General features: G+C 35.1%; 5 protein-coding genes across 13 annotated transcripts; 3 read left to right on the top strand and 2 right to left on the bottom strand.

Annotated features, from left to right (window-relative positions):
• The first annotated feature begins 4,548 nt into the window (after nt 1-4,548).
• Nucleotides 4,549-22,228, top strand: LOC132287064 (uncharacterized). 7 transcript variants are annotated; one of them, XR_009472929.1, is made up of 20 exons: nt 4,549-4,969; nt 5,173-5,274; nt 8,928-9,010; nt 9,204-9,288; nt 9,389-9,475; nt 12,958-13,019; nt 13,172-13,365; nt 13,457-13,517; nt 13,995-14,172; nt 16,680-16,718; nt 16,829-16,890; nt 17,007-17,043; nt 18,717-18,766; nt 18,881-18,950; nt 20,045-20,120; nt 20,759-20,838; nt 20,919-20,987; nt 21,200-21,325; nt 21,432-21,507; nt 21,825-22,228. XR_009472929.1 is itself a non-coding variant. In XM_059789542.1 (19 exons), the coding sequence occupies exons 1-18, from the start codon at nt 4,901-4,903 to the stop codon at nt 21,489-21,491; spliced, it is 1,464 nt and encodes a 487-aa protein (XP_059645525.1). In that variant the 5' UTR covers nt 4,551-4,900; the 3' UTR covers nt 21,492-21,507; nt 21,825-22,228. The 7 variants fall into 7 exon arrangements, 4 of the variants coding, with proteins under 4 accessions (XP_059645525.1, XP_059645526.1, XP_059645527.1 ...); XR_009472928.1 differs by lacking the exon at nt 21,825-22,228 and having other exon boundaries at nt 21,200-21,318; nt 21,432-21,662; XR_009472927.1 differs by lacking the exon at nt 21,825-22,228 and having other exon boundaries at nt 21,432-21,662.
• Nucleotides 22,229-65,834: 43,606 nt separating this feature from the next.
• On the top strand, nt 65,835-67,644 carry LOC132281013 (receptor like protein 22-like). The gene is made up of 5 exons (XM_059782756.1): nt 65,835-66,167; nt 66,315-66,366; nt 66,493-66,641; nt 66,999-67,177; nt 67,248-67,644. The coding sequence occupies exons 1-5, from the start codon at nt 65,835-65,837 to the stop codon at nt 67,642-67,644; spliced, it is 1,110 nt and encodes a 369-aa protein (XP_059638739.1).
• Nucleotides 67,645-72,369: 4,725 nt separating this feature from the next.
• LOC132281012 (uncharacterized) lies at nt 72,370-73,365 on the top strand. The gene has a single exon (XM_059782755.1). It carries the CDS (start codon nt 72,370-72,372, stop codon nt 73,363-73,365), a length of 996 nt encoding a protein of 331 aa, XP_059638738.1.
• A 1,258-nt stretch (nt 73,366-74,623) lies between these two features.
• On the bottom strand, nt 74,624-98,575 carry LOC132283555 (formin-like protein 20). 2 transcript variants are annotated; one of them, XM_059785519.1, is made up of 17 exons: nt 97,987-98,567; nt 96,586-97,295; nt 96,276-96,497; nt 93,818-96,195; nt 93,378-93,507; nt 89,856-89,927; nt 89,327-89,425; nt 89,118-89,159; nt 88,007-88,087; nt 87,867-87,917; nt 87,708-87,789; nt 80,412-80,506; nt 79,147-79,218; nt 78,910-79,026; nt 78,470-78,538; nt 78,296-78,362; nt 74,624-75,641 (listed from the first exon to the last, which is right to left on the bottom strand). In XM_059785519.1, the coding sequence occupies exons 1-17, from the start codon at nt 98,057-98,059 to the stop codon at nt 75,490-75,492; spliced, it is 4,512 nt and encodes a 1,503-aa protein (XP_059641502.1). In that variant the 5' UTR covers nt 98,060-98,567; the 3' UTR covers nt 74,624-75,489. The 2 variants fall into 2 exon arrangements, with proteins under 2 accessions (XP_059641502.1, XP_059641503.1); XM_059785520.1 differs by lacking the exons at nt 74,624-75,641; nt 78,296-78,362; nt 78,470-78,538; ... (7 more) ...; nt 89,327-89,425; nt 89,856-89,927 and adding an exon at nt 91,915-93,181 and having other exon boundaries at nt 97,987-98,575.
• A 10,631-nt stretch (nt 98,576-109,206) lies between these two features.
• LOC132284619 (protein IMPAIRED IN BABA-INDUCED STERILITY 1) lies at nt 109,207-117,445 on the bottom strand. 2 transcript variants are annotated; one of them, XM_059786738.1, is made up of 9 exons: nt 116,580-117,442; nt 114,293-114,577; nt 113,648-113,974; nt 112,727-112,954; nt 112,364-112,461; nt 111,611-111,701; nt 110,933-111,463; nt 110,324-110,456; nt 109,207-109,641 (listed from the first exon to the last, which is right to left on the bottom strand). In XM_059786738.1, the coding sequence occupies exons 1-9, from the start codon at nt 116,961-116,963 to the stop codon at nt 109,622-109,624; spliced, it is 2,097 nt and encodes a 698-aa protein (XP_059642721.1). In that variant the 5' UTR covers nt 116,964-117,442; the 3' UTR covers nt 109,207-109,621. The 2 variants fall into 2 exon arrangements, with proteins under 2 accessions (XP_059642721.1, XP_059642722.1); XM_059786739.1 differs by lacking the exon at nt 110,324-110,456 and having other exon boundaries at nt 116,580-117,445.
• Between the last annotated feature and the right edge of the window lie 26,734 nt (nt 117,446-144,179).

Raw genomic sequence — 144,179 nt, 5'->3', positions numbered from 1 at the left:
GGATTGGCTCCATATCGGTAAACCTTCACTGGACATGAGGTTGGCGGTTTGTTATAATATGTTCAGGTGACATACCGTGATGGTATGAAACAGGACGGATAGTGAGGTGTGCTTTAGACCACATACAATTTACACATCTCATGAAATGCAGTTTGCTTGAATCCTAGATGGAATCGATTTTGTAACCTTTAGACTAATATATTACTTGTCTACACATTCATGATCCACTTTGAGGAAGTCATGGATGAGAGTGTTTAAAGTATCAATCCATCAATTTTAATAATTGTGTTTTCTAAAATAAAATGAGTGGCCACTCAACTTTTCTAAAGTGTTGCAATCCATAGTGTCTTTTTTTTTTTTTTAAAAAAGAAAACTTAGAGTGCATGAACCAAGTGGGAGATTGTTGAAAATTTTACATAAATAAAATTAATTTTGTGGTTATATGCACTATATTTTCTAAAAGTGGATTATAGTGTGATTATCGATACATAATAGGTTGGGGTTATACTTGTCAATTTGTGGTCTAATTGACAGTATAATTTTATACTGTTGGATCATGGTTTTTCAACTTATTTGGTGGGATTTAATCCTAGCCATTGGTATTTATGTTTCCATTATGGGAAGGGAGACTCAAGTATATTTGTTTGTAGAGAATTCGTCCCCAAGGATTTCATAACCCTATTTAGCCCAATCTAATAGACAACTCTAAGAAGGGGTAGATCATTCTAAGGATTTTCTACTTACAACTGTTAAGGTATTCAGAAGTTTATTCATCAATCAACCAGGTACGATTGTTTAATGATCTCTTTAATTTATTACTGTATTTTTTATTTCTACATATAAATTATTGAATATAGATCCAACAAGCCCCGCAATTAAATGAAGTGCGTAGGGTGGAGTCGATAGTTTGTCTGCCGGAGTAGGGGTGATGATGATATGCTAATTACAAACCTGTCCTGGAGTAGGGGTGGAGTTGGTATGATGAATCTTCTAACAAGGCGGAGTATGGTTTAGCCAAACTCACCCCAACTTCGCCCTATTGCCATCCCTCAACTACCCTGAGTTTTAACCTAACCAATCCGAAACCAGACTCGAGTTTAAAGAATAAGCTTGGGTTAGACTAGTCGTAATTTAGGGCTAATTTAAGGAGAAAAACTTCCTTGTGCCTGTTGCACTGTGCAACGGGCATCCAGATCATCCATATAATACTTGCGCTCGTGTGTGCATTAACGGTTAGATGCGCCCGTTGCAGCGCAAGGAAATTTTTCTCCAATTTAAGATTCAAGTGAGACTGAGTTTTGTATTTCTTGTTGATTTATTAACCCTTTGGTTAAATTACACGGACTTCCCATATGGATTGCCATAATTTCAGGGACCTCCCGTATGGTTTAGGAATTAACTCGTACCTCCCCTAAAAATGAAACTAACCTACACGGACCTCCCTTCTGTTAGAGTCAACGTCAGTCAATGACGGACTGTGCTGATGTCATCAACTAAATTAGGTAAAATTTCTATAATACCCTTATACCTACTATGCCCATAATAATATTAGAAAAATAATACAATAGTGGACCAAACTACGCTAATATATATATATATATATATATATATATATATATGAACTGATTATTCCGTTTTGAATCACAATTAGTTAATGAATAATGAAGCACTAATTAATGATCATCGAATCCCTTTTATTTTGCTTATTAATACTTTTGTTTTGTTTTATTTTATTTTATTGTTTTATTTTATCTTTTTTTTGGAAATGTGTTCATTAGTTTGTGATGTCATTATGATATCATTGTGTCGATCCCATTAAAGTGCAAATTTTCTAAGAAAAAGGGACATGGTGTAATTTGCAATCCCTATGGCTTCGTTTGGATGGGAAGATTTGGAGGGATTTTGAAAGAAAAGAAAGGAAAGGATAAGGAGTGTTGTGTTTGGATGGGAAGATTTGAAGGGGAAAGAAATGATTTGACAAGATTTGGAAGGATAGCTATCCCTCCAAATCCCTCATTTGGAGTTCCTCCAAATGTGACAAGATTTGGAGGGATTTAGAGAGAAATGGAGCTAATGACAAAGGTTGCCCTCCCATGGATGCTGATGACGATACGAAAAAGTCACCGGAAGTTGCAGAGATCATCGGTGCTTGCAGTGGCGAGTTCTCCTTGGCCGTAAACGACTTGAGAAGAGAAAGACCGAGATGGAGAAGGAGACGTGCGATGGAGAATGAGGCTCGGCCGATGAGGCCAAGAGCTCGCTGGAGTTGCTGAAGGCACGGCGGCCTAAGATAGCGCCAGAAAATACAGAGAAACTGAGAAGGTGTGGCTCGCAGTGGTGATGGGGTTGAACAAAGGAGAGAGATGAGATGGGGGCTAGGGTTTCTGAGGGGGCTTCGGGTGAAGAGAGAGATGAGAGAGAGGATCTGTGATTTGGAAGGAGGCGATTACCGTCAGCAGATTGACGCACCCAATTTACTATATACCAAATTGTATTGAAAAATATTGTTCCAATACTTGTTTATCAGAGAAATAGGAAAATACTCAGAAATAATTAAATAAAAGAAATAAATAATCAAGGTAAGTTGCACTTAAAGAAATTAAGAATCTAACAAATGTGGGTTGCATAAAGTTGAAGTGCAAAAGATCAATTTTTATTTATTTATTTATTTCTTGCAAAAGATCAATTGACGGAAGCCGAAATAACACACAGAGGACCAAAAAGTGTTTGACAAATAAAAATAAAATCGAGAAAGCAAAGGCAATAATATAGACAATTAGAGTCCTCTACGATGAGCCACAGACAGGTGGAGCAAAAGATACAGAAGAACATCAACCCTAGAACATGAAGAACTGAACCCAAGTAAAACAAGAGAGAGAAAATGGAAACTGTTCAACCCCATCACCAAATAGGGTAAGATGGTAATTTCATTATTGCCAATTGTTTTTTTTTTTTCTCTCATTTGTGTTATCCAAATAACAATATTGTCAATTCTTTTCTTTTCTTTCCTATCTATCCAAACATGAATATAATTTAGAGCTATTATTTCATTTCATTTCATTTCTTTTCTCTTATAATCATTTCCTTTCTTTTCTCTACTATGTATCCAAACGAAGCCTATCTTTGATGATTTATACAATCGGATCTGGTTTGGCTTGGTTGAATCACCAACCGGATATGGTTTGGCCAGTGGGGATGGTGGTGGTGGTTGTGGGTGGGGATCGCGATGGTGATACCAACACAGGTTATAGTGGTGTCGGTGGTCATTTTTTTTTTTTTTTTTTTTTTTTTTTTTTTTTTTTATGGTGGTAGTTGTGTGGCGGGGATGGTGGTGGCAATACCAATTTGGTTGGTGGTGGGTTTTGTCGTGGAGATGTGATGGATTTTGTTGTGGATATGTGGTGGTTCATTAGCTGGATCTGCAGCGACGACGATATGTGACGACGGCGGCGACGGCGAGGGTCTGCAATGGCGAGTAACGACCCCTAATCACATGACATTCACACCCGACCATCTCTCTGCTAATCCCCTAAATCACGACCCCTAATCGCCGAAATGTGTTGTAAATTATACTGATTCAGAAAAAGATTAGAGCTTTCCTTTTTTTCCTACACTAGAGTTCTTTCTTTCCTATGCTCCATATTTTAGCGCAAATAGTGTTCCCTTTGGTAATATTCTAGTGGACAATCCAATCAAGAAGAACAAACTTGTATCCCAAATCCTCAGACTCTTAAAAAGTAAAGTACAATAACCAGTCCATTGCAGGTGGTTGTGGGGTGAGTGGTGGTTGTGAGGCGAGAACAGTGGTGGTTATAGGGATGGTGGTTACGTTGCTAAGTGGTTATGGGGTGAGAATAGTGGTTGCGGTGAGGATTGCAAGTGTTTATGGGGTGGGTGGTGGTTATATGGTGGGAACAGTGGTGGTTATGGGGATGGTGGTTGCGTTGCCAATTTTGCTGGTGGTTGCCAACATCGATTTGCAGCAAACTCCGGCGATCTACAGTGTCTGAAGATGAAGATGGAGACATATATAGATGTATGTATAGATATAACAATATGAGGGTAGATAAGTAAATTTATCATTTTTATGTACACTACTTTACAGATATATTATATATATTATTTATATGGGTACTTTAGTCATTTATCATAGAAAATGAAGGATATTTTAGTAAATTTGACTCGTTTGTTAGTGTATTTGATGATTTGTCATTCATAAGGGAGGTCCGTGTAAGATATTTTCATTTTGAGGAGAGGTTCAAGTAAATTTTCAAATCACGGGTGTAGTTATGGCAACCAACAGGGAACTCCGTGTAATTTGCACAATCTCTTTCTATCCTTCCCGAGTTGCAAGAAACACGCGCGGTTTATCGTTGTTTGCACGCTCTAAGAAAGAGAATTTGGTACATCAGACGGTTGAACAACCAATGTGTCGCGTGCGTATACACACACTAATACATTATTTACGTGTATGAGTGTATATATATATTTTGAGAGAGAGAGAGAGAGAGAGTGTGTGTGTGTGAGAGACGGATATTACACTGAAGAAGTTTCTTTGCAAAAACGCTGTAAAACAGTGCTGAGAACGAAATCTCTCACTTTCGGAATCCATCCGCCAATTGGAAAAGAACTTTTGAGTTTAGATATAGAGAGAATATAGACTTGTCGATATAGAGAGAGAAAGTGAAGAGAGAGAAACACGTGAATGAATATAGTCCGTATATGCAATGAAGGATACAGGGAAGAACACGATTCTCTTCACCTTCCCACCACTTAACGTCGTCGTTCTCCATTCTCACTACTATCTCTTCCAATTCTACTGATTCGTCTTCTTCTTGCTCTCTCGCGTTCTCAATCGATTCTCTCCAATTCTCTGCAATTTTCTCTCTATCTGTTTCTGATGTCAAGCGAAGCGGCGTCCTCTGGACTGAGCTTGGAAGGTCTGGACGATGTGGAAGAGTTCGTTTGGGTGAGTTTTGCTTTGTTTCTTTTTATTTCCCTTGTTTGGTTGCTGAGAAAATGTAGATAAACAAAGGAATCAAGGTTTCGAGAATAATTTTTTTCCTTACAGGACTAACTATTCAGTTCAGTTTAGCAAACAATTAGTTGTGTTGAGGAATTTTTTAATGCGTTTGTGAATTTGAATGTGATTGTTGACAAATTGAAATGCAGGCCAATGAAGGAGAGTTATCGATTTCATGGGAACGATTTACTCAGGTTTTTGATCTCATGCAGGCAGGGAATAAGGCATTCAGGGACAATCGTTTCGAAGAGGTGAAATTCTTGAATTTTTTGATTTCTATTCAATTTTGATTGTTTTTCTTATGCTTTCTTCTTGGTTTAATTTTAATTGCATTGCATCTTTCCCTCATTAAGGTATGTTCTTGGTCTACTGACCATAAAGAAAGATTTTTTTTGTAATTCAAAACTAGTATTTTCCATTTATGTGCAAAGTGAATACTAAAAGAGGTTCGGGCTTAATCTAAACGCTGCTGATCATAGTTTTTTCCCATCTTGGTAAGGTTCCATAGTCTGTAATAACTTCATTATAAACAAAAAGTCAAAAATTATTGTCAAAGTGTCAATGTTACAATTCGTACTGGTCTCGTTGAGCTTAATTTAATGCATTCAATCAATTTTGCGGTATGAATCTAGCTAATGCATCTAAGGATCTGTGATTGATGGAATGGGTCGAATAATTTTCGTTGGACCACTTGGATCATTTTGTTCACCCATGTCTTGCAATCAACTTTCACAGTGGTCTATTCGTGTCTCAAGCATACAAGCCCTTCTGTTTCTAAATCTTTGGATTCAGGGTTGACTTTACTATCAGTACAACAAAAATCCAAGGACTGCTGGATGTACCACTGTTAAGCAGTTTTAAACAATTTAGCATCATAACACATTAAAGTTTGTCTTATATTTTCCAAATATAAACGACTATTAAACAACATATGTAAGTGTTTGCATAATTACCTGGTTTATTTGGGTGAGAAATGAGGCTTCGCAGGGAACTACTATTGCTTTTCTGGAGAAGTCTATATTAAATATTCTTCTAAGCTATTCCAGATCCTCGTGTGAAGATCAATGACAGAAACATCAGCACACAAATTTCTTAACTATACGTTTCTGGCAAGGGAGAAATTTTTTCAATTGGGATTCTTTCTTACTTGGACTTTTAATTTTGGCACCTAAAGCCATTTCATGTAAGAGTCCTAGGGTACTCAGTTCTTGGTACAGCAAGGATATGTTAATTTATTTTCAGAGAAAGGGTATACTTTCAACTTTAGTTCTTGTAACAGCAAGGTTGTATAGTTCTCTTTTCAGATTATCTAGTTTGCTTTCAGAGTTATTGTTTATGCTGTGAGTTGTTTCCTTTTCATTGTTCTCTCTGTGAATCATATGCGGAAATTGTTAGAAACAAAAAAAAAACTGTCATGTTTACCTTTCAAGGAGGTAATTTTCATGACATGCATGTTTTTAATCTTAATAAAGTTCTTGATGCTTTTCTTTTTATGGAATAGTTTGCCTATGGATATGGTCATCAAGCTTTTGACAAACCATGCATATCTGGTGTCAGGGTGTAATTATTTCCCCTCAGCTTTTTAGCACCAAATTTATTTATAGCTCATTTTTCTATGGTGGGGAATTAGCACTTGTGCTTTATTTGGGGCCAAGAACAATTTAGGATTTTTACTTATCAAAAAAAAAAAAAAAAAAAAAAAAAAGGTACAATTTAAGATTCGGGACTTATCCATGATAATTTGGAAATATTTTTAGAAAAGTATAACTGACAGCAGCTGTCAATGCAGTTCTGGGTCATTTTCAGATAAACCAAGCTATAGTATAGTATTTTCTTAGTTATTTCAAGTCTTTATGTTAAACAAATTAGGATTTACTTATTTGTTCTTTACATTTTCAGCAAAAGCCAATGGACTTCTGCTCCCATCTTTACTAACATTTACCACATTCTAAGAAATTTTCTCATTGGAGTAGAGGCATTTGTTTTTAGATATCTATTTCCAAGGGTAGGATCATATTGTTTGGGTCACAATTCCAAGTCCCACGTGGCAAGCCAAGATTATTTGGCTCATAACATGGGTCTGGGTAGAGTACATGGGCATCTATCAAACACAAATGTGGGTAAGCCAAACTATTCCTATTTTAGACTGTGAGTGGGTCTTCTTAAAGTTAAGGTGACTGAAGGGGAGTAAGAATGACCCTTCCCATCGGTATTACATTGCCTTGAAACAAGTACTTTAATCTTTGGGAATGAAAATCTGATAAGGAGACTTTAAGATGAAGTGAAGAATGAATAACTCAACAAATTCATGAAGCAAGGGATTTAATTAATGTTGGAAGCAAGTTACAAGAGCTAATATTACAGGTTAGAGAGTTAAGGTGCTAAGCAACTAGATTACAGCTAGCTAAAATTACTGGACTAAAGCTAAGGAGCTAAAGCAGCTAAGGAACTAAAGATATAGATAGAGATGATAGATTAAAGTTGTAAAGTGACAAACATTAAGCTCAGATTAGCTAAGGAAGATAGATAAGATAGATAACAAAGGCATGTTGGATGATGATGCTGGACCCCTGCTTGTGGGACTTGGGTGAGTATTTATAGAGGCCTTGGTCTGGTGTTGTCTCTCTCAGCCCATTTCTCTTAGGTGGTGGTTGTGTTCAGAGGTTAGAAGTGACCATTTATGACCAATCTCGTGATCTTTAGCTTTTGACAAGCTTACATGCCTACCAATGTGTTAGTCAAAGTTCTTTTTTGTCATGATCATTTTTAGTTATAAACTTCAGATTCTTTCAAGGTTATCTGATTTATTATGGTTTAGCCATTTTGAGCTTTTCCCACCTACTATGTCTGGTTACAGCTTGGCTCTGCCCCTTTTGATTTATTTTATTGATCCCTATCAGACCTATTGGTTCATCTAACCACTGCCTCCTCTGAGCTTTTTATGCTGGTGATTGGTGAGATCTCTCTCTTTTTAAGCTTTAGACCTTTTGTCCTTCTGAGTTTGATATGAAATGACTCTTTGACTATTCTTAATTTGATATTTAGATTCAAAATTTCTTGACTAGTATATTTCAGATCTTTTCCTCTGATTATCGGTTGGTCTAATGATCTTGATCCTTTGTCCTTGACCGTCCTGTTTTGGATTGCTCTCTTGATCTTTACTGGTCTGCGATCATTCTAGTAGAAAGCCTTATGTCTCGATCATGGATAGGCTTTCATTTATGATTCTCTTCACAGGCCACTCTCATGATCGAGGCCTTCATTTTTTAGAATCCATCAAACACAACTCTTTTAGAGGCCCTTGATATTCAGATCTCAACCATTTAGGTTGGTAATCCTTGAACATTGGTTGGTCTTTGCTCTTTGGGGTTTTATCAGCCTGTCTCAAGATTCCATCTCTTCTTGACTCTGGGTCGATTAGGCAGCTTCTGGTTTAGAAACATATGGTCAAGTATCTTGACCATAAGTTGGTCTGATAACCCCATGAATTCTTGGGGTCTTGCCTTCACATTAATGTGGGTGCAGCTATTGCTTTATTGCATTGTGTTTTGCCCATGAGGTAAGGTGGTAGGGTAGAAGTTTGGAACAATGTGATATTTGGAAGGTTATATGCCCCAAATAGATCAAAAGTTCCTGTAATCATGTTTTCCAGGGTCTTTTATCAGCGTTTCCTTCTGCAACTGTTTTCCACTCGAGCATTTTTCTTCCTTCTGAAATCAAGAAATGAGAAGGTTCATTTTAGTATCTTTACCATTTGACCATAAAGCATAAAATATTCATGGCAAATAACTAGTGCAAAGTTTTAACTGAGGAATTTTCAGACTTTGACAATCATGGTTCGTACTTTCTAGTTTCATGTCGTTTCTTGTGACTTCATTGCTGATCAGTTTGTTTTCTTTTTCAGGCAATCAATTGTTACTCGAGAGCTCATAACATTAAACCGGGCGATCCTGTTATTTTAAGCAACCGATGCGCTGCTTATATTAGGTAAAAGTATTGTATGATACTTATCCATTTATTTTCTTGATCAATTCAACTCTTCAACTCCATTTGTTGTTACTAGATGCATTCTTGCCACCATCCACCATCATTCAGATGAAACTGAATTCAGCAATTCACCACTATTGTAAATTGTTTTGCATTGACAACAAATATTTCTAACTTCTATTTTTTAAACCAGGATTTGTCAGTATCTAAAACACAGACCAGCATCAGCTTCTGAATATAGAGCACTGAATGGGCTGGATCCTACAACACATGCTGCGGTATGTCTTATTGCCTCACTGTTTCTATGGCCAAAAGAATCCCATTCCTCATTTCATAAATGTTGCTTGCATTTTATATTACTTTTAACCATTATTTCAGCTTGCACTGAAGGATGCGGAAAAAGTGGTGAACTTCCGAAGTAATTCTGTAAAGTCTTACATTCTGAAGGCCAATTCACTCACTATGGTAAGTGTGTGATGTTGCATATTTTAATTTTCAAATTTGTACTAGCTAATACACACACACACATGATCATTGTAGGTATAAATTTGAACATGATGTGGAGGCTAAAGTCCCCTTCTGATGTTTGTTACAAAGCCTACATGCCGGGGCGTTATATGCACACTAAACCAATGAGACGGGGTTCTTTTATAAAATCGAAATTGTGATGCTTTAGGAATAATTGTTGAGATGTAAAGGTGGTGGTAGAATTATTAGTAATTATATTTAGAAATTTTAGCATGTTTTATCCTTGATTTCATGCCTATCCCTAAATTAACCATAACCAAACTCTAGTTAATTCCACCTTTGTATATCAGAAGCTTGGATTGCCATTAGAAATGCTAATTTGAAACAACAATTTTGGCCTGTATTGCTTATGAGTACATATCTACTGGTGAAGGTCCTTGAGTTTCTCTTTCTTTGAATATTTTACTTTATTGATTTTTATTGTTTACCTGGTCATATTTAGGTGTGGTGTAAAGCATCCTGAGATGTCTTCATGTTTTTGGGAAGCAGACCACACTCTTTTCTAAAAGTTTGTCTGTTGTGGTTTGCCAATTTTGACGGTCTTGCACACTGATTGTTTGGCATACTTAGATCCATTTACTTCTTATGCGGCTAAACTCATTTTTCTAATTTAACTTGAGGGAAACTGGAAGTTCATAGGAACTTCTTGCATTGTATTTTTCATTGGAGTGGTGAAAGTGCTGTAATATTGCATTGAATCTTGAGATGACAGTGTTGCAATATCTTTGGAGTTCTTCTGTGGATTATTCTTATGTTATGTGTTATTACTATCACCGTCATTTTTACTTTTTGTTTGCCAAGGGAATGACCTTAACTACATTTAATAAATCATAATTTGTAAACTCTATGTGTTAGATATTAAAATAGACAACATATGCAAACATGATTCCTTAGAGTAGTGTTAATTTCTTCATTCATCTTAAATGCTAAGAAGTGTGAGTCATAACTTTCTTACTAGAATATAAAGTAACTTGAGAATTTTGCATGCATCTATCATGTCAACCCTATCTAGTTGAATTTTCTTGTTTAAATGTTGTTTAATGTCATATAAATGTTACTTTTCAGCTTTGTATTTGTTATTCATAAACTGTGTCACCCTAGAGTCTGGGTTTAAGGTGTTCATCTGTTTGTTTGTGATCCTATAAATGGTAGTGAGAAATCTGAGGACCATAACCCTAGGCTCTGATGTAGAGTTAGTGCAAGGCTGTGATCTAGACCCAGAGGGGGTTGAGTAGGTGTTAATTGATTAATTAACAAACTTGGCTACATTTGAATTTAAACTACCATAACTGAGTTTCAATAACTAACTAACTAACTAACTAGAAATCATATATATAAATCCATTTATCATGCTTAAAAAATATGTAAAAGCATAAAAATAAATCATCAGTGATGCATGGACACTATGATTTTTAAATGGAAACCCAAAGGGGAAAATCATGGTGTTTAGTTCAGGCAGATCAAATCCATTATGAGAAATAAGTTTAATTAGGTTGCACAGATTCCCAGAACCCTAAATTCCCCTTGTTACCTCTATACTCAGGCTTACATGAGACTCTCCACCAAAGCCCTTGAAGTTGTTAGCCAACATATCCGGTCATCATGCGATCAACTTCTTCTTTAGGACTTCAATCTCCATGACTAGTGATTTTGATGACAGTGTCCTTTGTGTTGTTGAACTCTGGTGTTGATTACTCCATGTAGCAAAAAACTTATGATGATCAACATTCACATCAACACTCACCATCTAGATGCAATGATGAAGTATGTGAAAGTAAGTTTAGCAACGCAAGATTGCTAGGATGCACTCAATATGCTCGAACTGTCAAGCCTTGGGCATGAATATGCTTTCATGTGTTTTATGATTTTTTTATTTTTTTTTACCCTGGTAAATGTTATAAATATAGGATTTTCAATCAAGGAAAGTACCAAAAACAGTTTTTCTTTTTGTCATTTTAAAAGGGATTTTACTGCATCAAACATGTAATTTTGAAGAACTTAATTGTATCAATGCTCATGGATATGAACCCAAATTGGCGAGTGCATAATTGAAAGTTGGAATTACCTTTTTACCCTTGGTTGTAGCATTAATTTCAGAGATTTCCCACTAAATTAACTAAATTTTGGAAATACTAATCAAAAGCTAAACTAAAGCATACAAACTTTAAGTTTTGAATGAAATTTACCAATATTAGTCCTATTGACCTTGTTAACAACCATCTACTCCAAAATCTTAAGCTGTTAGAGAGGGTGTAACTTAAATATATATCATTCAACACGCCCCCTCACGTGTGGCCTTCTTTTGGTCCAACATGTGTTTTTCAATTTTTTAATTAGGGTGACGGTGAGGTTTGAACTCGAGACCTTTGGCTCTGATACCATGTTAACAACCATCTACTCCAAAAGCTTAAGCTGTTAGAGAGGGTGTAACTTAAATATAAATCATTCAACAGACCTAACAGGTGCTTTGTTGCATAATCAAGTAACTAGTGAGGGAGAATTTATTTTGTGGAACAAGGTTTCAGTAACAAGATTTATTGTCAAGCATTCATTTTCGGGAGTCTTATCTCCCATGGAAGAAATGCATTTTACTTTTCTCTCTTTTTAGTTTATATATATTGATTACATGTAAAAAAACTTTTCCTGTTTCTTTAGCAGTGCTTTCATTGATGACTTGAAATTTGCAGAGAATATTTCTCAATCTTTGTGTTATTCATTGCCTCATTCTCGAGGAAATTGACCACTTGTTAAGAAGAGTATAACTAAAACTGGATACATTTTTAGAAAGTTAGTGGCAGCACCTATATAAGGACAACATGAGGGAACTCATCCTAGATGGTATGATCAGTTTCAGAAATAACTGTACTATAAGTGTTGATTTTGTTCAAGTTAAGGTTTTTGAGGAAAGAAAGACCAGATTGAATGTGGGTAGGTTTAGTCCATAGGAGAAGATGTTATAAACTAATAGTACTTGGAGAGAGCAGAGTAGGAAAAATGAACTCCTATAACCAATTCCATGTAGTTGGTATAAATCTCTATGGAATTAGGGGTGTATTATTATTTGTTATAATATAATACTCATAATTATTGATTTATGAGACTTCCATTCTCCTTCTATGTGGCATAAGTTTTAGCGTAATAAGTTCATGTTCTTACTGCTCTTATAGCATGTAGAATTTTACACCTATGAAGAAGCGTTAACTAACCCATCTTACTAAAGATTTATTGGTATTAGGAAGTGAAATTTCACATTTACAAAAATTTATTGCTGCTATCACTTTTTCTATGTTAATATTGAGAGTATTCCTGCTGGAACAGACTGTTCAAATATTTTTTGTTGATTTAATACCTTTTTTAGATATTTTATTGGTGGATATTACCTTTTCTTATATCAAATTCAACTTGCTTTTAACTGGCAGCTAGAAAGATATGAGCTGGCCCGGGATACTATTCTTTCTGGCCTTCAGGTTGATCCTCTTAGGTAATATAATATTGTGTACTCTGATTTTTGAATATTTCTCTAGTTCTAAAATGTAGTTATGGATGATATTACTTGTGTAAGACCCATTTGTCATTCACTTTCTGACATATGAATTGCTTTTGTGTTTTTTTTTTCTTTCTTTTGTTATGTAGCAATCTTCTTCAGGCTTCTCTACAGAATTTGGAGAGAATAATGGCCGGTATAAACAGGGGAAGCCGCCATGGGAAAGCAGAACGTACTGATGACTTCGATTGTACTCTTTGCTTGAAGTTACTCTATGACCCAATTACAACTCCTTGTGGACATTCATTTTGCCGATCATGCTTGTTTCAGGCAATGGACCGAGGTGATCCTTTTGCAGTTTTTCTTTTTACCTATTCTTTTATAGAACCATAATGTTGATTTGCTTGTACTGACCCTTGGATGAAAAATGCTAGGTAATAGATGTCCACTGTGCCGGACAGTTCTGTTCATAAGTCCTAGAACATGTTCAATCAGGTGAGCTGCTTACATGATAGTAATTAATTGAAATGTTTGTGTTGGCTAGATAGCAAAGGATATGCTTCCTCTCCTGCATATACTTTTTGCATTGGGCACATGTATTTGATCCAAAAGCGGCCATCCATCCTCACAATCATAACCAATTAGCTTGTGGGCTTTGCTATTAAAAATTTAGTTTGTAGGGAACCATTTTCCAATTTAAAATTTTTTTTGAATGAAATGGAGGAGCAGAAAGTTGATTATAAAAAAGGATTACAATATTTCTTTTTCCCTCTTTGAGTCCATTAAGTTGATTGTTTTTTCCCATGAATATATGCCAAGCATCCAGCATAGGTTAATGGACCAATGAAAGTAAATATTCTTGAAGTTACTGAATTCCTAATATTTTTATTAATCATTTTTATAATTTATTGTGTGCATCAAATCCTGTTTTATGTTCTTTAACTTGTATAATGTTTACTATACTTTTATCAGTGTAACGCTGAACAACATAATACAGAAGAATTTTCCAGAGGAGTATGCTGAAAGGAAGTTGGAGCATGCCAGTTTGATGAACCTTGGTGTTGATTTGATGCCCCTCTTTGTCATGGATGTTGTCCTCCCATGTCAGAGGCTTCAACTCAACATATTTGAACCTCGGTACAGACTTATGGTAAGCTGATCAGAAAATTACTAGTTTTCACTCTTTGAATTTTGCTGTTGTATATAAAAATTGAATAATGTTGCTATTTTGGCTTGACATAATTTCACCATATCATACCTGAGGTCCTGAACCATTTACATCTGTATAGATTATCAATTAGCATAATTTACACCGGAGGACCCTTACGTAAACCATGGTATGAACAATGCTCTCAACCAACGAGTAGAACCATTTGTTTATTGGCTAAAGCTTTTAGTGAATAAATTAATGCAGTTGAAAGTTGGGAAGAGCAAACGATTTTATACATTGAGGAAATAAATATCAAAAGAGTCGCTTGTCTATGACTTCGTCCATCCCACTAATTACGCCCCCTACAATAGGTTTTTCTATCTGAAAAGTCAGTGTATGACGTTTTCAACTTACAAAATTAAAACACCAAAGATATATGAAAGGCATCCCTACTATGCTTGATGGAATACGTAGGAATATTCTTGTAATGAGCATAATTAGGGGGCGTAATTAGTGGGATTTTACCACTTGAATATTATTGTAAATTATTTTTCGTACTAATATAAATACATGGGTGTAGAGATGTCAGTGGTATACTAATGCGTTTCTCTACCTTTCTAATTTAATTGCAAAGTTTTCTTTAGAAGTGTCCAATAGTACTATACCATCAACAAACAACATGCATTAAGGAATATGTTCTTTTAACTCTTTTGTAATCTGAGCTAGAATTATTGTGAATATATATGGACTCAGTGCAGAACCTTGGTGTTACCCCACGTTTATAGGAAAATTTCTAGTCTCGCCACATGTAGCTCGAACTCTAGTTTTGGTGTTTAGATACATGTCTTGAATAATCTCTATCATATCTGGAGGGATTTGTTTCGTTGTAAAGCCCACCAAATTATATTTCTGAGCACCCTAACATAAGCTATTTCTAGGTCTATAAAGACCATATGTAGATCCTTTTGCTTACTCCTACATTCTTCGATTAATTGTCTTTGTGAGTAGCTTCCATTGTGGATCTCACTGGCATCAATCCCAATTGGTTATCGGACACTGTGGTTATGGCCGAGATGTAACGAACTCGGCTGAGTCCAATATTCACCGATATATCAATGAGAATCGGAATCACATGAGACCTAGTCAAGTCCTTGGTGAATTGGCTGAGTCCATAGGGAATTGGCCAAGTCAGCACATCTAAAGCTGTTTAAGGTCGAAAATATTTCACAATTGCTACAGATGATTCCGTTACTTTATGCTTGATACAGTCCTGACTTCGTTACATCACATCTGTGTTCACGTCTTCGAACCATGAGGCTAATCTAGTTGGGTCTAATAGTTTTGTCAATAAATCTGCTGATTGATTATCAGTGTGAACTAATTTTAAGTTAATGATATGCTCTTCAACAAGCTCTTGAATAAAATGGTATCTAGTGGCTATATGTTTAGTTATAGAATGTAACACTAGATTTTTAGAAATATTTATAGTACTTGGGTTATCACAAAATATATATATTATTCCTTGTTTAATTCCATAGTCAGTTAATATTTTTTATGATTTAGAGAAATTGTGTACCAACTCACAGATGCTATATCATCTTCAGCCGTAGACATGGAAATTGAAGTTTGTTTCTTACTAGATCAAGCTACGAAGTTTGTGCCAAAGTAAAGCATTGTGCCTAAGTAAAGGATCCACCTGACGTACTTTTCCTATCGTCTAGGCTACCTGCCCAATCAACATCAATGTACCCCGCTAGTTGACTACTAGAATGAATAGAATATCTTAGTTCAAAATCTAGAGTACCATTAACATTTTTTATTATTTGTCTAACAGATTTTAGTTGTGACACTTTTGGCTGCCTTTGCCCCTTTTGTACTACTTGCAGTTCATCTTTTATTTTTTACACAAGGATAAGTGGTAAATAATGTCACTTTTTGTGTACTCAGCGTATGTGCAAATAATCCAAGGAATAGTACCTATTTGAGAATAGAATGCTCGACTCTGTTTTAGCATTGAATTGATCTCCGTGAGATCATTTTATAGTTGCTTCAGTCGTAGTTATGAATGTTGCAAGCATTGTTAGTCACTTATCCTATTGCCTTATCTGATATGTGAACACTATAGTGATATGGAATTTTTTCCACTAGTTTTAGAGCAATGACAGAAGGATATTCAATGGTTTCCATTAAGCAGAAATGATAAAGCTTCTACTTTTGGGTTGAAGCATGCTATTATACTCTATACATTCTGGTCCCATGCCTATAATCAATCAAAGTTGATAACATATTTAAATTCAAACTTAGACGAGGAGAGTTAGAGTTGACAAAAAGTAGTTGATTATGGAGATTTTTCCAAGTAAACTTTCATCAGACTCCTGCTGATTATGAAGTTGGTGACATGATTTTCTGTCTGAATCAAAATTCTCACACATCACACATTATTTTTATTCAACTATTTTCATGGTACGACTTATAATAATCTCTTTCTCATTTTAATTGAATGACAGGTGAGGAGGATAATGGAAGGAAATCACCGAATGGGAATGGTAGAATATTGTGACTGGTCCTTTTCTTTCCCTTTTCCTCATTATAAGGTATATTAAAAGGTCTCACATTCCTCAGTTTTTGGGTTGTGATTTGTCTATTAATCATGTAGGTTGTGATTGATTCTACGACAGGTTCCATAGCTGATGTTGCTTGTGAAGTGGAGATTACTGAGTATGTGTTTGATATCATATACTTCACCATTTTTTTAATCTGCAGATTGTTCTTCTAGACGCCGCAGCTTATGCAAACTTGACTTATAATAAATCTTTGTGTTTCTTTTTATGTAGGTGTGAGCCATTTCCGGATGGACGTTTTTTTCTAGAGGTGAAATATACTATATGTTCCTGCTAGCATTCATTTTGTCTTTGTGTGCACTGATTCATGAAAGATTCAGATAGGAAGTCCCTAGAGGCTAAAAGTATAAACAAAGTAAACCAAGATGAAACATTCAACAAGTAATTTAACAGTTTGTAACACAGTGGGATGAATCTTTTTTCTTTTCCCTAGAGGTAAGAGATTAATATATAGTAAAGAAATTACTCATCGCTGGAATCCCGATCAGGTGAGTGTCCCCTAAAAAGAGAAACATGTTGTCAGGGGCTTATTTGTTATTACTTATATAATTTTGGGGCTTATGTGTAATTTCTGAAACTTGTTATTATAAGTTGAATGTGGTGGAAGAATGAAAGTATTCTTTCATTCTTTCTCTCTTTCCCCATCTCTCTCTCTCTTTTTCTTTCATTCGCTTTCTTCTCTTTTTCTTCTTCTTTATCACTTACTCTTGATTTGATTATATCTTATCTTATCTCACGATGTATACTTTTTCTATAAATTAATGTGTTACCTTTTGACTTATTTTTCTGTTTCTTGGAACCATAAATATACTTTGAAAGTGTTTCTGAAAAAAAGGTTATTCAAAACTCAACTTTTTTATATTTTTCAAAACTAGTTTTTGAACTTGAAAGCAGTGTGCATCGATCGAAAAGTGGATTAATTGAGAGGAGCTTTTAGAAGGCATGACCGAATAGTCGACCAATCAGGACATTCTAGGAAAAAAGTTTTTTCAAAACCAGAATATATTGATAATTATTTTAAAATCTACTATGCCTTGATCGAAGGGCCGGTCGATTGAGGAGTGTTTAGTAGGCTTCAGTTGAGGCTCGATTGATCGAAACTGTCAGACATAAATTTTCAATAGACAAGCGGACGGGTGGATGGCTAGGAGACTTTTGGTAGAAATTTGGCATCATCTGTGCCTAGAGGTAACTAGGGGTTCGAGGGTGAGTGAACTATTAACCTAGTTTTAATATGTTTCTTGTATAGTGGATTGTGCGTGAGTAGACTAGGTCACATGGCTTTTTGCCTTTTTGAGTTTTCCACGCAAAAATCTTGTGCCTTTGCTCTACTCTACTCTCCTTTTGGTTTATTGCTTGATTGCAAGTGTAATTGATTGAATTGAAAATTAATCAGGATTTAAATATGCAGCTAACTGATTATCAAAGAGAATTCAAATGCAAATATCCATAAGATCGATATCAAATTCTATACTTCTTCATTGTGAAGGAATGAAGCATCCACGTTTAATATTGGGAGGTCACTTCCAATGGACTCTAAATACTGTGTTAACCATCTGATCAACACAAGAATCAGATTTCCTATAAGCTAAGAAAAATAAAGAATAAAAAAAGAAAAGAAAAAGAAAGGCAATCATATCATGATCTTGTATGAATGCATTGAGAAGTCGGTCAAGCTTTCCAATTAGCACTTGAAAAGGAGTTTGTCATCCTTTTGTCTTGGCAGCTGGTTTCATAATTAATTCATAATTTGCTAGTGAATTAATATGGTGTTAAGCAGCCAAGGATGAAACCAAAAATGTTTCGGAGGGAACTTGTTCAATTCTAGCATAAATTTTTGGAGTGAAGTTCATTTCTTTTGAATACTGTTTACAATTTGTTGGTCGTTTTGATTGTTCAATAATAAGATACAATTCCATGCAGGTTGAAGGTCGTAGGAGATTCCGTATCCTCAGAACTTGGGATCAAGATGGGTTAGTATATTCATCCTTGGGTGTCATGTATCTGAACTGATGCCTATTCATGTAAAATAAAATTTTCATAATCTAAAGTTTTTGAGTTGGTTCTGTGTTATTCAATGAATCAAGGTATCGTGTTGCTGAAGTTGATTGGGTACGTGATATATATCCTTCAGAAGGGTCAAAAGAGCGAGAAGATGTAAGTATATTGGATCTTCGTTCTTTTTTTTTTAAGGCAAGTTCTTAAGCAAGCATTTCACAAATTGTCTACTGCTGGGCTTGAACCCCTTACCTCCCCTTTGAGTGAGGAGAGGTTATACCATTGGGCTAATGGAGCATTGGTGATGTTTTCAACTTTTTAGTTTTTTATGGGTAGAAGATAATAAAAATGTGAAGGAATATTAGACTGAATGACTATAGAAGGCTTTTCATGTGCTTAATGCAAGTGGGTTTTTAGTTTTTCTTTAAAAAATTTCTTTATTCCCCTCCCTCTCCTTTTCAGTTTTGAAGTAACCAACAACGTTTATAAATTAATCAAATGCTAGACTTTTTTTAATTTTTTTTTCCTCTAGTATGCTCTTAAAACATTCTGTAGTTTTAATTATATATTTTCTATTATTTTCTTTCTTTTGTGTTATATATAACTATATGTATATGTATAGAAGTATATACATAACTAACGAAGAATAGAAAGGCTTAAACCTTTTTCCTTGAGAGGCTTATGACTTGCTTTGTCGGGAGTAAAACGCCTCCTCTTATGATCTTGCCTTTAAATATGTTTGGTCAAAGGCTATATTATGGATGGGGGAACTTAGACACATGGATCAAGCAGTTGTGGGGATGGTTGAGTTAAAATTTTCTTTCAAGAATCATAAGCCTTGCCCTGTAGGGAGTGAAATCCCTCACCTTACACTTTTGCTTCTAAACACATTCAAGCCTAGGTTTTATATGGATGAACTTAAACAAGACACTTGGACCAGTCCTGAAGATGTATGTATTAAATCTGAGAATTGTGCCAACTGCTCGTTGCTTTCAAACATCTTCATTCAAAAAGATATTGCAATCAAAATTCCACATGGATTCAATCAAACATGAAATGCAAGCAAGCTCAGCTCTTTTGTTTTTCTAGTATTGTCAATGTCAAAATAAAGTATTAAAGCCACAAAGTTCATTGCCACCCTCCTACATTTGGGACAACCACATATGTTGCACACATACTGCCGCAGAAATAGAAAAAATCTTCAGCTTATATTTACCCTGATTATCATTTTATTAATTTCTGGAAGCTTACAGTTGCAGGAAATGACAAACAATGTTGCACAACATGCTCGGTCATGGATGAGGAATGCACAAGAAGCAGTACAGCAAGGTAAAACATTAAAGGGAAGGGATGATAAAATGAGAATTTACCTTGGATTTATGGGGCAAATTTCAATCCAATTAGATTTTCCATTTGTTCCATGCTGGGTAATAAGGTCATTTTCTAAGGAAAAAGTAAAAATAACATCAGTATTTGGCAAATTTCTTCATTAATTCCCTTTGTTGGAGTCTTTTCTTGACCCAAAAAAAAAGTACTGAAAATATAAATTATAACCTTCAGTTTGTTACTACAATCAACTAGCAAATGTACTACTATTTAGTGGTAGCTAATTCTTGTTTTTTAAAAACAGATCATGTTTAGTGTTAATTTAGAGGGAATTTTTCTTGATAATTTAGGGGAAAATACCACTTCCTTTTAATGTGAGGAGCACATGTATAGTTATATTTGTTATCAGCTGAAGGTTTTTCTTCTTTTTTTCCTTCCCTTTTTGGCTTCCAAAGGCAACTATGGGCCTGAAAAAGGAAGGATTCAGTCCAAAGCTTTGGTACTACATTGAGACAATAAAGCAATCTCTTTTATAAATATTCTACCGATTGCATAAACAAAATAATTGTTTCACACACCTTCAATTAATGTGGCATTTTCACTATTAATCTTGTGGTTCACAAAATAGAGATCATATGCAGATAGAAGACGACTTCTGGAACTCTATAATGCAGAAGTAATGATGCCCAATACACAGGATCCTGAGCGCTTCAGTTTTTGGGTATCCGTACTTTGTATACATTCAAGTTAGTACTTAAATATGATTTTTATAAACTATTACTAATATCCACCTGGTTGCAGCTGGCTACTCTAACTAATCGAGAGCCAACAGAGAGATTGAATCTTCTTCGCATAAGAGACACAAAAGAGGTATTGGATCTTAATCCATTAAAAAGTTATGTGGTACTTGTCAACAATCTAAACCAAATCCTATTTAGAAAAATTCTTATGCCAATAACCCAGCTAAGATGATCATAATCATTGGTCACTGCATCGTGTAGTTAGTGTATATAAAATATCATGACTTAGTCTTTATAAGCTTCTGCTGGCACTACTCTTAATGTACCCTGCATTTTGGACAGAGGCCAAAATTTGGTTATGTTACCTACAACCATTAGGTTGATTGTGGAGTATGGACCTCCAATGTCGCAGTAATGAAATGTTGGGGGGAGGGGAGCTGGGAGATAATTGTGCTGCACTGGTAGCCCGTAATTATGTGCCAACTTGGATATTTCCTGATTCACTTTGTTTTGTTTTTGACCTTAATAATTTAAAACTCCTTTTGATTACTTTTCTGGGATTTTTCATGTGCAGAGGATAAGACGGGGGCTCCTTTGTATGAGAGCAGAAGAACAAGGCTGCAGACTGCAATGAGAACAAGATGTAACAGGTTCTAATACTTCATAATTTGACTACATATTGTTGTTATATTCTTTGATCCACTTTATAGAGGTAGCGGGTCCCCTATTTTTCATTTGTTATTTTTATTGTAACATACGATTGTACACAAACTGAATTAATATTAACAAACACATTTTTCTACAACCTCGTTTCGCTCACTAATTGTAAGTATTTGATATTTTGTTGCCATGGCATTATATGGACTTGTTAAGTACTACAGAAGTTAAAGAGTAATATATAATGAGTGGATTGAGAGACATGAAATCAGGAGACTGAATTGCCTGTTACTGCACGGATGTATTGCAGTTCCACCAACATTCTATTCTTCTAATTACTTCAATTGGATGAAAAGAAGAATGAAGATGCCCGGAAACATGGTGGAACCAACACTATCGCGTGCTCCTCAGATCTCAACCTTTGAAGTTTTAACTGAATTCCTGAGGGAGACGATGGTTCTGTACCTTTTCAACTTTGTTATAGATTGTTTCTTCTTGTTGAGTTCAACTGATGTATTTTAGAGGTGTATATATTATATTCATTTCACATGCTTATCGTCCATGATTTTTTACTTGCTACTGTAGAAGCTCTCCTTAGCCTTTGCCCTAGGAATTGAGTTTGTTGTGTGGCAAATTGTTGTGATGTTACTGTAGTTTTCTCACAAGAGAATTGGATGTGTCACCTCATAGTGGGAACGGATTTTAATCGTTTAAGGCTCTCCCGTATGAAGTAGACCTTATGAGGCTTTCCGAAAGTGTTTTAATTTATTGCTTCAATGGCGACTTATTTTCTGGGTTCAGTAAATCTATGCAGAGTGAATCGGCCCCTGAGGAACCCCTGAAAGGGCTGCCTGCCGATGGGGACGTGACAGTGACAAAGTTTGTTTAACAATGCTCACGCACCTCGAGTCTGGAACAGTCAATACATGAATGGAGGGATGATTTGGATTTGAATAAAAGAGAGATGTTTGAAACCTGTTACTGCTCCATATTTTTGCCTAAAATAACTAGCCCTTTATTGATTTGTTAGACCTATTTGGCTTTCCAAAGTACTGGTTTGCCATTTATGTTCTTCATGCCATTCGCAAATGAAAAAATGGTGTACTTTAGAGAGCCTTTTTCAATTTGACTTTTCCCATTTTGTGGATGCTAATGTTTTTATGATAGGGAAGAACAAACCTTGAATTGAGTAATTAAATCCAAAAAGAAAAGACCCAAAGAACCATCCTTTGCTGTTTCTGTATGAATACTTACATAACGTTTGATTTGAATTGAATGGGCACCAAGCAGTTCTCAAGTCAACAGATAGAGGGGCCTTCTCATTTGGCATCCCCAGCTGGATGTTTCTGTTCCTCTTCGTTGGTGGTGGCTCCAAAGCAGGGATATGCTGTTGGGTTTCGAGGGATATAGTTCTCAAGTCAACTGATAGACGGCCTTCTCAATTTCCAACTCTTCTTCCATGCGAGGGTAAGGGTGCACATCATTCTATTACATTGCACCCATTAATCTCTCTCTCTCTCTCTCTCTCGCTATATATATATGTGAAAGTAACGGAGATAAGATTCACATTTTCCTTTTCTCCGTTTGCCTTTTTAAAATTGAATGACATTATTACCCTTCATAAACACATTGTACTTCAGTTTCTTTATATTTCACATGCCGTGTAACTAGTCAAGATTTTCTTACCATTGTGACCAACTAAGCAAATTGATTTCACCTGCAATTGAAACCCGTTGCAGCACTCGAGACTGTTCATGTTTTTTTGGATCTTTTTCATCTTTGGCTCTAATATCAATTTGTTGGAACAGCGGAAATGCTTGAACATCAAGATCCAATATTAAAGCAATAAAGAAAATACAAACATAAGATTTAACATGAATAAACCAAAATCAGTCTACATCCACGGATGAGAAGAGATTCAACTATAATTTCCATAAAGATATTACAACAAAACTAACTAGGATAAAAAATTACACAGAAGAGTACCAACACCCTGCACATGTCTTTTCACCATGTACCTCTCCACGAGTCTGTCTCCTCGCTACTAGTGCTAATAATATTTCCTACTCTACTAACCCATAAATTATCTCTACCCATCAAGTCACTCATGAGATTACATCTCTCTCAATTTCATATATTCCAACCCATAACTTAGGTACCTATTTATAGAGTTCCAAACTTAATTCTTTGTTGGTTGGACAATAATTACAATTCCTTGGAGCCTAAGACTTGCCTTGTAAGAAGTTACCTAATAAAACAATTCTAAAATAGAAACCTAAACTAGGAATTTGAGAAAAAATTCATAATAATCTCCACCTTGGCTCAAATTCCATTCACCTTCCCACGATATTGATTAAGACTGCTTGATCAGTCAAACTAATTTCAAGACTCCACCTTGTCTACTCAAGCTCCATTCCATGTAACCCATCAGATTTCCTGACCATCACGACCAACTAAGTTGCTTGACTTCACCTGCAACTGAAACCTATTGCAGCACTCGTTAAGATTTCTTGTGTTTTCCGAATCTTTTTAACTTTCGACTTTGATACCAATTTATTAGGGCAATGGAAACGCGCGAATAACAAGATCCAATGAAAGCCAACAAAACAATCACGCATAAACACAAGATATAATGTGGTTAAGCCAAAACTAGCTTACATTCACGGATTAAAAGATATTCCACTATGATTTGTAGAGATATTACAACACTAGAGCACTAACATCGATTACATGCCTTTTCACCATGTACTCCATGAGCCTATCTCCTCGCTACCATTGTCACCATTGTTTTTCCTACTTTACCAATCTATAAACTACCTTTACCCTCAACTCCCTCATGAGGCAATGGAAATATTTTAGGCTAATCGATGGATTATTTATTTATGTCAGAAACAACTTCGATCTCAAAATGCCTAATTAGTCAAGCCTTACTTCATTAAAGAGGTATAAGTAAGATTAAAAATACAATTAGGTAAGGCTAGCTATTTATAATCCTACCTCAAATTTTTCCAATTAATTATAAATATTCTAAATCAGTAACTTGAATGATAGATATTCCTCTGAAGGCTAAAATCATAAACTAAAACCAATGCAGACTAAACCCTTAAAAGCCAAATTTTAAGCCACAAATTGACAACCAAATCAACTAAAAAGACATTAACACTCTCCATCCTAACTGAGGAGGATATAAGCGCTTGCTTGTTCTCTATTGGAAACAACAAAGCCCCAAGGCCAGATAGCTACAATGCTTTTTTCTGTAAAAAAGCATGGTGAATGGTGGGTTTTTCCTAGCCCAAGAGCTTATGAAAAGGTATCATAATCCTTTTCCCATTTCTAAATGTGCACTTAAGGTGGATCTTCAAAAGGCATATGACTTTGTCAATTGGTTATTCCTATTTGACACTCTCATTATCCTTTAGTTTCCCACTACCTTCATCAATTGGGTAAAGCTTATGTATGTAGCCCATCCTACTCTATATCAGTCGATGGAGAATTGGTTGGCTACTTTAAAGGATCAAAGAGCTTGAGATAAGGTGATCCCATCTTTTCCTTTCTGTTCAATATTGTTATGGATGTCTTGTCTACATCCTAAGAAAATTCACTAAAGAAGACTTGGCATTTATCTACCACTAGAGATGCAAGCAGGAGAAAATTTCCCACTTTTGCTTTACTGATGACATTATGTTGTTTTGCAATGGTGATATTCAATCCCTTAATGTGCTCCTCAAAGCAATGAATACTTTTTCATCATTAGCTAGATTGAAGCCTAATAATACTAAGAGCATGATTTTCCTATCCAATGTTCAAACTAATGCTTACACTGTCATGACCAATGCTTGTGGTTTTTAGACTGGACATTTTCTATTTATTTACCTCGGTTTACCTCTATCCTCCTCTAGACTATTGGCTTCTAATTGCAGGAACATAGTGGAAAGGATCATTGTTAGGGTGAATAGTTGGACCACTCATTTCCTATCCTATGCAAGGTGACTCTAACTCATTAAAACAATTTTCATCAGCATCATTCTCTACTAGAGCTCTCACTTCATCTTTCACTGCAAGTCATCAACCAGATAATTATATTCTAAGGAGGTTTTTATGGACTAGTAAAGAGATGAAGCCAACTGGGGCAATGGTTAATTAGGTTGCCATTTGCAGACTTAAAGAGTATAGAGGTCTTGGAATCCCTAACCTAGCTACCCTTAATAGAATCTCCCTCCTGAAGCATATATGGAATATCTTCAAGGATGAGGGACAATCCCTTTAGTACAAATGGGTTCACTCTACTCATATCAAGGATATAAGCTTTCCCAACTGAGTTTGTGGAATTAGAGACGAATCCTAAAACTTATAGGATTGGCTAAATCCTTCATCAGACATTATGTGGGCAATGGGAAGGATACATCCCTTTGGTATGACTACTGGCTACCATTTAGTCCTCTTAGCGAGAGAATTGATGCAAACTCTATGTTCAACTTTATCTGGAATGCGAACTTTAGAGTTAGTTCCCTAATTCAGCACAACCAATGGAGAATTCCACTCTCCATCACAATCGTTGTCCCTACTATCAGCAACCTATAATAGCTCCCTCCAATCCACCCTACTAATCCAGATCGAGCTTCTTGGATTCTCTCCCTCAATTGCAGATTCAATATGAAACATACATACCGGGATTTACTTCCTCCTGCTGCCCTCACCACATAGACTCACACCATTTGGTTTCTAAACCATATCCCTAGAAACTCCTTTATCTCCTGGCTTGCCACAAATGGGAGACTCAGTATTAAGGATTGGCCTATCGTAGCCAATTCTAATGACTCTACTTTATGCTCACTCAGTTTGGCTGAAGTATCGAGTCATGAAAAACTTTTTTTCAAGTGCGCATTCTCTTCCTGGGTTTGGCAAAGGTTGCAATACAAGTGTGGGGTTCACTCAAGACAACAAAACCTTAGGTGCCTCTTAAATTGGGTATCCTCATTTTGGATCCCTAACTAAACATCAAACATCGCTCTCACCTATAAACTATGCCTCGCCAGGTGTATTTACTTCCTATGGAAAGAGCGTGACAACCGTACCTTCTCAAGCAAGCGATCCATTATGAAAACGGTGCTTAAAACAATAGAGGAGTGTGTGTATTGTAGACTTATATTCATCAAGTTCACTGATTATAAGGACTCCAGAATGATTGCTATTGAATGGAGTCTCCCCAGTTCTATTTTTGGAAGCAATCTTAACCCTGGTTGATCATTAGCGTGTAATCATCTCTCCACCGGCATGATTGCCCCTTTTTCCCATCTCTGTTCTCGCTCCTGCGCTGAACTTAGATGATTCTTGTCTAGTGGTTTTGTGTTTTCCTTGGGCCCTTGGTTGTGGGCTTGTGGCTTTGTGCCTATAGGCTAGGCCCTTTATTGTACATTCTTCTCATTTGTTATAAAATTTATTTATGTAATGTCTTGGAATTTTTTCAGATTTTTTAAAATTTTTATTTATTTTTACATTATTTCTTTTTCATGCCTCGTTTTGCATGCCACGTGGGTCCCAGGGATCGTTTGGGATATTTCTACGCGTTTGGGACTCTTACAAATATATATTTACCATTTTCGTCACTTTTGAGTTTTCGGGGCCAGGATCGGATTTCCGTGCTCGAGAATTTTTCCAATTTCCATTTATTATTATTATTTTGGCATGTTAATTATATATGTAGGTGACTATATATATATATATGTGGGATATTTTGTTGGCATATTGGCAATTAGTGGAAGTTTAACAGGGTATTTTGGAACTTTTGACATAACACATAGGGCCCACTTTGACCTAAAATGAGTGGAGGAGACAAAAAATTAGTTTTTTCATTTTACAAACATCATTTTTTGCTTCTCATAGCCGGCCAAAGCACTCTCTCTCTCTCTCTCTCTCTCTCTTTCTTTCTCTCTATTGCACATATTTACATGTTTCAAGCTTTATTTTGAGGGCCCTAGAGTGTGAATTAGGCTTAAACCTAGAAAGCAAAGTTGATCTACTTGACAAGGGCTTCCTTTTGACTCCAATCTTGCATGCATTTTGGGAGTTTTAAAAATTAAGGCTTAGGGCTTGTTTGGATCATCTTTGAGGTAAGAGTGTTTAAACCGTTTTTCTTTGCCTCTTCTTGAGTTATATTGTGTTTACTTTATGATGAGCATGTTAAATTTATATACAATTGATGTTTTGCCATAGTTAGGGATTTGGAATTGAGATTGGTGTCTTATATGTAATTATCAAGTTGTTTGTTTAAAACTTAAGTGTTTAAATTATTCAAGTATGTGCATATGTGATGAGAATGAGTCAAGTGTGTGCTTATTTCATTTATAAATATTTCATATGTTCTTGATTGTTTTCTTGGATGTTTAGACCATGTTCTTGGTATAGAAATGCAAGTGCAAATTATCATACTAGATGTTGTTAGTAAATTATCTCAATAAATGCATGAACTAGTATAATGAAGTGGTATGATTTATTGATGAATGGTTCTATTAAATGATCACATTATCATACTAGTTGTATGCATAACATTGGCATGGTCATGGGGTTTAAGTTGATTGTCAAGGATGATTTGAGTTTCAAAACGTTTATGAAAAGATTTTTAGAAAGGAATCGCATGTCGCGGATCCGGGGCTAATTCAACCTAGAGAGAGCACGTACCGGATTTTGATGTTGTAGGTGCAAATAATTTGTTTAACTAAAAAGCTAAAAGAATACATACAACTCACTCAAATAAAAAACAAGTAATAACAAGAACAATTTAGAGAAAAACTTATGATGCTCGATGTCTTTTATTGGAGGTCTAAGCCTCTATTTATATACAAAAAGGTGGTGGAATCATGGTAGGATTCGCTATGCTTGTCCTCCAATTCATTCCATATATAACTTTTTACCTATAAGGTTATTTCCTTTTATAATTCTTTCCATGCAAGACTTTTCCCACGCAGAACTTCCTTATATGAAGGATCCTTTGATAAATAGGACTTGATTAATCTGAACTGGACTTGGATTATAATGTAAATGGGCCAGATGGGTTTTTTAGCAGGCCGAGAGGGTAATGTTAATAACCTTGGATCGATATTGACTTTACTTATGCTTAATCAAGATTGGGTTTTGATAGGCTATTAGAGAACCAATGAGGTAATACCTTATTTTAATGATGTGAATGAATCTTATTGGAGGAGGATTTTTCCCTTCACATTTTGCCCCCAATTCCCTACTAAATTGAACTACGGCTCCTAATTAGAAGGGAATTGAATTTGCACGGTTACCTATTTTGTAAGAGGCGGTTTGAGACGTGATCATTGACATTTTGACCAAAGAACTTCTTTAAAGTTTGCTTCTATCTTCACTGAGTTCATTGCCTCGTTGTGATACCAAGTTAGTTCTTCATTTTCTTTACTGATTGTATATCATGAGCACTTCATCTACCTACGACTATATAGAGATTATGGATTCTGAATCCACACAGTCATCATCTCCCGTTCTTCTTAGAGTCCCTCCTCCTAGGGTTTCTAATTCCCTTGAGACTATGAACGATTCTGTTATGCGAATAGATGATTCTCTGCCTCAAGCGGAGGTATCTACTTCTGGATCGGATAGTATTTTTTCAAAAAAGGAAAGAGAGATGATTTTATTAGTTCGGCGTATCAAGTTCACCATTGATTTTGTAATGGAAGAGTTTGAGATTCCCGAGGGGGTAGAGATTGCTGAATACCCTAATAATGCTGATTTCAATTCTGGTGAAGGGGTGGGTGAGAATGAATTGCTTTTATCTGTTGGCCATCTAAATGCCCTTCGTTTTCCCCTTCATCCCTTTTATCATTTAGTCTTCAATAAGTTAGGTATTGCCCCCCTTCAAGTAAACCCTAACTTTCTTCGAATAGTGTCGACTCTTCTTGTACATCGAAGGTTAGAGGGTCTTGATTTGACTCTCGCTGACTTATTGATCACCTATACTATTTCCAGACATCAGACCGACCTTGGCCATTATTATTTTACTTCTTCTCTTCAATAGAGGTTATGTATAGACCTCCCTATTTTTGAAAAGAGATAGAAAGAGGGGATGATTATTGTTAGGGGGAATTGGTCTGTGTCTTAATCAAACAAACTTCCTATTCCCTGTAAATTTGGGATATTAAGTATAAAAGATTTATCTCCCTTTCATAAAAAATGCTCTGGTTGCTTCCCATGTCAAGTTTTACTCTTTCGTCATATTTACGAATTTCTTGGTGTTTTTTCAGCAACGTTCCCATCTTTTGTAGCGAGGAAAAGGCTTGTTTTCCTTGAGGAACAAGTTTGGAATAATCCTGCTTCGACAGTTGACCGACTTTCTTCATCCAATCTAAAGGAACTTGTATCCAGTGCTGTAGCAACCGATCTCATGGACTTGTAACTTCTTTCTTTTGATAGTTTTCCTCTAACTGATGAACAAAAGAAGAGGGCTGAAGCTCTTAATAAGAAAGCTGTAGAGAACGAGCCTCTTGTAGTCGTGCGCTCTATTGAGCAGGAGAAGGAAGCCGATGAACTTCCTTCAAAGAAAAAAGCTAAGAAGAATCATCCTCCTTCTGCTAACGGCAAAGGTATCGACCTTGGCAAGAACAAAGGACAGAAAGACGAGGAGGTGGAACTTGAAGAGGAAGTTAGGGCTTTTGTCCTGGCAGATAAAGGGGAAACTTGGAAACCAACTTTCTCCAAGGCTGACAAATTAGTTCTCTATTATGGAGATTCTATAGTCACTAATCCTTCTGCTGCACTGGCAGTTGCTCGTAGGATGTGGCTACCCAAGGATGAAGAATTGATGAGCAATATGGGCTTGGATCAGCTCCTTTCGTCTTCCTCTATTCGTGCTATAGAGGTTTGGCTTCCCACTTTATCCTATTCTTCCTTATTTTTATAATTACGCTTCTACTTATATCTTAATTATCTTGTAGAGTCTGTACCACACCATGGCTTTATGTGCAATTGTTGAGGCCTGATCGATCTCGTTGACTATCAATAATAATCAACCCTTTACAATAGCACAAATCATAGTAAAATAGGGCTATTGGACGGGTAAGTTGAACCACTGGGATTGTTAATTTATGGCAACCAAGGTCTTATAAAATCACTTTTAATTTGATGAAAGAGGTATGAGGTTTTGTTTGATTTGTCACTTGGTAACTAGAATTAACAATTGTATAAAACAATAATTTACAAGAAATTAAGAGGAAAGAAACTTAGGTAGAGAGGATTAGGGAAGTGAATCCACTACCTACCCTATAAACATGCTAGAAAATGATTTACATGGGAGAACAACATACATAAGTGGCCATGATATGTAGTTACACATGGTTGCTACATTATCTTCAAGAAATTCATTAAATCAAAAGGTAAGAGTAACCTATCAAAGTTTCACATGCTTGAACTACCTAAACTAGGGTGTAGCCTTAGACATGCTCACTAAGCTAGAGATAATCAAACCCTTAATCAAATGATAAAAGCACATGAAATCAAAAATCAAGATTAATCCATCAAAGGGAGGCCCTAAGCTATGGACTAACAAGATTTTCATAAAACATGCCATTAAAACCATTTTGCAATCTCATTCTTATTGTCACTATAAAAAAAGAAGCTATACAATCATAAAAAATTATGATCTAAGACAAGACAATAGCTTCAACATAATCATTTATAGAGATTTATATCCATTACAACATGCAATGTGCTCTAGATTGCAAAACTACCATAAATATACATTCTTCCCGAAATTAAACCCAAAACTAAGGCATGCTTACAAAGTAGGGCTTTATCACCTCCCTAGAAGGGGAGTTAGTTACCCATGGATGCAAGGGAGGAAGGAGAAGAGAGGAGGAAGCCTTCTATTTTCACACCTAAAGGTCAAGAACAACCCACACACTCAAGAACTCAATATTTCTCTCTCTAGAACCTTACAAAATGTGTGATTCTCAATAATACATGCTTCAAGCCTCTTCTTCAGCCAAAAATATCCTCCCAACCACTCCATTTTCGTGACTTATCATTCCTAGAAGAGTGTAGAGCCACACAATGGGTCAAAGGGACCGCATTGGATGAAACAATGCAGCCCATGCACATTTGTCTGCAGATCGGCCGGCGCCCGCAGGCATAGAGCAAGCGCCCGCGGCTTCACGAGGCTACTAGCCATTTTGGCGGGCGCCCGCGGCTTGTTATGGAGGAGCGCCGCGCAACTGGCGAGCGCCCGCGCTTTTTTAAAGATTCTGCCCATTTCGGCGAGCACTCGAGGGTTCATGGCGAGCACCCGCCATGCTTCCGGGCTCTACACCATTATGCTTCAAAAACCTATCTTTGCTTGGTCCTCTAGCGCAGTCATCTTTCTTAGCGCTTTACAGGGACAACCATGAGTTTGTTGAGTTACTAGCTTGGTCAAAACGAAGGTTCCCGGCAACGGCGTACTTTAATCTTCAAAGACTTATCAAAACGTCACTTTTAACTCTCCTTGGGGAACCAACCTGAAAATAGACAAAAGCATGCAAATAAACCTAATATATACAGCATAATCAACTAATGGACTTAACTAATGCAAATAAAGGCGCTTGAATATGTAATATTTGGCGCTTATCAAGGCCCAATCTTTATCTATTCGAAAAATGGAAAAGGACCTACTGAGAATAAACTTTCTAACAAGCTTATGAATGTTAAGATGGCCTATGATACAAGAGATGTATACAAGGGTCATCTTGCAGCTTCTGAAGCCAAGGTGAAGGAACTGGAAGCTGAGAAACTGCGTTGGAGGGATGTGATTATTACCTGCACAACTGCTGGGAAATAGATGCAGGAGCGTTACTCCTCTTTGGTGCGCTTGTCTAGTGCAAGGGCCTTTCGGTTCGGCTTTGCTCAAGGCTCAGGTGATAAGCTAAAGGATCCAGATGCCTTTGACAAGGACATGGAAGTAACTTTCCCTTATACTGAGGGTCCAAAGGCCCAAGAGGCTGAGGTTTTGTTTGCTAATATGGTGAAGTCTCATCAAGGGTATCTTCCAGCTTCAAGTTCCCCAGTTGCTCCTGTTGCAGCCTCAGGTCCGAATGTGGTTGATGCCTTCGCTTCAGCTCCTTTTGATCCCAAAAGGAAATGAATTTGCCTTATGTAATATTTATCTGAACCAATGGTCTTCCGAACAAATTTTTTTTTTTGGACTATGTCTATTTTAACTTGCTTATTCCATGCATATATATATATATATATATATATATATATCTTGAAGAATTTCTATATCTCTGAGTATTTCAAAGTTGTATGCTTCTTTTCGGCAATCTATCATGCCTTAGAGAAAAATTTGTTTTAGCCTTCAGATTTGTTATGGTCTGAAGACATAAAAAATGACGGGTAATAAGAAGAGAGTTCAGGTGATAACTCGGTCACTAACTGGAGATCGTTATATCACTCGGTGACTTTTCTATCAGGGAACCCTTCTTCCTGTGTATTAGATTATGACATTAGTATATCAATGCTTTCTTACTTTTGTATTTTTTCAATGTGGGACTTTTTTATCTAATGGGACTTACCATGTTAAACCAATATTATGGTTTATGAGAGGAAGATATCTATTAAGAATGCTCTCCTCCATTAAGGTTTAAGCTTATATGGAAGGCTGATTCATTAGAGTTCTTGATGTCCGAGGCTTAAAATTCCTCATCAATAGAATATTCTTTTAGAAGAAGTTATTGACAACTTCAGATTCTTAAGGTCCTCGAACTCTTGAGGTTCCTTGGTGATAAGATATGCCTTAGAGGAGTTTATTGATGTCTTCAGGCTCTTATGGTCTGAAGCATAGAGTTCCTCAGCAATGATATATGCCTTTAAGGGATTTATTGATGTCTTCGGACTATTGGGGTCCAAAGCATATATTTTATTGATACCTTCGGACTCTTGTGGACCGAAATGTGAACTTCCTCGGCAATGATATAAGCCTTAGAAGAGTTGATGTATTCGGACTCTTGGGGTTCGAAGTTTTATATTTTGTTGATATCTTCGAACTCTTATGGCCCGAAGTGTGGACTTCCTCGGCAATGATAGATGCCTTAAAGTAATTTATTGATTTATTCGGATTCTTGGGATCCGAAGCGTGGCATTCCTCGGCAATAATGTATGCCTTAGAGGAATTTATTGATGTTTTCGGACTCTTAGGGTCCGAAGCATGTATTGTATTGATATCTTCGGACTCTTATGGTCCGAAGTGTAGATTTCCTCGGCAATAATGTATGTCTTAAAGAAATTTATTGATGTCTTCAGACTCTTGGGGTTCGAAGCCTTTAAAAGAGTAAAAGGCCAAGAAAAAGAGTCACAGAGACTATGTAACATTCCACACATGTGATTGGAAGTCTTTTCGTCTCTGAGACTCATTTTATGGCATTTACTTACACTAGGATATATTTATATTAACCATATATTCGTTTTATTTTTAGTCAATGAGGAACAAAAATAAAGTTAAATTGTGGGCCAAGTATTTTAGGCTTTTGTATGTAAAAAATTGGGGGATTATTGCAAAGAGAGTCCCCTGGACTTAAGGCTTTAGAATGGCTCGTGGGCTGCCCCAGTTTCCAATGGATCCTCTTTGCAATATGCTTATATGTTTAAGTGTTTCCTTATTTAAAAGGATTTTTCAAATTATTTTTTACCGATGTGGGACAAAAATAAAAAGATTTAAAGGAAAATATATTAAAATTTTCTTTTTGGAAAATATATTGAAAATTTCTTTTTCGTGATATCTATATTAGGGTACTAGTCTTGCCCCCTATTACAAAAATAAAAGAGCAATGAATTTAAGAAAAAAACATCCCACATCGAATAAAGAGTAGCAACAAAATCGATATGTTTGTAGGGGTTCAATGTTCATATATTGTAATGAAGATCGTTGGACGCACGGGACCATTAATCGTTTGTGTATCCGACGTTCTCCATCTTTTGGAATATCACAACATCTCAAATGTACAAAAGAGGATGTAAAAAGCTGTAATAAATAAGAAATTTTATTATGTTAGCCATAAACAGCCTTATTCATATAAAGAAAGATAGAAAAATTGATGAAATTTTCTCATGTTAGTACCTTTTGAGGTGTATTGCATTCCATGGGCGTGCAATCACTCGTCCATTAGCTTCAACTAGCCTGTAAGCGTATTTTCCCACTACTTCTATAACTCGTTAAGGTCCAGTCCAATTGGGCTGCAATTTTTTTACGTGTGCTGTATCCTGCTTCAGCACCCAATCTCCTACTACAAAGCTTCTGAACCTAACCTACTTGTTGTAACTGTTTCGCAATTGCTGTTGATATGAAGCGAGTCGAACTGCCGCAGCATCCCTCTTTTCCTCCAAGAGGTCATGGCTGTGTTCGAGCTGTTGATCATTATTCCCTTCGAGTAACAGGTATGTCTGAAAAGTTGGGATTGCTGATTCTGTTGGGATGACAGCCTCGGACCTATAAGCCATTGCAAAGGTACTCTCCCCTGTTGGCCTTCCGGGAATGGTTCGATAAGCCCAAAGCACATTAAGAAGATTTTTGTACCATTTAGACTTTAGTTTTTCCAATTTCCTCTTCAGACAATCGAAGCTGGTCCGATTTGTTATCTCAGCCTGTCCATTCCCTTGTGGATGGCTGACTACAACTAACTGCTATCTGATTCCATGCTCGGCAAATAACTTTCTTGTGCTCCTGTTATCCAAGTTCTTTCTGTTATTCATCATGATGACCTTCGGTACTCTAAATCGGCAAATTATATTGTTACACTTGAATATGCCTCTGCTTCTACCCATTTTGTGAAATAACCCATGGCTAATAACACGTATTCCTTTTACTCCTGAGTTTTGGGTAGAGGACCCACCATATCTATTCCCCATTAAGCGAAAGGCTATGGATTTGCCATTGTATGTAGATCTTCAGCTGGCTGGTACTTCATTAGGCCATATCGTTGGCATTTGTCACATCTTCTGGTATATTCCTCGGCATTTCAAGCCAAGTATGGCCAGAAGTAGCCTTGAGTTAAGACCTTACGAGCGAGGGATCTCCCGCCGGAATGGTTGTCGTAGTCTCCATCATGAACTTGTTTTAACACCTCTAGGGCTTCAGTGGGGCTTAAGCACTTCAAGTAAGGACCTAAAAAATGACTTTCTGTATAAATGGTTATTAATGATGGAATACTTGGTTGCTGCGAACCTTATTTTCTAGCCTCATCTTTCTGATTTGGAAGGGTTTCGTTCTTAAGATAACTTTCCAAAGGGTCCATCCAACATGGTTCTCGTGGAATTTCTGGGACCACCATTATCTAGGGGTGAGCAAATAATCCATCAATCAGTTAATCTGGTTCGAACCAATCCGATCTGTGAGGTTTGGTTCGGTTTTCAGATCTCATTGTTCGGTGATGGTTTGGAAAATCTGCAATCCGGTGTTCGCGGTTCGGTTAACCGATTGGACCCTGAAAAAACCGAACCGAACCGTTAACCAATCCGAATCGTTGCCAATCCGAACCGTTAGTCAATCCGAACTGAACCGTTAAATAAATAATATATTAATAATATATATATATATATATATATATATATATATATATATATATACAATATACCGTATTTCTTTTCTTTTCTTTTTTCTTTATTCATTGTTCTTTTAATGTTAACCTAACCCTAACTTAGCCTCGCCTCTTCATTATTCCAATCTCATTTTAGCCGCGCCTCTTCTCTTCATCCTCTTCAGTCTTCTCCTCTCGCCTCTGTGAATCTGTGACTCTTCGCCTCTGTCTTCCTCTTGCCTCTCAATCCCTCGCCTTCCAATCTCTCGCCTCTCAATCCAACACCTCTCAACCATCATTCACCAGATTCGAAGCAACGATGACCTCTACGTATCGAAGCAACGGCGACCTCTTCGACTAGATCTACCTTTTTTCTGGTGAATTCACTAGATTTTTCTGTCGGATTTCTTATTCTCCTCTTCTCTGAACATTTTTTGTAAATTATTTTTTTCTTATTCTCCTTTTTTCTTTGACTTGATCTACTTCTTACAAATTATTTTTTTTAATGGTTTTCCACTGATTGCATGTATTAACTGTTGTTTGATTACCAGCATGTGTTGAATTCATCGGGAAAGGACATGAAAACAGATTGCCGTCGGTGATGAAGAGTCCCATTTGGGGATGTTGTGATCCTCAAGCTCTTCACACAATGAAATCCCAGAAAGCCCTTTTATTTTTATTTTTATTTTTATTTTATTTTGTTTATATTCCTCTCTTTAAAATTTTTTTAATCTGGGCTTGATTACTATGAGTGAGAGTGAGTATGCTTTTCTTAAATTTTCGTAATCATCAGTGAGACTGATGGCGTTGTTTTGGCCTTCAATCAATTGCTGAATCCTTCTCCTCCTTACATGATTTTAATTTTGTTTTCTAAATTGACAACCCATGTTATATTATATTATATATATATATATATATCTATTATAACTACTGCAATTAACGGCCAGAAATTGACCTCCACCAGCCACCACATGTGCATCCCTCAATTAACACACCATAAAAACTCCAATCAATAACCCATTGAACATCAAGTTGATTTGGGTATGAAAGAGGATCCGTTTGAAAAGCCTAATCAGCTCTCAATCCGTGGAAACCGATCCGAACCAATCCGTCACTTCACGGATCGATTTGGTTCGGATTGAAGGCCCCCATAGATCGGTTTGGTTTCAATTTTCACCAATCCGTGGGGACCGGTTCGGCTTGATCTTTACCCCCAAACCGAACCGATCCGAACCATGATCAGCCCTACCATTATCTGCAACTGAGTATTTAAGCTAGATTCTTCTAGAGTGTCGATATGCACTATCCGGATCAAATCTTCATCCGAAGAGGATGCCGCCGTGGCTAGTTTATCTGTTTCAGAATTCTCTTCTCTTGGTACTTGGTGAAATTCAATTTGATCAAATTCATGGGTAGCACTTTCAACAGCCTCCTTATATGCCTTCATTCTTTCTTCTTTTAGCTGATATTTTCCTGTCACTTGATGCACAATGAGTTATCAGTTACTAATTTTTTTAAAAATTTTTACCTGAAGCTGGCTTGCCAATCGAAGTCCAGTAAGCAAGGCCTCATATTCGGCTTCATTGTTAGTGGCAAGAAAATTCAAACAGATTGATTGCTGCAACTTGGTTCCTTCTAGGGTTGTGATAATGATACTGGCTCCTGCACTGGTTAGGTTCGAGGAACCATCTCCCGTAGCTTCCATTGTGGGTAGAGAAGCTCTGGCTCTTCAGGCTGATCTTTGTATTCTAGGAAGAAATTAGCCATGGCATGTCCCTTATACGACACCTTTGGTTCATAAGCTATATTGAAATAACTGAGTTCGATTGCCTATTTGGTAATTCTCCCAAACAGGTCTGGCTTGGAAAGGATGGCTGGCATAAGGTATTAGTGAGGACCACAATACGGTAAGACTCGAAGTAGTGTCTGAGCTTTCTTTTCGCATATACTAGGGCTAGTATGATCTTTTCTACTTTGCTATATCTTGTTTCAGCTTCTATTATTGTCTTACTTGTGTAGAACACTGGATGCTGATTCCTTCCTTCCTCTCGGATCAACACAGCACTTGTGGCGATGCCGGAGATTGCTAAATACATTATGAAGGTTTTGTTAGGCTTCGGGGCAGATAAAATTGGGGGTTTAGTCATATAGTACTTTAATTGACTAATAGCTTCTTGCTGCCGAGGTCCCCATATATCTTTATTCTTTGACCTTATAGTATCGAAAAAAGGTTTGCATTTATCATACAATCGGGATATGAAGCGGTTGAAGGCTGCTATTCTGCCGGTTAGAACCTGTACCTCCCAAAGAGTTTTTGGCTCTTAATTCTGTATGAAGGCCTGAGCTTAAGCTGGGCTTACTTCTATTCCTCTCTTATAAGGGTTCAACCTCATATTGTATTTTCTCAAAGTGTCAAACACTTCTTGGAGGTGCTTGGGGTGATCTTCCTTCCTCTAACTTTTAACAACCATATCGTCGATGTAAGCTTTGACTGTCTTACCCAGCATCTCATTGAAGATCTTGTCAACGAGATGTTGGTAAGTAGCTCCAGCATTTTTAAGTCCGAAGGGCATAACTTTGTAATAATAAGTTCCCTTTTCGGTGATGAAGGATATTTTTTCTTCATCCTCGGGATTCATGGGAATTTGGTTGTATCCGGAATATGCATCGAGGAATGTGAGTCTCTCATAGCCTGTGGTCGCATCCACCATTTGATCTATCTTTGGTAAAGGAAAACTGTCTTTAGGACAGGCCTTATTAAGGTTGATGAAATCTATGCAAACTCTCAACTTTCCATTCTTCTTTTGGACCACCACTACGTTTGAGAACCCCTGAGGGTAATGTACTTCCCGGATGAAGCCCGCCTGAAGCAACTTGTCTACTTCTTCAGCAATGATTTGATTTCTTTTAGGAGCGAATCTTCTATGTTTTTGTTTGACTAGTCTGAATGAAAGGTCCACCCTTAGACTATGGCATGAGACCGAATGGTTGATTCCTGGCATGTTCGAATGGATCCAAGCAAACGTATATGAATTTCTTCAAATAACATCAACTAACACCTCCCTCTCTTCGGCTGTAGGGGAGGAATCCATATAAGTGACTTTCTGTAGGTTACCAAGGATAACTTCGACATCTTCAAGAGATTCCTCAATGGGTTTTGTTACTTCAGCTTCTGCATCTGCTTCCAAATACTTGGCAAAGGACTTTATAATTTCTATTTAGTAATACCTTTAAGGGCTATATCTGACTTGGATATCTTAACCCGTTTCTTTGCTTCATTCAATGTCAACATGTAACACTCTTTTGCAGCAACTAAATCTCCCCAAAGGTTAATGAGTTCTTTTCCATCTGGAGATAAGCATTGTATCACCTGATGAAGAGTAGATGGTACTCCATTAATTTGGTGAATCCAACCTCTTCCCATAATGAGATTGTAGGAAGGATGAATTTCTGTCAGAACAAAGTTTTCTTTCAGTGTCCTCTTCGCCGCAGTGAATGACAAGTCGATTATCCCAATAGGGTCTACCTTTGTTCCATCAAACCCCATCAAAGGACTGGAGGTGGCTCGAATTAATGATGATGGGATCTCTAACTGCTCAAAGACTACCTTTGTTATAATATTGGCGTTGCTGCCAAGGTCTACTAATAATCTTTTAATCATGCAATTTGTTACCAGAAGACTAATGACGAATGGATCTTCATGGGGAAGTTGCACTCTTGATATATCTCCGTCTCCAAATCCAATACTGATGCTCCTTGAAATGATGGTATGTACCGAGGATAACTTCCTTAGCTTATGGATAGCCCTCAACTTGGAGCGGTACACCTCTTCTGACTCTTGGTCTTCCTCCGACTTTCCATGTATTGCATAAATGACCTTCACTTGATTTCCTTCTACTTTCCGAGGATTAACTTCATTCGGCCTTGCTTGCTCCCTCGGCCCGAGATAGTCTGCTAGGTCTCCTCTAGCTATCATATTTTCCACCTGTTGCCTAAAGGATCTGCAATCATTAGTTGTATGCCCATAATCCCTATGGTAGACGCAGTGTTTGCTTTTGTCCCTCTGCTCCAGGGGTTGCCTTATTGGTTGAGGTGTTGTGAACCTTACTTTGTTCTCTTAGAATAACTGAGCCAATGTGGTACGAAGAGGTGTTAACCTTTCCTCGGTCTTCTGCCTTTTCTCAGGTATTTGGGCGATTGGTGCTGAGGTATATTGGCTTTTTTGACTTTTTGAACTCAAAGCTTTTTCCCGAGGCTTACTTTTTACCGTGACGAGGGTGGCATGTTGTGCTCGGTGGGCTACATTCTCTTAAAGTCGAATGTAAATTTGTGCCCTAGCATTGAGAGTCTGCATGTCCGAAGGGAAATATTTGACTAAAGAGGTATGGAACTTAGTCCCTTGGATCATACCGATCTTGAATGTTTCTATAGTAATCTCAGGGTGACAATCTGCTATCTCCGAAGCCTCCATGTTGTACCTGGACAGGAAATCCTGTAACGTTTCTCCTCTCTTCTGTCTTATAGTAAAGAGACTAGCGATAGTCTTTTTCTACTTCTTATTACCGCAGTATTAAGCTAGGAATATGGCGCACAGAGTTTCGTAGTTTGGGATGGACTTGTGCGGCCTATTCTTGAACCATTCCGGTGCAGCTCCTGTCAGACTAGTTGGGAAAACTTTGCACATGAATGCGTCATTGTGGTTATCCAGAGCCATCTTCTGAGAGTAGTGATAGAGGTGATGGGAAGGATCTCTCGTACTATTGAACTGAGTAAAGGCCGGCACTGTAATTTTTTAGGTCTGTTGATATAGTATATCTGATCAGTAAATGGGGTCTTTACCAGAGAAACCTTATGCTCCCTGGCCATCTCAGCGGGTGTCTGAATCCTCAAGAGCTTCTTTTCATCAAAGGCTTCTTGGATATCACTATCTTGAACGCTATTTGTCCATACTGTGAGTTTGCGGCTGGATTCAGCCTGTTCGTCTTGTGCGTGATAAGGGTGGTTGTCCGAAGCTACTGCCTCAGTTCTCATCCTCTGCTCCTACCAAATCTCGTTGGCTTGAGCTTCGTCAACAGTAGGAATATTGTGGTTGGGAGGAGCTCTTGCGACATTGCCTGGTGGAGGTTGTGGTGCTATCTGTGCCATGGCTGTCTGGAGAGCATTATTTCTCCGCTAAAGCAATACAATTTGAGCTGTACCGATCTCGTTTGCTTGACGAAGGGTCTCGAACTGTTACAAGAACTCTTCTCGTATCTTTTGCATTAGTTCCATCTGTTGATCAGTTGTGGCTGGGGCTCCTCCGATTGACATCTCGGATCGTACGTAGTAGCATAAAAGATTTCAAATCACTCGAGGGGGTATATTTCTATACGTTTCCCACAGACAGCACGAAAGTGTAGGTGCAAATAATTCGTTTAACTAAAAAGCTAAAAGAATAAATACAACTCACTCAAATGAAGAACAAGTAATAACAAGAACAATTTAGAGAAAAGCTTATAATGCTCGATACCCTTTATTAAAGGTCTAAGCCTCTATTTATATACAAAAAGATGGTAAAATTATAGTAGGATTCACTATGCTTGTCCTCCAATTCATTCCATATATAACTTTTTACCTACAAAGTTTTTTCCTTCTATAATTATTTCCACGCAAGACTTTTCCCACGCAGAACTTCCTTATATGAAGGATCCTTTGATAAGTAGGACTTGATTAATCTGAACTAGACTTGGATTATAATGTAAATGGGTCGGATGGGTTTTCTAGCAGGCCAAGAGGGTAATGTTAATAACCTTGGATCGATATTGACTTTACTTAGGCTTGATCTAGATTGGGTTTTGATGGGCTATTGGAAAACTAATGAGGTAATACCTTATTTTAATGATGTGGATGATTCTTATTAAAGGAGGATTTTTCCTTCCACAGATGTGTAAAATTGTATTAACTAGGCCCCAAATGGTCGTCGGATTTAAGGTTATGGATAGTTAATCAATCTCGCCTCGGTAAAGTTGATTAGCAGTTTTCGGTGTGAGTTGCGTAGGTTTGCGATCGAAGTCGAGATCTCATTGTAGTATGCAAGTTTTATTTGAGATATTGTACTTTGACCAAAATTTATAATTCCCCAGTATATGATCCCAAATTCATTATTTCCCATTCATTGGTTGTTTGACTTAAGGGAGTCCAAAGTAGGTGTTTTAGGCATTTCTTATTAAGCCGTTATGCTCACCCCTTATTTTTAACATTTTCAGGAATGGAAAAGAAGTGATAGAGGACCCCCAAGTCCACCCTTATGCCTTTGAGAAGATCAGATTTATTTTGTGGATGTAATACATAGACTTTATGCATATATTACTTTTAAATGTGTATAAGATAACTAGTAACTATGATGTAATTTGATAATTTAGGTATAATTGATGGCCATTTATATGCATTGTGGAGAGAAATGGTTTTGAGGCTTATAACCCTTCTTTTGTAGTTTAAACATGATTTATACTCCTTCTTCAAGTTTTGAAGCTATGTAATGATGTAAAACGATGATAATGATCTATTCTATGATGTTTGTAAGGTGCACTCCTTGGTTATGCATGTTTTTCATCTATATGTTCATGTTTGGGGAAATTTTTTGGTGCAAGATTGAACCTTAGGATGGTTTCTCTAGCTCACCAGTAGATTCACGTAGCCAAATCGACTATTTCCGGTCATTCGGGGTCATTTGAGTTCATTTGGACACCCCACGATCAATCTGAACCATGCGAATTAATTTGTGGGTGCTAATTTTCACTATTCACCAAAATGCTTGTCAAAACAGGCCTCGGGCATTCAAACGCACCCCCAATTCTAAACAATTTCAATTTTTGTCTCTGAAATTAAAACAGCCATAACTTCTTCGTTTTAAATCCAAATTTTGTTTGTTCTTGAGTCCAAACTGACCGACTTAAAGTAAACTTTCCAATGATATCAACCCCATCCCCAGATTCCAATCACACTGAGAGCTATAGTTATTTTAGTGATGTAGTATAGGGAAAATCCTTTAAACCGAGAGTGGGTATTTATGGAAAACCTTAGCTATGACCATTAGAAACTTATGGGATGGGTTTAATTGGTCAATGTGATACTAGAGAGCCCCATTTGACTACTTAGATTCAACTCATCCTCCATATTTGCCTTAAAATGACCATTTTACCCTTGTGTCCTCGGGTTAAGATAAGGACCCAGTTAGTGTTTCAGAGCCACGGATTTGGGTCGTTACAATTTATTTACCAAAAATAAAGTCCATGTTTGCTCTGATACCACATGTAAGTAATTTTAACAAGTTAAAATTCATAGCTCCAATGTATAAACCTTGTTAAGAGACATACCATCATGTTTAGAAGCTTGTTTGAGATTAATTATTGTAAAAAACGTTCTCCAACAATCTTTATCTTTTATGCAAAACGATGGATTCTAGACTTTCTTTCACATATTATAGAGGGTTAGGATTGTTTCTTATCAGAGAGAGAGATGTTAATTCCATCAACTGACACATCTCTAACACATAACCGTTGAATTTAAAGTAGTTATATAATACAAGGCATCTCTATACTATATAATGCATTATATCTCTTAAATTTGGACAATCATAAAATCATTTAAATCAAAGTGGTTAAAATTAATGATTATTATTAGGCCACATTTTTACATTTACTTATACTGCTCTCAGGAATTTTCATATTAAGCATTTGAGAGAGAGAGAACTAATTAGTCAAGCAATTTTTTGGCTATTTTTGGAAATCCCTCGAAGAAGGTGGGTGGAGAAGACTTGGCGATTCAGGGTGTCACTTTGGATGGGAAGTTTTCTTTATGCAGTGCTTATAACATTGCAATTGAGTTGAAAATGAAATATATATTCAGAAAATATTAATATAAAAAATCAAATTGTAGTTTCATCCAAAGAATTCAAGTCGCGAAGGAAGGAAATCTGAAAAATCAAAATCAAGGGGAATGAATTTCTTACTAACGAATGAGCAAGATATCATTGCCCTATATATATATAATATTAATAAAGATTAAATGCAAAAAATCCCTCCGTGTTGTTTCAATTTGTGCAATACAAATAACGACAAAAAAAAAAAAAAAAAAAACACCTCCCTAAACAACAATTTTAACGTTTTGTAAAAAAGAAGAAGAAAGAAAAAAAGAAAAGAAAAGAATTCTTAGGCCCAAAACTCAAGCCGATGGTGATGTGTCACTATAGTTATACTAAACTTAAAAAGTTAAAATTTTAAAGACAAAACTATCCTTACATAATCTCAATTAGCAAAGAATCTGATTTACCAGTAATATCTCTCTTTATCCATATCTATCCCATGGTCAAACCATTCTTTATTTTCTTCTCTCACCCTTTTCTCCGTTACCATCATTGATTCTCGGATACATAAATATATCACTTTACAGTACTGAGAGATCACTCGTTCTTTTTCCATGGTGGCATTATTTCTTTCTCTTCTCTTCAAGTTGATGAACTCGGTTCTTTAGATCCGTCACTCGATTGACGAACCCATTTAGTTTGTTGTTGGTTTTGCGCAAAAGAGTATTGATCATACTCAATAGCTCTGCATACAGACATGCACCACTTTTCTTTTTTTTTTTGGAGTTACGATGAAAATTTTATAAACTTGTTATTTATTTATTTTTATGTTTTGCAATATATAAAGGAGAGGAAGAGTGTTTTGATAAAATTTTAAAAACAAAATTATGGGGATTAAATTGCAGTATGTATATATATATATATATATATATATATATATATATTCTGATGATTTTTTTTTACAATTTTAAATTATTTTATATTTATTTATTTTTATAGTGTTCTGATAAAATTTATAAAAGAAATTTAAGGGAATTTTAATTATACTTATTTTTTAAACGATGATTTCAATTAAGTGACCTTAAAGAAGGGAGGATGAATACAAGAAGGCAGATAAATTTGTCTCTGAAAATTTATATTATTTTAATAAACATATTAGTAGGACCATTTGATTATTATATTAATTTATCTTTTTGTGTCACGTATATTCTGCTTAATAAATCAGTCTAATATTTGTGTCATGACTCAAAAAAAAAAAAAAATTAAATTGTTGATAGAATTTTAGTTGTCTCAATCAAAATAAGAAAGGAAACCCAGCAGCTGCTTTATTGTCAACACGTTCTTAATTCTTTATTAATGTGGAAGCTTTCTCCTGCGCTGGCAGACAGCAACCTACTGTGTCCCATAGTCAAGTATCAATCACACACACGCACAACCTTAACCATTAAATATTTTAAAGACTGAAGAAAATTTACCGCCGTATTGACACGGTCGATGACTCAAGTCAATGTTGATACTGAAAAGGAATTTTTTTTTTTTTTTCATATCCACCTCGTGTTTAATTTAATATATAATGGTTGATACTGACAAAGAGTTTTATTATTATTATTATTATTTCATTTTTGTTATATAGTTTGCATTCATCCCGTCTCATGTAGGGATAGGTTTAGAAATTCATATGAGGGGGTGTAAATTTATATAAATGGTTTTTTTTATAATTTTAGTGGGGGCAATTTCAAAATTTTGTGAGTATAAAAGTAAAAAAGTATAAATTTAAGAGTGTAAAATGCAGCCCCCATCGAGCCCACAGTACATCCGTCCCTTCTCTCATCAATGGAACAAAATCCTCTCCTGCACCACAGAAGAGCCGGTGCCAACCGGTGAAGAATATGTGGTCCTCCTCGTTGCGCCACGTCACTTAAGTGAAAAAGACAAATTTTTAATAACAAAATCTCACCGAGTATGACAAAACCTTTTATACATATATATAATACATATCAATATACATATATTAGTTTGTACCAAGATCCATTATTCCTCTATTTCTTTCTTTGGTTCATTCGGATCAAAATCCTCCATTATGTAGAAAACAACTCCCCTTTTAATCGATATACATATATCAGTTGGAAACTCCTTAAATATGGTTATCTTGAGGATTTTGTTCCCGATCTTAAAGCCGATTCTTTCTCTGCTCTCATTCCTTTCCTCTTCTCTTGTTCCGTTTTGACATTCCAACTTTCTCAAAATATGCATCACATAAAGCTTTAAAGGTAACAACTTAAACGTCATATGTTTCAAACACGAATTATATGTAACATCCTAACTTTTTCGTAACATGTATTAATAACTTAAATGTAACATGTTTCAAATACAAATTATATGTAACATCCCAATTATTTCATAACATGTATCACATGTTAATTTCATAGTGTCAATGAATTTTAATCCATTCTCTAATGACAATAAATTGGGTTAGAAATCTGTCGTGACCACATTTGAAATTGGTTTTGAACTTTTGATACATAAATAATACGGAAATATTTTATATAATTTAATATATTTTTTTCAATCTCAATTAAAAAGTAGTTACGATATAATTTAACACGCCTTGCGTTAAACTTGTGACATATCTTATAGTAAACTGGACACGCCTTATGTTAAATTTGTGATGCAAATATACGGTATACTTGCTTATACAAAAATTCTATTGCCTTTTCAGTTTTTACCTTTTTCGTTTTTACCTTTTAAATTAATTCACCGGCTGGTACTGGTTATCCTGTAGCGTATGAAAGGATGTTGTTCCCTCATCATTCATCAGTAACACTTAGCATAAAAATATAGAACCTTAATTCGTTATTACCAAGGGTAGTGTACTTTGATGGAAAAACTCCATTACATGCATGGGGTATATCAAAATTCTAGATTCCTTAGGGGTTTGTTTGGTTAGTATGAATTACATCGAAGAAAAAGAATCAAAAATATTTAAATTTGTTTGGAATGTAGTTAGCGTAAAAGAGAAATTTTTTACGAAAGTAAATTTATGATAATTATTTAATTTTTCTCAAAATATTTCACGCATAAAATATGAGAATTTATTGAATTTTAAGTGAATTTATCCTCAAATTGTTGTACAGAGGCCCTCATGCAAATAGATCAGTCCCTAAAAAGATTCTCGGGTAACAATGTAACATCTATAGTTTATTCCTTTCTCCAAAAATACTTTTAGTTTTCTATCTTGAAATATTTACCTGTTGCATTCAAAAAAATGCCTTTTTACATTGAAGTGCATTAATCACAATGTACTTTTTTTATCATTTTAATAAAGATAAATTTAAAAAGACAATACTTAGGTCTGTGAGGATCTACATATACTGACCATTGATGTGGACCAATAATAAATGGACATAACCTATTTTAATTATCAAATTATAGATGGTAATCAAATCACTATCTCTGATTTGGTAAGTGAATATCTACCCACCATATTTGATTTAGTAATTAAAGATGACATGTCCATTTATTATTTGTCCACATAAGTGGTCAGTATGTTATAGATATTCGCTAATGAGGACCTAAGTATTGTTCAATTTAAAAAGAGTAGTGATAATGAGGACCTTAGACATTTCAAGAATTTTGAAACAAGGAATAGACAATAAGGAATCATTCCACAATCAGTTCACACATTGACAAGCTTGCAATCCTTGGATCTACAATCTCACCAGCTTAATTCCAAACCCAATGCTTTTGCAGTATTTTGAATGCATCTCTGTTATTTCATGTCAAATAAAGCACTATGTGTTATCCGGCAGCTAAAATTACATGCCATTAAGTTTTTGTGGGTATCAAATCGGTGGCTTAAATTTGTAATTAGAAGAAATTTTTCTTAAAATTGTAAACTAAATTTCCTCTAATTCTAAATTCAAAGCACTAATTCGGTGCCCAAATACAACATTAATTAATTTGCATGAGTTACTATTGAAAACTTGAAGTAAATGTGATCAAGACCAATGAATTTCCCAATATTCTGATGGACCATATTACTTTTACGTATTTACTCACGTCATCAAGAAAACTAAAAAAAAATTAAAATACAAAGTCTTTTACTAGACCCCATAGCTTGAGAACAGAAAGAGACAACTACACTAAATTCACCATATTAATACCACATTTTGCCTTCCTCTTTTAGTTAAGGAGAGAGGCTTGAACGGGTTCAAATGAAGGTTGAAGAGCCATGAGAAACATGATGACACGTTGCTGATCTCGACATGTAGTAAACTTTGTAGCATCAGAAGCACACATCCAAGTTGGTTCAGAGAGAGATAGTTGATCCCAAATAGCATGCATTTCAGAGACAAAAGTACTAATAGATTGACCAGGTTGTTGAGTTTTGCTGTGAAGATTGGTCAGAAGTTGATATTGATGGGCGAGATCAGTGGTGGTGTAACGGTGCTTCAAAAAATCCCAGATAGATTCTGCAGAATTGAAACGACCAAATTCGATACTAATGGATGAGATAGAGGTACTGCGAAACCAAGTGATAATCTGATGATTTTTGCTGTCCCATTCTTCAAGACAGTCACCATAATTTTCTTTTATTTCAGTTTCCTCTTGCATGGGCTCGAGGATATCACCAGTGACAATACGCTATAATTTCTTACCTTTGAGAAAACTGGTCATAGCTTAGGTCCAAAGAATATAATTTGAACATCCCTCCAATGTAGTGCCAATAGGATGAGAAATTTTGGACCGGTCCATATTATATATATATATATATATATATATATATATATATATATTCTGTAAATATATATATATATATATATATATATATATATAATATATTTAAGAAGAATGATGTTGTCAGTGGGATAGGAATAAGATGCAGAGCTTTTTACAGCCCCAGCCCCAATATTAAGCTGACCGGTCCGGTATAGGAGAGATCCTGCAGAGAGGACGGACAGATCACCTGCGATGGTGTATGACCGTGTTAAACAATAATTGACTCTAGAGAAGGGGTGAATAGAGTCAATGGCCAATTAATATAATTTACAATTTCACTAGAGATAAACAATTATGCAATAATCAATTAAAGTAGATAATAATTCAAAGCATAAATGTAAGAGAGATAGGGATAAGAAATTGCAAACAATGACACGGAGATTTTTAGCGAGGTTCAGAAACTCCTACTCTTCGGCTCAAGATCCCTCTTGAGACTTACCAATCCACTAGAGCTTCTCCTTAATGGTGGAGAACAAACCTTCACATTAAGCAAGCCTTTGCTTCCCTTTCTTGCTAGGAGAACACCTTTCTCTTAGGCTTCTTTCGGGTCACACCAACCCTTACAAGTTTGTAGAAAAGATTGTAGTTAAAGTACAAGATTGAATCTCTCTCAAGATGGATTTACAATTTTTAAGCTCATAACTAGAGTAAGTAAATGAATGAAATAAAGCTCAAATCTCTAGAATGGAATGAGTAATCAAATAATTGTCTTGAATGCTCTAGAATGAAACTCTTGATTAATCTTCAAATTGCTCTCAATGGATGTGTATTGTAACACAAGCTGCAGCTCCTATTTATAGGGAGAAGAAGTCAATATAGCTGTTGGAGATGAGGTGTCAATAATCCAAGTTCGCAGGTATCCGTTTGATTTGAAATTGACTATGTATCGGTCGACTGATGGAGCATCATCGGTCAGTTGAAAGCCTTTCGTTAGCCAGCTGATCCCCAATCGTCGGTCGACCGAAACGGTTGTTTAAAGTTACAGCTCTCGGGACTTCATGAAACCTTTATGTCAATCGGCTGATGGATAACCTTCGGTCGGCTAATACATATATAATCTTGTGGAAACCCTTATCGGTCGGCTGTACCTTCATGTTCAGTCGACCGAAACTCCTTGAATGTGATCTTTCATTTTCCTTCTCTGTTTCTAGGCTTTCAAACAGATTTTGCCATTTAACTCATTATCCTAGAATGTGTGAGCTTCATGACTTTCATATATTATTTGAATCTATGGTACTACCCCATTTGAATTTGTCATTCTTGATTGCTTTTCTTCTCCGTGTTTCACCTTTGAAGTTTGGAAAAGAATGACTTGTTTTCTTTTGTCTTTAGAGTGCATAGAATATTTAGCTTGGTTTTGCCTTTCCTTATTTTCCACTTCACTTTTAGACTTCCAATGACTAACCTGTTAAATGTTCTCAATGCAAAGGTTAGTTCTTAAAACACAATTAATGTTTTGTGATCGTCAAAATTAGTCTTGGGGTTAACAATCTCTCCATTTTTTATGATGACAAAACATTGATGTGTTTTAAACAATAGCGGAGATGCATTAAAAAATACTCCCCCTATCGTTATGCTCATTTGTACTTCATAGCAGACAATTAAAGACACTTTAAGATCATAACTGAGAATAAGCATTTTTCATATAAGTCTCCCCCTATTTTTATGCATTATATATAAAATTGACAAGTAGGCATATTCCAGAGAAATATATAGAGACTAACATTGGCATTTAGAAATTGAGTACAATAGACATGAACTATGTAAGCAAAATAAACAGTCTGACAAACTAAGCAGTCTATCCAAAATCAACATAAACAGTTTATCAATTAGAACAATAGCATAAGCCAAACACCACCAGAATAAACCAATGTCAACAAATTAACACATCGTCTCCCCCTTTTGTCATCCTCAAAAAGAACATATAATCTAGGAAGGTAAACCAATGTACTAAAATAAACTAAGAAATAGTAACCACAAGCAGAGAATAGATCCTCAATAAGGAGGAAGATTTGCAGCCATACGTAATTCCTTGAGATTCTTCTTAATGAAGTCGACATCACCCTCAAGAGTGTCTAGACGGCCAGCCATATTATTGACTGTAGCTTCAGTCCAGCGAGAGATGCTAATATGCTCATATAGAAGAGCATTTTGCTGCGTAATGAGCTCGAGAATAGCTAGATCGGTCTGTGGAGGTGGCAGAGGAACATAAGGATCAACTGGAAGGGGCTCGTCATGGTCATCATCCTTATACATAACAAGAGCTGGAATATTGGGAGGGATGAGAAATTCCCCATCATCTCGAAGTTCTCCCCTCTCTAAGGCCTCATTCCAAGCGCATTCAATTGGATTGAACCAATGCCCACTATTATCCATTTTAAATCCCATTAATCCAAGAGTGATAGATGTGAGTTTGTTCCGGGGCCCTTGATCCTTTTTCACTTCCCGTCCAACGGATACCCCATTTGCTAGAAAGATGAGACTCAATGGCATGGCATAAAAGAGGTGTTTGTCTTCACTCTTTTGGCACTCAAGAATATGATAAAACATTAGAAAAGCAAGATCAAAATCCTTACCATTAAGGATGCACCAAATGAGGAATGCCTCCATGTATGAGACACCAGAGCGACCTCTGGATTTGGGAAGGATTGCATACTTGATAATGTTGTAAATGACCCTAGCTTCCAAAGTGAGCTGTTTGGCATGAACTTTGTGAGTATTTGTGATAAGCTTATTGTAGCTCATTTGTCGAACGGCCTCAAGCTCATTGAATCCCTCCCGTGGTATCATGTGAAGGTGGTGAAATATTTGATGGATCCCTCGGGTAAGTCAAGAATTGTTCGAATGGTAGGAATATCTAAGGTAAAGCTAGTACCTGCAACAAAGGATTCCACTTGCAAGGTATGTGGAATTTTTTTGATATAGGTGTAGAAGAGACGAACCAAACGAGGATAGAATGGGACATTCATAGCTACATATTTTCCTAATCATATGGCATCAAAGAGTTCGTAAGTGTTGAGATGAAGGGCCTCACATTCGGATGTTGACAAAACTTTCCCGAAAGCAACTTTTCTATAAAGAAACTTAGTGTCATAGAGATTTTTCATGGTTGGATTCTTAAAAAGAGTAAGGTTGAAAACTGGCAGGGGCTCGACATTGCTAGCCTCGGCTTGCTCAATGTGACTTGTTTTCTTTCATTTAGAAGATGGGCGATGGGGGTTTCTCCTAGGCTCAGAGGATGACATGATTTGAAGTTTTGGAAAATTCTTTTTGACAGAAAATCAATAGAGAATCCCAAACACAAATCAATTTTGACAAAAATTCTACATCAAATTGATCTGAAAATGATTGAAATGTCCCAAAAAAAAAATTTTGATATAGAATTAACAAGAAAATACAGTCAATCACAAAGATTTTTAGAAAAATTTAAAAGAAAGCCTGAATGAAGACCTTAATTGCATAGAATAAAAACCCCAATAACACTGATCATGCCTTAATAGAATTCTAGGGTTTTAAAAAAATTGGGAAAGACAAATCCAATGCAAACCCACAAAGTTTTGCACAAATCAGACTTAAGGATAACACAATGAATACTGAGATTTGGAAATCCCCAAATTGATTTCAGGTTTTCGCAAATAGAAATTTTAATAGAATGTGATTAGGGTTTTGCAAATATGAGATAATGATAAATGGAAACCCTAAGATGAGCACATAGGATGAGATTAGGAATTCAATCCACAAAATCAACTTTGAATTCGTGTATGAATTTGGAAGATTGATAGAGAGGGCATGTATCAAAGATCCAAATAAAACATGATTAATTGATGAAAAGGTGAGATGCACTTACCAGAGTAGATGAATTAGATGAGTGAGAAGATTGAGATTCAGTGTGTGATCCAACTCGAAGGAATGAACCAGTTATGAGGGTGGAGAGACTTGAGAAAGCGACCAGTGGCGAAAATGGAGAGAGAAACCCTAAAATGAAAAGACTAAAGAGAGGCTTGAAACCCTAATTCAAGTTCGCAGATCTAACTTTCGGTCAGCTAACAAGACAACGTCGATCGGTCGATCATGTGTCTTTTAGTCGACTGATAAGTGATTCTCGGCCGGCCGAAACACCCTTTATCACAATTTAGCTATTGGAAAGGATATCCTCCTCATATGCCATTCCAAGCTCTCTTTTGATGAAGCAAAATGTAGCCTCTTGAAGGGGTTTAGTAAAAATATCCGCTAGTTGCTTATCAGTACTTATAAAGACTAATTCAATGTCACCCTTTGAAACATGATCTTTAATGAAGTGATATCGTATCTCAATATGTTTTGTTCTTGAGTGCAAAATCTTTGAAATACAAATAGCGCTTGTATTATCACATTTTATGGGAATGTGGTCAAATTTAAGTCCGAAGTCTTCGAGTTGTTGCTTAATGTAAAGCGTTTGGGCACAACTACTACCGGCTGCCACATATTCTGCTTCCGCCGTTGACAAAGCCACAGAATTTTGCTTTTTGCAACACCAAGATACTAGTGATTGACCAAGTAGGTGACAAGTGCCACTAGTATTTTTTCTATCAACTCTACATCCGGCAAAGTCGGCATCCGAATAGCTAATAAGATTGAAAGAAGTATTTCTAGGAAACCAAAGCCCCAAACTTATTGTACCACATAAGTAGCGAAAAATACGTTTAACAGCACACAAATGAGATTTTTTAGGACAAGATTGGAATCTAGCACATAAGCATACACTAAACATTATGTCCGATCTACTTGCGGTTAAATATAAAAGACTACCAATCATGCCTCTATACTTCTTGATATCTATATCTTTGCCTTTTTCATCTTTATCTAGTTTCAAAGATGAACTCATGGGAGTTTTGGCATGTTTGATTTCCTCCAAGCCAAATTTCTTTAGCAAATCTTTAACATACTTGGATTGACAAATGAAAATGCCGTCAAGTGTTTGTTTGATTTGCAATCCTAGAAAGAAGGTAAGTTCACCCATCATGCTCATTTCAAACTCATTTTGCATGCTAGAAGCGAACTTTTCACAAAGCACACTATTGGATGATCCAAAGATGATATCATCAACGTATATTTGAATAATCAATAGGTTGCCATCAATGGTTTTAGTAAAAAGAGTGTTATCAATTTTTCCTCTAATAAAACCATTTTCAAGTAGAAATCCACTTAGTCTTTCATACCAAGCTCTTGGAGCTTGTTTCAAACCATACAATGCTTTTGACAATTTGTAAACATGGTTAGGACAATTATAACTTTCAAATCCCGGTGGTTGCTCTACATGCACTTCTTCTTCAATGAAGCCATTTAAGAAAGCACTTTTTACATCCATTTGATATAACTTAAAATTTTTATGGGATGCAAATGCAAGGAGCATTCTAATAGCTTCAAGCCTAGTTACGGGAGCAAAGGTTTCATCACAGTCAATTCCCATTTCTTGGTTATACCCTTGAGCAACAAGTCTAGCCTTGTTTCTCACAATTGTTCCCGATTCATCATTTTTGTTCCTAAATACTCATTTTGTTCTAATGATAGTCTTATCTTTAGGTCTTGGAACCAATTCCCAAACTTTATGTCTTTCAAAGTGGTTAAGTTCTTCTTGCATAGCCAAGATCCAAGTGGTGCGACCGAGCGTGTGCACAAAATAATGCACAGCACTTTAGGTTTAGAAATAATGTCAAGTGGGCACCATATTTTAAAATTTATAAAGCTACTAAACACTTCTACTATGGAGTATGAAGTGAGCTGGGATCGTCCCAAGAGATCTAAACAATTATAGGTTTTTCAGAATTGAATTCTACTTTAGTGCTTATGTGATTGCTAAAAAGGGTTTTGTTTGTGATTAAAACTAATTTTAAACTAAATGATTGCTATAAAGAAATAGAGTTTAAGAGATTGGAAAGAGACTTAGGGTGTAGGATTCACTACTAAGCACAGTCCCTAACTCACTAACTTTCAACTAAGTGGGGAAATAATACTATGTAATCTATATGTGGCTAACAATTGCAATTAAAAGTGTAAACCATCAATTTCAAGCATGAATCAACTACCTAATGACAATTAAACTAAGTGTAGTGCAATTCACCAATTCAAAGCATGATTCATCAATTCAAGTTACAATTTTAACACACATTAATCTAGAAGATATGTAATTGTAACAATAAGTATGGATTTCAAACAGTTGTATAGATTGTCTACTTACCCAATAATTAAATTACAATTAACTAATTGACCTTAAATTAACCAAACCTGAAATTAAACTATTTAAACTAAACATTAACCTAATTATGTAGTACAACCCATCTAATATAAGCAATTTCCATCAAATTAGAACACAATTACATTAAATTAATACAATGCATAGCCATCACATGATTCAATTCACAAAGAAATCAAGTGTAAAGATCAATTATCATTCAAAAACATATAAGACAATATGAAATTGACAAAGATAATCAATTGAAAGAATTATTATATATATACCAAGGCTATAACAAAAATTACATAAATTAAATCCCCAAAATAGTATAAAGAGATAAAGTTTAGGTTACATGCTTAGGGTTTATCTAACCCTAAGTTGAAGAATTAGCCACTCATGGTTGATGGATGCAAGATGTCAACAAGCCCCATCCTTTGATTTATCTAGCTCCTCTTCTTCTTCTCTGAACTTTTCTCAAGAACCCTAGCTTTTTTCTCCTCTTCGTGTTTTCCAGAGAGAGCAATAATAATACGATACAGAATAAAATAAATAAAACTTAATAATCTAATAAATTAAAAACTCCCTTAAATAAAATAATACTAACCTTAAACTAATGGCTCACTGGGCCTTAAGTAACAAACCCTATTAAAGCCCATAAATTACAAAAATAAGCCCAAAATAAGAAAATCCTGTAATGTTGTCAAGTCCTGAGGGATCAATTCCCCATCCTGGGGATCAATCCCTCGAGAGTTGGAAATTTTCTTTAAGCCTTATTTAGCTCCATTTTGGCCCCAGGCTCGTTGGTTTGCTTCTTCATCTTTGAGAACATCATTAAAGGCCCGAGATTGACCGCTTTTGAAGAATAAACACACTATACGAGCAATGGGTTGCGACCTCTTTTTGCCATTTTTTTTGAAATTTTTCTGAATGTCTTTGCTTGACTCAAAAGAGGCTTTAATGGACCATTCTTAGCACATTTTAACTTTATTGCCCTGAAATACACATAAACATAAATTAGGACTAAAACATGAAATTAAAATAGATGCAAAGACTGAAATACCCTAGCTCAGGTGCTGAAATGTGCAACATTTAAGCACTTATCACGAAGACTCATCATTTTCGGCTTCATGAATATTTTTTGGTTCAAGTTGGGAGACAAAAGCCACATAATTGCATATATCATTAATTTGAGACCTAGTACTTACTCCTTTGGATGGATCGCCAATGATTTGATTTATTGGATGATTTGGCACTTGCTTCCAATCCTTAAGAAGTGTGTCTTTATGAGGATGACTTTATTTTGGATCATCTTTGGGGAGGTCCTCAAGAGATGAATTGTATGGATCAAGATTCTCAAAATTCTTTTCAATCTCAATTACATCCTCATTATCATCAAATGAACATGTAGAAGGGGGGAAATGTGACTCATCAAATACAACATATATGGATTCCATGACAACAAGTGTTCTTTTGTTGAATACTCTAAATGCTTTCCTATGAGAAGAATACCCTAGGAAAATACCTTCATCCGATTTAGGTTCAAATTTTCCTAGATTGTCTTTATCATTCAATACAAAGCATTTACATCCGAAAACTTTAAAATAACCAATGTTTGGCTTTTTTTTTTGTTCCAAAGTTCATAAGGAGTTTTATTGAGAAGTTTTCTAATAATGAATCTATTTATGACATAACACGAGGTACTAACGGCTTTAGCCCATAGAGATCTAGGAGACTTATGTTCATTCAACATGGTCCTAGCCATTTCTTGGAGAGAACTATTTTTCCTTTCAACAACTCCATTTTGTTGAGGAGTTCTAGGAGCGGAAAGACTATGATTATATCCATTTTCATCACAAAACCTTTCAACGTCTTGGTTGTCAAATTCTCTACCTCTATCACTTCTAATGGTTTTAATCCTATACTTCTTTTCATTTTTGACTCTTTTACAAAATTTAGAGAAAGTTGTGTAAGTCTCATTTTTGTGCGTAAGGAAAAATACCCAAGAGAATCTAGAGTAGTCATCAACAATGACAAAAGTATAAAGTTTTCCACCTAGACTAGCTACTCTTTCCGGACCAAATAAGTCCATATGAATTAATTCAAGTGGTCTTATAGTCGTTATATCCTTTTTTCTTTTGAATGATGACTTGATTTGTTTGCCTATTTGCATGCACTACAAATTTTATCTTTTGAAAAGTTAGTCTTTGGGAGGCCTTTAACTAACTCATGCTTAGATAATTTTGAAATCAATTCCATGCTAGCATGACCTAATCTTCTATGCCACAACCAATTATTTTCATTAGAAGATACAAGGCACTTAACATCTTAATCATGCAATTCACATAAAAGTAAAGTATACACATTTCCATTTCTAAGAGCATGAAACACTTCATTGTTATTCTTTTTAATAATGCATTTATCCAATTTAAAAATCACATCATAACCTTTATCACATAGTTGACTAATGCTAAGCAAGTTATGTTTTAAGCCTTTGACAAGTAACACATCATCAATAGGCAGAGAAGAAGAGATACCAATAGATCCAATGCCAATGACCTTGCCTTTTGAGTTGTCTCCAAAAATGACACTTCCTCCTTTATGAGGCTTGATTGAGAGAAATTTTGAATGATCTCCCGTCATATGTCTTGAGCATCCACTATCAAGAAACCACTTGTCCTTAGATGATGATGAAGTCTTTAAGCAAACCTACAAAAGGAATTGAAGTAATCTTCTTTTGGTACCCACATTTTCTTGGGTCCATTGGAGTTAGGAAGAGGCATATATGTTCCTTTAATAGCCCAAATTTCTTTTATTTTGCACGGCCTAATGGGACAATGATTAATCTTATGTCCTAGCCTTTTACAATAATTACATTTTGGATTTTGAGAGGAATTTTTAAAAAAATAGTCGTTCAAAGGTTTTCTCTTCTCTATTAAACAAGAATCTTTATTGTGAGGATCATATCCAAGTCCATCCTTAGCATAAGCATTTCTTTGCTTGCCAGGCATAAGACTTAAATTCTCTCTACCTTTTGTGAACTTAGCTAAAGTCTCAATTTGATCTTCAATTATGACTTTCAAGGACTTATTTTCGGAAACTAAATCAATAGATGCTAATTCTTTAGCTAATTCATATTCTTTTTCCTTTCTCAATGCTTCATTTTCAAGAAGAGATTTTCAAGTTTTTGAGAGATAATGTAGTTTTCTCTTTTAAGACTAGCACACTTTTGAACCATCTTGCCTAATTCATCATGCAATTCTTTAAAAGCATCAAGCAAGTAATTGTGGGCATCAACTAATTCGTCATAAGTAGTTTCTAAATCAAATAAGTCATGATTAGAGTTTACCTCATCTTCATCAGCCATGAGGCAAAGATTGACCAATTCATTGAGTTCATCATCACTTCCGGATCCATTTGAATCATCATCCTCCCATGTAGCACGCATGGCTTGGGCTTTCTTTTTTCGTTCCTTTTTATTTTTATATGCATAGCGATCCGATTTGAAGTGCCCCAGTTTTCCACAATGAAAACAAGTAGGTGCTTCTCACTTGTGGAACCACTTCTTTTGAGATTGTTGCTCTTTTGGTACTTCTTCATTTGAAGAACTCTTCTCACGGTTTTGGTGATGAGTGCAATTTCTTCCTCTTCTTCGTTTTCGAAAGCTTTCTCAACTTCAACCTCCTTGGTAGTGGCTTGAAGAGCTAGATCTTTCTTGTGAGTTTCTTTGTTGTCATCTCCATCATTCATTTTTAGCTCATATGCCATCAAAGAACCAATGAGCTCATCAATAGGGAGTGTGTTGAGATTTTTCGCTTCTTGAATAGTAGTCTTCTTAGCTTTCCAATTCTTAGGCAAAGATCTAAGAATTTTTCTCACATTTTTGGATGATGTATATGACTTTCCAAAAGCCTTCAAAGGATTAACAATGTTAGTAAACCGAGAATACATTTCACTAATTGTTTCTTTGTTGTTCATGGTAAATAATTCATATTTATGGACAAACATGTTCATTTTAGATTCCTTAACATAACTAGTGCCAACATATGTAATTTCAAGTTTATCCCAAATCTCTTTAGCCGTTTCACAATCCAAAACTCTATTGAATTCGTCTTTGCTTAGAGCACAATAGAGATTTGTGATAGCCATGACATTACATTGAACAAGCCTACACTCATTTTGAGTCCACTCATCATCAGTTTTTGGAACTCTTTGGCCATCAACAACTTTGGTTGGAATGTGATCACCTTGTTCGGTGGCTTTCCAAGCATCGATGTCTAGACCTCTTAGAAATGCTCTCATTTTGATTTTCCAATAATTATAATCATTTCTATCAAACCAAGGAGGTCTATTATTAGATTAACCTTCTTAATGAAAATTAGCCATAATCGTTCTCTAAGATGATTAGATCTTTAACTAGAGATTAGGCTCTGATACCAATTGTTAAACAATAATTGACTCTAGAGGAGGGTGAATAGAGTCAATGACCAATTAATATAATTTACAATTTCACTATAGATAAACAATTATGCAATAATCAATTAAAATAGATAATAATTTAAAGCATAAATGTAAGAGAGATAGGGATAAGAAATTGCAAACAATGACACGGATATTTTTAGTGAGGTTTGGAAACTCTTACTCCTCAGCTCAAGATCCCTCTTGAGACTTCCCAATCCACTAAAGCTTCTCCTTAATGGTGGAGAGCAAACCTTCACGTGAAGCAAGCCTTTGCTTCCATTTCTTGCTAGGAGAACAACTTTCTCCTAGGCTTCTTTCGGGTCACACCAACCCTTATAAGTTTGTAGAAAAGATTGTAGTTGAAGTACAAGATTGAATCTCTCTCAAGATGGATTTATAATTTTTAAGCTCACAACTAGAGTAAGTAAATGAATGAAATAAAGCTCAAATCTCTATAATGGAATGAGTGATCAAATGATTATCTTGAATGCTCTAGAATGAAGCTCTTGATTAATCTTCAAATTACTCTCAATGGATGTGTATTGTAACACAAGCTACAACTCCTATTTATAGGGAGAAGAAGTCAATATAGCTGTTAGAGGTCAATATAGCTGTTGGAGATGAGGTGTCAATAATCCAAGTTCGCAGGTAGCCGTTTGATTTGAAATTGATTATGTATCGGTCGGCTGATGAAGCATCATCGGTCGGCTGAAAGCCTTTCGTCAGCCGGCTAATCCCCAATCGTCGGTTGGTCGAAACGGTTGTTTAAAGTTACAGCTCTCGGGACTTCATGAAACCTTTATGTCGGTCGGCTGATGGATAACCTTTGGTCGGCTGATACATATATAATCTTGTGAAAACCCTTATCGGCCGGCTGAACCTTCATGTTCAGTCGGCCGAAGCTCCTTGAATGTGATCCTTCATTTTCCTTCTCTATTTCTAGGCTTTTAAATAGATTTTGCCATTTAACTCATGATCCTAGAATGTGTGAGCTTCATGACTTTCATATATTATTTGAATCTATGGTACTACCCCATTTGAATTTGCCATTCTTGATTGTTTTTCTTCTCCGTGTTTCACCTTTGAAGTTTGGAAGAGAATGAATTGTTTTCTTTTGTCTTTGGAGTGCATAGAGTATTTAGCTTGGCTTTGCCTTTCCTTGTTTTCCACTTCACTTTTGGACTTCCAATGACTAACCTGTTAAATGTTCTCAATGCAAAGGTTAGTTCTTAAAACACAATTAATGTTTTGTGATCGTCAAAATTAGTCTTGGGGTTAACAGACCGGTCCGGCGACGACTAGGCAGAGAGTCTGAGCACAGAAATTCAGCCAAAGACGACGAGGTGTGTCACCATCAGGCAGTGAATAGCGTTGTCAACGAGGCGGCAAATAGAGCGACGATAGATGGAGTGGCGGCAGATGGTAGAGATCCTTGGCAGCAGAGATCGGTGATCGAGGCAGAGCTCTGTGGTGGCAGAGATCTGTGGTAGCAGAGAGCAGTGGTGACGGCGGCAGAGCTTCGTGGCGACAGAGATCTGTGGTGGCAGAGATCCGTGGCGGTAGAGGGTAGTGGTGATGGCGGCAGAGAGTTTGTGACGGCAGAGAGCAATAATGGTGATGGTGGCAGAGAGAATGTTGACGACAGAGAGCAGTAGAATTTGAGATTGAATTTCAGAGGTACAGTGGAATGATTCAGCACAGGTTATCAATTCATGGCTCTGATGCCATGTTGAATATCAGAGATAAAGAAACAAAGAGACATGCAGAGATATGAAATGTATATCTTCAGTATGTCTGAAGCATGTACAAAGGGGCCAATAAATAGGCTATTGACAATGACTATACAAAGCTATAATCACGACAAGAGTTACGGCAAAAGTCAGCTGTAGAAGATACACAGAATCTCTATAATCAACAATCTTATCTTTGTTGGTCAGATATGTGAACTTGGACTTAATATCATTTTTTCTTCTTTCAGTTGTCATGTATAGGATCCACAGATGGGACAGATCTTCGGGATAGGCCGCAAAGTGGGACGTCTCTTTGAGTTCATCCATCTCCGCATTCCTTCTCATCAGCTCTCTATAGTTTCCACTGTTGCTTCAGCAACCTCTACTCCCTCTCTTAGCCTTTGGCATTCCCGATTAGGACATGTGTCTATTGGGCGTTTACGCTTCTTAGTGTCAATCGGTCAATTAGGTTCAGTTCAAAATGATGATGTAACTTGTTTACCTTGTCAACTTGCAAAACAACCTACTTTACCTTTTAATAAAAGCACAACTATTACCTCTGCTCCTTTTGACCTAGTTCACTCAGATGAATGGGGACCTTCTTCTCACACTATAATGGGGGGATTCAAATACTTTGTTATTTTCATTGATGATTACTCACGATTTACCTGGGTATATCTCATGAAAAATCGCTCTGAACTACCCCAACTTTACTATGATTTTGCAAATATGGTCAAAACCCAGTTTTCCCGATCCATCAAGATCTTCCATGTTAATAATGCTATGGAGTACAAAGAAACAAAATTTCTAAAATTTCTTCGCCAACATGGCACGATCTTTCACTCTTCTTGTCCTGGCACATCCCAACAAAATAGTCAGGCTGAACGTAAATATAGGCATATCTTAGACATTGTTCGCTCTCTTTTAATATCCAGTTCATATCCTGAGTGTTTTTGGTGGGAAGCAGCTCTCACTGCTGTATACACCATCAACCGTGTTCCCATGCCTATTATTGGCAATCAATCTCCTTATGAACGCTTATATGGGATCCTTCATGCTTATAATATTATCAAAGTTTTTGGATGCACTTGTTTTGTCTTACTTTAGCCTCATAAAGGTACTCGTCTATATTGTTTTCTAGGTTATGGAATTAAACACAAAAGATATAGATGTTGGGATCCCATTTCCAAACGTCTTCGTATCTCTCGTCATGTCATCTTTTGGGAACACAAAATGTTCTCTTCTCTCTCCAAATTCCATCTATCTCCATCTTCTACTCCTTTATTTTTTTTCTGATTCTTTAGTTGAACTCTTTCCAGACGACATAAATACAATATCCTTATATGAGCTTCTAAACACTATCTCATCTACTCCATAAACAACTTTCCATCTGAGCTCCCTCAAATGGCCTTACCTAATGAATTTGCTTCATTTGATGATCCTGCTACTGAATCTTCTTTATCAAAAATGATCACTACTATTAAACCTCCTCATCGGGTAATAAAACCTCTTAGTCATTTACGTAATTTTCAGTGTTTTTCTACTATCATGTTGTAATACCCCTAATTTAAAAAGGATAGTCTCAGTATTTATTTTATGGTTTTATTGCATTTTAAAATTCATTATTTGACTATTTGGCTATTTGTTTAATTGTTTAATTATTTAATTGAATTATTTGCTTTCATTTTATTATATGTTTATGTGTAAATAGATTAAGTAATTAATGTGTTTAAATGTGGTATACTATCTGTTTATGTGCTAAGTGTTTAGTTGTAATTAATTGTTTAAATTAAATGTTTATTTTAATTTTAAGGAGTTAGGCTGGGTAGTGGTAATAGACCAACCGTTTGGGGTTACATGGTTTACTTGGATTTGTGGATATAAGTGCAGTTAATACCCATGGATGGTTATACATATATATATGGGTATATATGTATATAGGGTTCATTTAATTATTAATTATTATTAATGATTAAATTAGTGTCATTTTTCATTATATATGTATAATTTAATTTTAGGGTTTTATATATATTTAGGTAATCACGTTAGGGAATAGCAGACATATATATATATATATATATATATATATATATTATATTTTCTTTTATTTTTCTTTTCCTTTTCCTGAGGTAATTAGAATTAGGTTTTTAGTAGAAGTCCTTAAATATAGCATTATATGTCTGCTTAGGGTTTAGACTCTATTCACGAACAGAGAGGTTCGAGAGAAACTAAGAAAGGAAGAATTAGGGTTTCAGCCATAGATTGAAGATTGGATCAAGAAAGTAGGAAGAAGGTTGCTTGTGGGTTGAATCAGGAGTAGCGAAGAAGTTTAAACAGTCAAGGATTTGCCGAAAAATCTAGGAAGATGACGTTAAGATTTTTATCCAAAATCTTAAAGGCAAGTTCTTACTCTTACTCCTTCCCTTAGACTTGTGTTTTCTGCATGCCTAGGTAGTCTCTAGGAATTAGTTGGATTTTAAATTAATCTTTTATTCATGTTTATTCTGATCTAAAACAAGTTTTGTGAATTTAAATTATAGTTGATGGATCATGAAGCATATAGCATGATTAATTATTTTATTGTTGTTAATAATGCAAACTGATTTCTAGAAATGATTGGGATGATACGGGACATAGTTCAGACTCTTAGGATCAGTATTAATGAAAAACAGAAGAGTTAGAACTGGCCGGAGACGAGGCAGAAGGGGTAAAACAGTTTTAGGGCTCTCAGAGAGGAAGAGACCTGGCTCTATGGAAGTAGGAACCGGCCGGCTCCCTCAAGCAAAGAGTCGGCTCCATGTGATGGGGAGCCGGCTCCTTCATATGTAGAGCCGGCTCTATATGTGGTTGAGCCTGCTCTCAATTTTTTAGAGCAGGCTCTCTTGCCATGGTACTTATTAGATGTGTTTTAAGCACTGTTTGGATGATTTTGGGGTTCCAGAACTGTTTTGGGACAAGGATGAGGATTCTAAATAATTTTCATAACATATTGAAATCCCATAATGTATAATTTATATCTTTATGCTAATGATTAGAACAATATGAAATTTTAAACAAGTTTGCATGTTGTTAATGGATATAGAGAATTTAATTGCTTATTATTATTTTAGCAATATAAGTGACTGTGACATGATTTTTAAATCTTGTATTGGATGCATAATATGGTCATACACATATTAGATTTTATTATGCTTATTCTGGATTAATTGATGTTTTAATTTATTATTTATCTCATTAATAATTGGATTTGTGGATTATATGCACCGGTATGGGACGGTGGCATATTAGATACGAATTAGATTAAAACGCTAATTCATACATATTCTGGAATAAGGGAATGGATTAATTATAATATTAAATCATACTTATATTTCGTGTCAGATCAATGAACAATTGAATGACATACCTTGGTTTGGATGGTTTTATATATATATATGATTATGGTACCACGATATAAGCTTAAATCTCAGAATCGATGGTTAGGGAGCGTATATGCAGTGGGATGCATAATTGGCTATGATAGGTGGAGGTGTACCCTGTTAGGTTTAGGTACACATGCCCACTTCAGATGCGTTTTGCATGTTGTCTTCTAGTCAGGTTGAGACCGCCTTGTAGCCCAGTGAGAGTCCCTTAGTGTGGATATATATATATATATATATGGACTAAATAGCTATTGTTGAGTTGTATAGAATGTATCTACGTATCGGGTCTATGTTTGGATTGTAGTAGAGTAGAACTTGCTCGTGGGCCTGACTCACTCTTATTTTTCAGGTGTTCGACAGTTCTAATCTTAGAACTTAATTGTGCTGAGCAGAGACAGTCACTCACTCCTCCGATTACGTAGGATTTCCCTTTATGTTTTAGCTTTAGATTTTATTTCAGTTTTTACTTTCAGTTGGGATTTTATTAGGTGTCCACTAGATGGATTCCCGAGTTGTTTTAGTATTGGAGGTTTTGGAATTCTTGGTTTATTTAATTAAGATTTCATGGATTATTATTCAGTTCTTTTTCAGCTTATTAATTATTTGTTCTTTATTCTTTTTGTACTTATGCTTGTTTAAATACTTAATTGTCTGGTATCCCTCGGATGTGTGCTCGGACTTGATCACCCGTGGATCTATAATCTAGGGGTATCACACATGTCTCATCATAAGCCTCAATCCTACCGTGAGGCTAGTTCTAACCCCCTTTAGCAGTAAGCTATGGCAGAAGAATTGCAGGCTCTCACACAAGCTCATACCTGGGACATGGTTGCTCTTCCCTCTGACAAAACTGTTGTTGGTTGTAAATGGGTTTACAAAATCAAAACTCATTCTGATGGTTAAGTGGAACAATATAAAGCTTGTCTGGTTACAAAAGGCTTCACCCAAGGATATAGCATTGACTATGAGGAAACATTTGCCCCTGTTGCTCGACTTACTTTTGTTCATAGCCTATTGGCTATTACAACAGCTCGTAAGTGGGACTTATTTCAAATGGATGTAAAAATGACTTTCTCAGTGGTGATCTCACTGAAGAAGTATATATGAGACCTCCTCTAAGATTTTACCATTCTCCACATCAAGTCTGTAAACTCCGTCGAGCACTGTATGGTCTTAAACAAGCTCCAAGAGCTTGGTTTGCAAAATTTAGTTTTACAATTAGAGACTTTGGATTTACTTCAAGCTCATTTGATTCTAGCCTTTTTATCAGCAAGACTAACTCTGGTATTAATTTTCTCTTATTTTATGTTGACGACATGATAATCACCAGCAATGATCTTGCGAGTATCTATACACTCAAAATATTTCTCAGTCATCACTTTTATATGAAGGATCTTGGGCGCCTCCACTATTTCCTAGGCTTGGAGATTCTCTTTGATTCGGATGGCTATTATCTCTCCCAAGTAAAGTATTCTTTTGACATTCTTGCTTGTGCTGGTATCACTGATTGCAAGATAGCTCCTACTCCACTTGAGACCAATGTTAAGCTCACTCCTCTAGATGGTACACTCCTCAGTGATGCCACATTGTATCACAGTCTGGTATATCTCATTGTTACTCGACCTGACATCGCCTATGTTGTGCATCTTGTCAGTCAGTTTATCTCTGCACCTTGATCTACTCATTATACTACTGTACTACGTATTCTTCGATACATTAAAGGGACTATGTTTCATAGCCTTCACTTTTCTACTCATTCTTCACTTGAGCTGCGTACTTACTCTGATGCTGATTAGGCAGGTGATCTAATTGACCGACGTTCTACTACTGGCTTCTGCTTCTTTCTTGGTAACTCTCTCATTTCTTAGCGCAGCAAAAAGCAAACCGTCGTTTCTAGGTCTAGTACAGAAGCTGAATATCGCGCCCTTGCTGATTTTACACAAGAACTTATTTGGCTTCGATAACTCCTAACAGATATGGGTATTTCTCATTCCAATGGCAATATTCTCTATTGTGATAATCAGAGTGCTATTTACATTGCTCATAATAATATCTTCCACGAATGCACCAAACATATTGAAATTGATTATCATGTTGTGCGTCAACAAGTTGCTCAGAGAACCGTACGCCTTCATTCTGTAACGTCTGCTGATTAGACCGCTGACATCTTTACCAAAGCTCATCCGTCAGGCAGATTTCGGGAATCAGTTTCCAAACTCAACTTGGTTTTTGCTTTACCACCTTGAGTTTGAGGGGGGATGTTGATTATAGAGATTCTGTGTATCTTCTATAACCGTTGTATACTGACTTTTGCCATTGTATACTGACTTTTGCCGTAATTCTTGCCGTGATTATAGCTTTGTATAGTCGTTGCCAATAGCCTATTTATTGGACCCTTTGTACATGCTCCAGACATACTGAAGATATACATTTCATATATCTGTCTCTCTCTTTGTTTCTCTATTTTTGATATTCAACAGGTTCACCTCGACCTGTCTTACCTTTCCGTGATGGAGAAAAATTGCTATCTTGTTTATGTTACATTTACATTGTTGGTGCACGTCTACTCTCTCATGGCTTGCTTAGCTGAAACCAACATCGCCACTGATCAATCTGCGCTTTTTACACTGAAATCCCACATCAACAGCGACCCTCATAAGTTACAACTTTCTATCTAAAAACTGGACTGCCTCGACTTCCCCTTGCAACTGGATTGACGTCCATTGCAGCACTCGCCGCCACCATAGAGTTGCAATCTTAAACCTTTCTTACATAGGCCTAAGAGGCACCATCCCTCCATACATTGGAAACCTCTCATTCTTACCATCCCTCGACATTCGAAACAATAGTTTTTATGGCGATATCCCTAAAAAGATAGGCCATTTGCATAGACTAAAAGACATCATTCTCCCTTTCAACGACTTTACAGGAAATCTTCCTGAAGAAATAGGCAAGCTTGCTAATCTAGGGTTTTTGGATGTGGTGTCGAACCGACTCTCAGGCTCCATACCTGCTTCCATTTTCAACATCTCCTCGCTGGGAATTATTGACCTCACTATAGTCTGTCCGGTAATCTTCCGGCAGATATGTGCTACCGTCTTCCAAAATTCTATTGGCTTGCTCTAGCATTTAAGCAGTTCAATGGTCGAATTCCTTTCACTTTATATGAATACTCGGAACTTCAAATCTTGTCATTGTCATATAACAATTTTAGTGGAGCAATACCAATAGAGATTAGGAATTTAACCATCCTAAAAGAGTTATATCTTGGCGGAAACAACTTCAAAATTATGATAGGTTATGCTTTTGTTCTCCCTAGCTTACCAGTTACTATATCTATGTGTGCTTGTATAAATGATATACGCAAAAAATTTATCTAATACAGTGATTCTGAGCACTATTAATGTTGTATATCAATTACGAAGACAAAATTTTTTAAGCCTTTTAAAATTAATTATTTGCAAGCAAATTTTATTTTTACTAAAAACGTATATATATAATTTACTATCTGATTTAAGTGTGAGGTGAGAATCTTTCTCATTAGACTATTTCATTGGAATAAACTCTTATCGTGTTAGAACATTGTTAAACAAACTATTTGTTTACGGCGCATAGACACAGCAACCTCATTAACTTCCAAAAAAAAACTGCTTAACAACCTCATTTTAATTTTTTACCCATAAATAAATAATAATAATTAAAATTAAAATTAAAACTACTTAACAGCCTCCATATTATAAATTTAATGAAATTTGGATACTCTGCAATGCATCTGTGGGAGGAGGTTTGTTTGTAATTTAATTTGTACCTTGTATGTAAAATTCCGCAACAACCGGGAAATCTTCATAATTTGGAATTACTTGCAATTGAGACAGTTGGCTTAACTAGTACCCTACCAAGAGAAATTGAAAACTCTAGTTCATTGATCGAAGTATATCTAAACGAGAATAGTTTCACAGGTATCCTCCTAATTATTTACTTTATATATCAATTTGATTTTCCAAACTAGCTTGGACTCTTTGTCAGAATAACAAGCATACTCATCTTCTTTGAGTAATGATAGGGAGTGAATACTGACTGATGTCATCGTGACATTAGTAATATTAATGACTATCAACCTTTACTTACATGTCCGGCTAATTTTATATGAATATAGACGGATGTCATCATGACATTAGCAATATTAATGACATCGATCAGCTCTCAGTCACATAAATCAATCGGAGTTGTCCGACTTTTAGACTCTAAATCATTATCCATCTTCTTGACTAATGATAGACAGTCCAATAGTCGGACAAATCCTATTAATTTTATGTAAGAATGGGCTGCAACAATATTTAATGATATCAGCTCCCACTCACATAAATCAGTCGGAGTTGTCCGACTTTTAGACTCTAATTCATTATCCATCTTCTTGAGTAATGATAGGCAGTCTGGCAGTCGGACAAATCCGATTAATTTTATGTAAGAATGGGTTGCAACAAAATTAATGATATCAACTCCCACTCACATAAATCAGTTGGAGTTGTTCGACTTTTAGAATCCAAATCATTATCCATCTTCTTGAGTAATGATAGACAGTTCGACAACGGACAAATCCCACTAGTTTTTTTTTCCCATTCAATGGATGGGAGCTTATTAGAACATGTTCACAAATTATACCATGTAATAATAATGGAATGTCTCATAACACAAAGAAAGATGAAGTGAATCATTGCATTATGGAGATGCCAATAGTTTGTATTTATTACACATTTTTGCAGGGTAATACCACAAGAGATTGGTAAGCTTCGCAATCTGGAGATTTTAGCCTTGGGTATGAATAGTTTACAAGTTACAAGGTCCCATTCTGGAAACATTTTTCAACATGTCGACACTACGAATGGTTTCATTTGCGAGCAATCAACTTTTCAGCAACTTTCCGCCAAGTATTAGGTTAGCCAATCTTGAAAAAAATATGTATTTGAACTTGTCGTCAAATTCTTTAAGTGGCTACCTTCCCTCAGAGATTGGAAGTTTAAAGGCCACAATAGAAATAGATTTGTTGGTGAATAGATTCTCAGGTGAGATCCTTGGCACAATTGGAGGTCTCTAAAGCTTAGCTAATCTTTTTTTGGCACGTAATAGACTATAAGGACCTATTCCTGAGTCATTTGGACCACCGCATGGATCGACCCAAAAAAGAAAACTCCGGCCCATCAACCTCCATCTTGGAAACCAAGAGAGGAATTTAGGGCAATATATAACCTACTATAAAGGGAAGGAGTAGAGAGAGAAAGAAGAGGCACACAGTTTGGAGTGTAAGAAAAACTTTTCTAAGCATTGCATCTTCATCTATATTATGCATATCAAATTGAGATCTACTCTCTTATCTGAGACAAATTGAAAATTCACTCTTATTAGTATAATAAAAAAATAAAAATAAAAAACTATTAAAATTTCGTTGAATTTTTTAAAAACGTCAAAAATATTGAAACAGAGGAAGTATTTTTTTTTTTTTTTGGGTAAAACTTATATTATATTGTTGACAAATCGTTTAGCAATTATTGCATTAAATTTAATTCATATTTCATTTGTTGGATGAAATTTGGGTGAAGTTCATATCAAAGTCTAGTCCATCAACATACTATTATTAATTTATTTATTTTTTTGGAAAACATGCTTTCTTATTAGAGAATGGAGGTTCTTGTTTGATTATATATTTAGAAGTGCTCTAGCACCTTAACCTATTCAAACCATTTTTATTTATTTATTTTTTTTTTTGGGTCAATCCCAAAATAATTATTCACTTTTTATTTTTTTTAAAATAATATATTTCACATCTTTTTATATATGTCTTCAGAGTTTAAAATTTCATACTTGAATATTTAAAACTTAAAAGTGCAAGTTAGTAACTTTTTCGGAGAGAATGCATGTTCCATATGTTCCCTTAAAAATTACTACTACTCTCCAAAAATAACACTTAAATTAAGACAGAGAGAATATTATTATTATTATTAAAATATATATATAGATATATTTTTAAAAACTCATCACACGTTTAAATTGGGACGAAAAAAAGTATTATTATTATTATTACTAAAATATATATATAAATATATTTAAAAAACTCATCACACGTTGACTTTGCCTTCAAGAAAACTTGATATCCGAAAGACCGAAGCTTCTAGTATGAAATAATTATAATAACAACATTAAGCTATGATCCTCTCACTAAGCTAGACATCTTTTCCATTCATTGTCTATGTCTATAATACTATATCCATATGTGAATTGCAATTAATATTATAATTAGTATGTCACTTAAAAGCACGTCGGTTAGGAGGTCTTTTTCTTGGTACATCAGAGAGAACTAATTCAGCACACCAACCCCATAATAAGTCATTATTCTCTTTACCTCCTTGGGCCTAGGATTCAGTTGGGCTTCACTTATGTAGGGGCACATGATACATTTACATCAACATGGGCCTACAATCACATGGTTGAGATGTGAAGAAAAATTAGGGAATAAAATGATGGGCCTTGTTGAACTTCTTTTTCACACTTCAATGGGTTTTTTTCCTTATTAGAGAAAGAAACAATCTACATGAAATTGCTTTGGTTCATTGTTTTTTCCCCCATTTTGTGAATTTGTTGGAATTATCATTATATTTCTTTCAAATCAAGGATCATTCTTTTATTTGACATGAGCAAGAATGATAATATAACGCGCTTTCGTGTGCGATGACGATTCAGAATGCAACTCAAGATAATTTGGACGGGTTGAGAGCTCAACTCAAGGTATAAAATTCTTAGCCGAAACTCTGGATACTTAGTGGTCTCTCTCATTTATTCCACAGTCTTGGAAGCGTATGTTACTAACAGAACCTCCCGCAAGATGTTTCGTTGAATGTTCTAGCCAATTGTACTCTTGTTTAGACCTGAAAATAAATAAATAAATAAATTTATTTCAATTTTCCAACATCTTCTTTTTTTTCCCCAATCCCTAAATTAATTTTGGTCCAAGATTATCATTTTTGTCAAACAACCATTTCGAAAGTTTAATACCAAAGTTGCCAACAGCTTCTGATATGACTTTTATGTATGTATAATTCCTACAAAGTTACCTAAATGTCCAAATTTTCAAAGATCTTCCAATTCAAGAAAAACCATGCTTTAATGAGGCATTCAAAATAAAAGGTTCATTTATCACTCTGATTGGAACCCCTTAACAAGAGCTTTAAATAGCCAAAAGCCAAGTCACATAGTTAAAGGTCTCAAATGTTACATTCTTCATGACATAGAAGATGTGGTTTGAAATTTTTTTTTTTTTTTTTTTTTTTTTTTTTTTTTTTTTTTTTTTTAAAGGTAATGTGGTTTGAATTTGCCATCAAATAGATGGTTGCCAAACTCATAACTACATTAGGAGGCTAGTTATACATATATATAATATCATTGTATGTCACCATATAAAAAAAGTAGCTCTTAAATTAGCCAACTAACAAAAGGATAGGAGATGACAAAGCCAAAACATACCCAATAAGTCCAAACAAAGTCATAGGCAAAAACAATGCTCAAGCAACTCCACATTTGCACGTTTTGTTAGTTTTTAGTTGGTTGGCCAATCTATTCATCCTAACTCCAACTTCCCTCTAATCTAACCAATCAAAGGAATTATGAATTAGGAAGGAAACAACAATGCCTCCGATACTACCTATTTCATATATATCCCATTCTTGAGAAGACCATCTCCTCTAAACTACCACTCACACACACACACACACACACACACACACAACCAATTGTCGAGATACCCAATTCATTTCCCTTTCCATTTCCATCTCCAAACAGACACACACACACACACACACAATGGAAGAGTACCCATCAATCCCAATGGAGAGAACAGGAAAGATCATCAGGAGAGCAATCTACATCTTCCTTCAAAACTACCAATACTTCACCACAACTGCTGCTCTCCTTGCCTTTCCCTTCTCAGCCTCAATTCTCCTCTCACAAGCTCTCATTCCCTCCTCTTCTCTCCTCTCACTACTTCACAGTCTCCTCAGCTCTCTCTTTCATGCTGCAGGTTTTCCTCCCTCATCACAACTCTTCACCATTCTCACTGTCAAGCTCTCTCAGACCACTGCTTCTTCCATTCTTGCACTTCCCTTCACCCTCTCCTCCCTCATCGTCGCGAAGGCATCCGTAATTCAAGCTCTCAATCACCACAAACCATCTCCTCCACCTTCATTCTCTTCTTTTCTATCACTCTACAAACCAATCATTATCACTCAAATTTGTAACTCAATTCTCATTCTCGCCGCAAATGCAGCTTGTTTCTCTCTCACAGTCTTTGCCTTCAATTGTCTTGAATGTCTTGGCTTCTCTTCTCCCAACTCCATTCTCTTCGTGTCAGCCACCGGGGCCATTCTCTACTCGGTGATTATTGCCAATGCCATCATAGTCTGCAACCTAGCACTGGTTTCGTCCGGGATGGAGAGATGTGGAGGGCGTGTTGCCATTCTCAAGGCCTGTGCACTGATCAGGGGAAGAACTGGAACCACGCTGTCGCTTTCTGTGTCTGTCAATATGGCCATGGCTGCAGTTGAAGCCCTGTTCCAATACCGTGTTGTGGGAGCTTATCGTCATGCTAAGAACCCCACTTCTTCGATGGCTTTGGAAGGGATTTTCATAGCTTACTTGAACTCCATTGTCATTGTCCTTGACACCATTGTGAGTTGTGTGTTCTTAAGAAGCTGTAAAACCACTTGTCAGATAGATGAGGAGAGTAAATACTATTACCAAATTGAAATTCAAAAACAAGAAGCCAACAATTTGGTAAAGTTCAAGACTTCTTTCTGTTGATCATTGCAGGAGAAAGGGTACATAGTGGCTGATACAAATAAAAAGTTTCATTTAGAATTACAATAAATTAATACATTCAACTCCAAGTGCAAGTATTGAAATGTGGAGTATCTATGAACAGTTTAAAGAAAATGGATAGTGCAGGTGAGTTTACTCCAATTTCTGTGTTTCATTCTTCATTTGGTTATTTTTTGTATTCCCTATTCTTTCATTGTACGTATATTGGCAGATTGTATACATTGTAAAAGAACTTGTAAAGGCTATTTATGAAGTTAGGTTTGTAATGAAATGCCAAAATGAGTGACAAGAATGCCAAAACCATATGTTCATGTCATCACAGTTCAACAAAAGTGAACGAACTCAAACAAATCGAAGTCTGATAACAAGTTTTTTTCAGTTCTCACAAAAATTGAGGCCAAGGCAGTTATGCTTTTGAGCAAACTCGGTGATGAAGTCACATCCAAGGACCCGATTACAACGGAGCAAAACCATGATTCAGATACACAAAAATCATCCCACCATCTTCTTCCTGCAACAAACTGCAAAAGGAAAAAACCATCAATGGGGGCAAAGTGCACGGTCTGTAGAAGAAAATGCAGTTCTGCAGCTTTACTTGCTTTCTACAGAGTTGATCAACACATACAGGTGGGAATCTAGAAAAGAACTGTAGACAGTAACATTCTCTTAAAGGCAATGTCAATTTCATCGACATTGAGACAACGTAATGCAACTCTATCGAACGAACAATCATATGCCGATACCAACCTGTTTGGATGTTTTACAAATACAATTTCTCATGGCATAAGGCTCAAAGATCAGACTGGATTAAGTGTTGGAAGAGTTTTTACTAGTTGGTGCTGCTCAACCCAGCAACCATTTTGGAGGGACAAGCCTGTGAATGATTTCATTTTGTAACATACAGTACATTAAATCATTGCATTGCACATAATTTCAACTTTCTCAATGTCAAACTCGTGTCTGATGATCTGCTATGAAATAATGGCAACAAATGTATATACAAAGTGTTTGTATGATTACACCAATGTCGTCGTCAACTTCGGCAAAAGCCAAAAGGCTCATATACAAAGTGGTCATATCAACTTTAAATAAAACCATAACCATAGTATACCCAGAGAATTACAGGAAATGCAAAATTTTATTCTAGCACGCTTATTGTCGGAGAAGAAGGATAAAGCAACTTGTTCTGGAAAACATGAAGCCAGGAGTACGCAAAACAGATTATATGCAAACACAGGAGTACAAGAGAAACGGAGAACCTTTGCCATTAAATGAACTTGAAAGAATTTACTAAAGAAGAATCAAATGAAAGAAGCAAATCAGTTTCTACACCCAAAGCCTAGCCTATATTTTTGGTTTATATTACAATTGCGCTAAGATAGCCTGTCTCCTACCCTCTTTTTGTTCCGATTTTCTATACAACATATTGAATGACAGGTTCCTGTCAAAATCTCATAAAAAAAGGAGAGAAAAAAACAGGAACCATCTTCTATGTTACAAACAAAAGAATCAAATTTCAATATTAGTACAGGGTTAGAGCTTTGTACACAATTCATCGAACATTCCGAGCTTGTGCCTTTTTTACAGTCCCCAGGGCATTGACTCTGGTGCTGAAATCCCAAATGAATGGTGAAAGGCAGAAACTGAACCTCCAATATTGAAGAACTGCCCTGAGGTTAGCAAAACTTTCTTCTATAAATGAGATGAGAAAAGGACCAATCCGTTCCTTCCATGGATCATATGGAGAAAAATCCATTACTCAGATAGAAATAATAAAAGCCCAATGTGAAAATCGGTCCAAATATGTCATGTGAGAGATCAGTTGGCTGCAATCATCCGACTGATTCGATGGCATTGAGCTTGCACACGCAACTGAGCAGTTCAAAGATAGTTTAATGTCTGCAAGCCATGAGAAGTAGCCTCTTTTCGTTTCATCTTTGAATCCCTTTTAAAAGCATACCATTGCAACAATGCTGGATTAAGCGGCGCTTCTGGCTTCATTGTCGAAGTAGTGTCCTTGTACAACATATTGTAGCCAACACTGAGGTAGACCTCTGATATGGAAGAACCGAACCCATGCAGTAGATAAAGCAAAGGGAATTTTAGCTATCTCGCACTCTTCTTTGTTAGATTATTACCCTTTGCCTTCTCCATTTCAATCTCCTTCTGAGCTTTCTTCTTCTCCAATTCAGCCTGTTTGCAGTTCTCTTCATGTGCTTTCCGGAACAATCTCACAAAGTTCAATAGGGTCACAGTAACTGCAATAAATCATAAAGCATTGGATATGAAAAAAGAAGTCAGTAATAGCATGGCAATAACTATATATATATATATATATTATAGATCACAAAAACTTAATTTTCTCAAGGTATGAAGAATACAAAACAAGATGAAAAGTAAGACAAATTAGCTAAATTTTAAGTACTTACGAGAACAATTAAATAATGCTGGGATGACCTAAAAAATCAAAAAATAAATCAAAATTTTCTTTTCTACAGTTTTTACACATCCGTAAAGTTGAAGTTAGACATTGTTAGAGAGACGGGTTATTGGGTCGTTAGAGAGTCGAATTATTGGGCCTTATTGTATAAAGAGCATTTTTGTCTTCTTGCTATTTATATATACTTTTAGAGTGGTGTAGAATCTGATTAAGTTTTTTTCTACTCCACAGTAATTATATTTTCTTCTTCTCTTCCTCTTCACTCACAAACCCTAGAACACAATCGCACAAACTTCAACTTGGTATCAGAGCCAAATCGAAGCTTAGAACTCATTCGTATTCATTTGCCTAACACTAACATCATGTTGACGTCATGCTGACATCACGCTACGCCAGTATCTGCAGGTGGAGAACCATATCAACCTTAGTCACACAATCCTTTTAAAGGGGGGTCGCTCTCATGCTCCGCGCGCGAATTAGTGCTCTAAGAGCGAATTCTTCCATAATTCACGAATTTAATTTTGTCAATCCACGAATTCAATTTGCCAATCCTCGAATTCACAACAATTTCTCATTTATTGTATTATGGACAACTACATGTGACATTTATTATGGATGACAATTATCAAAATGTACCTAAAAGACTAAAAGTTTATTATTTTATAATTCTTTAAGTAATCATTTCATGTATCCTTAAGAATCTAGAATAAATATATCGATTTCTCAAGTCCCATTTTGTATAAAAAAAAAAAAAAAATTAAAATACTAATCTTTGTATTTAAATTATTACTAATAAAATGTATCCTCTCCCATAGAAGAAATAAGTTGAAACACATTTTCTAGTGCTTATAAAACTACTATTCTACAAAATATATAATGGACTTTAACATATGTACAGCTATTGAAAATGTTTTATACACACAATAGTACAAGTATACAAGCACTCAGGAGGCGCTCCCGCTCTAACCAAATATTAGGTTTTGCCACTTTTGCGCTCTCGCTCTCACTCTCGCACCCGCTTTCGAAATTAAAATAAATCAGTAGGATAAGATAATAGTTCTTGAATTACTATATCTTAACAATTAGCTTTCCTCTTTGTCTATTTAAGGAAGTATAATCATATTTCTCTGCATCACCAAATTAATAAAATAGCCTTGTTTTACTTTTACATATATTCTCTATCTTTCATGTTATTTCAATACAATAGCCAAAAAAACTACCAGAAAACTACAATGGAATAAAGACAAATCCTACACAAACAAACTAGGAATGGACCATTTGCCAGCCCGTTGTCAGCAGCTAGTAAGATAAACTATCTTCCGTCAATGTACTGAATGTTACATGGTTCTTACAAGCAAAATTTCAATGTTGCTAGTTCATGCAAGAAAACATATAACTTAGCTACAGACAAGATGTTTCTGTAGCTAATATATATATACTATTAATAGTACATGTCACTTATGAAAACAGGGGACGATGTCTTCAAGGTTTTACCTACTTCAACAAGTCCATGGATTTTGATACAACTACAAAAGAGTACTTTCTTTACCATCAGTGGACGTTTTCCCATAAATTTGATAATCGATCATTTGTGAAAGCACTATTTTCACATGTTGGGCTGCTCATAAATCAAAGAAAAATTTGGTAAGCAGCACTAGTACAGAGTCAGGATCATTGTTCTCTCATTTCCTCTCATGAGAAATGTGAAAACCCAGATCAATAATTTTTCTCACAATAGAATACAACAGCAGAAGCCTTTGCCAAATAGATCCCACATCATTCTCCTATAGAAGTGGTGGGCTTAATCAGTCTATAAAAAGGCTCCTCATTCATTCCTAAATTCGTCATGTCCATAAAGTTAGCATCAATGGCTCACATTAAAGTATAACCTGATATCCAGCCATTCCTACCCCCAACACGGGTTTGGGATTAGTTGGTGTGATGTTGTGGCCCAAATTTGGTGCCATGCAACCCGTTTATGACGCATCGACTAATTTTTGACCCATTTTTTCTTGTGGGTCATGGACCCTAATTAGTACTCCCTTGTAGCTGGATAGATAAGGGCGCTTAAGGTTTGGAGTACATCATTAAGAGTAACTGAAAATCGTACAGAAAGAGAGTGAGAGGCTGAAACTTGTAATCTCAGATTTTACACATAGTGAAAACTTTTGCCGGATCTCCACCATGGACGTAGGCTTTGCCGAACCACGTATAAATCTTTGTGTTCTTTGTTTGTGGTGTGTTTACTTTTCTGTCGTGTTTCGTGATTATTGCTTGGGTTCACTGCGTTTTTCGTAACACTTGGAATGAAGTTACAGTATAAATGGGTCTGGGTTTCTTAAATGGGTGGCCTACATAGAACTCGCTCTGCCATTCCTAGCAAAGAATCACTCATTTGAGAAAAACTGGAACAACTTTAATTTTGTAAATTGGTATACAGATGATGGCCTAATTGCGTTATCCATATTTTACCTTGTTCAAATGGGCAACGGGCAGGATCTTCACCAAAATATAGGGCTAGTGCATCTGCATTTCTACCCTGTCCACCAAAAAAAAAAAAAAAAGAGCCAAAAGGCATTAAGGAGAGAGAGAGAGAGAGATGCTAATTAATAATGTATCAGAGAGGGGTCAATATAAAAAAATTACCACCACAGAGTACAAATTTGTTACGGAGGCCACCTCTGTCTCAGCAACATTAATGAATTCCTTTAAAGTCTAAATGAAAAAGAAATAAAAGATGAGAGCACTAAAATAATCACAAGTAATTTTTTTTTTTAGATGAAAGAAAATGGAAATATTTAAAAATGATCAATATAAAAAGAACGTATTAATTTAACTTCTAAAACTGGTGGTCACATGATTATATCAAGACTCTGGTGGGTATTATACACTTCCTGTTATTCTTCTACATTATGAAGGGTCGACTTCTTGTTTCATGACAGCCAAGAAAATAAAAGTTGTTTTATAAAAAGTTTTTTGAAAAAAAAGGAAATTAGAAATATTTTTCCCCAGTGACAATTAAGATATTGCATCGAATAATGATATATATAAATTAGTGTCGTTGAATGAAAAGTTTGGCCAAATACCTTACGAAAAATTTCAGATACAGGGCCGTCATTTTCTGATGCAGCCATCTCCTGATTTACCTTTTCCAATTGCTTGATAATAGCTTGCATTTCTTCTGCTAAAGACTTCAATTGTATCTGTAAGGAAGTATGAACCCAGTTAGAAAAAAAATCGATCATTTTCAAACCAAAAATCTTAAGATCAAAATTGAGAAACAGAAAGAATGTTGATTGATGAGAAACAGATTAAATGTGAACCTTTGATGCAGCTTCCAGGCTAACAAGATCTGCATGGAAGTCTAAAAGAGCTGGTGACTTAGAGGCAAGGACCTGAGGCACAAAAACAAAAACAAAAACATATAAAAATAATAAATAAATAAAAATAAAAAAATCACACACACACTAATGAGACACTAAATCATCCGGCCGGTACAGTATATATTCAATAAATCCCAAATGGAAGGAGGGGGCAAAATATTAGGCACTGAGATAAATATGTAAAAGTAGAAAATCTCCATACACAACTGTAAGTTCAGTAATGGGCATGCCAGAGCACATATTGTGCACCTGAAAATATCTATGCATTATATGCCAAGAACACATTAACTTGGCCAGCATTCATGGCCAAGTCGTTTCCTCTCCATTAAACATGAAAATCAAACACAATAGACTCACTAGAATATTAAGGTTTTAAGTTATCTTAAGCAACCCGCACTAGAATGCCACAAAAATTGAATGTCTCCCTCATCATGATAAAGGAATATAAGGACGGACACTTCTAAGGAGTAGTATCTGACTCTTCTTGATCACCCGTGTACACGCGTCCAGCATATCTTAGACGTGTCCATAATTTAAAAATAAATTAACTTTCTCAATCTCTTAAATGAGTTGGATATTAGATCTGGTTGTATGGGTTACGTTCATTGCAGACACATGGTTGACACTTCTTGGGCACCTGTTAACATCTATACAGACTATACCACCTTCAACGTTACACATAACATGCACACATGCACGAAGCACAAGCATATGCATCTAGACATATGTTGTGTTCCTGTTATCTGCCATGCCTACGTCCTTCAAAATTAACCTATTAGTAAAGTCGCCTGGAGCTAGTTTGAAAAAAAAAAAAAGACGAGGTAAACAATGATTAATTCTAAGGAACTACATTAAAAGACACTAGTGCAAACCGAGCCATGCTTTCTTGTTGCATGTGATGCTAACCATCTTTGCCTCTTGTTTCAGTCTTCCAAACATCAAGGCCCTTGTGTAGCAATTGGTGGCTCAACCATGCTTTTGACATGTAAAATGAAAGTATCTTCCAAACCCAACAGAACTGCTCTAAACTAAGATGTAGTATATTTATGGATTTGTCTTGATGTTTATTCAGCCAAAGAGAGACAAGAAATTAAGGGGAAAAAAAATCTTTAAGTTTACTGTATAAACTGCATACCCAATAGACAAACTTATGTTAAACCAGAATGATCTGATTTCATAGTAAGAATAGCATAAGGTAGGTATACCTTGCAAAGATAATGCATGAGTGTCATCTTGCTGTTGGAGGCACGTGTATCAATGAGCTTTAAAAGACTGTCCAACTTGAATCCAATTGCAGAACCTGCACAACATTAAATCCTTCATTATGACAAATCATTCACATGACCTCATAGTGGCTTACACAACTAGATCATTTCCACTGTTCATCTCTTATGATATACGATACGCATCTCAATCAAGCAAATTGATAAATCTTATCTCCATATCGTAGGTTACCAAATGTCTCAAGATAGGAGGTCATATCACACAATACAATACATATCTTGAGATACAAGCATAATTGTACAATTATTTGGCCAGTTGATTTCAGCTGTAGTGTATGTTTACCATTCAATTGGCCCAAGACTACTGGAATCTTGAGAATACAATTTTTCTATATAATTTTCCACATTCTCTGCAGATAGATAGATATTTCCTTGATTTACTTTTATGTTTCATTGGAAGGGCAGCAGCATATTGGTTTTAGTATATTGTTTACGAAAAACAATTTTTATTATTTATATGTAAAAAATTGTTTATTTTGAATTACAAATAAATTTGTTCAATGATCACAAAGATTAAATTGGAATATTTAAGGAAAAAATTGTAAGTATGCAATGGTTGCGACATAATTTAATTATCCATGGGCAACTTATCTTAGATAGTGGAAGATCATATTTGCAGATGTTTAGTAGAACAGTATCTTGATATAATTTCCAAACCAGTTATGAGAAAACACACCTAATATTTACATAAACTCTCTAAAGTTGTAACAGAAGATAAAAGCTTAGGTATTAAATAAAAATTTTAATAGATTTCATCAAATTGATAAGTTTCAATTATTTTTTTAATTTCTTTTCGTTTTTCACTTCACTAGATCTTACATTAATTTGTTGTTTGACATTAGATCTTTAAGAATTGTTGGAGCATATTGTTCTGCTTTAACAGCAGCAGTTGGGAGAGGAGACAGAGATCAACAGTCGCATCAACTTTACTTTGGGCGGTTACAGAAAGAATCAATGATTGCAGAGCCAATAGGGAGAAGCATTGTGAAGTTTTGTTTTGTGAAGTAAAAGACAAAAGAGAAGTTTACATTAAATACGATAAATACAATAAGAGAGATGTAGTCTTAGACTATATCTGATATGTAGTTGAAAGGGAGATGAGGATTACTTAATTAACCTACATAAAAAATAAAAAAGGATCCCCCAATTAGAGAGATTTGAATTTTATCACTTCTATTTTTAAAGAAGCATGTACTACTTTTAATTAGTATGAGACTGACAGAAAACACTCTGCACGTAACCACTAGCACCATTTTCATTTCTATATAAAAAACAACTCATTTGTTATGTTCAAGGGGGAAGAAAATGCTATAAAAAAATTTACCCAAAACACCCCTATAATCTATTATGTGTATATAAACCCCTATGATTTCATGCAATGTAGCATGGTAACCCCCTCCATAGCGTTACGTATCAATTCTGACATTAACTAGTGAAAACCCCAAAATGCCCCTTTGCTGTGACAAAAATGCCTCTCTCTGTGAATCATGCAATAGATTCTCTCCCCATCTAGATGACAAAAATTTTTAAAAAAAAATTCGAAGATGAATTTTCACATGTTAATATGCTATCATCACACAGTTTTAAAACTAAAGAATTGAACATTTCTATCTATATTCACATCAAACTTTTATATCACCGGAATCAGTGCTTTGCTTTGCTCATATTTAGATGCAGGAGTCGAGTCCTCTTACCTCACCACTGTGTCTTCCTTCTCCACCAACACTCTGGCCACGATCCTATCATACCCACCGCCACCTCCACTTGCAACATAAGCTACCATTGCTACTTGTACCAACCCAAAACTCTCCTATTTTGCCAACTTCCAATGTGACATTGTAACAGCTCACTCCACCACATGGTATGATATTGTCCACTTTGGGCCTCAGCCCGCACAGTTTTGTTCTTGGGTTTTACCTCAGAAGGCCTCTTAACATTTGGAGGTAGCACTAGCACATATACGCACCTTCACCTTCACCTTACCCAAGAGAGTAGGATTGTGCAACCCATAGCTCGCCCAGTGTCTCGTATCCACCCACATAGGTCGCCATAATCTCGCATCCACCCACATCACACTAGGCGAGTTACAGGTTGCACAATCTCACATCACCCGTGTAAGGTGCTGGTGAAGGTGAAGTGCTTATATGTGATAGAACTATTTCCAAATGGTACGAGGCCGTTTGAGATAAAACCCAAGAACAAAACTGTGTATCATACCATGTGGTGGAGTGGTCAGTTACAAATAGTATCAGAGCTGGAGCCTAGTCGGAAGTGTGACAAACGAGGACATTGGGCCCCTTAAGGAGTGGGTGATTGTGGCAACCTTTGTGGGTGGGTGTGATGTGGGCGGATGCGACATTAGGCGAGCTAAAGATTGCACAATCCTACATCGCTTGGGTAAGGTGAAGTGCTTATATGTGCTAGTGCTTTTTCCAAATGGTACGAGGCCTCTTGGGGAAAAACCTAAGAACAAAACTGTGTGGGCTTAGGCCCAAAGCAAACAATATCATACCATGTGGTAGAGTGGATTGTTACATACATAAACATAATGCACATATTCTTCCTCGTGGTTAACCCTCTCCGACTCCTTTCCTACCTTTCCATCGAAGTATATCTATATACACACACAACATGGATATTGTTTGCTTTGGGCTTAGGCCCAAAGCAAACAATATCATATCATGTGGTAGAGTGGGTTGTTACATACATAAACATAATGCACATATTCTTCCTCGTGGTTAACCCTCTCCGACTCCTTTCCTACCTTTCCATCGAAGTATATCTATATACACACACATATATACTCTGTTACATGTCGACACGTTACAACATGGATATCAGTACAGAATATGTGTCCGACACGTAAACCCAAATTAGATACCTAGATACATCCCATGACATGATAGAAGGAGAAGAAAAACTCAAATTCAATAGCAGAGATGAGTTTCCTATCTATAGGACATATGAAATCCTTTTTCTTTTACCACATCCTATTTAATTTGAGTAATAATTGAGTCTCGTCTTATAAAACAATATCATTAAACATTACACTATAATATAACATATAATGTATTTACACACTTATTGTTCACCCCTTAGTGACTCTTTTGTACAACCTGAATGACGTGTAGTACGTGTCCATGTACCTGTATCCAACTTTTGAACACATATCCCCGTAACCTAAGATTTGGGATTTGAGGAGGTCCGACACTTGGACACAAACCTTTGTAACAACCCACTCCATCACATGGTATGACATTGTCCACTTTGGGCCCGAGCCCGCACAATTTTGCTCTTAAGTTTTACCCCAAAAGGCCTCAAAACCAATTGGAGTGACAAACCTACATATATAGCACTTTCCTTTTCCACACCTAGGCGATGTGGGATTGTGCACCTATAACTTGCCTAGTGTGGTAGCCTGTCAATGCCTCTTACACCCGCCTTCGGCACACCCGTCCACAAAGTCGACAGAATCCACCCCTAGGAGGCCCGACATCCCCATCGACACACTTCCGGTTCGGTCAGACTCTGATACCATTGTAACGACCCACTCCACCACATGGTATGATATTGTCCACTTTGGACTTGAGCCCACACAGTGTGCCGTGGGCGGCTGCAAGAGGCACTAGTAGGCTACCACACTGGGCGAACTACAATCCCACATCGCCTGGGTGTGAAAAGGGGAAGTGTAATATATGTAAATGTGTCACTCCATTTGGTTTGAGGCATTTGGGGTAAAACCCAAGAGTGAAACTGTGCGGGCTCGGACCCAAAACAGACAATATCATACCATGTGGTAGAGTGGGTTATTACAAATGGTATCAAAGCCTGACCAGCTAGAAGTGTGCCGACAGGGACATCGGGCCTCCTAGGGAGATGGATTGTGGAACCTATGTGGGTAGGTTTGCGTGGGCGGGTGTAAGGCACTGGCAGGCTACCACACTGGGCGAGCTACAGGCAAGGACGGATCCACAAATGCATAATGGGGTGGACAAACTATTCTGAGATGGGCTAGTACTACTAAAATTTTATTTTTTTGGATTAGGCTAAAATTACCTCTAGCAATTTTTTTTTTTTTTTTTTTTTTGGTGGGCTCAAGCCCACCAGAGCCCACCCCTGGATCCGCCCTTGGAGCCTATGGGTGCACAATCCCACATCGCTTGGGTGTGGAAAGGAGAAGTACTATATATAGATTCAATACTCTTGTATGACATAACGCATTTTAAAGACGTGATGGCCGCAAACCCATCAAAACTCTGGAGTAGTACAAGGATGGGTGACCTCCTGGGAAGTCTCTGGTCTAGGAGAGCCAAAAGCGGACAACATTGTGCCTAGGTAAGGTGAGGGATGTTACACTGCAACTGCTACACTTACCCAAGTCCAGGTTACATAGAATATATATATATATATATATATATATATATATATATATATATATATATTGGATGGTTATGATTTTTTCTTTTGATTCTTCCGAAATGGGTATTGATTCAAATATATACGATCATAAATGTGTGTGTGTGTGTGTGTGTGTATATATATATCCATATATATAAGGGTTATGATAATTTATTTTAATTTCTCTGAGATGGGAATTGATTAACTATTCCATTTAAATATATGTGTTTTTGTGTGTGTGTGTGTGTGTGAGAGAGAGAGAGAGGGTTATGATGACTTATCTAAGGTCTCTTCAAATTTGTTATCCAATGATATGATCAAGATTTGGATTTTCAGAGGTATTGCGAAGTTCTTGGAGGAATTGACGGTAACGGCTGCAGAGGGTCAAGACAATTCCTCACGTAGACAACGAGGTTGGTGACGGGAGAGAGACAGAGACAGAGACAGAGAGGGAGAGGATTGATAAATAGAGAGTTTGAGCGAAGAGAGTTGTTTGATGCTTGATTGGGTTGAGAGGAGCAAAAAGGAAACAAATCATCTCTAATTTTTATTTCTTTTATTCTATTCAGATAAGGGCATTTATGTCTTTTCCTTTTCTCTGTTAATGGGAACATGACGGTTAGTCCTTATTTAGACATTTGGATATATGAGGGGGATTTCAACCTTCTTGGGAGTATATACACAATATTTATATCATCAGGAGGGTTGGCTTAAGTGCATTCTTGTTCATAAAATCTACTGAAAAGTAAAAGTTATTGAAAATCTGTTCTTGCTGACACCAACCTCATATTAAATACCAAGTATAATACTCCCTCTGTCCCAAAAAAAAAAATGTCCGCCTTTCCATTTTTGGCTGACCCAAAATAAATGTCCCATTTGAAAAGTCAAAGTACTATTTTTTGTAACATTACCAATTTAACCTTCTCGCATTAAACTTACAAAAAGTACTAATACAATAAATAAAACAAATACTAAACTGATCCTCTTAAAAAGTTAAATTTTTAAAAAGGGACATTTATTTTGGGACGAAGAAAGTATAAAATTCATAACCATACAAAATCATCCTTGTAAATTAAAAAATTAAAAAAAAAATCATTAAAATCATTTACATCCAAATTAATGGGATTCTGATATTAAAACATTCATATCAATACGTTTTCAGAAGTTTTGCTACGTCAGTTACACCCGCATACATGTCTTTGCGATTGTTACCATCACGGCATACATTACTGTTGTTAAAAACTTGTTTGCACAGTTGAACTAAATAAATGTTCTCCGCATGCATGCTTATTTTCCTCAACTATTTTAGAGATTTAGAAAAAATATTAGAATACAAAATGCAATATGAGATGGCATACTTAAAAACAGAAAAATGACACTATAAAGCACATGATTTGACAACCATTATTGTTTCTTTTTACGCCAGTCTGGAAGTGTTGATTGAACTGATGTTTGTCCCAATAAAGCCAAGGCAAGATGTATAAGGTGTGAAACACAATAATGGTCTACAGCAAATTTAGGATGCATGTGTTGTCTCTTATAATGGTCTACGGGTACCGAGTAATCTCGATCCATGCATCTCCGACTATGAAAGTGGCATCCCACATCGCCTGGGGGACAGAGGTTGTTGGCACTTATATGTGTAGACACCTCCCAACTATGTAGACGCGTTTTGAAAATTGTGAGCACGGAGAGTGCAAAGTGCACAATATCTATATGGGTTGGGCACGTCGTGACAAATGGTATCAAATCCAATCCCCAGCCGGAAATGGGGGGGGCATGCACAAGCCCACAAGGCTCAGGCCAGCGAGGACGCTGGTCCCAAGAGGGGGTGATTGTGACGTCGCACATCCCCTAGGAGAGTGGTTGTGGGCACTTATATATGTAGATACCTCCCAACAGTGTAGACACATTTTGAAAACCATGAGCACAGAGAGTGTGCAAAGCAAATAATATCTACACAGGTTGGGTGGGTCGTGACAATGAAAACCATAAATGCTCTACTGGGGTAAATTAGGTAATTATCTCTGCCTTTAGAGAGAAAGCATAGAATGGAAACAAAAAGAATTCATGTGCCTAACCCATTTGTTTGAGATAAAGGCAAGGATGATGATGATGAGAATGATGATCTTTTAGAGACTAGAGTATGGAAATCAGGCCTGTGGACATGAAATCCATAGATCTATTGAGCATTCATTACATATTACTCTCCACAATAGTTGTCAAGATCTTTAGAAACTCCTGAACTCACACTATATAGCCGGTTATAACTTATAAACCTCTAATATAAAGAAGATACAATCCAATTCACTTTAGATGGTAGGGCACATACTTTGCTTTAGGTATGTAGCCCAAATATATTTGAAAGAAATCTCTATTTCTTTAATCTAGTACAATCCAGAAATGATAAGAATTCAGAACCGCACATTATGTCTTCACTGTGCATCAAAATCAAATTTTCTTCATGCCAACAATCTAAATATTGGTTACTCATTAATGCTGTTCACGGAGGTTTAAATCCAACTTAAAGGAAGATACTCAGCGAGCCTCATAATCCACAGTGCAGGACATTATTTCAGCAGGTATTCTTAGAGAACGACTAAAGTGAAAAGAAAAAAAAAAATATTATCTATCTTATTCTTCTTCTCTATTTGTCCTCAATCTTTGGTGAGAAACTGGAGTTTTAAACGATCGCAAGAGTTACGATGCACCCAGTTAATGAGATATTTGAGCATAAAATAAAAAAACCAATTTTATAGGTAAAGGGATATAATTAAAGAGAACCAGCAAGAGCTTCTGAATCAATATGAAGGTCCTTACCCCTTGCAGTTCCTTGATTTAATGTATTCCCCAGATATAAAATATTCTTCATGATTTCCTTCAATTTGAGTGAATTCCGGACCTAATACATGAAACAAATTATGTCAAAAAGAAGATAAAGCAACTGCATGAAAGGCTTCAGTACTATAAGTGACATACCTCTTCACATGCAGAGTTTACAGTGTTTAAACTCCTTTTGAAATCTGAAATCTGGTCAGGAATTAGACAAGTGAGGCTACATAACAATTTAGAAAAATTCGCAAGTTCCAAAATTGCAGAAAAAAGTTTAGGTATCAAACCTGAGAATTGAACTGAATCTTGAAAGAAAAAACTCTTAATTTGGACTCCACTCTCGGCACCTTCATCAGCTCCAGAAAGAACTGAAAGATAAAAGTGAAAGAATAATGATAGGTCACATGAATATTTTTTTTTTTGCAAGTTGTACTTCGCTTTTTTTGTTCTTCCTTTTCTTTTCACTCAGCAAGTTTCTTGATTATGGAATACGAAAGGAGGGTCTCTAATCACCTACTCTGTTCATGTATATGACAGAGAGAGAGAGAGAGAGAGAGAGAGTGACGACAATCAATGCAATGAGGCAGTTCTGTAACAAACTCTTACACATTTTTTTCTCAAACAGTAAGTTGTCGTAATGTGAGGTCTAATTAAATTTTACACCACTGAAAGGGTTTTTCATTGATAAAATAATATGTGTGTGTGTGTGAAATGCTCTTTCCTCAAAAATAATAAAGGGCAACTCACGCTCAGAAACTTGAATTACATACATCTACCCTCCAAAGCACAATCTCTTTAACCAACGGTTATAAACTACAGCAGAAGGATTGAAGCAGGCTACGATGATTCTAGACCAAATATCGTGACAAAAACCTTTCAAGCATAAAAAAATTACAGAGACTAACTGTATGAAAGTTTAATGATCCAAACAATACAAACAATGATTTAACTGTCATTACCTAGAAAAGGATAAGGAAAATCCTAGATAAAATTAATGATGTACTTTAAATATGTATATATATATATATATATACACAGATATATATATATATATATACAGAGAGAGAGAGAGAGATAGACAAAGAGAGATGAGTATATAAGTTGAACAGGAAAAAACTGAGGCCTAACAAGTTTTCACTTAAATGAATAGGAAATGTATATCATATGAAGACATAATTTATAACTGAACAAAAAGGGTTAAGCCAACTAACACTCAAAATGTTCAAATAAATTAATCAAGGACATAAATACAAACACTCAAAATGTTCAAATAAATTAATCAAGGACATAAATACAACTCAATCATCAATGCATCAAGGAAAACACCTGTATCTTGTCCAAAACATTTAGATTCACAAAGTGCTAAAATTTTACAAGCTAATGATGAGGTTTACAGACCTGTTCACACTTCCCAAGGCTCTCCTTGTCACCAGTGTAATTCTGAACAATCATTATAAGAAGAACCAATTAAAAGAAAAGAAGGAAACAAAGAACAGGATAGAAGTATCAGATCACATCTCACAGCAGCAAACCCTATCATATAAAAAAGAATCATGTGATAGATGACAGGAAATTTACGGAAATATTGCTTTGTGGTATAGCGTCACCTTAAGAAGTTCCATCTCTTCTTTTGTAGGACAAAATTTTATAAGATTGTCTACTTGATCAGCATCTAAAATTGAATCGTCCATGGCTAGTGCTGCGGCCTGCAATTCAACCATAATTACTATTATTTGGTTTATTGGGGAAGAGAAACAACCGCAGTATTACAGGAAATGCTAGTTAATAGTTGTGTTTTGCTGTTCTTTTGGTGCTAGTTAATAGTTGTGTTTTGCTGTTCTTTTGGATTTACTGGAAATGGGCTTTCTCCATTTCAGTTTTGTATTAAGGGGGTATGCCTCCTTTTGTCCATGTCCTTTATTTCATATTTTATAAAATCATCCCATTCAGGGGGAAAAAAAATAGAAGACAAATATATCATGCATCATATTCATAATAACATGTTCTCTCTGCACAAGTTTCGGGGAAACACCGTATCAAACACCATGATTTTAATCTGATCAAGAAAGTACTGTCTACTTTCACAATTAATGGAAGAATATATTAGATTCACGAAGTTTTCCCATACTAACTTACCATCATGTCTGGAAGAGGCATCTTCACTTTTGTGAGCATAATTTCAGTGTTATTGGCCCTCCTCAGGTCAATCTACAATGTGTAACAAAGAACGTAAACTAGTAAGAGGTACAGGAAATGAGAAACTATGATCATGAAATAAAGAGTGTCACATTGCAAAACGCGACAATTACTTGAGCAACATAAAATGTTCTACAATCATCAACCAAAAAGAAATAATTGACAATGAATAATGTTAGTAAGAACCCACTAGTTAATGAAGTGTAACAATCATTAGTGGGGGTATGCCCCTGCTTTCTCTTTTGTACAGTTGTTTTGTTATTTTTATAAAACTATCCCATTCAGGAAAGAAAGAAAAAATTAAATGTAACAATCCTACCTCAATATGATATTTTTGTCCAGAAGCCAAATAATTATTGTAAACATATTGAGACATTTTTTTTTTACTAAGAAATACTGTAAAATTCACCCCCATAGCAGTAGAAGTTTAATCGAGAATCCCTACATACACTGTATTCCCTACATTTCAAGCATCGAATGAGGCCGGTACTTAGAGGCACCAATCATATTTGCTTTCAATATTTCCAATGTGCCATAGAATGAAAGGGAGGAGGAAAAAAATAAAAGAAAGAAAGAAAAACAATAGCAAACATATATATATTCTGCTACTAAATTAACTTTTTATAAAAGATGAATCCAAATAATGTCGCAAATGGAGAACTTCCATAGTTTCATCTAGGGTTAATTCCACCTACACCCCTTGACCTTTGACCATATCTCACTTACACCCCCTCTTGGTTTCAATATTCCACTTACCTCCCTTCATTGTAACGGCCGTTTAGTTTACTAACGGATTTGTGTAATTTTACAATTTTGCCCATCAATTATATATTATTAATATTTATAAAAATTTAGAGTTGAATCGAAAAGACAAAAACACCCTCCCTAGTCAAGATACATTACATACACATATATATACGGAGAGCAAGGAGGAACAGGGCCAGCAAGGGTGTACTCGAAACGGCGTGAAGCAGATTGTGACCATCGCGATGCTTCAATGGAGGACACTGCGATTAATCAGCGAGCAGTGGGTCTGTTAGTCGTCCATGGAGAACGGCACGACAGCTTGGAATGTCGGCGGGCAATGAACTTACCGGCGAAGACAGAGTATGACGAAGCCGGCGACACAGCTGAAACTGGCAGTAAGCAGACGGGCTGCCTGGCATGGATGAAGTGCCTGAAGCGTCTGTGACGATGAGCTCGCGATGCTGATCGGCAGGCAAGGATTGTTCACGTCGGGACTCGAGACTTGTCTCTGCAACATCTAGCTCTCACCGTCCGCGTTGAAGATACCATCGCCAGAGAAGATGGGTTCATCGCTTGATTTATTTGTTTGTTTAAACAATTTCAGCCTTAATCTCAAGCTCCTTCTAGAACTCGAGCTAGAGATCTGAATTTTTAATGAGTGAAAATAGTATTAATTAAACTCAATCAATTCCTAATAAACAGTATGTTTTTGGCATGCTATGCTGTTATCTTGTGTAGTCTTCAATTACAGTATGTATTTGTATATGTCCTAGAAAAGCATCATTGGTGAACTGGGCTCTTCCTTACGCCAAGCGCCTCACCTACAAGTTAGTAGTCGATAAGGAAGTATCATGATGTTACACGAATCTTGATTCAATTACTTGAGAGCTTTAACAGCCACACCATAACATCTTTTTGTAACCGTTGGACAACTATATCATTTTGTTTAAACATTATAATTTATTTACCAAGTCTTGTAATACTTGAATATCATCAAATATTAAATTGCATATAATCAATCAATATAATAATACATTATGTAAATAAATTATCTATATTCAACAAATAATACCCAGAAACGATTTTGCTTTCACAATATATATATATATATATATATTTGTTCTTTTATTTTCTCATGTTTAGTAGCTTTTTAGTGGTTTAAAGTCCCTATTTCTATTTGTGATGAGCTTGAGAATATGAGGTTTTTTTTTTTTTTTTTTTTTTTTTTTTTTTTTTTTTTTTGATACAAAGAGAGAGTGTGAAACAATAGTGGTGGTGGTGACGCAAAATGGTGGTAGGTATTGGGGGTTGTGATGGTGATGATGGTGTTTGGTAGAGAAAGTGAATATAGAAGGGCATTGTTGTACTTTTGAGTTAATAAGTTAAGGATAATTTTGTAATTATGCATTAGTCAATTGGGTTAAAGATATTGAAAGGGCAAAATTGACTTTTTACCCATCTTTTTTGGCTGACATCAGCATTAACTGTTTGTTACTTAACGGCAAGGGGTAACTTGCTACCTAAATCAAAAGGTCAAGGGAGGTAGGTGGAATATTGAAACCTAGAGGGGGTGTAAGTGAAATATGATCAAAGATCAGGGGGTGTAGGTGAAATTAACCCTTTCATCTATTACTTCTCTAAAAGGGTAAAGTGCAAAAAAAAACCCTGTTATATACCGAATGTGCAAATACTCCCCTGGTATTAAAACAAAAAACCCCTACATTTTCCAAATTGAACAAATAAGGACATTTTTTCAATTTGAACTGAAATACCTAAAATACCCTTGAGACAATAAAAATAAAAAATAAAAAACACTGATTTCAATTTTTAAGGGTATATATTTTTTTGATTAAGGGGACAAATAGCACATATTTTCAAATGTTAGGAATTTATATGCACATACTAAATAGCAGTGGTGTTTTTTGAACATTTTTATATAGCAGGGGTGTTTTTTGCACTTTACCCTCTCTAATAAGCAATATATTAATCAGGCCAACTTCTATTAATCAAGTTCCCCTTTAAAGCAAAAATAGATCACAATGTCATGTATTGAAAATCAAAGACCAAATAAAACACACCAGATTCACTTTTAGCATACAATTCGCCAATATTGGCGCTTGCAACTCAAAAAAAAAAATTCCTGTAGTTGTCAACAGAAATATAAAAAATTAAATAAAATAAAAGCGAAAGAACAAAAATAACTCTCCATCAAAAAGAAAATTTCATATCGAATGTTTAGTTGGTTAACTTTGAATCCACCAAAGCACATGAAGCACAACATTTTGCTTCCTTGACTGAGAAAGCCACTTTTAAGCCCATGAAGAACAACATACAGGACAAATTTTGTTGCCTTGCTGAGAAGGCCAATTCTAATGTTTACAGATAGTATCTATGTCAAAATTCTAAAGCTGAGTATGGCATTGACAGTGTACAAACATCAGAAGCAGCACTTTCCCCAGTCCCACACCAGCACACCAATTCATTTCAGTGCAACCTCATGTCATGGCTTTGTCAAGACCCTATGAATGTATTTGAATTAACCACAAGCTCAACCAATAGACTCCAATAACTAAATTATATAGTCCATTAAATTATTGTGCCAATTGTCTTTGACTAATATTTTGTGTGTGTGAGAGAGAGAAAGAGACAGAGAGAAGTGACATCTCCCAGAAAAGAATTTTTCTAGGAAAAATCATTAGATATGTACGACTTTACCAGATGGACTCGGTCAGTTTTGGATCCAACAGACTTCCGCCTCCCTCCAGATTTACCACCTGAGCTATCAGACTTTGGGACTGTTGCAGAGAAAAGACTCTCAAGTTCTGACACATCAAATTCTGGCACACTAAGATTAGAGGATACAACATCAGTGAATTATAGAAGGCCAAAATTACAAGTAGAAAGGAAAATAATCACATTTAAAGTGTAATGACTTGTAATTATATGCATCTGTCTGCATGGTTGTGTTTGTTTTTGTAAAACAAATACAAGCAAACTTCAGACTCAATGACCATGAACATAGTACGAAAAGCCAACTGAATATTTATTTTTCATTTTTTGGAATAGTAGCATACTGAATAAGTAACCATGGCAGAGAGGAAACCACTTGTCATTGTAAACTTTAAACTTCTTAGCAGTAAGAGAAGTTGCAATACCTTTGAGGTTCTCCAAATCTTTGCAATTCTTCCCACAAGCTTCCTTGCAATACCCTGGTTACCTTGCTCCAGTGCAGTGGCTTTAAGGTAGATCTTCGAGGCACTAAAGCAGGTGACATCCCTGCAGGACGTGGAAGCCCGCGCCCTCTTCCTGCAGATGCTGCTCCTTTGGCACCAAAGAGAGGAGGTGGTGGAGGTGCACCACCTGGAGGTCTAGGTGCTCCAGGTGGTGGTGGAGGACCAGGTGCACGAGCTCCGGGAGGAGGTGGTGGAGGTGGACCCCCTTTTGTTGGAGGTGGTGGAGGAGGTGGGGCTCCATGCATTGAAGGAGGTGGGGGTACTCCACGAATTGGAGGTGGGGGAGGGGGCCCTCCATGCAGCGGAGGTGGCGGTGGAGTTGGGACTCCATGTATCGGAGGAGGTGGAGGAGATGGGGTTCGGCGTAATGGAGGAGGTGGAGGAGGCAAGGAACCAGAAAAAGGAGGTGGTGGTGGTGGTGGTGGAGCACCACGTGGAGGAGGTGGGGGTGGAGTTGGTGTGCCATGTAAAGAAGGAGGTGGGGGTGGTGGAGCACCACGTGGAGGAGGAGGCGGGGGTGGTGGTGGTGGCATGCCATGCAAAGGAGGAGGAGGAGGAGGAGGTGGTGGTGGAGGAGCACCACGTGGAGGAGGAGGTGGGGGTGGGGGTGGAGTGCCATACGAAGGAGGAGGTGGTGGTGGCGGAGGCGGTGGAGTAGAAACTCCAAGTCCAGCAGACTTTGATGTAGCATATGCATACACAGGGGGAGGGGGTGGTGGTGGAGGTGGAGTAACTGAGATTGTTACGGGAGCAATTGCAGAAGCTCCAACCTTCCAAACAGGTGGTGGTGAAGCGCTATGCAGAGGAGGAGGCGGAGGAGGAGGAGGAGGAGGAGGAGGAGGTGGAGGGGGAGGGGGAGTAGAAACTCCAGATCCAACAGGCATTGAGGTAGCAGATGCAAACGCAGGCTGAGAAGGAGGGGGAGGAGGTGGAGGTGGGGGAGGGATTCCTTGAAGAGTTACCCAGGAGCTTGCAGCTAGAGGAGGGGGAGGGGGAGGTGGAGGCAGAGGTGATGCGAAAGGAGTTCCAAGAACTGCACTGCGTGTGAATGGTGAAGGGGGAGGAGGGGGAGGGGGAGGGGGAGGCGGAGGCGGGGGTGGAGGTGAAGGGGACAAACCTGTCCTTTTCACCTGCATAATGGAGGCAGGTGGGGAAGAAGGCATGGAAGAAGAAGTATACAACAAAGAGCTAGAAAAGGGAGGTAGAGGAGGAGGAGGAGGGGGTGGAGGCGGGGGTGGTGGTGGGGAGGTCTGAGTTTCTTCAGCATGTAGAATTGTCATGGGAATTTGTAAGGAAAAATCATTTGAAGTCTCACTGGAAGATTGAGGAGGAACAACTTGATGAGGGCCAGGATTTGGTGGTCGTGAAGTCGAAGAAGGAGGGCACAGCACTTTAAGTAATGGTTCATCTAGAGATGGCACAGAAGAAGTGTTTTTCACTGGTGACCCTTCTGCACTCTTCATAGGATCCATTTCATGACCGATAGGTTTAGTGATATCATGAGTTGGAATTGCAGCAGCAGGAGCCTTTGATTTTCCACCCACATGAGAATCCTTCGCAAGGGCTAGTGCAGCTAGTGCAGCTGGTGCACTGTTATATCTTGACGGTGGATATGAAACATGCATTGAATTAGTATGAGAGCCTTTGTTAGTAGGGATCCACCGTAATACTGCATTTGGCTTCGCCTGTCTTGCACCAGTACCCTGAGGTTCTTGCTGTTTAACCTTTTGTTTTGCAGCAACTGAATCAGCAACCGGTTTTGTGTTTGAATTTGGCAGTTTCTTTGGTGTAGGCGGGAGAGATTTTTCAGATTTTTGTCTACAAAGATCAGCACTCAACTTCTGTTGTGTTCCTTGCTTTTTTAAGATCTTCTGCATTGCGATATCTTCTCTATCTTGTCTATCCTCTATTTCTTCTGACTTGCTACAGATATCTGCAGTGACTGTCGTAGAGTCTAACTCATTGCCCCTATCATCTAAAGCAATGGATTTCACAGCATGAATATCAGAATCCATCTTCCCGACCTGTTTGTGATTCCCATCATCTGATGCACAGTCTTGAAATGTGTGAGGTTCCAAATCCTCCTTCCAAACTACATTGTGATTCTCGTCATCCTGTGTCCTCTGTTGAACTAATTGAGTATCTAAGTCCCCTTTCTTATCCTGTCCATCTACTGCATTGCTGAAGATCTCCTCGACTTCAAAAAACTCCTCAGGTGATGCTTCTGTCTCATTCCCATCCTCGTTTGCTATTTCTGTGGTGGGGATAGATGGAATGGCATCAGCGTCAGAAAAGAGTACCTGACATAGATATGAGTATGCAATCAACTCCTACAGCTTCAGAAAAAGGACATGACACATAAATAAAAATGATACCCTACCTCCGCTTTGAAGTCCTTTGGAAACTGGTCCTTCGCGTCCCACAGAACATCAACTTCATCACGGTTCAACATTAACACATTTGACCTGACAAATGCTGTGTGAAACACAACTCTGAACATCATTTCCTCCCTTCCTAGATCATCATCCAAATGGATGCATTCTAGAACTACATCTCCTTGAACGCGGCAATGGATATCAATTTTAACTAGTGCACACTCTGCCTGCAGTTAGAAGTTAGAAGTCATAAAGAAAACTTCAATACTTGATTGGTTCATCCTTTAGTTTTCAAATGTGTAGATTTGGCAGTACCTGTAGGAAGAAGCGAGCATGTTTTTTTGTCTTTGAGGTCGAAAAAAGAAGCTTAGAACTTCTGTTGGCCATTGTTGAAGAAGGGTCCTGACCATAAACACGAACTACTGGTCGACAACCCTTTCCCCCATTAAACAGTGGAAGTACTCTAAGTATGATGTAATCCAAAGCTAGGGGTGTATCCGACGGCGGCCAATCTGAACCCAAATTACTTCTTCTGGAAATGTATTGAAGATATCTCAGCTGGGAAGGCTGTGGGTTTAAAGGAGACAAAAGATGAAGAAGTTCCCTTGGAGCTTGCTTGTATACCATTTCAAGAGTCTTCTGCTCACCATTGTACTGTTTTCGATATAACAGAAGGCCTGCAAGCATGAAGGCGAGCACAGGCCATCCTCCCCTTTCACAATGCATCAACAGCACATTTTGTTGCCCCTCCAGTGACAACCAGCTCTCACTGGATCGCAGGAAGTGGTGGATCATCTCCAGTGGTAGCAGAGGACACCCTTCATATTGCCGAGGATATTCCATGACTGTCATGTCATATTGAGACAATGTGTCTGAAGCTTGGCTCCTCCTTTCCCCTTCTCTAAAGTTGAAAACCATGAAAGAAGCATCAGGATAGTGGTCCTGTAGCTGAGTTACAATACCACCCATGTAGACTTTGTACTCATCTTCTTCCAATACATCCGTGGAAAAGCAACAATCAAACACTGCAAATGGAGAAAAACAAAATTTATGAACTATCACCTCACAATAATTGGGGAAAACAAATTTATCAAAAAAAAAAAATAATTGGGGAAAACAAGAATAAAGAAAAGTTTAAACTTCTATAAGAAATTCTTCTAACAAGTCAAAAACAATTTTTAACAACAAAGCTGAAGAAACCCACCCTATTCCTACTCATGAAATTCAAATTTCTTAGGCAAGAACATGGGAAATTGATTATTTTGTGGAATAAACAGGTTCCTAAGCTATTTCTCAACTTAAAATCACTTCAACTATAAATGAACATGGAAATCTTCAATTTCTGAGAATGCTGGTCCAGTAGATATACAAGACTCCTTTTCCAATTATTAAGCTTTAAAAATAATAATAATAGTCTTAATCCATCAAAGACACAATTTCAAAACTAGAACTCGAAATATAAAAAAACACTAGAATAATCAATCCTCAGTTCATTAGATCACCATTCATGAATAACCCAAAATCTTAGCAAATTAATCAAATGAAGCAAAAATTGCAAAAACACTTTGCATGATTAAGCAATCGCATCACTTCGCCGAACATAAAATGCCATATAATTTCGAAATTCCCAATTGCAATTGAATTCTCAATGGAGCTCAAAATTTTCGAACTTCCCAATTTCGAAACAGAGCAGCATGAATGAGCAAAAGAACAAACCGTAGACTCGCTCGGAGATCTCGAGAAGCCGATCAGGCGGCTTCCGATAGAAGAACCTTCTGAACAGCGCCATCTAACAATGGCGCTGTTGCTGCCCCGACCGCAACCAAAACGGTGATCGAACAAATCTCCTTCCAGATCGAATTTGTCTCCTCCAATGCTCAGCAGATCTTGTTGAAACGTCAAAACAATCACCAAAATGATAGACTGTATATCGATCGATTAATCAACAAATCAATACGTCAATATCAATATATATAGCGAGGGAAAGAAGAGTTGAACGGAAAAATCAGAAGTGATGAGTTCTAGAGAGAGAGAGCTGAAGACGATCACATGGAGAGGAGAGAGAGAAAGCAGTGGACTGACTTGGACCTGTGAAAATTGATTGGGTCGATGGGATGAATGTGTGTACACGTGGCAGTGGCAACAGAGATTAACAGACAGAGGGGAGGAGAGAGAAAGTTTGTAGAGGGAGAAAGAGGTGGACTTGCAGGTCTGGACAAGAGAGGATGCCAAGGGGATCTGTTTTTTCTTAAAATCAGAGAGAGAGAGAGAGGGGGTCGGCGCATATGTTTACAACAGTTAGGTGCGCGTCTTTGTTGAATAGTAAGTGCGTGTCGCTTAAGACACTGTGTTTTTTGGGTGAGGTCTTTTATTTAAAGACCGTTGTAATTAAGTAAACAAATGCTATTTATACGCAAAATGTTTCTCAAAAAAAAAGAGTATACATATATATATTTATATTTATATATATATTCCATCTAATTAATACAAAATATAAATAACTAGTAATAAATATTTTTGACAATTTTGAATAATGGCCCCCTTAAAATTTTCAAATTCCTCTAATTTTCTTTTGAAAAAGAAAAAGTTTATAGATATCCCCTTCTTCAATTACTCCATATTTTTCTTTCCTTTTTCAAAAATTTTCTTTCTTCACTTATAGTGTATGTACTGTAACAGTTTTTCTCTTCTTATTCTTTTTATTTTTTTCTACTTATTTAAATCTTTAAATCAATTCATAAATTGCTTCAAAATGAGAATAGCCATCAAAGACAATTGTGATTGTATTTAACAAAAATATTATTAATCAATATTTTGGTTCTTATATTTGCCCAAGTATTTATTTTTTTACACTACTTATTTAGCATATTATTTTACAATTATTTTTTCTTTTTGTTTGCCTTTTGATTTAGAAAAATTATATTTGTTATATTTGTTGATTTTTTTTTTTTTTCTCTCGATAGGTGCATTGTGCCCCTGAAATAAAATCCTGACTCCGTCTTGAATATCTTTTTGATATTACAACCATTTGCCAAGAGAAGCTTGAAAGTGGTTGACATTTTAAGGATTTTTTTATTAGTAGAGCCCCAAATGACCAAATATGATACAGAGAGACTTGAAGACCACACTCAATAAAAACTTGGGAACCCAAGTAGGACTAAATTTTGTTAGTACTTGAACAAATGCAATCTTGTGCCTGCAAAAACACAAATGATATTTTTGATGAGCCCAAACTTTATTGACCATCAACTGAATTATTAGTGTCTTGGAACATAATAGCCTTTGTACCATAACATACATAGCCTTCAAATTGACATTGGGGCCTTTTGGTCCAATGTAGTTCCAAATATATGAGCTGAAGTCAATGCTAGTAGGTTTCCAAACCACTCTTTCAGCCCTTGTAGGACAAGGTTAGAGAGGTGGAGACATTTCTAATTGTACTTCATGCCCATGTCCCATGTGTTCTGTTTTTTTATAATTGAGCTTAGAGTGAATCCCCCACCCCCAATCCTCTTTAGTCAAATATCTCCTCCAAACTCGATCGACCTCAATCTCGTGATTCAAATGCTGCTACATGATTAAAATTTAAGTAAACAATTGAATTTATAAGTGATAAATTTTGACCAAACGAGGACGTAGTTGAAGCTGGACCATAAGATTGAAGTTTGGGAAATCCAAGAGAGAGATTTCGCTGAAAATGATTCAAATCCATTTTAGAATTTTTTAATACTCAAGATATTCGGAGAACGTGGTTGAAGCTGGACCATAAAATTGAAGTTTGGGGAATCCAAGAGAGGGATTTCGCTGGGAATGATCCAAATTTATTTTAATTTTTTTTAATAATCAATGAAATGTGATACTTCGTGAGATACAGTCCCAAAATTTTTTCCGTTAGGTCAATCTTTATAAATAGTTATCATCTGTTGTTTATTATTATTATTTATTACTTATATTGCCAAATTTATACTATTCATATTCACGTGATCAAGCGTGTTTATCAATCTCTTGAAATGAGGAGGGGACTGTATTTTAGTATGAAAGGAGAAAAATGTGGGGTCCATGATCGTCATTATTTTATTTTATTGTTTTTAGTTTCATTTTTTAACTTCGTATGCTAAACTTGACTCCAAAAATTTGTTAAAAATATAGTGACTAAAATTCATTTATCAAATCTAAGTTTTGATCCAGGGAATTACTTACACTACTCTTCTGGGTGTGATGAAGATTCAAACACGTGTTAAATAAGATCCGAATATGTGTTGGACAGAGCTAAAAGTATCTTGATATTTAAATAAATTAATTTTTGTTAAATATGAATAAGACATGTCACAAATATATTTCCGTAATTTTATAACTATCTTAAAAGAATGTGGTTTTAATGTAATTTTAAATTATATTATGAGTTCATTAAAAAAAAATTAAAATTTTTAAAAATAAAACCTATAAACAAGTAACTTTAAGCTTCAAATTGGTAATGTCATTTATAATTATGTGGTTAGTAAAAATTAGGATAGAGTACCAAAAAAAATGAATAATAGTAATAATAAATAAATAAATAACTTATTATATACATAATGTGCAAATACCCTCCTGTTATAAAAATAAAAATATATATATATAAAAAAGAAAAATGCTTACATTTTCCAAATTAAACAAATAAATACATTTTAAAGACCAAAATACCTAAAATACCCTTAAGGCAAAATAAAAATAAAAAATACTAATTTTAGATTATAATGGTATTTTGAGATTTTGATAAATATATATATATACACAGATATGATAAAAATTAACCGTTACCAGATATTAAGAAACAATTTCCACATATTTATATCTATACTATTATTAAAAGTGTAAATAATTTAAGTATTTCAGTTATTTATTTATTAATATAAAAAATATTTATTATTTGATATAAAATGAATTAAAATAAAAGAGTTTCTATAAATAAAATGAATATAAATAAAAGAGCTTCAATTAAAATAAATCTGATAAGTTACCAATTAAAATAAACAAGTTACATATAAAAATAAAATAGGTAATTACTTAAAATAAAAGAGTTTCTATAAATAAAAATTAAAATAAATCCTATAAGTTACCAATTAAAATAAATCCTATTATGCTAAATTACGAATTAAAATTAAATAGATATTTATTTAATTGAAATTCAATTTAATAAAATAATTTACCAAATAAAAAATCTATACTATTATTAAAAGTGTAAAGAATTTCAGTATTTCAGTTATTTATTTATTAGTATAAAAAATATTTATTATTTGACATAAAATGAATTAAAATAAAAGAGTTTTCATAAATAAAATGAATATAAATAAAAGAGCTTCAATTAAAATAAATCTAATAAGTTACCAATTAAAATAAACAAGTTACATATAAAAATAAAAGAGGTAATTACTTAAAATAAAAGAGTTTCTATAAATAAAAATTAAAATAAATCCTGTAAGTTACCAATTAAAATAAATCCTATTATGCTAAATTACGAATTAAAATTAAATAGGTATTTATTTAATTGAAATTCAATTTAATAAAATAATTTACCAAAAATTAATAAATTATCAATTAAAATCAAATAAGTAATTGCTTAGTTTAAATTCAATCAAAAAGTTTCAAATCATTATTAAAACAACTAAAACAAGTTAGTATTAAAATAAAATAGGTAATTATTTAATAAAATAATTTACAAAATAATAAAATAAATTACCAATTAAAAATTTTATTAATTGATATACAATGAATTAAAATAAAAGAGTTTCTATAAATAAAATGAATATAAATAAAAGAGTTTCTATAAAGCTATAAAATAAATTAGCAATTAAAATTTTTTATTAATTGATATAAAATGAATTAAAATAAAAGAGTTTATATAAATAAAATGACGATTAATAAATTAACAATCAAGATGTTTCAAATCATTTATAGATAAAATAATTTACCAAGTAACAAAATAAGTTACCAATTAAAATAAAAAAAAATTACATATTAAAATAAAATAATTTACCAAATAATAAAATAAATCACCAAGTAAAATTAAATAGGTAATTGTTTAATTGAAATGCAATCAAGATATTAAATTGGTAATGGTTCAAAATTCTTTGTTTTATCTGTTTCGCAGTGTGATTCAAAATTCTTTGTTTTATTACAGGTACATTATTCTTTGAATTGCATTAATCTTGTTAAAAAAAAATTAATTATGTTTTATTTTTTGAATTGCATTAATCATGTTTATTTATTTTATTTTTTATTTTTTTATGTTTGTTTAATTATGTCATGTCACCATTTATTTATTTATTTTTAAATATCTTAATTTATTTTGATTGATCTGTTTTACAACATGGTTCAAAATTCTTTATTTTATTACGTACTTTATGTTTTCTTTCAACTTTGGTAGTAATTTCTTTGAATTGCATTGATTTTTTCTTTTGGATGACTTCATTTAAAAAAAAAAATTTAATTAATTAATTACTCAAAAAAGTTACTAATAAAGAGTGGAGAGAAAAAACGAGAGGAGCGAGAGAGATAAAATGAAACAAAGTAATTTGATTTTGAAAAATATCATGTGTAATGGGTTAAGTGGGTACCCACTCTTAACCCATTACCATTAAATATATTACCCATTAATAACACATTTAACTAAACTAATCACCCAATATCCAATAAAATGAAACAATTTATTTTCTCTTAATCGTTCTTATTAAGAGAAAATAAATTGTTTTAGGCAATATGGATTTGTTTGGTTCAATTTTTGATTTTTTATTTGGAAGCAATTATGGTCCAACAAAAAGAGAATAGTATAATGAAATACAATATAAGAAGAAATATAGAATTAAATGTTTCTCCTTTTTAGCCTTGTCGTGAAAAACATGGTTCACCATACTAATTCCATTGGAGAGCATCGGCTCTTAAGATAAGTAGGTTGAAGTTTGCATTTGGTTTTGTCATGGTAATCGTGCTTACTCTAATTAACACTAATGACATGTTTATAATTGAATAAGTCCGTTTGAACAAGTATGTCGTGTTCATGATAGAAAAATCTATTTAAGGAATGGAGTTCATGTTCGAAATCACTTTAATAATATGAAATTTTAATTAAACGTGTCTTACTGTGTCGTGTCGTGTCAAGTCTTAACCTATTTATTAAACACGGTGCATAAATTGTGTCGTGTTAACTCTTTAATTATCATGTCATGTTTGCGTAAAGGTTTCTTGACATCAATAATTAGTGCATGTTCTTGTCAACCCATCTAACAGAATACTTATTTGATGACACAATACCAATAGGGATGGCAACGGGGTAGAGTTGGGCCGGGTATGGCTAAATCCTACTCCGCTCCGTTAGAATATTTATCATACCAACTCCGCCCTTATTCCGGTAGACAAAATACCGACTCAACCCCATATACTCCGTTTAATTACGATGTGCGGTGGGGGTGGACCGGATTATGCCACTTTTATCATGTAGTGAAAAAAAAAAAAAAAAAAAAAAAAAAAAAAAAAAAAAAAACTAGCCCAATGTGCTAAAATTAGACCGATAAATAAGCTGGTCCAACTTTTAAATTACCAAGCAATGAATATTAATATATTAACATACACTTCGAGTAAAGTAATAAGAGTCTTAAAAATATAAAATATATATTTTATATATAAAAAAAAATTAAAAGGTACATATATAATCGGAGCGGGATCGAGACGGGATCATTATTAAATCTGCCCCTGCCCCAAACCCACTTTTGAGTTTTCAATTATTTTACCATACCCGTTTCAAACTCATTAAAAGACCACTAAATCTACCCCATTAGGGACGAGGACGGGTCAGAAACCCACCAGGTCGGAAAAAATTGTCATCCCTAAATACAAATATGATACATACAAATCGCCACCCCTAACTTGTCCAAAATTTTGAAACGCCTACAAAGGTGGGTCCCACAAATTGTGAATTTTCATGTGATCCTCTTAAGACCCATGTTACATGCCATAATTTTGAAATCTTCGGGAGCTAGAATAATTTTTATGTATAACCGATCACCGCCACTTAGGAAAGCCTAATAATAAAGACTCTTCCCTTATATCTTAGATGTCGAGAGTTTAAATCCACTGAGAGTCACTCTCATGATTTTTATTTGCAGTAATTACCCGCTACATGTGAACTGCATGTGCGAGCAAAAAAAAAAATGCTTGCAATAATGAAATACTTTTGAGTTATAAATAATCTTATTTTTATGTTGACATATAAACTAAGGATATCTATCGCGAAAAATTAAATGATTTCAGTTTATATTTTTTCACACTTTTTAGGCTCTAGGGTAAAAAAATTCTTAGGCTCCACTCTTACCCTATAAAAAATCATATAAAAACAAACAAGTAGGTTTATCTCTCACCTATTTACTTCTTCTTTTTTATTTTTTATTATTAGCAATGGCATATGAATTTTAATATCCATGTTATCAAAAATAAAAATTAACTAATTATAAGTTACTGGTCTTGCCTCTTCTACAACCAACCCTAAATTGATTAGGCTTACATAATAACTAAATGAAAGTTCAAATTCATTTACAATGATGGTGACATCCATTCGGCCCTTCGCCACTCTAATTATCATCATCATGATGGAGCCTGTTTTTTTTTTTTTTTTTTTTTAAAATAGTCAATTACAGAAATACCCATGCCATGATTTGCCATTATATCCTCCTATGAAAGTGGCTTTTATTTGAACTATTCAATACTCATCACCCTACAATGGTGGAATTTGTGTATGTCCTCATCAATAATTGATGCTTGCTATGCAACTATTGACATTGATTGATTTTAAATTCTCATGTTCTTGGATTTTGATAAATTGGACATCAACTCTTTTGCATCTTCCTATTAATTTTACTAGGACGACAATGATTCAAATGGTTAGATATGAACGGTCCTATATCGCACAAAGTAGGAGTAAAAGTACGCGCAGAACGTTAGAGCTATATCCGTTTAGAATAGAATTATGTGATATAGGGCAAAACCCTTTTCTTTTTTTTCTTTTTTTCTCCCAAATAGCAAATGCTCACTTAGGCCCTATTTGGTTTGCGTTTTGTTTTAATTCGAAACAAAACAAACATTTTTTTGTAGAGTATTTTGAATAGTAATCGGAAATATATTTAGTAACGTCCATTTGTTACAAAATTTTTGAAAGTAAAAATATGAAAATATGTTTGTTGCAAGTTTGAAAAATATAATAGTTAGTTATAAAATGTCATTTAAGAGTTTTTTTATTTTTTACTGTTCATCGCTGTATCGTTGCTATAGTGCTAAAACATGTAAAAATATCAAATTGTTGTTTCGATTTTTGGGCACTATTCACAAAACATTTCGGTATGCGAAACAAAATATATTTTATCAAATATGTTTTTTCTACTATACTATCTATACACTACTATTATACACGACAAAAACAAAAACTCCAAAACAAAATGCATACAAAACAGGTGATTAGTAATAATTAATCATCAATCTTCTACTCTCGGAGGTAAGAAGATGCCAGGGTTGAGAAATTTTATTATTATCATAATCTATATTCTTACTTTTATATAATGTGATACATAAAAAAGTAGTCATTTTATAAACTCGAATACAAATCTCTTACAACCTGAATTTTAAGGTACAATTAACAAGGAATAAAATGCATACGATGATAAAATGAAGAATACAACAACTTGAATAACTAAAATAAACCAATATTAATCAATTATGATTATTTACAGGAAAATAAACAAATTAAATAAAAGTAAGAAAAGTGACTTTTGAGATTGAGTCTTCTTATGCACTGTGGTAAAGTCGGTATTTGTTTCTTACGTACAGGTGTTAGCAGCACTGTCAACTCTAAGATACAATTCAAGTGTTCAGTTCGTATTCTTTTGAATTTAACTAAGTTCTTAACAGGTAACACATTGAGTGAGATGGTGACCTTAATTAATAGGATAAAAAAAAAGTAACCGTTTTTCAGTAAGAAACTCAACACTCTCGTTTGCCCAACTGCCCTCATCTCTCACTTTGACAGGTGGATAATATAAGCAGTAGACTAAGCCCTTGGTTAATTTAGATTGGTAATACATTAAATAGTTTTACACTGTTAAACTCACATACAAATTCATTTTACTACAATAATAAATCCTATGATACTTAAATGAATTAATGTAATGCTACTTAAGTGATGTTATTTTTTTTAAGTGCCCCTAAAAGTAATAGTGACCATGATTCACTAATACTTGCATATGCTGCTAAATAATTAGGGTTTCATATGATTAAACAACCATTATTATATGTGAAATGATTTATATTTATAGTCTATGCATTGCAGTGGGGCCGATTACTCTATTTAAAATGAAGGTGATTTTATCCACAACTTATATAATGCAGTTTAGCAACAAAAAAATTAAAAAAAAAAAAATTATATATATATATATATATATAGAGAGAGAGAGAGAGAGAGAGAGAGAGAGCGGAAAAGTACCCAGAATAACAATACATCCGATGTATGGAATTCTATCTTTGCTTAGCTGTAGTACATTACAATTGATTCATGGATTGGAATAATGTTATTATTATTATTTTTTTCGTTTATAATCATAATAAATGTCTCATCACATCAATCCAATTGCAATACTTAAAAAACAAGCTACTAAATAAGTGCATTCTTCTATTGTAAGATATATAAACTTGCAATGGACATCCAATTATCATTCATACATTGTGTTGAGAAACATCCAATTGAAAATTGAAGAAAAATTAATTTAAACTTTGAATTAATTAAAGAAAAAAAATAAAGGAAATTCCGAGATATCGGACCTATTTTGTTTGCCACTTAGAAAATAATTCTCAATAATTCAAAAAATAAAAAATTATTTTTTAAAAACTATAGAAGACAACCATCTAAAGATAAATTTTTTCTATAACTAAGTTTTTATAAAACTAAATGAGGTTTTGTAAATAGGAAATTATTTTATGAGTGACAAACCGAGCACTGGGGTGCAACTCGGGGAGGCAGTATAACTTAAGCCCAACCCGACATGTAAATGTTCAACCGAATCCCAATCCTAACCTACCTTCAAACCCTAACTACTCAATCCAAGTCCAACCCAACCTTCTACTTTTGAATTCGGGTTTGCTATTTAGGCTTAGATTTTGGGTTAGAAATTTGGATTAATTTGGGTTAGCCATATGGCCAATCTCCACATGAAAATTCTATGTGATATTGACTTAGTTTCTAATAAAATTAATCTTAAACAAAATATAATAATTTAAAAACTTATTACAAATTTTTAATAAATTACAAACAAATTCTTAAAAAATTAATTCTCCTATATGTTAATATACAATAAATTAATATTTAACAAAGGACGTTGAAAAGAAAATAAGTGATCATAATTTGAATATTATATATAATGCATTTTAAATAAAAATATATATATATATATATAAATAATATTAGAATTTGGGTTCGGGTTGAACTTAGGTTTCTAGCACCTCAAGTCCAACCCTACTAGGTTGAAATTTTTTTAATATATGCCCTAATTGTAAAATTGATTGTCCAAGTCCATAAAAAGTAAGCTCGGGTTGAGTTCGGGTTGCTCAACCCAAATTGCACCCCCTACCAAACAGCCCCTATTTCTTTCCTTCCAAATATAGCCTTAATGAAAATTCTCGAAATGCATACATAGTCGCTAAACTTGGTGCTCCAATAAAATAGTGTTAGCAAAACACATTCTAAATAAAGGCCGGCCCAAGGTTATCTTATAGCTACTAGTAAGTAGCTGGGCTTGGTGTAGGCCTACTTTGAGATATTTGGGCTAGATATTGACCCAACAACTGATGGGTACCTTTTGTGCCATTTGCCAACCAAGAAAATATAGTGCAGGTATTGTTAAGAACCATTCAACCCAACCTTAGGGTCTGTTCGATTTGTAATTTTGATAACAGTTTTTTATTTTCAAGAAACTAAAATGAGAACAATGTTTTATTTTCAGGAAACAAAAAACAGAAAACTACAAAAAAACTCTGTTTGGCTTAGTTTGTTAAAAACTCAGTTATAAAAACACATTTTTTTAGATAAATTATGATAGAAGCCTAATAAAAAATTCAGGTTATCACACATTTAGTCTAAAGAGAAGATGTTGGCTCATTGAGTTCCTTTTCCCACTCACCGGATCGAGTGGCTCTCTTTCATCCTTGAATTGAAGATTCGTAAACATGCCTTGAAGATCCTTCAAAATAGATATGTTTTTTATAGTTATCTGAAAACAGTTTTCTATTATTTGAATTTTTGAGAACTGTTTTCAAAGTTATAAACCAAACAGACCTTTAGTTCTTCCTTTTTTAATTCAAAATTCACTTTAGGCATGAGTCCCGCCTGGTCCAATCAAGCAAAAAAAAGGCTAAATAGAACGGCCACATTCGGTCCCAGGACCATGTAATAATTTTTCTTCTTATGGGCTTGAAGACGATCCTCAATCTAGTATGTCAGTAGGAGACTATGTAATAATTTCTAGATCTAGATCCTTATTCTATTATGTCTACGACCCTCTCCCCCAATGCCACAAATATTGTCAAAGACTCGGAACCTATATTCCCTTTCCGATTATTTGCCTACCCCACATTTTAGGAGTATGGACTAAAATGGTTGAGCGGTAACCCAAACTCGATTCAATATATAAAATGGTCAACCCAATCCCAACTTTAAGCACAAGTTATTAGATTTTAGATCGGATTGATTTGGTTTGTTGACACTTCAATCCGGGCTAATTTTAAAAATAATTGCACAACCTCTGAAAAATCTGATGTGTTCACACTGTGTCAACCTGTTACTCTGGAGGCTGACTTCAAAATTGATATATATATATATCTACATATGTATATATATTTATATATTCAAGACTATTTAATTCATGAAGAGAAAGAGAGCCTCATGTAAAAGATCTTATGAACCATGAAAAAATACACTACTACTCACTATCTATCACCCATTCATCTATTTACACTGCCGTTGGAGATTGGAAAAATCTGAAGGAAAAAAAAAAAAAAACTACGGGAAAAGGACAATTATTAATCAATTATATTATTATTATTTTTTTCCGGGACAGGGCTTGTTAAAAAGAGAAGAATGAACTATTCATTCCAGCGTCATATTTCTTCATCTTTTTGTTTCTGAAAATCTCGACTCACTTTGTACTAGTTTCCCAGCTCTGTTGGTAACACAAGTCCTGTGTTGTTGGGTTCAGCAGCTCAGTGGGAAATATTCATCTTTTCTGACCTCTTCAAGTCTGCTAATGGAACTCTATTTTTCTTGAACTGATAGCGGCAATTACTTCCCATGTTTCTTACCTGCAATTCAAGATTGAATTATATAATTATATTGACAACTATATATAATTTTTGATCACTTCATAGATGAGCATAACCCAATGGAGTTTTATGAGAACGAGAGAAAAAATAATAATAAGAAAGCAAAAGATAGGTAGGTGCACACACAACACAATAGGAGACGAGGATTTTATGCTGTTCAGCCTTTGGCATACGTCCACGGGAGAAGTATTTTACGATGGAAATTAAAACAAGAAGATACGAATGGTGGTTCGCAGCCAAAACCCAAATAGTCTCACACAAATCTCAGTGGGACTTGTGCTAAATGAATGAATCATGAAGGAAGTGCCTCATATTTTGTCTACGGCTATTTATATCCAGAGAACCACCTTAGGTGCTGCAAATACGAGGCACCGAAGGCCGGTGCCTCATATTTTGTCTTCGTAAGGCGGCTAAAGTCGGGGTCAATTTGAACCAAAAAAGGTGAATGGCAATGTATATATATATTGCTACATTGTTAATGGCATGAACATTTCCTGTCCCCAAGTCAACTGTCTAATTTAGTTGATAGAAATGCACCAATTACATAGACTACAAGGACAATGAGACTAGAAGTGAAAGGTTGTAGTTCAGTGAAATTATTATTGCAAAGAGAAACTATGTTTGATAGTTATTATGTTTTTTGAGTTTTATGAATGTTTACCTCTTTGAAACCATGACCTCCTAACTGCCTGGCGGATCTGGCGTTCGTGCCTCTCTAAGAGTTCATCAATTCTATGTGATTGAGACAACAAGGGTCCTGAAAATTCAACATTGTCCCCTTGATCCTGATAAGCCTGTCTCGAGTCCAAGTTTAGAAGGTTAAAGAAAGTACCAAAAGATGATAAATAGAATTGGTACAAATCAGCCTTTTAAACTCTTAATATGATTGAGTTGACTCAACCAATCAAAAAAAATTCATCACCAAAATTTAACCCAACAAAAGCATCAAAAAACATAGGAACTGTCATTTTTCAATAAACTAGGTTAGAATTTGTTAGCTCTTTCACCAAAACTAATTAGGTCAGAATCACCTATTTCAGCAAATTAATTTAAACTAAGTTATTTAATAACCAATTATTCCAATATTTTGCATTTTCCTAGAATTCCAATGCTTATAAAAATCCTTTCAATCTCTAGCCATGTAGAAGTTCTACCAAGTTCTGAGCTTCTTCATTATGATCAATATTTCATTTCCATTTCAGCATAATTTGAAATTGATGTGGAAACCAAATTTAAAATCTCAAAATGGTTCTAACAATTAAGAACTTACCAAACTGAACCTTTTAGCTGCCAACTCCTCCCCTTGATAAAGTGCCAGTGACAGTTCCTGTGAGTGGTACCCGTCAGAAGCATCAAATGAATCTGGACGCTCTAATTGGCTCCAGTCTTTAAGTATTGCATGCTTGACAGTTTCATAGGGATCGTGGCCCTTAGAATTGGTGCGACTTCCATATACAACTTCTGCATTTTCATGCCTTTTTGAATCAGAATTATTCTTTAAATGCAATGCACCTGAAGGTTCAAATATGAGACTTCTTGAACTAGACCGACTGCGTGATCTCACGGAGGACAATTCATCTTTCCGCCTTTTAGCCCATGCAAACCCACTAGAACCTGAAACTTGTAGTGGACCTGAAAAGGGAATGTCCCCTTGTGATGCATTCTTTATGTGGGAAGCCTCTTCCATTACAGAAATTGATGGCTTAGGCAGCTCCACCCCTAATTTGATATCTCTTTCCTTGCAATTATTTATATTATTATCATTGATTTTACGGTGGCCTTGAGTTTGGTCTGACAAATCCTGCACACACACGATCAATCAATTAATGAGAATAAACAACTATACAAAGCCAAACATACAACTAAAAATACAAGCATACATGTATTTAGTTTAGCTATTAGTTATTTATTTTATATTTTATATGGGGTGAGACAGAAAGAGAGAAACCTCAGCTGGTGCCAATTTATTTAGTCCATTTGGTTTTCTAGTTGGCTTCCTGGTTGTTTCAGGTCCACGGACTCTTCCACCAGGCCTCTTCCTGAAAATCCAGTACTAAAAGTGAATTGCAAATCTTGAAACATATGATCCTTGACTATACATAGAGAAAAAAAACTCCAAAAGAGTGCAACTCACACAAAACAAAAATTAATTATTTTCAGTAGTTGGAAACCTTACACGTATGGCTATATCAATTACATAACTCAAAAAGCATTGCCTTGAAGCATGCTAGTTATTGGAACATTTCGATGAAAATGGAAATTAGATTAGTCCATTGTGTAAATAGAATTTGAATGAATCAATCCTAACACTGAGAGCAATTAAATGAGTCTTTTTACAAATTAAGGACAACCAGGATTTTTATAAAACGACCTCAAATTCACTACACTGATGGTTCATATAACACAGCCAACATATTTTTCTACCTATGGCAAGAATTGAACCCCTGAGTGCATGCAAATTTAAAGCAAACACGTTGAACTGAATCATTCCATCGTGAAGTTGAGCATGCAAATGTCAAGTAAAACACATTGAACTGAATCAATCTTCATGGGCAGTTTGTGTTGGCCCAAAATACTCAAATTAAGTCGAGTGCCAACTTTTTACTGGCATTGGACAATTGTTGTGTTAAAATTGCTACCCTTTACAGAATGATTCAAGGCAAAGAAATTTTATGTACAACTGAAAAACTAGAAACCTCACCTCCGTGCTTCCTCACGATGCTTTGCATCAATCTCTTTGCTTGGTGGGTATTTTGGCAGGCTTGATGGATCACATGCATAAGGCTTTGTTGTGAAATACTGAGGATAGCAAGTAAAAGATCAAGATTATGCAGAGTCCCAGTTATTTAATCTGAAGTTCAAATAAATATTAAATCTGCACTTTCCTGTTGCAGTTACAGTTCGTGTGGTTCCATGGACATGGCACAAGAATAAGAGTATTACTTAATTGACCAAAGAAGTAATATCATAGATAAAAACCCAGCTCATGAATTAGAACTATATATGAGAGGGCATGGCATAACCTGCAATACAGAAGTTCAAACAAAATTTTTTTCATGAATACCTCGGATGCAAGAGCAGAAGAGGCACTCCCACGATTGCATGGTTCCACGGAAAGTAAAGTTTCTACCAGATTCACAGCCGTTTTTGGTAGCTCTTTAAAGGTCTCCCAGAGACAGCTTTCATAACGATGCTGTGGTTTAAATAGAGTTGCATGAGGAAGTTTAGACTTTTTCCAGTACTCATCTGGTGGGGACCCACAAAGCTTGAAAATTTTGTGTAGCTGTTCAACCTGTAGGCGGAACAAAAGCATTCTCTGAACTTCATATGGTATCAACAATTAACATTAAATATTATAACAGGTATATATTGTCTGTCAAGTGTTTTACAAATATAGAATAAAAAGAAATTGTCTGAGACTCTGTATGCATATGCTTTATTTTTATAATTTGGAATTGTGTTTACGAAATGTACCATTAATCCTCAACAATAATCTACACAAGCATTTCAAATCCTGGGCTTTGCTCATTTATGCTAGTGCATAGGGTGGTGTCATTTTCTAAATAGTTGAGAAGCTATATCTAGAGAAGTGTAAGAATTTTTTTTCAATTTGGATAGAGTATATTTGCATATCCTTTTGGGGATGACATTGTAGCGTAACGGGTTGAGAAACAGAAAACATTCCTGTATTCAGGAAGTCGGAGAAGAAGATTGCCTGAACCTGAAATACTTTCTGAAATTGAATTCTCAAGGACTAGTAATGAAACAAAAATAGTTCACCATTGGATGTGTTTGAAAGCATTTTCCAGAAAAATGTTATATACTTACTATTAAGCTTCCAAATAAGAATTTACATCATGGTAAGTTTAATGTAAAAATTAAAATTAAAACAGTTATAGTACATGCTATTTTGTAAGAAATTTATCTTACTACGATGATCTACATCATTTGTGAACATTATAAAACCATCCAGTAAGGTGATTACCTCTGTTCTGCCTTGAAGGATAGGTCTCTTAAGGAGAAGTTCAGCAAATACACAGCCAACACTCCAAAGATCCACAGATGCACCATAATCCGTGGAACCCAACAAAAGTTCAGGAGGACGGTACCATAAAGTGATGACTCGACTGGTTAGAGGTTGCCTGTGTCCAGAAGGTCCAGAACGACAGAAGTTTGCCAGGCCAAAATCAGCTATCTTCAAAATTCCTTCATTATTTACCAAAAGATTTGCACCTTTTATATCCCGATGCATTACACCTCTTGAGTGACAGTGCTCAAGTCCAGATAACAACTGTTTCATGTAGCATTTAACCTGCAAAACAGAATTAATTGAACCTCTAAGAAAGAAGCAAACAACTAACCTGCTCCGCATAAAGGAGGCGGCAACTGGAGGCACATTAATGAAAATATTCAACGACTTAGCATTTTGAATTTGTTTATTTCCATAGCATTTAAATAACAGATGAGTTTACTGTTTTTCTAGCCGTCAATGTGATGTAAAGATCAGAAAATAAGTTCTGATACCCTTGTGTCATTATGGCAATCTGCCGATGATTCTTTTATTAAATTGATCAAAGATGAGAAAATCAAATCAAAAAACATAAACACACAAATTTCAACATGAGCAAACCTGTGCATCGGTGAACTTGATATCAGGGGAAGATAAAAGTCCAGAAATATCATGTTCCATGTACTCAAATACAAGGTATATGCTGCATGATAATCGCGAGGTAATCAACCCCTCCAGTTTTATGATATTTGGATGGTCAAGCCTGCGTAGAATCATTATTTCTCGTGCCATAAACCGAACACTTTCGGGCTCAAAATTGTCGAAGCGCACCTTCTTCAGAGCAACTATCCGACCAGATTCCGAGTCACGTGCTCGGAACACACTGCTATATGTACCCTGTCCAATCTATCAAAGCAGTTGAAATTGTACAATTCTCATCAGATAAACAGCATGATGTAAAAATTCTAATTGACACCAATAATGAATCTTTTATTACAGAAAAAAGAACTTATTAGAATATGGTCAAATGAATGAGCTTTTTTGTAAGGGAAAAAAAAAAAATAGCAATCAGCAATTCAACAAGTAATTTGTGGCTCTTGACTCTCTCTAGGTAATGCCTTACTAAAAAGCAGAGCAACTCATTACTAAGAAAGGAACTTTTCAGAATGCCTTACCAACCACTTGTCAATTTACAGGTTTGCGTGCAACTAAAATTTAAGTTTTTGTTCAAAAAAGATTTTACCAACAAAAATAGAAATTGAATCAATAAATAGTTTAAACATAAATAAATTGTGTTTCTGGCAGTTAGAGAATAATAAGCAGCCCTTACTCCTTACATTCCAGAATCTCAAAAACTGTAGGCTTCTAGATAATTCATATGTATATAAAGACGTAAGTCGCAATGAGACAAGTGTAACAACTACACAATATATGAACGAGAAAGTAACTAACGACTGTAGAAATGTGGAGTCCAATACACGTCATACAGTTTAAAGGTGAAAAATGGGAGGAAAAAAAAATCCGCTCATAACTTCCTAGTTGGTAAATTTGTGAACAAAACAACCGCTTCTAGATCTACATATAACAGATGAGTACAAAATTTTCAATCCATCTAGCTATAAACTAATACCTTAAGTTCCACCTAGTAATGTTCGATCTTTAATGCACCCAAAAGTAGGTAGATTTCTCAATTTTCATGACAATTTGAAAAACTCAAGATCCAGAAAAAAATTAAATAAATAGAAAGAAAAATTATTGATATATTATACTAAAATTTGATAGAAGGGAATTGCGTTCCCACAGCCAATATGATGCAACCATATTGGCTGCAAAAATGGCAGGTCCCATACAAGATTTATATACAAATCTATATGAATGGTTGGCCTATGAAAAATGGTTGTGTAATTTTTACCTAGTTTGCATAAATAGGCACATCTCACAAGTTTTGAAAATTGGAAAGACTTAAAATGAAAAAAAAAAAAAAAAAACATAATAATAATAATAATAATAATAATAATAATAATAAATTAATATTGATGAAAAATGGGAAGGGAAAAAAAAAATTAAAAACAAAAAGAATCTACTCATAACTTCCTAGTTGGTAAATTTGTGAACAAAACAACAGCTTCTAGATCTACATATAAAAGATGAGTACAAAATTTTCAGTCTATCTAGCAATAAACTAATTCCTTAAGTTCCACCTAGTAAAGTTTGACCTTTACTGCCCCCCAAAGTAGGTAGATTTCTCAATTTTCATGATAATTGAATACACTCAAGATTCAGACAAAAATAAAAATAAATAAATAATAATAATAATAATAATAATAAATAATAATAATAATTTTGATATGTTATACTAAAATTAGATAGCATGAAATGAAAAAGAAGGGAATCGCATTTCCACAGCCAATATGGATGCAACTATAAATGGTTCTATAATTTTTACCTATTTTTCATAAATAGGCATGTCTCCCAAGTTTTGAAAATTGTAAACACTTAGAAATGAAAAAAAGTAAAAAATAAAAAACTACTTAATATTAAACCTATATTAGCCAGTAAATTTTTATTTTATACAGAACTAGATGAATTCTTAAAATTTCTAGAGCATATATGTTTGAAGAAACACTATTATATGGTTCATAAATCTGATGTTAGTACTCAAAATTCAACTGAATAAGGTTTCAGAAAAATTAGGACCAGTTATGGAGTATATATTTTTACCCAGTTTGCAAAAATGGGCATATCCAAGTTTAAAAAAATATAAATACTTAAATTCAATAAAAATAAACTATTGAAAATTGTTTTTATGCAAAACTAGAAAAATGGTATTTAAAAATTAAACTAGAAATATTATGTAGAGCACATTGAGAAATAACATGTATTAGGACCACATATATTATGCATATACCTTCTCCAACTTCTCAAAAGAGTCGGCTTTAAGGGGCACCCAACCGTGAATGGCTTCGCCGGCGACGGCACTGAGCCAAGCGGGCCAACCGGCGGCCACCTGCTCTCCTTCCACGTACTTCTGCAGATTCCCCAACCGAAAGCTCAAAGACTCACCACCACCACCACAACCGTGAGAACTCGCCCTCCCTGACTCACTCAACTCGCTCCCACTCAACCCCGACTCAGTCCTCTTCTTCATCTTCTTCTTCTTCTTCTTCTCCAATTCCACCACCAACCCACCTCTGCTCCGACCCGAACAAACGCTACCATTGTCACGAAACGCCCCGGAGTGATCGATAGCAGGGGTCACAGACACTGACTGCTTCGAGGCCACACAACCCATGAAGAAAAACACTCACCGACCCGCCAACATAGATTGATCTTCAACACTATCAGAGATCGACCCAGATCAAGAAATGGGTCAATTGAGCGGATTTTGACCTCTGTCAAGTCTCAAATGGGGTTTTTCAGTAATGAGTCACAGCACAAACTGTGAAGAAGGAAGAAAATGGTATATATACCCAAAACCCTCAAACATTCCATCCAGCTTCTCTCTCTACTTTCTCTCTCTAGTCGCCCCTTCTATTCAGTTCTGCGAAAATTGCGGAAGGCGGAGATTGTATAGGATTTTAATGGGCTCGCAACAGAATGAAGCGAAATCAACGGAAAGGTAGACTATATGTGCTCTCTGTCTTTGTTTTGTAAAAATAATAAAAAATTAGACTTTTTTCTGACTTAAATTTATTTTTAATTTTTCCCCCAATTTTTTTTTGATTTCTTGTTGTCTGTGAGATTTTAATTCTTTGGTTTTGTTTCTATTTGTTGATTTGAAAATATATATGTATAGATATATTGCTTTCAAATCCATTGTGGCTAGCAAGCTTAAATAGGTGGGACCCACATACTTCATAGACCTAAGAAATAATGTTGCGGTGTGTGAGGACACACTAGAAGATTTGCTGAACTTTGTTAGTTGGGTTGTTGTTGACTAATGGGTTTGTGTTTGGATTTTTCTTGAACTTAACTTCTTGTTTACACTTTGTTTTGTAGTGGGGAATTACTATAAATTATGGACAGAAAAATAGAAGCCAGAAAGAGAAAGTGTAAAAAAAAACAAAAAATTAATGGGAGTAATGGGATTGTGTTTGGATTTTTCTTGAATTTACCTTTTTTTAGTTTCGACTTGCGTTAAATATTCAGTTTTTTATTTTTGGTTGTTCTAAAAAAAATGTCTTATTTAAAAAGTCAAAGTATTAGTTTTTTGTAATATTACTAATTTAAACTTCTTATATTACACGTATCAAAAAGAAATCATCACATTCATGTCCTCCACTATAAATATTTTGGTAATTTAGTATAATAAAAAAATACTAAATCTCGTCATCTTAAAAATTAAAATTCTTGAAAATTGGTATTTAATTTGGGATAGAGTGAATATTAATTTTTTAAGGGTTTTAATTGGAGGACCCCCACTGGTATCACCTCTTTAAGTAGTAGGCTTGTGTAATGAAGGGAATTCGAACCCACACTCGGTACAGTAGATACTGTTCATCCAAGTACTAAATTTCTGTCCTATTATCCAACTGCGAAGATCGCAAGGACAAAAAATGATGCGTGGGTCTTTTCTCTCTTTCTCCCTCTTTTATTTTTTTGTCCTGAACTCCCACACAATTCAAGAGAGGAGCTTTACTGAATTATAAATTGTGTGGGAGCTCGGATGAGACAGGAGAATTGCATGTATTTGGTTATGGATTATAACGTGTTTTAAAAGGTCCGACGCTATTATAGTTGAAAAAAAAGATAAAAAATAAAAAGATTAATTGATTAAATAATGTTAATTGATTAAAAATGGAAAGGCAAAAGTTAAAAGGAAGTGAAACCTATAGAGGGTAAATAATGTAGATGACTTTTTTTTGTTTTTTCCTTTCTTCTTTTATCACCCCTCTTCCGACCTTTTTCAGTTTCCCACTTCTCATCTATGGGCCCACAAGTTGAGCTGGGTGGGGCCCACTGATTGTCTAAACCAAGAGCTGTATGGCACAAAAGGGGGTGGAGTATTTGTGGGTTTGGAAGACTGTCACTATATTGCAAATGTCTTTTTTTTTGTTTTTTTTCTTTTCTTTTCTGGTATTGATGGTGCCATAACCGTCCAGTCTGTATTTCCTTGTGGATGGGACGTCTCTATGAAAGATTTCAAAAGAATTGCGACACCACAAGCTGTTGTTATCTTGTGTCCTGCACTTGGTGTGCACGGTATTGTTGTTCTCACGCCTGTCAATTAAGTGGCCGATTATTGCATTTTGTACGAGGCTGCGACATTCTCGCTCCACAAATGTCCTAAAGATTTACACTTTTATTAAAAAATAATAAAAATAAGTAGCTCGTGTGAATGACACTCGTTTGACATGTAATGGGCTTTAAACGTTATGGTTTTAGTTAAAGTAGTAAAAATTTTTTTAGTATTATTATTTTAGCAAAGTATTCATAAACAATCTCAATTTGTAATCCTTTAAGCTTTACATTTTGAAATTCGCATTTATCTATATATATATATATATAAGACTTCTATGTCAAAAAAAAAAAAAAAAAACATTATACTTCATTTATGTTTTTTTTTAACTTTATTTTCATAAAATAAAGTTTATGAAAATATAAATGAAGTATAACGTATTTTATTCTTCTTATTATTATTATTATTATTTTTTGGCATAGAAATCTTTTATATATTTTTAATATGAAAAAGAACTAATAAGAGATCATTTATAAACAAAAGGTATTTAATACCTCGTGCATAAAAAATCTATATATATATATAAATGTGAATTTCAAAAAGTAAAGCTTAATGGATTACAAATTGAGATTGTTGATGAGCACTGTGCTAAAATAATAATAGTAAAATCTTTTTAGTATTATTATGTTTTTGGTATTAAATACCTTTTGTTTATAAATGATCTCTTATTAGTTTTTTTTATATATAAATTAAATATATATAAAAAAAACCTTTATGTCAAAAAAAAAAAAAAATTATACTTCATTTATATTTTTTTAAACTTTATTTTCATAAAATAAAGTTTATGAAAATATAAATGAAGTATAACGTATTTTATTATTATTATTATTATTATTTTTATTTTTTTGACATAGAAATCTTTTATATATTTTTAATATAAAAAAGAACTAATAAGAGATCATTTATAAACAAAAGGTATTTAATACCTCGTGCATAAAAATATATATATATATATATATGGATAAATTACTGTGAAATCACATGCTAAAATATTTTTAGTATTATTATGGTAAGTAATAAATCTTCTTAATATTTTTATTTCAACTATGCTAGGTTTCATTAAATAACATTTTCAAACTTTTGGGGGACCTAATTTAATTTTGGGAAGTGAATCTTTTCAGTTGTTTAAATTTCAACTATGGTAAAGTGAGAAAAAACATCCTTAATATTTTAATTTTTGGTAAATAATATCTGTATTCTTTATTTTGGGTATATAATTCCATTAACTTTGAAAAAAATGAGCAAAGAATGGTTTATGTTGTGTATATAAGTCCATTAAGTTTGAAAAATAAGCAAAAAAAGGCTTGAAATCACTATTAGGATATAAAATTCTAAAAACACCTTTATTTCTTCCAATAATGCTCTTATAAAGGTAAAGTGAGAAAAACACCCCTAATGTTTATATTTTGGGCAAATAACACCCATATCCTTTATTTTGAGTATATAAGTCTGTTAAATTTGAAAAATTGTGGCAAGGAAGGGGTTGAGATCATTGTTTCAAAAAAATTTAAGATATGAATTTTCAAAAATACCTTTGTCTCTTCCAATGATGCTCTTATATATATTATATATACTTGTCACATTTAATTAGTTTTTTACCTATTTTTTTACTAAGTTATGGAGGGATATTTTAGTCTTTGCAGCATTCAGATCCTTCTTTACACTAAAATTGAATGTTAATTAAGGACATTTTAGAATGCATAGGGGTTATATACTCTATATGCATACATAAGGATATTTTTGGTTCGCAACCCTATCTATATTATATATATAAAAAGAGGGACAATTTAGTTATTTCACATTTAATTAGTTTTTTTACTTATTTTTTTATTCAGTTATAGAAGGGCACTTTAATCTTTTCGGCATTCAAGTAATTGCTTACTTCAAAATTAAATGTTAGGAACTTTTTAGAACGTATAGGGGATTATGCACTCTACATGCCTACTATAAGGGTATTTTTTGCTCACGATCCTTTCAACTATTTAAGTCCTATTAAATAAAGTTTCCAAAAACAAATTGAAGACTTTTAGTATCGTAGAATAATTGTCAAATTAACATAACATATTTTGTCAAGTCAATAATAAATGGACACATTCTATTTTAATTATAAAATCTAAGATGGTAATTAAATTATGATCCCTGATTTGATAAGTGAGAATATACCTACCATATTGATTTAGTAATTAAAGATGTCATGTCCATTTATTATTGGTTCACATCAACAGGGGAGGATGGTGTAAGAATCCAAGTATTGTTCTTTTATCAATAGTTAGAATAATGTACATCCTCACCGGTGAGGACTTAAGTATTGTTCATTTTAAAAATGAGGACCTCACTAAAAATATATTCTCCAATTTTGTTGAGATGAATGTACAACTTCATTTTAAGTGAGAAGGACTAATAACACATGAACACGTCCTCTTTAATTACTAAATTAGAGATAGTGGGGGTATATACTCACTAATCAAATTAAAGATGTGAATTAATTATCATATCTGATTTGGTAATTAAAAGAGAAAGTGTCCATTTATTATTTGTCCACATCACCAGCCAGGGTGGTACACCTGGTAAAGACCTAAGTATTGTCCTTCTAAAACCAATCATTTCAATTAAAATATATATATAAAGTAGCTAGATTTGAGAAATCTATATCTGTATGGAAATCTATCTATCTATACTATGTGTATAAATATTTAACTTTATATAAATATTTTATATACATTTTTTAATCAATAACTTAATTGATTTGATTTGATTTGATTTTTAATTAAAGAAGTTGGATAGTAATTGAGCATACCACCACTCTTTAAAACTAAATGTTATATTGAAAAAGTTAGATTATAATATTGAATTTGAAAAAGTTGGATTGATTGAAAAAAAAAACACAACTTTGAAGCAATCTTAGAGAATTGGAGATTAGATGAAATTAAATGAATATGGAATATTTTGTATTAGCATTTAATTATATTTGACCTCCAAACCATATTTAACTTGATTAATGTTGAATTTATGGTCACTTGTTCATTACATCCAATTCTTGGTTGTGTTTGGAGTCAAACATTTCATAATTTTAGTTGTGGATCTATAATTATATGGGAAAAGCTAATCTATCCATCATTGGGAGGATAAGCTTGTCCCTTGTTATTCTATAGATATGTGTATTGTATACGCTGTTATGATGGGAGAGACTACTTTGCAATTGAGAGTTGGCCTACATTGAGAAGTTAATTCAGAGTGTACTGTGCTGGGAAAAATTGGAGGGAAAGGAATTATGTGTGGATGGATGAGACAACCTTTCTCACCAACCTTTTTTTAAAGAAAAAGTCTAAAAGTGATGGGGAACATAAGAATGGAATGATATATTGTGTAAAGTGACTTTATTGCCCCTCATCAAATTTTCAAATAATGGAACAGTGGTAAAAGAAATGGTAAAGTGTAAATATCCACTGGAGTTCAAAAAAACCCCTACATTTTTCAATTTAAGCAAATAAGGACAATTCTTTAATTTGAATATTGAAATACTTAAAATGTCCTTGAGACAAAATAATAATAATAAAAAAAACATTGATTTCAAAATTTTTGGGACTTTTATAAAAAATAAAAAATAAACTTGGGTTATAAAAAATTTGGGGTTTTGGGATTTTTACGAAAACAAATTGGAATTTTTGGAAATTTTACAAAATAATTGAAGACTTAAATACCTAAAATTCCCTTAAGAATATTTTGGATTTTTTGTAAAAAAAAATCAGTCGAAATTACATGCACATGCTAAATAGGAGAAGTGTTTTTTTGCACATATTTATATTACAGCCTAAAAGAAACTATAAAATATCTCCTTACCAAATAATAGAAGGTGTCATCTCCTTCTACTCTCTTACACTTGTCTAAAAAGAGAGAAAATGATGTCTAGGGATATCCCATCTGTCCATTCAACCTATTTTTAGGTCTTTCTAACCAAACCAAACAAAGTCCTTAAGTGAAAGGAATTCTCTCGAAGCACATAATATAGCAAAACATAGAAAAAAATGGCTGTCCAACTCCGAAAAACGAAAGATGTAAGGGCATAGTTGCAAGATGAGACCTTAATACAACCATTGAATTATTGTCCTTAAGTACAAAGACATCCATTTTTGTCAAAGCATATTATTAAAAAGTTTTTATTTACAAAGACAGCCAATTAATGGAATGCAAGGAAATAGGTTGTGTATGAAATTTGGCTAATTGGATACCATGCACTCAATCTGTGGCCATCAACATTTTGGACAATAAAGGAAAATTTGGCAATTAATTTTTCTGCCTCACCCACAAAAATACATAATCAATAAAATGAAAGTGATAGTGGTATTACCAATTTGGAGCAAAAAGACACATGTTTTTGTTGTACTCTTTTCATTTTGTACACATAAAAACACCTTGACATTTTAGTATAGGGACTCTAATTTATTTATTTATTTATTTTTTTTTATGTAAATTAGGGATTTTAATACATGAAGTACCTAAGTTACAAAGTATGTTCGACAGTGCTGCTTTTCTTTCGCTCAATATGTATTTTTGTTCAATACGTTTTTTCGCTCTTACTTTTACTCTCATGTTGACATTTGCTGGCTTGGTGAATAGTATCAAACTAGCAAGGGTCTACCCAATTGAATATGGCATGGACATTTTGAAATTAGGGACTCCAATCCTTGAAGGACCCAAGTCACAAAAGTCATTTCAATGGTCACATTTCTGCTTATATATATATATTTTTTTGATGACCCAGAACGCCCTTAGGTAGGGCCTTTCAGACCCACCCCAAAGGCACTAAACTGAGGATATAACAGCTGACTCCACAGCTACAACACTAAATTAGTCGAGAGTGATAAAAGGGGTGACAAGAATCGATCCCAAACCATGTGTGTGGCCGCTCAAAGACTTTTCAACCGCACCAAACCGGGGATGCTTATGTTTATATTTTGCGTGATTTAAAGCTCACAAATTCACTCTCGTACCTATTCTGCAGGACTTTGTGAAAGACGGCAATAAGGTAAGGTGACGTATCAAACTACTTAAAGGGTCCACCTAATTGAATGTAGCATGGACATTTCGCAATAGTAACCCAATTATTGTTTCGAAAAGAAAAGAAATTAAAAAAAAATCCAATTATTGTGAATGATCAAAGGACTCTCCTCCAAGTCCCATGGAGCATAATTATTACTTGGTCACTAGTAAGGCTATATATATATGTATTATCTGGTCTATTTATGGGGATAGACAGTAGGAAAACTAGCATATCTTTAACTTGCCAACCCATGATTTGATAATACCATCTATGGCATGCTTTAATGTTATGACAGCAAAGATTTGTTTTTATTCTTTATTCAGACATACATATATATTAAAATCAGGAGTAAAATGTAGATACCGGTACAAATTGGAATGGAATGATCAGAGTCACAACCTGACCCCATAAATTAACAATGGTTGGGTGCAGTGATTTAATGTTCTTTAATTTTTATATCTTACCCTTAACACTCAAAGGCCAGATTTTTTTTTTGGGCAAGTAATTTGTATGATATATATGTAAAATGGTTAAATTCACAAAAAAAAACTTCTTTGTACTCAAATTTTTTTTTCCAGAAGGTAAAAGTCTCATTTTCAATATATATATATATATATATATACACACACACAGGGATAACTACCAATACATGGGCTTCAGGGTCAAATACTATACTATAATGAGGTCAAAGTCTTGAAACAACAAGAAAATGGGAGGACCACACAAATTATTTTAAAAACATGGAAGGACCACATAAACTATTTCTATAAAATAAACTTAATTTTTACTTTGGACCACACAACAAACTATATTACTATAATGACCCAAAACAATATACTATTATAACATAAAAACCTTAGAACATGAAATAAATATACTGAAAGATCCTTGAACAAAATATTTAATATTTTTCTAAATATTTAATTTTTTCACAATAAATTAAAATTTCACTGTAGATTAATATGGACATATAGACTTCTTTAGACAAAAGATCTTATGTATAAATTAAATTTAACAAAATAGTATAGCTCTGATACCAAAATTAAATTCAATCGAACCGGATAGAAGCATGCAATAACATAGAGATAAAATTAACAATTAAATCACAGAAATGACTGCCGAACCTGATAACGCTCTAATAATGCCCTGTAAAAACGCTTAAACAACGGTAAGGACGGGCTAACAAGCCAACAGTTCAAGTCAATTCACAGAAGAAATTACTAAATTAAAACTAAGGCTGCTTGTACTGGTTGGATTCAAGAAAATTCTAGGATCTACACTGTCTAGATAAATAAAATCTATATATTTGATCTTTTTGTTAACCGAAGTCTTTTGCCTGAAAGTACTTGAAAATACTAAATAAGGAAAATAAATTTTTGAATAAGAGCAAACTGGATGATTTATTTCATGGGAAATATATATATGGATACACACTGTTTATACATGAATACACTCTCATACAATATTTTACAAAAGGAAATATACTGAAAGAAATCACAAAAGAAAACACACTAGGAAGCTAAGACTGAAGGCTAGAATGCTTAATGGAAGCTAAAGCTTGATGGCTCTAAACTCGATGATGTTCTCTTGAGCTAAAGCTTCCTTTTATAGAGTGATTTGAGGGATGGATCAACACTCGAGATTGCAGATGCTGCATAGATGACTGAGATGTAAGATGCTTTAGAGATAAGGTTCTTTGAATTTTTACGGGACACTTTTATCTTTAAACTATTGTCCTTTATGTGGCTTCATAATCTGTTTTTGATGGATTATTATCTTCAAAATATGCTTTTTGATATAATCTTATCTACAACTAGTCCTTGAAAGTGAATTCTACTGTGGACTTTTTAACTCTAGAGTTCTCTTTGGAATTTTCTGGCAATATCATTATACTTCTAGCATATTAAATAGATTTATCTCATCAGTGCTGTTTGGTGAGTTGCTGTTTCCTTCATTTGACGAATTTTCTAATTGAGCATGTAGTCCTCTGATACATTCTTATTCCTTATCTATTATAGTAACAACTTCTGGTGAGATTTCAATTTCTGGGGAAAATCTGATGATATATGGAATTCTGGTTTTGATAAAAATCTCCATATTAATATTATAATCTAAAAATCTGAAACCATAGTTAAAACTTGGGTTAAGCTGTCGGTATGATTTATAATACATTAAATGGTAAAATGTGGCTGGTTTTATATGGTTATGAGAATTATTAACAAAGGAAGTGTGTTGTAACTGGTTTTAAACTTCAACTGGTTCTGAATTAATATAGATCTAAGAATTACAGCTCCATCTTTTACCCATTCTGGGGGAGTGTTAAGGATTTGAAGGAGAATTGGACTTTATGGCATGTAGTTTTGGTGCCACTAAGATTGTTCAAAGAGAATGGCTTGGTTTAAGTGATCGGGAAAATTAAAAGCTTCTAAAACTTCTAAAGGCATGTCTTTGAGTATGGTAATGCTATTGACCATTCCTAGTTCTAGGAGTTTACTTGCGGAGCAGCAGATAGTTTTTGTTGAGAAGCATGTCTTTATGATGATATCAATGGGACAATAAAAAATAAGGTTTATATCTAACAAAACTATTGAAAGAACGTCATAATTTTGTACAAGGCGTAGAGAAAGTAATGGTAACGAGATCCTTTGGGTGGACTATTGTTTTTGAGGTAGTTTTGGACAACAACCTATTCTTTGAACCCATCAGACTTTGCTTCTTCAAGGATAAGTTCTTTTATGTCTTCAGGAAAGAGTTCGACTTGTTGTCTAAGGATTTCTCTGTAAGTCAGGGAGAAAAAATGGGTAGTAGGTTGGCATACTTTATTTGTATTTGCAAAAATTGAACTTTTTGAAGATTTTCATCTTCATTAGTCTTTTGTTCAGAAAAGGTTAGTTCAACTGTGGGATTTGCTGTCGCATTTTAATAAACTAAATTCAACTTTTTAAAATGAGATATGAGAATCTGGTGTTCTTGCTGAAGATTATGATATGCTTGGTTAGATGCTACAAAATATTCACTTAAAGTATTTAAATTTCTAACGATGGATCTATTAGGTGCATTTCTTTTAAACCAAAGATTATCTAAAATAAGTTTTTGCTCTGAAAAAAGATTATGTCTAGCGCGGAATTATTAAGTTAGGTTTTGGATAATCAAAAGCGGGTTAGAAGTGCCTGGTATAAGGCTATAGCTGTTGTTACTACTTTTTTCCGTTTCTGCAAAATTTAGCAATCAATTAGTAAGCAAGATAAAATATTTGCTAAATAATTATCTTTTCTTTTGACATGTTCAAATATGGGTTTAAAATCTCTTCCAGTAATACAGTCAATAAAATAAATCAATCTTTTTGCAGACATCCACTGTTGTTTTACTTTGTTTGCAAATTTAACTATATCATCATAATAGGTTCTTATAAGAAATTCTTTATTAAGGAATTTCTGAAATTTTTCAATAGAGTTAATTACTCCTAAAATTTCTAGATCTGTTGATAGTAAAGCAGATTATGCTTTATTAAATGTTCCGTTTCCATGGCAACAAATTTGTTCTTCTTCTCGAGAAGATTCTTTTGTAGGTCTTTGAAGAAGTAAACATGCCCATCTTTGTGCTGATGTATCTGTTTGAATTATTTTGTAACTATTTTTGAGTGGGAGTTGTAAGGGTTCTAACTGAGTAACTAGAGATTTAATTTTCTTAACGAGTTCTATGTCTTGAGTATTAAAGTATTTTTGACCATTTTTTTCTAATTTAGAGTATAATGGTCCTACTAATTATTCTAATTCTGGAATAAAATTGTGATCGTAATTTCATAATCCTAAGAATGCTTGTAATAACTTAGTTTCTTCTAATTTATCAAGAAAATTTAAAATCCTTTGAACAATATGTGATTGTAATTCTACTTTTCCTCCTTTTATGAATAAGCCTAAGAATTCGATTTCTTATTTTTCTAATATTATCTTTTTACTACTTATAATGAGTCCTTGCGTTATAAATTCGTTTAGTATAATTTCAAGATGTTTTCTATGTTCCTCCTTAGTTTGACTGAAGACTATAATATTAAATGTTTATTGAATATGGTATCCATTTTTTGTTGGAACTTTTGTGGTGCATTTTTTAATCCAAAAGGCATAACAAACCATTCATAATGTCCTTCAGGACATGTGAATGCAGTCCATTCAATGGATTCGTCTGCCATATGGATTTGCCAAAAGCCTGACTTACAGTCAAAGTTAGAAAATCATTTTTTATCTTATATTCTATTTATTAAAACATCTTTATTAATAATTTTATAGCTGTCAACATATGTATTATCATTTAATCTTTTATAATTGATGACCATACGAGTTTTTCCTCTTTTTATTTCTGTATGATTTCTAAACATAAAGGCTGGACTCCTATGTCTACTATTACTTTTTCTTACTAGTAGCAATAGAAGTTCTTTAATTTGTTTTTGGAATTCTTCTTGATCTTCTAAAGTATGAGGATTATCTTAAGTTTTTATAGTTATAAAAGGATTTATTATATTTAATTTTGACTCGATTTTATTTTTAGACCAGTGTTTCTGGGGATCTTCTCCTAAAATCTCAGTGGTTTCAGCTTTATTATTAAGGAAAATCTTTTGTTCATCTAAATGACTGAGAAACATTAATGCTTCAGAAACATTTTCTAAAAATTTGGTTACATCAAATAAGTTTTCTGTTGTTTCCTCTGTTATAGGTAAAGTATTGACATATGTAATAACTCCATTTTTTTTTCTGAGGAATATAAAGAGGGTTGGATGGAATAAATGTTCTTTTTTTTAAAGAACTGTAAACTCTAGGGGTATACATGAATCCTCCAGTGAGTGAATTTATAAAATTTAATCCTAAAATAAAATCATAAGTATTAGGAATATTATTAACTGCATAAGTTTGTGGTAAAATAAATTTTTCATTATTAATTAATATAGGAATATTTCGAACATAGTGAGTTATTGGGAGTTTTTGATTATTATACTGACTCATATTAGCATTATAGTTTAATTTTATTAATGATTCATCTGGTACTAAATGCTTTTAAATTATACTTTTAGATGTTCCAGTTAGTGGTTGTCGCACACCGACCTAAAGTTTGTGCACTAAAACATAATAGTGTAGAACTATGATGAATGTGGCCAAGTTTTACATTTAGAAATTGCCAACACTAGCTTTCACTAAAAATATAGTTAGGGCAAGTAGGGATAGTCCCAAGGGATTGGTGGGTTGTACTAGATTGAGGAATCAAGATTAGGGTTAGTAGGTCGAGTGATCAAAAGATTGGTTGGTGGTTGAATTACACTAAGGTGCAATTTAAACTAAAGTAGGCAATCAAATGTAATGGAGAGAAAATAAGAGAGAAATCTTGGGATTTAGAGATCACCACTAAGCATAACTTTTCTACACCCTTAATAAATGATTAATGAGGGGAAAAAACATATATTGCAACAAAGTGTGTGTGTGTGATTGTTTCAACAAGCATGGATGACAAATTAACCATATATTGTCTAAGCAACATGGTGGATATCAAATTAAGCCATTAATCATTTCTTGAAGCTCACAACCAAACACATCACAAGGTTAGAGATATGTACTACTTGCTTTCATAAGTATGGAACATCAAATAACAAGCATGGATTGTCCTCTCATTTAACATCTAAACTATAACTACACTTCAATTAAGCTAATGACATGAAATTAAACTAATTAAACTAAGGGAGAGGTACAATCCATCAAGAAATGAGTATGAACCATTAAATAAACCACAAGAACATAACATTAAGTACTATGTCTTGACAATCTCTAGATCTATAGCATTAATACACATAGACATGCATCAATAACATAAGAAATAGAGACAAACACATGAACATCTATTCTATCATACATAGACATATGGATAGAATGAGATGATCAATTGAAAGTATTAAACCACATAAATCATTGAATAAACAAGATCTATATATATAAAAGTGTCAAAACATGTATCACAATACAAATCCCCTAAAAAATACACAAATCAAGATGTAGAAAGCATGCTTAGGGCTAACTCTAGCCCCAAGAGGATGTCTAGCCACTCATGGATGGTGTTCTCCAACCCTCAAGGGCTAACTCCATGGTAGAGATTGCTCATCTTCTTGGTTGATGGAAGAACTTCAAACTTATGTCTCTAGCCTCTTCTTTTCTTTTCGTCCTTTCTCACTAAGATATGAAAATTGTGCCTCTCAAGTATATCCAAGGTCTCTAATTCTCTTCTCTCTCTAAGTATATCTCAAAAAGTGGCTCATATTCCTTAAATAGGTAGGTCAAATATCACCCCAAATGAGCTGGGCTCGTACACCAAATTTCCTCCAATGATTGGCTATGAGACAACTTTTAATGAGCTGGAATTTGGATATTCTTGGGATTTGGGAAGTTCGATCGATTGAACTTGTGGTGAGATCGATCGAACATGGCTGAGATCTATCGAATTGAAGCTGGATCGATCTTTTATGGTGGCGCCTTTTTGGATAAAAACAAATCTGAAATATTTTGAAGATATTTTTGGGCAAAAGGACAAAAGTAGTTGGTAGGGTGGTACAGCTGGATAAGATCAATCATTTAGATAAGGACAAGATGGTTCGATCGATCAGAGAATCAAATTAGATCGATTGAACTTTGAGATCTTTGAATAGGGATAACTATGGCTCAGATCCATCTTGAAGTGCTGAGATCGATGAAAGTTGGATCGATCGAACTTTTCTTGAGATCGATCGAAGTTGCTGAAATTCCACCCTTTGCTTCCTTTTGCTCTACTTTGCTCCTTTCTTTGATTCATCCCAGAATTGCTTCATTTCTGCTCTTATTTGGTTGAGTTAGCTTATTTAATGGACAAGTACCTAAAAATGGAAATAACATGAAATCAATATAAAGCGGGAAAATAAGATAGATAAAGGTTCTAGAATACCTAAGCTTAAGGGGTTTAAATGCGCACTTTTCAACGCTCATCACCAGTATCTAACATAGCTGATGTGACAACCCTGAATTTTTCAAACCAGTGTGTCCTGTGATGACCCAAAGCGGATCTAAAATACGGAAGCAAAACGAAGAAAAGGGTATCAAAACCCTACCAAAAGAAAACCCAAGGGTAAAACGGTCATTTTACCCTAAGAGGAAAGAATTTGACTTCCAACAAGTCAAACGAGATCAAAAACATCCAAAAACATTCTTTGGTAACTTCATATGAAGTCCCAAGGCCAAAGAAAGAGAAATCCTAAATGAACCCTATCCCCGTTTGAACCAAATCTGATACCCTTTCACTAAAACAAGGATATCTTGAGGTACAAGAAGAATCTGAAACTAAAATTAGTGTCATTGGAAAGCTTACTTCGACACGGTCAGTTTACACTTAAGAATGGACTAATTCGGAGTTGAAACGATGAAGTTACAAGAGTTCGAATTTGAAAGGCCAAAGTTGAACCTACAAACAAGTTCTGGAAGACTTGAACCGGTTCAACATGGGTAGTACGCACATGCTGGACCAAAAATGACTCTTGAACCGATTCAGAAATTCCTGAACCAGTTCAACCTGACCAGTTTGCAGAAAATGCAGCAGAAACAGTAAAAATACAGAAAAATGAGATTGAAATGCGGTTTTCGAGACCAAGATGACATTTTTCAGAAAAATGTCGTGGAGAAACTCTCCCCGAAATCACATTTTCTATGTAACGAAGTCAAAACTGGAATTTATTTCCCAAAAGAAATCCCCAAAATGCCCTTAAGCAAGATTTTTCAACAAAAATGTGAAATGAGTCCATTAGGGGCTCATTTCACCAACGAAAGAGTTTTTCCTGGATATGACCTTGCACACAGATGTAACTTACTTATTAGGATGCACTACAATGATCTACGGCTTAAAAATACTGCCGATGCAAAATTCGATCCCCCAACGGCCAAAAGGGCGAAAATGCACATGAAAGGGAAATTTTGAAACTTAAAATCATAAAATAGTTCAAATTATCATTTGGCCTTTGGCCACACTTCATGAATGATTAATGAGACCCTATGAAAGAATCAAAATGGAATTCCCACACCCGATACAAACATGGTGAAGTAATGACTTGGCATTTTTCAATATTTTCATAATATTTCATGAAGTCAAAAATTACATAGGATACAAAATACATGTCATTGGCCTCCGGCCTCATCTCATACATGTCAAATACATTGTAAAGAGTGTATTCATGTACACGTTACATGCTTAGAATAAAAAATACACATTTTGACATAAAAGGCTACAAGTGGCATTTCAAGCCAACCTTTACAAGAATTATAACCTTCTAGTCTACAATCATCCAAGCATAATGAGAATCTCGAACCTTGATTCCTGTACCTGCACAATGCCCTGGTAACTTTGAGGTGAGCAACATAAGGCTACTCGTAGGAGATGAGCATGCATAGACCTAATGTTTTATGTAATACCCCTAGTTTTAAAAGGGATATAATTGGAATTTTATTGTTTATTTTATTGTCTTTTTATTTGTTTAATTACTAATTTTGTTTGTTTAATTATTTATTTGCATTTATTAATTGATTTTTGAATTAAGTTGATTTAATTATTTTTATGTGCATTATTTGACTTATTTACATTGTTTAATTATTGTGTGCTATTTTTCTTTACTAGTTAATTGTATTCTTTTTATTTGTTTTTCACTGTGGTAATAAGGTTAAATTAATATAGGTTTATTAACGTTAAAATTAGGTTATTAAATTTAAGTTACGTTTATGCAGCCGAGTATATTATAACTTAGGTGCCATAGATGATAACTGAGGTTTTGTTCTATGGGCCGACTAGGATTATCATTAGGGTTTTACTCTAATTATACATGGACTAGGGTCTGTTTTAGTATATATATAGAAGTGAATGGTCTGCTAGGGTTAGCAAAACCCTATATACGTACGTACAGATGGAGAGAAAAACAGAGAGTTTAAGGGAGCCACTGAGAGAAGGGGATGAAGGTTTTTGGCATAAGGGATTGGGCTGGACCAAGGACAATGGTTAAGGGTTGTTCGAGGGTTAGAACCAGAGCAGGAGGGTCCTTGACGGCAGTTGAGATCGCTGGAAAAACTTAGAAAGACGGTAACATGGTTTTGATCCAAAACTGTAGAGGCAAGTTTTATTCTGTCTCTTTCCCCTTGGCCTGTGTTCTGTGCACTCTTAGATGGTCTCTAGGATGTTAATTAAATATTAATTGAGCTTTTGCATGCCTATTATATGCCAAATTAATCATCTGTATATGTGTACAATATGTCTGAAATTTTCCTCGCACCTCTGTTTTCCGTTAGTTTTAAAGCATGAAATTGTTTTTATTTTAATCATTGTTGTGTTACTTACTGTTGTAAACTAAGTACTGGGATGACATTGTATAAATATTAGACTGTTAAAGTTAGTCTTAAAGAAGAACAGAAGGGTAGGAAGAGGCCGGAGATGAAGCAGATGATTCAAAATGAAGCAGGAAACGGAATAGTAGGCTCAAAGGAGGAGAGAGCCGGCTCCAGGAAGTTTGGAGCCGGCTCCCCCCTTCATAGAGGCAGCTCCAAGGGATTAGGGAGCCGGCTCTAAAGTGTTTTGAGCCTGCTCCAAGATTTTAGAGCAGGCTCCTTTGGTTGTGTGGTGATTGGACGTGTTTGGGGCACTGTATGGACACTGTTTGGGCGTTGTTTGGAATTTTAAATGGTTTTAGGGACTGGAATGAAGATTCTAAAAGTAATTTTAATGGATTTTAATCCCTCTAATTGTATAATTTTGGTCCATAGGGCAAATGGAATAAACAGTGTAAAAATAAGCAACTTCCTACGCTGCTAACGAATTGGAAGGACTAAATTGCTAAATCTTGTTTTAAAAGTTTAACGGATTGTAGCATGGACTCTAAACATGATATTAGGCTATACTAGAGCACATTAAATAAATTAATGTCTTGTATCTTGGATTTAACCGTAGGAAAGTATACAGCGGTACAGGCGGTTAACGGATAGAAGGAGTTTAATTGCCTAATTTAATTTTAGCAATTTAACGAGATAAGTATATATTTATAAATCTTATTTTGATTGCACGCTGGGATCATTTATTTAATAAGGTTGGTCTAGGTATAACTTGGATGTTAATGGTTGAAATACTAAATTCTTTTCTGAAATGCATGGATTTAAGCTTGGAATTTTAATTGCAGTAATATTAAGCATTACACTACAATTATTTGAATTAGAGTTTGGACTTAGATTGCTGAACTAGTACTTAGGTTCTGTTAATCTAATTGGGTGTTAGCCTAGAATTAATTGAAGAATTAATTATATATATTTTCTGTTAATTACTTGGATGGATGCTGGATAACTAACTTGATGAGCTATTAAACCTTGTCTTGTTAGTTACATGGATGGATTCTGGATTATAGATGATGAACTGTTTAAATTATGTTTATTATCTATTTGGATTATATGGATTTGTTCGATGTACTGCATAAAATGTTGTATCATTTACGGATCATTTGCATGTATGTACCGGTATGGGACGGTGACATACGGAGGGATGGATTAGATCAAATCGCTAATTCCAACCCACTCATACATACGGAATGGATTAACTAAAATAGTTAAATCCTACATGGATGCATGTCCTGTCAACTAAAATAGTTGCACGACATAACAGATGGTTGTTTATATTTTCTGTTAATAGAATAGATAGGGATTTAATTAAAATATTTAAATCCTAATTTTATGTCGTGTCATGGCAATGAACTATTGAGCAACACTACATTGGTTTGGATGGGAATTTATATATATAAACTATGGTACCGCGATCTGACCTTGAGTCTCATAGTCGACGGTTATGGAGCATATATGCAGTAGGATGCGTAACTAGCTATACTAGTTGAGGTATACCCTGTTAGGCTTAAGTAGTCATGCCCACTCCGGTGCATTTTTGCATGTTGCCTTCTATTCAGGTTGCCTAGTGAGAAACCTGTAGTGTGGTTATATTTATATATCTATTTACGGACTATATAGATATGGTTGAGACATCTAGGATGTATCTGCGTATTGGGTTTCTATTTGGATTGTAGTTAGGATATAACTTGTTCGTGGGCCTGACCCACTATTATTTTTCAGGTAACGGATGGTATCAGGTCTTAGAGCTTGTTCGTGCTGAGCAGAGACGACTACTCACTCTACCGACGACGTAGGCGGTTCCTGTATGGTTTAGTGGTTTATTTCTCAGTGTTGGTTTTATTAGGGGTCCACCAAATGGATTCCCGAGTTGTATTAGAATTGGAGAAGTTGGATGTAACAGATTAATACTTTCTTTATAAAAATTTTATTCTGAGGTTTTCAGTTTTGGTTTATCATTCTAGGTTTTTTTCAGCAATGTATTTATTCCTGTTTTCTTAATTGTATTCTGTGTTCATTTATTGCTAGTTGGTTGGATATCCTCGGGTAATCGGGCGTAGGCCTGGCCAACCCGCATTCGGAAATCCGGGGGTATCACATTTTACAAGATTATCATCTTAAGGTGAAACAATTCAAAATGATCATGCCACCTAACGTCTATGTTAAAGGTGAGACTCAGGGAGTATCCTAAGCTATCTTAGATCATTTCTAGCATAAGTCACATCCTTCATGCAATTCTAAACAATATAAGAACATATTATACAAAGCAACAAGATATATATTCTCAAAGCCATTAACTTGAAATCTAAAATACGATAACAACTAAATATAACAATTTAGTATAATAAGAATTTCTAACACAACGCATCAAGACATAGATTCTCAAAGTTATCAACTTGAAATCTAAAGTGCAAAAACAACAAAATATGACAATTTAGTATAGATGTACTTAACAACATCAAGAACATGCGATGATTCCTTAAAAATCATAATGCACAAATGTACTTAACAACATTAAATCGCCAATAACCAAAACCACAAGTCACAATTAAACATGATTGCTAACTTGGAATTGAATGCGAAATCAAATAATGGAATACTTGGACATCATGCCTTGGATAAAGCCAAGACCTAAACGGTTATTCTGGGCATTAACCTGTTGGGAATGCCACCCTAGTGCGCACTATAATATAGGGAACTCTCTATCTCCCATACTAGAGCCAAACTTTAGCCATGTCATTTGTAACAATATCCCAAGACTCCAAAATAAACCAAATAAGTTCACAACTTATACATAATTTATATAATGCACGAAATCACCTTCCTTGCACAAGTAGGTTAAAACCACATAATCCATACCTTAGAGTTTTGACGAGCGCTGAAAAGTGCGCATTTAAACCCCTTAAGCTTAGGTATTCTAGGACCTTTATCTATCTTATTTTTCTATCTTAGACTAATTTCATGTTATTGCCCTTTTCAGGCATTTACCCCAAAAATAAGTTAATTTAGCCAAATAAGAGCTTAAAAGAAGCAATCTCAAGCTGAATGGAAGAAAGGAGCAAAGTGAAAACAAAGTGTGGAAAAATAGCAAGTTCGATCGATCTCAACAATTCTTCGATCGATCTGAAGGTGATCGATCTAGACATTTCAAGATGGATCCAAACCTTTATCCTTATCCAAAAGATTCCACCACCTTCGATTGATCCAACTTTCTTCAGATCGATCGAAATTGTTTAATCTTATCCTCACCTACCACCCCACCTACCACTTTTGTCTTTTTCCCCAAATATCTCAGAGATTTGTCTTTATTCAAAAAGGCGCCTCCAAGGATGATCGATCTCTGCAGCATTCGATGGATCTCACCTAAGTTCGATTGAATTCACCAAAGTTCGATCGATCGAACCTCCTCAAGTCCGAAATAAAATAAATTCCAGCTCATTAAAAGTTAGCTCATGGTGCAATCATTGCAAGGGCCTTAGTGCACGAGTCCAGACCATTGGGTGTGACACTTGAGCCTCCTATATAAGGATTTGGAGCCATTTTAAGAGCAACATTCAACATTCATCATACTTACACATCTCACATCACATATCTTGGAGAGGAGGCTAGAGACTAGAGAGAGCTTTACACATTTTGGGAGTTCTTCCATTCTTCTAGGGCTTCCATCAAGAAGGAGGTCATTTCTGCCATGGAGATAGCCCTTGAGGGTTGGATGACTACTTCAATGAATGGCTAGACATCTACTTGGGGCTAGAGTAGCCCCTAAGTTTGCTTCCTGGACTTAGTGCTTTGTATATTTTTGGGGATTTACTTGTAACAAATGTTTTGATCTTGAATTTATATATTTATCTTGTGGTTTCTACTGTGTATGGATTAATGCTTTTAATTGATTATCTATTTCTAATCATATGTCTATGTATGCTAGAATGGATGATTCATGTGCTTTTATCTAGATTTAATAGAATTTATGCATGTCTATGTGTATGGATGAAGTTAATCTAGTGATGATCAAAACATAGTGCTTAATTGAACACTCTTGTAATTTATTTGATGGTTCACACTTGTTTCTTGATGGATTGTGCTACACCTTTAGCTTACTTAATTTAATTTCCATGTCTTTAGTGTAGATATAGTGTAGTTGCTTTAGATTCATAGATAGGTGGACAATATATTCTTGTTCCTTAGTGTTCCATACTTATGAATCAAGGGTGTGTGTGCATAAATTGTGGTTTCATTGAATGGATTTTGGTCTCATTTGATAGGTTGTGCTTTCCATTTGAATTGACTAGACAATCTATACTTATTTGCCATCCATGCCTAATTTCAATTAATGTCACACACACACACAAGTTACAATTCAATTTCCCCATTGATATACAATTGCTAGTGTCTAGTGAAGTCAAACTTAGTGGTGAACTCTAGTACCCCAAGTCCTCTCCTCTATATCTTTTTCCCTACTTCCTAAATTGTTACCTTTTACTTGCTTTAATTTCAAATGCATTGTAGTTTAATCAACTAAACAAATCATCTTTTGATCACTCGACCTACTAACCCTAAATATTGTTTCCATTGCAAACATGTCCACAATCCCTTGGGACGATCCCTACTCACCTTAGTTATTATTTTAGTTAGAGGTAGTAGTGACATTTATAAATTTAAACTTGGCCACATTGCACATTCACATTCTTAGTACATTTTTAGGCTTTGGTCCGGCGAATACACCAAGTTTTTGGCGCCGTTTCTGGGGATTAAATTGGCAACGCCGTGTTTTGGAAACAATTAGGAATTAGTACTCTTTTGATCGTATCTTTACTTTATTTTCTTTTTCGTTACTTATTGTGTTTGTTCTTATTTGGCTAGGTGAATTGAGCAAGGAAGTCAAACAAAGGAGATTTGAAAAGTAAGGAGCTAAGCTAAGTATAAAAAAAGGAGCTAAAATCTAAAAATTACAAAGCATAGCAAGGCTTGGAAATTCAAAATTATTTGAAGTTGCTTAAGTACCCTTTGTGAGATCTTTCTAACTTAATCTCTAGTTAAATCGTCGGCCCACGTGGTGGCAAGTTCTTACATTCTTAGATAGATCGTAAGCTTGCGTGGAGGCAATTTACTTTTTCTTTGCATATTATTCAAACATGGGAGTATAGGACCAATGTATGTGAAGAATGTTTGTTGATTGTTTGTTGCGGGGGCGAAGTGTTTGCTTAGTTAATTTCATTATTGTGATACTTGATCTTTATGCGGTCATAATCAACCCTTCATCATTTTAATGGAAAATCTAGAGGGTCATCTTGGTTATTTAGACCCGAATTTCATGGAACATCCACCTTTCAACCAATTTCCTCCCGGAGTTCAAGCTCCAATTCCTCCAATGATCCTTCGTGATCATTACAATCTTCATGAATATTATTCACCATCTTGCGTCTTGCTTCCTAATTTTAGGGCAAATCATTATGAAATTAAGCCCGAGACAATTCAAATGTGTCCACTTTTCTATGGCTTAAATGATGAGGAACCTTACAAACATCTTGATGAATTTCTTGAGATATGTTCCACTGTGAAATACATGATGTCCCGGAGGAAGTTCTTAGGTTACTTCTCTTCCCTTTCACTCTAAAAAATAAGGCTAAACATTGGTTCAACAACTTAGGGGCAAATTCAATAACTTCTTGGGTACAAATGCAAAATGAATTTTTAAAGAAATTTTACCCCGTGAGTTTGACCAATGTTATGCGAATTTCTATTTATGAATTTTCTCAAGGGGAAGGAGGACTTTTACATGAGGCTTGGGAATGATTGAATGACTTGCTAAGGAAGTGCCCACACCATGGCATTCCTAAATGGCAAGTTGTTCAATATTTCTATGAAAGTCTATCAGATATTTATATGGACATTGTTGATACATTATGTGGAGGTTCATATTTCGGAAAACATGAAGATGATGTTTGGCACCTTTTTGAGAAGATGAGTGAAAATTCATTGCATAAGTCTCATACTTCTCGGTTGAGTCATGATTCTAATAACAAAAAGAGAAATGTGAAAGTATGTCAAATTGAGAGTCTAATGGAGATTATTGCCGAGGTCAAAACTCTCACTAAAAAACTTGATCAATTTTTATTGAGTAAAAAAGTGGTAAAATAATCATCTCCTTTTCTTAATCATCATATTCGTCATTCTTGTGAGTCATGCATGACTTGTTCAAGTGTATTGCATACTACTTCCAATTGTCCCCATGGACATGTGCTTGATGAGCACTATTTGCTCATCCTCTTCAAAATGCTTATGTACCAGTGTGGAATGAACATTTAAATCCTTTTCAAGCTAAATTTTTTTAAAACCGAGATATTCCTCCTCATTAAAGAAATAGAGGTTCAAAAGGGTTTGTTTCATCATTTTCTTCTTCTTATCATCAAAGAATGAATCAATTCTCTCATCCTCAAGCTTATAATTCTCAAAGTAACCCTAATCATCTTCATGCACTCTCTAGCAACTCCACATTTCAAGATAAGGTCTTAGTGGCGTTGGGTAGTTTAGAAATGAACACTAATTTGTTGCATTCTCATTCTCAATCGATATCAAAGCTTGAATCCCAAATAGGGATGATAGCTAATGCATTGAATGCGAGAGAAATGGGCAAATTGCCTAGCCAACCCGAAAGGAACCCAAAAGCTCAACATTTTGTGGAAGCAAACTCTACATCGGGGTGTCCTTCCCAAGAACAAGTGTAAGCCATTACTACTTTAAGAAGTGGCAGGCAAGTTAACAATAGGGTTGAACAACCAAGTGAAGTTAGTGAACCGGTGCAACCAAAGTTAACACCCATCCCGTGCCCAATTCTATTCCTACTTCCTTGGATGAAAATGTCATCATTAAGAACTCATAAACCTCTTCATCATCTCCTTAAGTTGCAAGGTCTTATGAGCCGAAAGCTCCATTTCCATATGCATTGAGAGAAACTTCGCCTTTTGGGAGGCAAGAAGGAAAAATCCATGACATGATGGAAGTCTTCAAACAAGTCAACATAAATCTTCCTCTCTTGGATGCAATTAGGCAAATTCCACCTTATGCAAAATTCTTAAAAGATTTTTGTACACAAAAGAGGAAGAGCAAGGGATAAGGCCTTAAAAAAGTGTTTCTCATGGAGGAAGTGAGCTCCCTATCCAACATAACACTCCACCTAAGTTCAAAGATCCCGGTGCTCCGACCATCTCATGTGTAATTGGAAACCATGAAGTTCGTAGAGCTCTTCTTGACTCAGGAACAAGTGTTAATTTGATTCCTTACTCCGTGTATGTCCAACTAGCTTTGAATGAGTTGAAGCCAACCTCGGTGGTGCTTCAATTAGCCGATGATCCATTAAAACTCCTAGGGGCATGGTTGAGGACATTCTCATTAAGGTTGACAAGTTTTATTTCCCGGTTGATTTTGTGGTCCTTGATACCGAACAGGTTGTTAAACCTACTAATTACATCCCAATCATTTTGGGAAGGCCATTTCTTGCTACCGCAAATGCAACTATCAATTATAGATCTGGGGTTATGGACATTTCTTTTGGTAACATGATGGTTAAGCTTAATGTATTCAATGCAAGTCGACATCCCATTGATAAAGATGAGTGTTTCTTCATAGATGTCTTAGATGAGATTGTGGAGGAGTCCATTCCTTCAATGGTTATAAAAAAAACCAACCGAGGACAATCTTTCATCTCTTTTAGCCGAGGATCCTCTTGCATTTTGTCTCCTTGAAACGTATGAAAGTTGTGGGTTTGACAATGAAGGATCAATGAGTGAGACTAATGAATTAATGGAATCTGTTGCGAGTTTGGATTTTCCACTTTGGAAAACTCCAAAAGAACCTCTTCCTCCACTCTCTAGCACTCCACCGGTTCCATCTCTAATCTCTCCACCAACTCTTGAGCTTAAAACTCTACCTTCCAATCTTAAGTATGCCTTTCTGGGTCCAAAAGAGACTCTTCCCGTCATCATCTCTTCAAATCTTGAAAAAGATCAAGAGAATTCTTTTTTGGATGTGCTTAAAGAAAATAAAGAAGCTATTGGATGGAGTGTGGCGGATCTAAAGGGAATTAATCCTTCTATTTGTACACATTGCTTTCTTATGGAAGAGGATGCAAAATCTTTTAGAGATGCCCAAAGAAGATTAAATCCAAGCATGAAAGAAGTGGTTAAGAAAGAAGTTGTTAAGTTCTTAGATGCCGGTATCATTTATCTAATCTCTGATAGCAAATGGGTGAGTCCAATTCAAGTAGTGCCCAAGAAATCGGGGATTACGGTGGTTGAAAATTCAAAAGGTGAGGCAATTTCTAAGCGTACCGCTAATTTATGGCGTGTATGCATTGATTACTGCAAATTAAATGCCGCCACTAGAAAAGATCACTTCCCTTTGCGATTCATTGATCAAATTCTAGAGAGATTGGCCGAGCAACAATATTATTGCTTTCTTAATGGCTATTCGGGTTACAATCAAGTAGCCCTTGACCCTCTAGACCAAGAGAAAACCACATTTACCTGTCCTTTTGGCACATTTGCTTATAAACGGATGCCTTTTGGTTTGTGCAATGCTCCCGCAACATTCCAAAGGTGTATGATGTCAATTTTCTCGGACATGGTGGAAGAGTATCTAGAGGTCTTTATGGATGATTTTTCTGTCTTTGGGTCTTCATTTGATGCATGCCTCAAAAATCTAAATTTGTTGCTTAAAAGATGTTGTGAAACAAACCTTATTCTTAGTTGGGAAAAAAGTCATTTCATGGTTCAAGAAGGTATTGTTTTAGGTCATGTCATCTCAAAGAGGGGAATTGAGGTTGATAAAGCAAAAGTTGAGCTTATTTCTGAATTGCCTCCACCTTCAACGGTGAGAGAATTTCACTTTTTTTTAGGTTATGCTGGCTTTTATCGTCGTTTCATTAAAGACTTTAGTAAGATTGCTAGACCCTTATGCAATTTCCTCGCCAAGGAAACTCTTTTTATCTTTGATCAAGCATGCCATGATGCTTTTCATAAATTGCGTGACTTATTATCATCTGCTCCTATTATGTAACCTCCCAATTGGTCATTACCATTTGAAATAATGTGTGATGCTTCTGATTATGCTATGGGAGCAGTTTTGGGGCAAAGGGTAGGAAAACTTCCATGCACTGCATACTATGCAAGCAAGACCTTCTCGGGAGTTCAATTAAATTACTCCACTACCGAGAAGGAATTATTTGCTGTAGTGTATGCACTTGATAAATTCCGGTCCTATCTCTTAGGATCAAAAGTCATTTTCTACTTTGATCATGCTGTTTTAAGGCACCTTTTGACAAAGAAATAAACAAAACCTCATTTGATAAGATGGATTTGCTTCTTTAGGAAATTGATTTTGAAATCAAAGATAAGAAAGGCACTGAAAATGTGGTTGTCGATCATCTTTCAAGATTAGTGGTAGAATCTTCCTTGAGCCCACCAATTCATGATTCATTTCCGGATGAACAACTATTCCAAGTTTCTAATGGACAAATGCCTTTGTTTGTCGACATTGTGAATTTTTTGGTAATTAGCAAACTTTCGACCAATTGGTCAAAGCAAGCAAAGAAGCGTTTCTTTGCAAACATCCGGAATTACTAGTGGGAAGATCCTATTTTATTTCGATATTGTCCAGATCAAATTGTGAGAAGGTGCATTCCGGAGAGTGAAATTCCAAGTGTGTTTGTGTTTTGCCATACCCTTGTATGTGGTAGGCATTTTAGTACGAAGAAGACCGCCTTGAAGGTGCTTCAAAGTGGGTTATTTTGGCCTACATACATAGAGATGCCTACAATTTTTGTAAGGAGTGTGAGAGATGTCAAAAAATGGGGTCAATGTCGAGAAGAGATATGATGCCCTTGATAAATATTCTTGTTGTTGTAATCTTTGATATTTGGGGCATTGATTTCATGGGTCATTTCCCTATGTCTTATGGATATGAATACATTTTGCTTGCTATTGACTATGTTTCTAAATGGGTGAAGGCTTGTGCTACCAAAACTAATGACCACTCCGTGGTTGTCCAGTTCAATTAATCTAATATTTTTACTCGTTTTGGTATGCCAAGAGCAATGATTTGTGATGGAGGATAGTATTTTTGTAATCAATTCTTAAGGAAATTATTTCTTAGGTACTCCGTTACTCATAAAGTTGCCACTCCCTACCATCCTCAAACAAGTGGGCAAGTAGAAGTGTCAAACCGGGAAATTAAACATATTCTTGAGAAAATGGTTAACACAACCCGGAATGATTGGTTACGCAAATTGAATAACGCTTTGTGGGTTTACCGAATGGCATATAAGACTCCCATTGGCATGTCTCCTTATAGACTTGTGTATGGAAAGCCTTGCCGTCTCCCGGTTGAGTTAGAACATAAAGTTATATGGGCAATTAAAAAGCTCAATCTTGAAATTGACAAAGTCGGAGAGAATCGATTACTCCAGTTGAATGAGTTGGAAGATTTGAGACACAATGCCTATGATAATGCCAAACTCTACAAAGAGAGAACTAAAGTTTTTCATGACAAACACATTGGGAAGAAATCTTTTGAGCCGGTTCAAAAAGCTTGTCTTTTCAACTCTAGGTTAAAACTCTTTCCCGGAGAGTTGCGAACCAAATGGGAAGGTCCGTATGAGATCATTTCTATTGCGCTGCATGGGCGGTTGAAATCCAAAGTTTAAAGAATGGCAACACATTCAAGGTAAATGGGCAAAGGTTGAAACCTTACATTGAGGGACAAGTTTTTCAAAGGCATATGGAAGTTGCCTTTTTGGTAGATCCGATT

This window comes from Cornus florida, unplaced genomic scaffold (assembly GCF_030987335.1).
Source record: "Cornus florida cultivar Cherokee Brave unplaced genomic scaffold, ASM3098733v1 CherokeeBrave_3.0.0_Hap2_Chr11, whole genome shotgun sequence".
NCBI classification, from domain to species: domain Eukaryota; kingdom Viridiplantae; phylum Streptophyta; class Magnoliopsida; order Cornales; family Cornaceae; genus Cornus; species Cornus florida.
Note: the sequence above shows the minus strand (reverse complement) of the source record. Positions and strands in the feature narration are given on the sequence as shown.

Coding starts and splice junctions, on each gene's coding strand:
- LOC132281013 (XM_059782756.1), top strand. CDS start 65,835: ATGATAATCACCAGCAATGATCTTGCGAGTATCTATACACTCAAAATA. Junction 66,168..66,314: donor TCGCCTATGTTGTGCATCTT/GTCAGTCAGTTT, acceptor GATGCTGATTAG/GCAGGTGATCTAATTGACCG. Junction 66,367..66,492: donor TGGCTTCTGCTTCTTTCTTG/GTAACTCTCTCA, acceptor AACTCCTAACAG/ATATGGGTATTTCTCATTCC.
- LOC132283555 (XM_059785519.1), bottom strand. CDS start 98,059: ATGGCGCTGTTCAGAAGGTTCTTCTATCGGAAGCCGCCTGATCGGCTT. Junction 96,498..96,585: donor ATGCTCGCTTCTTCCTACAG/GTACTGCCAAAT, acceptor TTCTAACTGCAG/GCAGAGTGTGCACTAGTTAA. Junction 89,426..89,855: donor TGCCTCTTCCAGACATGATG/GTAAGTTAGTAT, acceptor GTTGAATTGCAG/GCCGCAGCACTAGCCATGGA.
- LOC132281012 (XM_059782755.1), top strand. CDS start 72,370: ATGGAAGAGTACCCATCAATCCCAATGGAGAGAACAGGAAAGATCATC.
- LOC132284619 (XM_059786738.1), bottom strand. CDS start 116,963: ATGGGTTGTGTGGCCTCGAAGCAGTCAGTGTCTGTGACCCCTGCTATC. Junction 112,955..113,647: donor TCCTTCAAGGCAGAACAGAG/GTAATCACCTTA, acceptor TTCCGCCTACAG/GTTGAACAGCTACACAAAAT. Junction 112,462..112,726: donor CTTCTGCTCTTGCATCCGAG/GTATTCATGAAA, acceptor TGCTATCCTCAG/TATTTCACAACAAAGCCTTA.
- LOC132287064 (XM_059789542.1), top strand. CDS start 4,901: ATGTCAAGCGAAGCGGCGTCCTCTGGACTGAGCTTGGAAGGTCTGGAC. Junction 5,275..8,927: donor GGGACAATCGTTTCGAAGAG/GTGAAATTCTTG, acceptor TTTCTTTTTCAG/GCAATCAATTGTTACTCGAG. Junction 13,366..13,456: donor GTTTCAGGCAATGGACCGAG/GTGATCCTTTTG, acceptor GAAAAATGCTAG/GTAATAGATGTCCACTGTGC.